The sequence below is a fragment of the Muntiacus reevesi genome, chromosome 19, assembly GCF_963930625.1.
Source record: "Muntiacus reevesi chromosome 19, mMunRee1.1, whole genome shotgun sequence".
Taxonomy (NCBI): Eukaryota; Metazoa; Chordata; class Mammalia; order Artiodactyla; family Cervidae; genus Muntiacus; species Muntiacus reevesi.
This window is the reverse complement of record NC_089267.1, coordinates 32,158,523-32,302,701: the sequence shown is the minus strand read 5'-3', so window position 1 is coordinate 32,302,701 and position 144,179 is coordinate 32,158,523. Positions and strand designations below refer to the sequence as shown.

At 39.8% G+C, this 144,179-nt stretch overlaps 6 protein-coding genes across 9 annotated transcripts; 4 read left to right on the top strand and 2 right to left on the bottom strand.

The window, feature by feature from the left end:
- The first annotated feature begins 14,094 nt into the window (after nt 1-14,094).
- Nucleotides 14,095-16,650, top strand: CALHM6 (calcium homeostasis modulator family member 6). Its single transcript, XM_065911675.1, has 2 exons — nt 14,095-14,750; nt 16,066-16,650. The coding sequence occupies exons 1-2, from the start codon at nt 14,223-14,225 to the stop codon at nt 16,486-16,488; spliced, it is 951 nt and encodes a 316-aa protein (XP_065767747.1). The 5' UTR covers nt 14,095-14,222; the 3' UTR covers nt 16,489-16,650.
- A 20,536-nt stretch (nt 16,651-37,186) lies between these two features.
- TRAPPC3L (trafficking protein particle complex subunit 3L) lies at nt 37,187-91,821 on the bottom strand. The gene is made up of 6 exons (XM_065911478.1): nt 91,622-91,821; nt 76,588-76,743; nt 72,552-72,649; nt 69,409-69,508; nt 40,737-40,922; nt 37,187-38,407 (listed from the first exon to the last, which is right to left on the bottom strand). The coding sequence occupies exons 2-6, from the start codon at nt 76,627-76,629 to the stop codon at nt 38,288-38,290; spliced, it is 546 nt and encodes a 181-aa protein (XP_065767550.1). The 5' UTR covers nt 76,630-76,743; nt 91,622-91,821; the 3' UTR covers nt 37,187-38,287.
- Nucleotides 43,356-49,284, top strand: CALHM5 (calcium homeostasis modulator family member 5). The gene is made up of 2 exons (XM_065911676.1): nt 43,356-43,980; nt 47,381-49,284. Exons 1-2 carry the CDS (start codon nt 43,441-43,443, stop codon nt 47,786-47,788), a joined length of 948 nt encoding a protein of 315 aa, XP_065767748.1. The 5' UTR covers nt 43,356-43,440; the 3' UTR covers nt 47,789-49,284.
- CALHM4 (calcium homeostasis modulator family member 4) lies at nt 82,437-88,512 on the top strand. Its single transcript, XM_065911623.1, has 2 exons — nt 82,437-83,617; nt 88,126-88,512. Exons 1-2 carry the CDS (start codon nt 83,060-83,062, stop codon nt 88,510-88,512), a joined length of 945 nt encoding a protein of 314 aa, XP_065767695.1. The 5' UTR covers nt 82,437-83,059.
- A 112-nt stretch (nt 91,822-91,933) lies between the features above and the next one.
- On the bottom strand, nt 91,934-100,660 carry LOC136150647 (uncharacterized). Of its 4 annotated transcripts, none has more exons than XM_065911312.1 (2): nt 99,345-100,660; nt 91,934-95,775 (listed from the first exon to the last, which is right to left on the bottom strand). In XM_065911312.1, exon 2 carries the CDS (start codon nt 95,638-95,640, stop codon nt 95,011-95,013), a length of 630 nt encoding a protein of 209 aa, XP_065767384.1. In that variant the 5' UTR covers nt 95,641-95,775; nt 99,345-100,660; the 3' UTR covers nt 91,934-95,010. The 4 variants fall into 4 exon arrangements, with proteins under 4 accessions (XP_065767384.1, XP_065767385.1, XP_065767386.1 ...); XM_065911313.1 differs by having other exon boundaries at nt 91,934-100,045; nt 100,148-100,660; XM_065911314.1 differs by having other exon boundaries at nt 91,934-99,831; nt 100,148-100,660.
- A 153-nt stretch (nt 100,661-100,813) lies between these two features.
- RWDD1 (RWD domain containing 1) lies at nt 100,814-117,761 on the top strand. The gene is made up of 7 exons (XM_065911311.1): nt 100,814-101,033; nt 109,094-109,159; nt 111,349-111,479; nt 113,850-113,993; nt 114,682-114,814; nt 115,322-115,384; nt 117,465-117,761. Exons 1-7 carry the CDS (start codon nt 100,961-100,963, stop codon nt 117,584-117,586), a joined length of 732 nt encoding a protein of 243 aa, XP_065767383.1. The 5' UTR covers nt 100,814-100,960; the 3' UTR covers nt 117,587-117,761.
- Nucleotides 117,762-144,179: the final 26,418 nt, after the last annotated feature.

Here is a 144,179-nt window from a genome sequence, read left to right as displayed (position 1 = left end):
TCACACGCTAGTAAAGTAATGCTTAAAGTTCTCCAAGCCAGGCTTCAGCAATACGTAAATCGTGAACTTCCAGATGTTCAAGCTGGCTTTAGAAAAGGCAGAGGAACCAGAGATCAAATTGCCAACATCCGATGGATCATCAAAAAAGCAAGAGAGTTCCAGAAAAACATCTATTTTTGCTTTATTGACTATCCCAAAGTCTTTGACTGTGTGGATCACAATAAATTGTGGAAAATTCTGAAAGAGATGGGAATACCAGGCCCCCTAACCTGTCTCTTGAGAAACCTGTAGGCAGGTCAGGAATCAACAGTTAGAACTGGACATGGAACAACAGACTGGTTCCAAATAGGAAAAGGAGTACATCAAGGCTGCATATTGTCACCATGCTTATTTAACTTATATGCAGAGTACATCATGAGAAACACTGGGCTGGAGGAAGCACAAGCTGGAATCAAGATTGCCGGGAGAAATATTAATAACCTCAGATATGCAGATGACACCACCCTTATGGCAGAAAGTGAAGAAGAACTAAAGAGCCTCTTGATGAAAGTGAAAGAGGAGAGTGAAAAAGTTGGCTTAAAGCTCAACATTCAGAAAACTAAGATCATGGCATCCAGTCCCATCATTTCATGGCAAATAGATGGGGAGACAGTGGAGACAGTGGAAATAGTGGCTGACTTTATTTTTCTGGGCTCCAAAATCACTGCAGTTGGTGATTGCAGCCATGAAATTAAAAGACGCTTGCTCCTTGGAAGGAAAGTTATGACCAACCTAGACAGCATATTAAAAAGCAGAGACATTACTTTGCCAACAAAGGTCCGTCTGGTCAAGGCTATGTTTTTTCCAGTGGTCATGTATGGATGTGAGAGTTGGACTGTGAAGAAAGCTGAGCACCTAAGAATTGATGCTTTTGAATTGTGGTGCTGGAGAAGACTCTTGAGAGTCCCTTGGACTGCAAGGAGATCCAACCAGACCATCCTAAAGGAGATCAGTCCTGGGTGTTCATTGGAAGGACTGATGCTGAAGCTGAAACTCCAATACTTTGGCCACCTGATGCAAAGAGCTGACTCATTTGAAAAGACCCTGATGCTGGGAAAGGTTGAGGGCAGGAGGAGAAGGGGACGACAGAGGATGAGATGGTTGGATGGCATCATCGACTCGATGGACATGGGTTTGGGTGGACTCCGGGTGTTGGTGATGGATAGCGAGGCCTGGCATGCTGCGGTTCATGGGGTCGCAAAGAGTCGGACACGACTAAGCGACTGAACTGAACTGAATATGACTGTTGGATTGTTCTTCCTCTAAATAATATCAAGTGAGTTATAGACTTAAATTTTTGAATTATATTGATTTATCTCTTTGAATAAAGATGGCTGATAATTTGCTTGCTAAATATCTGATTCTTCCTTTGGTTCTTGTTTAGAAGAGTTAGTGAAAGTTGCTCAGTCATGTCCGACTCTGTGACCCCATAGACATCCATGGAATTCTCTATGCCAGAATACTGGGGTGGGTAGCCTTTGCCTTCTCCAGGGGATCTTCCCAACCCAGGGATAGAATGCAGGTCTCCCGCATTCTTTACCAACTGAGCCACAAGGGAAGCCTTTAGATGAGCTAAGTGTAAATGCCCATAGAGCACAATAAACCTATTATGTGGTGAATTAGCGCCCTCTAGCACGTGTCTGAGTCACCACTGTTGAAAAGTCTTTTATAAAGTGTAATTTGTGAAACTAAAATGTTCTAAATGCTGTGTTGGGTTCTTTACACTATCTCACTTTATTTTTAACACAAACATTATATGACAAAGGCTGAGACATCTCTGTAAGGAGATAAGGCGAATATGCAATGTGGTGAGGGCTACCTCAGGTGTGAGGGGAGAGTTGTAGGCAAGGAATGACTGACTTTATCGAAGGATGCAGTGATGATTAAGGGGAGGAATTCTGGGAGCCCTCAGGTTAGTAGGGGAGACAAAACCCTGGAAGGGACTGCTGTAATAATCACATTAATTAAGAATGATTGCAGAACTATATTATATAGAGTGGGAGCAAAGAAACTCTGCCACTAAACTCTTGGGGTTCTGAAGGTAGTTTCAATGAAGAGATGACATTGGGCTGAGTATTAAAGAAGAGGAGTTTGTCAGGTGAAGAACTGGCAAATGCCATTTAAGGCAGTAAGTGAGAAGGCAGAGAATTAGAGAAGGCCATGACATGTAAGTACAGGAATGTTGGGGGGCCAGTGCTGTCAGAAACTGAGGTACATGGGATGAAGTGGGGCAGAGATGGCTTGAGAAAGGCTTGGAAGAGCCTCTGTGCTAACGTGGGGAGTATAGAACTTGTCCTGACAACTAGGAGCACTGTGGGTTTTCCACTGGAAAATAACGTAATTAGATTTCTTTCTTTCCCTGACTTACAAGTTGAGAAATATAATCTATGGTCAGAAGACTACTAAAACAAACATACCTTGTAAACATAATCATAAAGCAAACATCTTTGTAACCCTTATCCTGGTACAGAAATATAACCTTGGAAACACCCTACCCCATCTCCCAACCATAGTCATAATCCCACTCAAGCACCCAAGACAATAACCACTTTTCTTGTGACTCTTTTTTTTTTTTTTAAGACCTTACTTCCGTGATGGCTTTCAGGGAAGGGTTTTTGTTGATTTTGTTTTCTCTTAAATACAGTATTTTAAATTTTACGTATTAATTTATTTTTGGCTGTGTTGGGTCTTCCTTGCTGCAAGGGCTTTTCTCTAGTTGCTGTGAGCGGGGCTACTCTCCAGTTGCGGTGTGCAGTCTCCTCATTGCGGTAGCTTCTCTTACTGTGGAGCTTGCTCTAGAGTGTTCTTACCAGGCTCTAGAGCACAGCCTTATACATTAGGGCACAAGGGCTTAGTTGCTTCAAGGCTTGTGGGATCTTTCAGGACCAGGGATCGACCCCTTATCTTCTGCATTGGCAGGCAGATTCTTTACCGCTCTGCCACCAGGAAGCCCCTCTGTGTGATTCTTAATTTCTTTTTCTCTTTAGTTTTGTCACTTACATATACATCTTCAGCAAGTGAAGCTTCTGTTTCTGAACTTTTTATGAATGGAATCATACTGAATATATTCTTTGTGTTTGATTTCTATGGTTCAACATTGTTTTTAAGATTCATCCTTGTGGATTGTTACTATAGGAGAATTTTTCTACATTGCCATATAGTATTCTCCTTTGAATATTTCACAGTTTATCTCATCTGCTGTTGTTCGATATCTGTTCTTTGATTTTTTAACCAGTTTTTGCATAATATGAACAATAGTACTATGATTTTTTTTTTACCCTGTTCACAAGTTCATAACAGTTTCCAGGATATATTCAGATTCCTTCTTCAGGAAGTTAGCTCTGCCAGGACTGTGTGGCAGAAACTAGAGTGGGATGAGGAATAAGGGCCTGTCCACTTTCGAGGATGATGAAGAGGTTCAGTTTGAGAAATGGTCCTCAGAAAGAATGGAGCTGCATGGGAAATGGAGTGGCACCCACAGTTGACCCTGAGTTTTCTAGCTTGAAAGACTAATAGCCTTAAAACTCTGGAGGAGAAATAAGTCTTAGGGAAAAGTGAGTTCTGTTTTGGGTTGGAGTCGACTGCTGGACATCTAAGTGAAAATATCCACTAGGCAGTCAGAAATGCCTATCCAGAACTTAGGAAAAGAAGGGGCAGGAGATGAAGATTTTGGAAATGGCAACATACAGTTGGGATTGTCACAGTCAGGTGAAAGGAGAGTAAGGATAATGGACAACACTTTTTGAGCATTTGCTAGGTGCCAGGCACTGTTCTGGGCTTCCCTGGTGACTCAGAGGGTAAAGCGTCTGCCTGCAATGCGGGAGACCCAGGTTTGAGCCCTGGGTTGGGAAGATCCCCTGGAGAAGGAAATGGCAACCCACTCCAGAACTCTTGCCTGGAGAATCCCAGGGACGGAGAAGCCTGGTAGGCTACAGTCCATGGGGTTGCAAAGAGTCGGACAAAACGGCGCGACTTCACTTTCACTTTAGGCACTGTTCTAAGAATGTTAGCTATAACAACTCACTTCATCTACACAAGAACCCAGTCAGGCAGGTAATGTTACTGTTTTCATTTTACAGATGAGAGATATGTAGTTAGTGGTGGCACCAAGAGGGGATTACTCAGACAGTTTGTGTGGAAAGGAGTGAACTTCAGTGAGTTGGGAGGTGGAGGAGCCTGGGAAGGAGACTCAGATGAAGTCATCGAGTTAGGAGGAGAGCCAGAGGAGTATAATTAATAGTCAGACTTAACTTAATTAGGGATGTACTGCAGGTGCCTATCACTGCTGGGAGAGGTCAAGGTAGTGTGCCAAAGCGGAGTCAGAAACAGTCAAGCTCTGAGTCTAGGTGTCAAGAAAACCTACTCAGGTTTGGTTCATTGCTTCCAAGAAAGGAAGTGAAACCCCTTTAAGGAATCTAACAATAGAATAGAGAAAAAAATAGTTATTTCCCTTTGGTTGCTGTCTACAGCTAAATTACAAAGAAAAATTCCTCCTCTAAGTAATTCACTTATGCATACATATGGGAGGGGCTTCCCAGGTGGCAGAGCGGTAAAGAACCCGCTTACCAAAGCAGGAGATGCAGAGGACCCGGGTTCTATCCCTGGGTCAGGAAGATACCCTGGAGGAGGAAATGGCAACCCACTCCAGTATTCTTGCCTAGAGAATTCCATGGACAGGGGAGACTGGCGGGCTACAGTCTACAGGGTTGCAAAGAGTCGGACATGATAGTTACCGAACATGAGCATGACCATAGGTATGAGAAAACGGTGCAGAAATGGGGCAGATAGTGGGAAAGTTGACCACTACGTCCCAGAGAACTCTGCTGAGTAAACGAACTGAGCTGGGCAGGAAGGAGGCAGCAGGAACTCATGGGAAAGGCCCTGCTCCGCCAAGACCTGCAGCCCCACCAGCCCCCGCTGTGGCTTGGAGACTCAGGAAAGAGGGTGGGAGTGGGTGTTCAGGCAGCCCTACTGCTGTATCCGGACCTGCCCGGGTATGGCCTTGTCTTCTTCCTGGTGTTGCCCTGCCCCTATCTGGATAGACTTACGTACTGTCGGTCAGAAGGCTGGCAATTCAAGAATCTTTGTGTTATTCATAGCTGAATGACATGCACAGCAGGAATCAAGTTCTGAGCCGAATAAAGCAGGCATGGTGCTGACTTTGCAGTGAGAGCAGAGACCATCCAAGTCTGCTTCTCATTCATTCATTCACTGATTCACCCATGAGTTCCACAAATATTTATTGAACACTGATAATGTTCTGGGTACTATGCTAAGACCTGTGTAACCAAAGAGGGATTAAATCAAGCATGGTCCTTGCCCTCAGGAAATGGATGATCTAGTTGGGGATTTGAAAGCCATAGCAAGCGGCAAATAGGAGGTTACAAAACTGTCATATGCAACAAGGAAACGAATATGAGGCTAAAAATAGTCAAGGGATGGGTCGAAATTGAGGGAATTGAGAGGCTAGTCATAGAAGATCTGGTGGACGTGTCCCATGTTCAGTTTTCTTCGCCTCTAAGCCCTGGGAGAAGACCATATTTATTTTTCCCTTGCAGTTAGGTGAAGCTTTGTGTCTGGTTCTGATCAGATGTTGCTACCAGAGCAGGACATTTCCATAATAAAAATCATCTTTTCTCATCCTCACTATTTGTCACATTTCTCCACCTTCCTCTCATATTCATACATAAGTGGATTACTTAAGGGAGGGATTCTCTTTGTAGTTTAGCTGGGGGCAGCAATCAAAGGGAAAGAACCTATTTCTTTATTTTATAATTAGATTCTTTAAAGGAGTTTCAGTAGTCGTGTATGGATGTGAGAGTTGGACTATAAAGAAAGCTGAGCACTGAAGAATTGATGCTTTTGAACTGTGGTGTTGAAGAAGACTCTTGAGAGTCCCTTGGACTGCAAGGAGATCCATCCTAAAGGAGATTAGTGCTGGGTGTTCATTGGAAGGACTGATGTTGAAGCTGAAACTCCAATACTTTGGCCACTTGATTCGAAGGGCTGACTCATTTGAAAAGACCCTGATGCTGGGAAAGATTGAGGGCAGGAGGAGAAGGGCACGACAGAGGATGAGATGGCTGGATGGCATCACTGACTCAATGGACATGAGTTTGGATAAACTCTGGGAGTTGGTGATAGACAGGGAGGCCTGGCGCGCTGCAACTCATGGGGTCGCAAAGAGTTGGACATGCCTGAGTGACTGAACTGAACTGAAAGAAGTCTCAGTTCCTTTCCTAAAATATGTGGCAATAACTTAGCAATCCAGTGGTGGACAGACAGAATGGAAACTGATAATGAAGGCTAGAGAGATGGCAATGCTTCTTACATGGTTGTTGATAAAACTGACTCCTGTATTAACTTGGAAAGAAGATTATGTAGCTTAAAAAATGTGACTCTGGGGGAAAAGACTGGAAAACAATGTTTCTAGTGTGTTGGTTGCTACTGGATATATTTTGGCAAGGCTTTATAACCTCAAAAAAGAAACTGACTGATTTGTAAGCAGAAATTAACAGGAGTAGAGATATTTCACAAAACTGAAGTTTGAAAAATTGGAAAACCTGATTGGTAACAGTCTCCATGTACTAAGAGAAAAATTGAGGAGACCTCAAAAGACAAAGTCCATTAAAATAGACCTGGGGAAAGGCCGAATTGAATGGTCTCCACATCTATTGATAACACCTCTCAGTAAATTAAGGAACTCCAAGGCAAAGATAAAATTAAGATATTCAACAGGATAAAGAGCCAGGACAAACATCAAAGTACAATTTTTCTGTAAAAAACATAGTCTCATGTTTATTCAGGGTACCTGTAATGGCAAGAGAGAGCTTGTACCTATATCTATAGTCTATACCTTTGTCTATATCTAGAGAGAGAATGGAACAAGAAAGCAAAAGAATATAGTAGATGTGAAAAACATGTTTTGAAAACGACTATGAGTATAGGTATTGACAAATACATATAGTTTACTGAATTAAAAAAAAAAGAAGCTTATGAAAATTTGAGAGACGTTTGAGCCAAAGGAACACAATCCCAACTGTGGTCTTCCAACATTGTACAAGTAGCACATGACCTAAGAAAACTACTCAACCATCAAGGGCAAATGCCCATTAAGTATTTAGCTGAAGACAATAACAGACGACCTTTCAGAGAGTCAAGTCTTGAGAATCAAATAGCATGTTGCAGTCCCCAGGGTAGGGACCTTTATGGTGTTTGGTGGTGGTTTAGTTGCCAAGTCATGTCTGACTCTCACTTCCTCAGTAGCCTGCCAGGCTCCTCTGTCCATGGGATTCTCCAGGCAAGAATACTGGAGTGGGTTGCCGTTTCCTTTTCCAGGGGATCTTCCTGACCCAGGGATGGAAGCCGAGTCTCCTGCATTGCAGGTGGATTCTTCACCAACTGAGCCACCAGGGAAGCCCTGGTTTTTGCCCAGGGGTAATTAAGAATTAAACAAACAGGTCAGCTGGTGGCTGCTGCTCACTTCCATTTTGCCCTTTCAGAATGGAGTGTTTCTGCTGTTGTCCTTACCTTGTTCCTCCACTAGGCATTGTCTATGGGAAACAGATTAATCTACTCAGTTCACAGTCTGAGGACCAAAGGGGTCACATGAAGACCTGATGTAGAGATTGTCACACACTACCCAGAGATTCTGGATTGTGAGCTCCATGTCATGACTGGTTTGGACTTTCAATTTTTGGGGGGGTGGGGGTAGGGAAGAAGGTTAGTGAGTTTCAGCCACCCACCGACCTCCTTTCCTCTCCACCCACGTTTCCCGCCTGCCTTTCTCTGTCCCAACAGTGGGCGCAAAGCAGACTCTACAGAGAACAGTTGGAGCCTTGTCTGAACGAGGCAGATGGCTCTCCCCTTTCTGTATCCCCCAGGGTCGGACAGACGCCACCCGGTCCCATCTTCGTCAGGTCTTTTCCTCTTATCCTCCTACTGATCTCTGACATTTTTCAATTCTCAAATACTGAGTTCTTCATCTTCCATATTCTTTCATCCAGTCAGTTTCTAACTAGGATTTATTACTTTTGGCAATGAGAGGTGAGTTATTAGGATTCCAGGTTCAGGGATCAGCCCTTAATATGAGCCTTGTGTGCAAAGAGAGAAAGAGTGAAAAAGCCTCTTCCCAGAGTTGTTCCTTAGACCTCCTCATTACATTAAGACATTTTATATTAGTATTTTTTAATTGTCAAAATAACATATGCATGTTAAGAAACGAGATGCCATATATATCTTTAATTTTTTTTATTTTTACACAGAAGGATTGATTGTATGACAAGCAGTGTTTTTGCTTGCCTTTTTCAATTATCATGTCTACTCTGTCTTTACAGCTGTATCGGCACATACAGATCTATCTCAATCATGTGAATCTGCTTTGTATTCTATTATATAGAAGCCCATAATTTATATAAATAGTCCTCTACAACTGAACCTCACCTTGATTGTGAATGTTTTAAATATGCAGCATATTTCACATGGTTTATCCTTTTAGGGAAGATCTTACACAACAGTTTAAGCTCTCCAACCGAGTTGTTAAATTTTTGAGATTTTGTAATAGTGACATTTATACTTTGAAGAAGCACAAATTTCCCCCTATTAAGTTACTTTCATTTCCTTTATCCTAATCCTTTAATCTTATTTGTTACTTATTATTATTATCTTTGAAAATCCAAATCTTTGGTCATATTTCATAAACTAGCAAGCCAAATTTGAGTTCAGGGGAACTGAGCTTGTGGTAAAGCAAAGTATAAATGACCATTGGCAGTGAATTGTATCCCAGGTTAAAATCACCTCTAAAATAGCTGTCTGAGTCTATGGGGAAACATAGTTGAATGTGTGTTTACCAAGATTCCTAATAGTTGAAGGTCTTAAGAACCTTGGAAGGAAAACCAGGACTTTAATAGCTTTTTATGATATCAGATGATGATGATGATGATCGTGACAACAAAGACTGGCTACATCTAGGTCCTCAGAAATAAAATAATCATCTGCCATAAGAAAAAAAATTGGGGGAATCACAGAGTACTTAAAATTTTGTGATAAGTTTAGGAAATTCATGTTAAGAAAGGGGAAACTATCCATTAAAAGGTATTTGAAATGACATGGGATTGCTACTTAACAAATGACAGTCCTGTACTAAAGAGGAGGTCTGATCTTTCCTTCTTTCTGCTTCATAACTTCCAGAGGAAGAACTATAATAGACATTCAAAAATCATATAATAACACATCCCAAATTTTCAAATATATTTCTTAACATAAAATATATCCACATGCAGAAATGTATACTCTAAGAATGTCAGACTTTCTAAATTTACTTGTTATTTTGGTTTTTAAAAATAAGTTCATTTATTTATGTATTTTTGGCTGTGTGGGGTCTTTTCTGCTGTGTGGGCTTTTCTCTAGTTGTGGTTCTCACTGCAGTGGTTTCTTTTGTTGCTGAGCACAGGCTCTAGGGCGTGCAGGCTTCAGTAGCTGTGGTTCCCAGGCTCTCGGGTGCAGGCTCAGCAGTTGTGGTACACGGGCTTAGCTGCTCCGTGGCAGGTGGGATCTTCCTGGAACAGGGATCGAACCCACGTCTTCTGCATTGGCAGGCGGATTCTTTACCACTGAGCCACCCGGGAAGCCCCTACTTGTCATTTTGGCATCTAAAGTTGTATCTTGCACATTGCAGACCTTAATTTGATCTTACTCTCGAGGGTCTTGTGGCCAGGACTGACCTTTGCTGGAATCTAGCAGTTGTATTCCAAGCAGGTGCATACAATTAGTGTAAGTTCTCCTGAGCGCTGCAGAGAATAATGTTTGAGATCCAGCTCACTTGAGGATGACTGCAAAGATCTTTCAGATGCACAGTGTGAATGTGCATTTCCATTCAAGAGTTTCTTTTGCTTTCCCTTCTGAGAAACGTTTTGTGGTCTCTGAAATCCATTTCTGACACTGGTAATGATAGTGCTGAGACGCAAAGTACTACAGTTAACAAAACAGAACAAAACTCATAACCACTGGTTTTTCACTGTGTTTAATATGAGAATCTCTCACTCATTTTCTTGACAGTTAAATAAACTGGTGCTACATTATAGAGTTTTAAAACTATAAAGGTTTCCCAAGTGGCTCAGTGGTAAAGAATCCACCTGCCAATGAAGGAGACTCAGGAGATGTGGGTTTGATCCCTGGACTGGGAAGATCCCCTGGAGGAGGAAATGGCAACCCACTCCAATATTCTTGCCTGAGAAATCCCATGGACAGAGGAGCCTGTCAGGCTACAGTCTACAGGGTCACAAAGAGTTGGACACAACTGAGTACACACACAACAACAACAAAGGTCTTTCAGATATTATTCAGTGTAGTCTTAGAGAAAATTCTTGCGTCTTCTTGAATTACTATTTACTTGCACTAAGGGCTGAACTTCTAAGCAATGTCCTCTCTGAATAGAGCTGGGTATAAAGGGTTGGGCAATCTTCAATAGACCCAGAACTAGAACTACCCACTGTTGCAGAGGTGGTGGGGTGCATGTCTGGGTACTAGACTCAAATGCAGGGGCTGGGAGGAAATTCAGGCTGGCAGGCGGTAGCTGGACTCTAATAGTTATGAAAGTGCAAGTCGCTCGGTCATGTCTAACTGTTTGCAACCCTATGGACTATATATAATTGCTAGTGAAGTGAAGTGAAAGTCACTCAGTCGTGTCTGACTCTGTGTGGCCACATGGACTATACAGTCCATGGAATTCTCTAGACCAGAATACTGGAGTGGGTAGCCTTTCCCTTCTCCAGGGGATCTTCCCAACCCAGGGATTGAACCCAGGTCTCCCACATTGTAGGTGGATTCTTTACCAGCTGAGCCATAAGGGAAGCCCAAGAATACTGAAGTGGGTAGCCTATCCTTTCTCCAGCAGATCTTCCTGACCTAGGAATCAAACCCGGGTCTCCTACAGGGCAGGCAGATTCTTTACCAACTGAGCTAATAGTTATGGAAACTTGTAGTAAGTACAGAATGATAATCTTACCTGGGAGATCTATGAATGAGGGAGCACAGGTGTGGCAACCCCAGGAGGTGGTGTCTGGAGACACAAGCTGACCGGATAATAGGTGAGGATGCAGGTCAGTCTGTAAGTTTCAGGGCAGGATTGTAAACTGCATACTTTGGTCTACAAAGCCCCCAAATGACCTTCCACCTGCAGCTCTGCCCTCGTGATGTGCTGCCTTCCTTCTCAGCCTCCGTGCCCTCATCACTCTGACTGTCTTTCTAATCACAGAATACTAAGCTCCTTTACACACAGAGCCTTTGGCATTCCCATTTCTGCTTAAATGTCCTCTCCCCATAAAGGCTTTCTCAGGACACTCTGCAGCACATGATTCCATTTTAATTACCTGCATCACTTGAGGACTTTCCCCCTAATTACCTACATCCTCTCCACTAGAACACAAGCTCAGCGAAAGCAGGGTATCTGTTCGTCTTGTTCCTTGTTGTGTACAATAATACCAGCTACTTTTACAGGTACTAGCATATACTGGGTGCTTTTTAAATATTTAAATGAGTGATTGCATCAGCAAATGAACATTGCTGATTATTATTATAATTATAATAATTAATACATTGGTTAATGAATTACTCGACTTGAAATAGGGAACTGACAAGATAAAAGTTTCTGTAACTAAAAATATTTGAAACCAAATCTTTGCAGGAACTAGTAAGAAGAGGAAGGCTGTCTCCAGATGCAAAAGTCTTAGTAAATGAAGGGAATGAAAACAGACAGCAGGACTGAGGTGATGGAAGAGGTCATGCTAAATAGATTGAGTCTTGATGGAGAATAAGACTTCTATTAATATTAGGCATGGTGGAAAAAAACAGGTTTGCATGTAGTAATGGGAGAATGCCAGCCCTCCCTCTTGTTTTGAGAAATGTGGGGGAGTAAATATATCTCATTCAAGAGAATGGGAGGGTATGTTTTAGTTCAGTTACTAGTAAGAGGGATATGGATAAGAGGGATATCTACACAAAAGTGTTGACAGAGTAGTATTTGTTCATGACATTATGTGAAAATTGTGGAAGGGGAGACAACATCTCAGAGGAGTGTGGTGGTGGTGAAGACTCCGCCAGTAAGAGGAGTGTTGAGTAACCCAAAGGATAAGGGAAGGAAGCTTTTCTGCAGATGTGGGATTACAGAGATGCTAGTCATAGCAGAAGTGATTTGCCACAAACATGCAACTTAGATGCAAGTTTACACGGAAGCTGGTAGTACCTGGTCTAACCTCAGAGAAGAAGCCCCATCTGCCCAGAAAGAAACAAAGGACCTTGATCTGCGCACAGCTTCTTAACACTCACACAGAGGGAATAGCTTTTCATCACAATGCTGGGGAATGGTGGTTTTGTGCCAGGCACTGGTGGTGGGAGATAGCTAAAAAGGCAAGTTGGACTAAGAATAGGGTGTTTCCTGCCTCCTCTGCAATAATTCACTCGGCTCTGTAGGCTACTTATTCTTCCCAGAAAAAAATAAGGCAAACCTAGTGGATGGGCTTGAGCAGCAAGCAGTTCATTCTGACCTGCCCACCCAGACTCTACATCCATGCACACTCCTTAAGGTGAAATGGACGGCTAAGGGCACACCGATTTTCTGAAGGTAGTCACTGAATACAATCCTTGGTCTAAAATGGAGCATTCATTTGGATTCTTAAATACTACACAGCTATTTGTTGTCTCTTCCTAAAGTTGCAATGCAAAAGGTAATCTCTTACACTGAACAGCCATTAATAGGCATACCCTGTGTATCAAAGCACTCTATATGGATGCTACTCACTTGTCTCAACAATCTCACACTGTCAGCACTATATTCTGCTTTTACAAATGAGTATGGTGAATCTTAGAGAAGATAACATATTAAACACACACACACACAAAATGCACCTAACTTCAAAACCCATATTCTTTCAAGTACACCTCACTCTAGAGCCACATAGAGTAAGACTCAGTTTCACAGACAAGGTTTTAGCTTGTCAGAGAAATGTTGCTCTGGGAAAACTGAAAGTGGAGGAAACAACATGTTAGATAGAGGTAGTTGCTGCTTTGAAGTGTTTTTGGTTCAACTTGTGTTTTGCACCCCACTAGTACTCTTGCCTGGAAAATCCCATGGACAGAGGACCCTGGTAGGCTGCAGTCCATGGGGTCGGAAGAGTCGGCCATAACTGAGCGACTTCACTTTCACTTTTCAGTTTTATGCATTGGAGAAGGAAATGGCAACCCACTCCAGTGTTCTTGCCTGGAGAATCCCAGGGATGGGGTCGCACAGAGTCAGACACGACTGAAGTGACTTAGCAGTAGCAGCAGTGTTTTTTGAACAGCCAGTACCCCTCTCCTCTGTTGATTAATTTGGTGGCCCCTGAGTAAGGATTTGATACATTTCTATGTACATAGGACATACCTTGAGTGGGAAGAAAAAGAGGCAGAAGTCAATCCAGTATATTCAGGCTAATGTCCTGCAGGAGGTCAGGTAGAGGAGAGAAAAGTGGCAGTTCTGTTCAGAAGGGGGACAAGAAGGGGACAGAATATCATGGATACACTGGAATTTGAGCGGGGCTTTGTTGCGATTCAGTTTATGTAAGAGAAACTGGAAATTTGCCCTTGAATAAAGTTTTCTGTGAATGATCGAGGTTTGCTGGAGGTTTGTTGTTGTTAGTGGTAATTGCTTGGTCTGATTGGGAGTTGGTTCAGGAGCCAGGGTGGCTGCAAGAGAGGAAAAGCTGGTGTTTTCCCCAGTTTACTCAAGTAAAAATTTTGCTTTCCATCGGGGGACTGCAGGGTCCCCCCATCATTAAGGGATCGTTAAGGGAAAGGAAAGTCCCTGGCTCCTTGTCGGTTTGGAGTAAACAAAAGCTACAGTGGAACAGGCCCTATCTTCCCTCAGAGTTCCTCAATTGAGGGATAAAGGTCACCAATGTGCCTGCTTCTGGAAAGGGGTGGGCACTGGGGAGGTCGCCGGCGTCTGTGCTTGGATCTGCCACAGTTAGTTGCGTTGAAATAAGAAAGTGAAAGCTCAGGAAATCCTGAGAAACCCTCTTCCCTTTTTTGGAAGGTGCTACTTAGCGGGGCACGGGAAAACCCCAGATCCCCCAAATCATTAGAGGAGCTGGGCGGCGAAGCGGGAGAAGCGGCCGGGCCTGGTCCACGGCGCCCTGGGCAGGAGAGCCATGGAGAAGTTCCGGGAGGTGTTGAACCTGCACCTCAAACACCGCAACGCTCTGGGCTACGGCCTGGTGAGCCTGCTGACGGCGGGCGGGGAGCGCATCTTCTCCACCGCGGTGTTCCGGTGCCCGTGCAGCGCCGCCTGGAACCTGCCCTACGGCCTGGTCTTCCTGCTGGTGCCGGCGCTGGCGCTCTTCCTCCTGGGCTTCGTGCTGAGCGCGCGCACCTGGCGCCTGCTGACCGGCTGCTGCGCGCGGGGCTGCGGCGCGGGGCTGCGCGGGGCCCTGGTCTTCGCGCAGATCAGCGCCGCGGCCGCGGTGGCGCCGCTCACCTGGGTGGCCGTGGCGCTGCTCGGGGGCGCCTTCTACGAGTGCGCCGCCAGCGGGAGCGAGGTCCTGGCGCGCTACCTGTGCCTGGGCCGCGACCCGCGCTGCGCCGCCCAGCTGCCGCAGGTGCCCTGCCAGCAGGCCCAGGCGCCCGACGTGAAGGAGCTGCAGACGGAGCTGCAAAAGGAGCTCACGGCCCACTCGCAGGTCGGGCGCCCGCGCAGCATGCGGGGCGGGGGGTCGGAGAGGGACTGGCTTCCGCGGGGCGGGCGGGGAGGTGGACATGTGCGCCCTTGCTCCTGACGCCGAAGGCAAGCTAACTAGAATGGCTGTTGGCTTCAAATGAGCCAATGGGCAAATCTATCTATCATCTATCTTCCCAGGGCTTCCCAGGTGGCGCTAGCGGGAAAGTGCCGATGCAGGAGACCTAAGAGATGAGGGTTCCATCCCTGGAGAAGGAAATGGCAACCCTCTTTGGTATTCTTACCTGGAGAATCCCATGGACAGAGGGACCTGGCGGGTTACAGTCCATAGGGTCGCAAAGAGTCAGACTCCACTGAAATGACTTACCACAGCACATCATCTATCTTTCTTTCTCTCTCTCTCTCCCTACCCCCTCCCTCCCTCCCTCCCTCCTTCCTTCTCTTCCCCTCTCTCTCTTTCTTTCATCTCGATGCTATTTCTTTCTTTTCCCCCTTTAATTGGGGGTGTAGTTGACTTACAATATGATGTTAGTTTCAGTCTTACATATGTGTGTGTCTTCAGAGTCTCTTCCCTTATGAAAGTTAAAGTGAAGAAATAGCTCAGTCATTTCCCACTCTTTGGGACCCGGTGGACTGCAGCCTACCAGGCCCCTCTGTCCATGGAATTTTCCAGGCAAGAGTACTGGAGTGGGTAGCCTTTTCCTTCTCCAAGGGATCTTCCCGACCCAGGGATCGAACCCTTGTCTCCCGCATTGCAGGCAGACGCTTTACCATCTGAGCCACCTAGGAAGTCCATTATAGGTTTTTATAAAAAATGAGTATAACTAATGAAAAGAGGAAGGCACTCGGGCACTCTGTTGTGTCAGGCACGTGCCCACACCCAACACCTTGCAGGGTCCTTTATCTCTCTTATTATTCTCTTTTGTCTTTACAGCGGGTACCTTGAGTCCAGGTCTGGCTGACTCTAAAGCCATCACCCCACCCTGCTTCTGGGCTTGTAAAGCTCAGAAGTTCTTAGAAATGAATATTTGTTTCACTGGATTTTCTGAAATTCCACATTTTGAGTTCCAGGGATTCCACATATAAGCTCCTCCATGGATCCTTGACATATGACTCGGAAAAAGAGTTAACTTGTCAAGCAAGCAGTTCTACTGAGGGGTGGGGGGAGGGGTTACTGCCACGTCTTTCTCTTAAGGGAATAAGACCTAACTGTTGCTAGTTCATCATCTTAACTCTGAGTAGTTCAAACTTTACCTGTTGATTTAAAAATTTCTTTTTAAGAAAGTGACTAAATCGCCGTTTTGTTGTGTTTACCTAAGGTGTTAGGCTGGGTCCTGATAGCCCTTGTTATCATCCTTCTCCTGATTTTTACATCAATCAGTCGGTGCCTGTCTCCAGTAAGTTACCTGCAGCTGAAATTTTGGAAAATCTACTTGCAACAGGAGCAGCAGATTCTGAAAAGTCAAGCCACAGAACATGCCACGCAACTGGCAAAAGAAAATATCAAATGCTTCTTTGAGTGCTCACAGCCACAGGAATACAACACTCCAAGCATTAAAGCCTGGCAGCAGATTTCATCACTGTATACTTTCAATCCAAAGGAGCAGTACTACAGCACTTTGCACAAGTATGTGAACAAAAACCAGAAGAATCAAACTAGCACGTCTTCTGAAGAAGATGCAATGGTTCCTGTTCTTGGTTTTGTAGATTCATCTGATATGAACAGCACTGCAGACTTATGACCTTGTTAATGAATGGGAAAAGAAAGCTCTTCTGAATTATTGATTCCTTAAAAAAAAATAAATGTGGGTATTGTTTATGACTCCTCTGTTTGAGCTTCCAAGTTATGGGAACATAGAATATTAAATCAAATAGAAATTTAGAACTTTATCTCTCTATTATTTTAATTAAAAAGTAAGCAAGGTTAAATGGTTCACTTAGTGTGACAGTTCAGTTCATATCAGTTGCTCAGTCGTGTCCGACTCTTTGGGACCCCATGAACCTCAGCATGCCAGGCCTCCCTGTCCATCACCAACTCCTGGAGTTTACCCAAACTCATGTCCATTGAGTCGGTGATGCGACCCAACCATCTCATCCTTTGTCGTCCCCTTCTCCTCTTGCCCTCAATCTTTCCCAGCATCAGGGTCTTTTCAAATGAGTCAGCTCTTCACATCAGGTGGCCAAAGTATTGGAGTTTCAGCTTCAACATCAGTCCTTCCAATGAACACCCAGGACTGATCTTTAGGATGGACTGGTTGAATCTCCTTGCAGTCCAAGGGACTCTCAAGAGTCTTCTCCACCACCACAGTTCAAAAGCATCAATTCTTTGGTGCTCAGCTTTCTTTATACTCCAACTCTCACATCCATACATGACTACTGGAAAAACCATAGCCTTGACTAGATGGACCTTTGTTGGCAAAGTAATGTCTCTGCTTTTTAGTATGTTGTCTATGTTGGTCACAGCTTTTCTTCCAAGGAGCAAGCGTCTTTTAATTTCATGGCTGCAGTCACCATCTGCAATGATTTTGGAGCTCAGAAAAATAAAGTCAGCCACTGTTTCCACTGTTGCTCCATCTATTTGCCATGAAGTGATAGGACTGGATGCCATGATCTTAGTTTTCTGAATGTTGAGCTTTAAACCAACTTTTTCACTCCCCTCTTTCACTTTCATCAAGAGACCCTGGAACTAAGTCAGAATATTTATATCCCTAGCCTATTTGCTATAATGCTGCTTTCAAATAAAGCAATCTAGTAGTGAAAACAGCAAAGTAACAATTGAACATCATACCTTTCTTTAAGGTATCTGATGTTCATTTCAAATTCACTTTTGTGCAGACAACACATTGTTTGGGTCTTTAAAATCCTGGCTTTTAAAAAGCAAAGTAATTGAGCATGGCTCATGTTTAGCCCTTCTTCCTCTTTAGGCAGAGCCTTGCTTCTGCTTCCATTTTCCTCTTGTAGCATAGGGGCCATTATTTAGCGCTGGTCAGCAGAATGGGATATTCCGTTGTTGCGCATTATATATTGCAAGAAAGTTGGCAGCAGAAACTGTATGATCCATTTTTTTTCTATTCCCTACTGAATGATTTTGAAAATCATATGTCTACTTTCATTTTTGCTTCATTTTAAAATTTCTTCAGTATATTCTTCTCTTCAATATTTTTCCTGGCCTATCATTTATACTCATGTATAATATTATATTCAATTGTGTCATATGCTCTCCATTTGATTGACTTATGTTCCACTTTCTCTTGCATGGTCTTCAATATTATTGTGAAAGTATATATGCTTAAGATAAAAATGATAATAATAGAGAACTGTGTGGAAGAAAAAGTGAAATTACCTCATTCTTTTGCCATATGTTCTTCCCAGAAAAAGCTGTGCATTTTGTGTGTACATGAGCATTATCTCTTACTCTAAATGGGATTCTGCAGCTTTTTCACATAAAATATCATTGTTCCATGTGTATATATACATTGCAATTTATCTCCTGAAAAATTACTGCATAGTATTCTACTGAGGAGTAGGAAATGATTTCTTTTTTGTTAGAAACGAATATACACACTCATGCGCACATTCATACAGTATACAGAGATAAGCACAAGGCTTCCTTGGTGACTTGGTGGTAGAGACTGACTGCCAATGCAGGACACATGGGCTTGATCCCTGATCCAAGAAGATTCCATGTGCTGCAGAGCAACTAATCCTGTGCACTACGGCTATTGAGCCTGTGCTCTAGAACCTGGGAGCCGTAACTACTGAAGCCTGCACCCCCTAGAGCCCAAGCTCCACCCCAGGAAAAGCCACCACAATGAGAAGCCCACACAACACAATTAGAGAACAGTCCCCACTCACCACAACTAGAGAAAAGTCAGCGCAGCAACGAAGACCCAGCACAGCCAACAATAAATATTTTTTTAAAAAGATAAGCACCAAATTGTCAAAATTAGTCAATTCTGAAGAGTAATAATGGGTCAGAGGATTCTTTTAAACCTCATGCACTTTTGATCTTTGGATTTTTAAATAATAAATATTAACTGTATGATTAGAAAAGATTAAAAAGAACCCTTATTACTGGTGCAGGACTTTATAGTAAATAAAGAAGTTTTGCATCTTTCACTTCATTTTATTTTCAAGAGTTTGTGGAACACCCATGAAGCACATCACTCACACTTGGTTGTTTAGTTGCTAGTTTGTGTCTGAATCTTTCGTGACCCCATGGACTGTAGCCCACCAGGCTCGTCTGTCCATGGGATTCTCCAGGCAAGAATACTGGAGCGGTTTGCATTTTCCTTCTCTAGAGGATCTTCCTGACCAGGGATCAAACCTGCCTCTCCTGCATTAGCTGGTGGATTCTTTACTGGTGAGCCACCCGGGAAGCCCCTCGTTCACTCTTACAAGTAAGAAATTGAAGGCTAGAGAGGTCACGTTACTAGTCCAAGGTCACATGGTAGAACTGAAGCTAGGGGCCCAATCCTCTCTGGATCATGTGGTGCAAAGTGGCTGCTTAGCTGTTTTTATTACTGGGTTAGATTCCCACTCTCCACCCCCATTTTAAACCCATGAGTCCTGGTGGGGAGAAAAGATACAGATGTCCTTAGTGACCCCTGGGAATTTTCATCTCATCCAGAAACTTGGCAACTCTTGATAGCTAAGGCCACTTTGAATAAGCATGGTGATATCAGGACACAGTAGTTATTTCTTGGTGGGAATACAGTCACCCCGTTTTCGCTGGATACATGCATCACGCCTCTGACCCTGGCCCCAAACAGGCTGTGTCATGGACTCAAGAAGCATTTCTATACTCAGTGTATGCTTTTTTGCTGGCTCACCAAATGATTCTTCATAATCATGATGGCTTCATGCTGCTCTAAAGCCTTAAACTCAGAAGAGATGCAGACACAGCTGCTATTAATATTTGCTGAAAAACAACCATGTTGTTCTAAGAGATGATTCCAGAATATATTGAGTACTGGTAAGATGATACAACTTACAGAGCATAAGATTAGGCATGTTCTTTTTGCTCCAGCCAAAGCCAGGGACAGTAAGGTCAATGCTCAGTGAACTGTTTAAAGAGGCAAGTCTCCAGGAAAACTTCTGAGAGCAGATTAGCCTCGGACACAAACCTCTCTGGTTGAAAAACATCTGGGAACATCTAATTGTGAAGCCTCTTATCTACCAGGTGACCTGTTATGAATAACTCCACCAGGATAGAAGATGGAGAAATGCTCCCATCTGAGTCAGCCTGCAACAGTCACCGCTGCCTATCTTGTCAGCAGCAAACTCCCACTGAGCGCCTACATGTGCCAGTGCTGGGCCTGCCTTGAAATCTAAGCTCTAGTTGTCTTGTTTCTTCCTTTTCATTACCTAGTTATGAACTCTTACGTATTTCAATGTAAGCACTGTGGAACTGATTATAGATGCTTACCTAAGGAAAAATACATATATTGCAAAAGGGATATGGGGACTTCCTTGATGGTCCAGTGGTTAGGACTCTGTGCTTCCACTGCAGGGGGCACAGCTTTGATCCCTGGTCAGGGAACTCAGATCTTGCACAAAGCCTTATAAAATTAGACCATGAGGTCAGAGTGGTAAGGAAGCAGGGGCAGATCATGGAAGACTTTGGGGCCGGTGTAAGGACTTAGGTGTTTACTCTGAATGAACTGAGTAACTACCTTACACATGACCTACAACAACTAAATCATCTGATGACTCTTTGCAGACCACTGAATCCTTGGGGATAATCAACAGAAGGCAAGAGCATGCTGACTCTAAAAAAGAAGTGATGCTTTCTTTTTGACTATAGTTGACCATAACCCTGGGAATACAGAAATGATGACTAAGACCTAATGATAGTGTGGAATTAAAGTCAGAGAGGAAGTATGTGAGTGTATGTCTGTGTGTGTGAGTATGTGTGTACATGAGTTCTCTTATCAAGTACATTTTTGATAGTGTGTTTTTTCTAGGAGGATATTCACTTGAGAAAACTTGGTTTGGTAAAATAACTGATACTGGTGAGAAATGAAGCTGTCTAGTCAGAAGTCACAGATAGCTTTTAAAACTCTGAAGCTCACATTTCCGTGATTCCCCTTGTCAAGTTTTGGGCTCCACTTAACCAGTGCCTTCATCTTCACTATCAACATTTTAATAGGTTGATTTTCATTCAAGAAACATTAAAACATATACTGAGAATAACTATTGTATGTGGGAGTCTTTATGATACCATGATTAAGAGCTCAGTCACTGGAGGCAAAATACAACAGACTGGGTGGTGTATAAATAATAAAAACTTATTTGTCACAGCTCTGGAGGCTGGGAAGTCCAGGATTCAGTGTCTGGAGGAAGCTCACTTCCGGGTTCACAGATGGCTGATTTTCTTGCTGTGTCCTACACGGTGAAAGAGGCGAGAAAGCTGGGGTCTCTTTCATAAGGGCACTAATCCCATTCATGAGGGCTCCGCTGTCACCTCCCAAAGGCTCAACCTCCAAACACCATCATGTTGGGGGTTAGGTTTCAACATATGAATTTTAGAGGGACACAAACATTCAGTCTATAATACTGTGTTGATGTTCTAGCTCAGCCTTTACTAAGGAAATGACCTTAAACATCTCTCCAAATCTCAGTTTCAGCATTTCTTAAAAATGTAGAATAATCATAAGTATTTACCTAAATGGTTTTTGTGAGGGTTAACTGAGATAATGCCTAGAAGATGCTCAATAAACATAACTTATTTCTATCATTATAAGACAGTTGGCTAACTGGTTTGGAGAAAAGGAGAGAAATAAGATGACATTTAGTCTCAAGAAATTGGTAAAAAAGTAAGTAAACAGTTAACCGTAATAGGCTTCCCTAGTGACTTAGACAGTAAAGAATCCACCCGCAATGCAGGAGACCTGGTTTGGATCCCTGGGTCAGGAAGATCCCCTGGAGAAAGAAATGGCAGCCCACTCCAGCATTCTTGCCTGGAGAATTCCACGGACAGAGAAGCCTGGTGGGTTACAGTTCATGGGTTTGCAAAGAGTCGGTAACATCCTCCTCCATCCTAACCATAACAGGAGTAAGAATAAGATGCATGATAATAGAAACATAAGCAAAGTGTTTTGAGAAAAAAGAAAATAAATTCTGCCCAGAAATATTTAAAGACATTGTCGTGAAAGAGGATAGTTTAAGGCTTCATAGTGAGTTGGATTCCATTCATTAAGGAGGGACTGAAAAGTCAAGCCTACTAAAACTGTAATAATCTCCCAGGTCACCCAGAGCCTTCCAGTGAAGCTTCCCTGTGTTACATTCCTATTGAGGAATGCTGCTTAAGAACACGGTAATCAGTATTAAGTCCTAAGGCATTCTCAACCCTACCACTAACCCTCGAGGTGATGTTTCACGGTTTCTCCACCACAGCTTTTCCTCTGCAGCATTCTTTTCTTGAACTCAACCTCTTTTGAGGGGTGGCGATTGTGTTTTTCAATGCAATGTTTCATTCTGTGTGTGTAGAATTTTATTTATTTTTTAGACAGTGGCAGCTTAAGAATCTATCTAATTGAAACCAATACTGTTATGGAGACTAACTCAGAATTCTTCCCAGCATGTTCACAGTGTCTGGTCACCTTTTCTCATGTATTAAACAGTGATTGTCACAAAGAACCCGATATTCATGTGTGCATGTATGCTGTCATGTCCGACTCTGCAACCCCATGGACTGTAACCCACCAGGCTCCTCTGTCCATGGAATTTTCCAGGCAAGAATATTAGAGTGGGTTGCCATTTCCTTCTCTAGGGGATCTTCCCCACCCAGGGATCAAACCTGCATCTCTTGTGTCTCATGCATTGGCAGGTGGATTCTTTACTGATGCACCACAAATGTTTTATTTTGACATTTATTGTGGATCAAGACACACCAATTTAGCACATGAATTTTGAAGGGTCGCAGATAGCAGTCTGTAGCATCATCATTCAAAGCATTTAAAATCTACCTGCCCTCCACTCCATCCCACCTGTCTACTGCTACTTTGTAATATTTTCCAATATATAATATCAGATTTAATCAGTCTTCTGACATCTTACCACACACATTAAACAGTGTGAAAGTGAAAAGCTCAGCCTTTCCTCTTCACTCAACTGGTTCTCTTTTCAGTCACTGTCCCGATGTCTTGTCTGGGATTTGATTCTCTCCCACTTACAAGTCAATAGTTAACCTGTTACTGTATCATGGAGGCTGGCAGAAGAGGCAAAATTTCTGGGCCAATGAACAAAAACGCTTACTCACAGCAGAGCAGACAGTGTGAGTGTTGTGTTTGCATTGGTTCCCTTTGCATCCTATGTCCTAGGGGGAACAACACAGAAAACTAAGATGGATTCTTATACACATGCACTGTGTCGCAGGAGAGAACACGGAGCTTGGATCATCACTGCTTCATAGCAAGAGTAATCCAGTCTGCTTTTTGTCCGAGAGAGATTATTCTCTCAAGGCAGGTTGCTGCAAACACAACCCTAAGAGATGACCTAGTAAAAAGCAGTCAGAGCCTTGCATTCCTGGCATACTAGTAAGACATGCAAGAGTACGAGAGGCTCATGGAGGGCTGTCTCCTATCACACAATATCTTCTATCTTTCAAACCCCGTTTCAAATCATACCTCCCCCTCAATGCATCCCCCAACTACATCAGTCCACACAACTTCCTTCTCTGAACTCTCACAATGACATCTCTCAAACTCATTGTGGCACTTGATCATACACCTGCTTTATTTCATATTAAAATTATGTGTTTTCTCTTCCAAGAATGATTTTATGCCTTCTGAAGACTTAAAAAAGAGATTATCTTGTAAATGTCACAAAACAACAAAATTGATTAAAAACAAGTGAGAATAATTAAATATATTCTTTCATTAAGAAGAAAAAATATTTTAAGTATCACAAATACTTCTTGAAATTTTAAGACACAAAATCCTTGACCATGAAAATATATCAATAACCAGAGATTGCATTTTGGCCAATACACTACCATTTCTTGACTTGAAAAGCATGTGTTTGTAAATCACATGATTTTTTTTTTTTTTTTTTTTTTTGGGTTGGTCTTTTGTGAATGGTACTCCATTTCTTAAAGGCATATTATAGCAAAAAAAAAAAAACTACAAAAATATATTTAATATTTTTCTTGCATATAGTAATGAAACAAAACTTAAGAGACAAAAGTTTTTTTTTCTTGGAGTATCCACTAACAACTTGAGTTACTGATGTTCCACAGAATACAGTTTGGGAAACAATACCTCCAGTAATCAGAGGCAGATGGAAAATCAACTGTTGTTTGGACTGCCTCATAGTATTCTCAAATCACATAGTCTATCCAAAAATAGCAACTTGAATGAACTCAAGTCCAAGACATGGTCAAGTTATGGGGCAACATTTCAACGGCCAAGCAAGTAGATGGATACATAGGGGATTCATTAAACTGTAGTTTATTTCATGGAGACCAGATCATCATGTGTGTAGGCATCTTTAAAGATACTTAAAAGCACTAGGAGAGAGGGCAGTGCATAAAATAAAGAACAGATGTTGTTCCTCTTAAAAATCAAAACAATCCTTACCCTTTCTCAGCTCCCAGCTCTGCTCAAGATTTCTTGATGAGACAATGGTTCCAATTCAATTCCTATGCAATCTAAGAAGACTAATTTTAACAGGCCTTCATTCTTTACCTTTAAATCTGCTTGTCACTGCTCATACCAACAGAATTCCACAATCCTGCCAGCTTCCTAACTACTGACACATTTATTCCCACTAGATGCTGCCTAACTCTCTCGGCAGATGTGTGCTAAAACTCTCTGTATAAAATAAGCATTATATTTTCTAAAAATTTACATCTTTACTCCATATTCTCAATATCCCCACTCCAATTTGAGATTCAGTCATTTATACTTGTTTAAAGAATACTGAATAAATGCAATCATCAGCAGTGAAAGGCGATCCAAAGAGGTACTTCTGGTTAAAATTGTTGGTTTGAAAGTACGTATTCAACCACAATCAAAATAAAAAGATTTTTTTTTCATGTCATAAAGCAACCAGAGAAAAGGAGAGGAAAAAGCAGTACATTTTTTCGAAGTTGGAAAGCAGATGTTAAGTGGTGATTGTCCTAACAGACCTGAGTGAAATCTGAATCCTGAGCCAGAACAAGAGAAAGATAAGAAGTAATATGATTTGTGCCATAGAACCTGTAAAACAAAGCATGAGGAATCAACAGCACTGATCATCTTGAAATGGGGCTGGCGGCAGAGTTAAAAGTATAATTGACTAAAACCTGGTTTAAGAATTGATCCCTCAGATCCCTGCCTCCATTCCAAGCAGCTGGACAGCTATTTCTCCCTAGCTTAGCAAACAGGGGGGTTTTAATCACTAGATAGAGGGTTTCTTTTAAAAAAAAAAAAAAAGTGATATTTTCATCTTTATTCAGTTCAAAATTTGTCTTCTTGGCTGTGCAGCATGCACGATCTTAGTTCCTCAACTAAGGACCGAACCCTCGCTCCCTGCAGGGAAAGAGCAGGGTCCCAAACACTGGACCAAGGGAAGTTCCTAGTTACAATTTTTTTTTTAAACATTTCTGAACTGAGACAACCGGCTAGTTGAAGGCAGGAGTACTATACTGAACAAAGTGGAATAAAAGTTAAAACATACATACTGAATTTTATTTTCCCTTGCTTGGCTCCCAGAATGCTGGCATTTAGGCCTATATTCTCCAGGCAGTAGGTCAGAAGAATAGCAAATTGAACTACCCAAGAGAAGAGATCTCAATAAAATGACACATCTTGAGATTCACATTTAAATTCCCCAATTGCCATACTGCCAGGGTGGCCGGCAGCTGGGACAACTAACACCACGTCCGCAGTCTGAGTGGCAAGCCCACCAATTCCCTGGGGTGCTTTTAGCACACCAATTGAAAACGCAACATCCTTTAAGAATTGATTTTTTTCTCTTTCTGTCTTCCCCACCATCTAAAGAAGGGCTGTATATCTCACTTATCATTCCCGCCCCTCTATGAGCCCTGAGTTTTAGTGCCAGGGCTCTCACACAAATCCAGTTTCACATCCTGAGTGGAATATAATTTCATAGGAATATCATTCTGGAATGATCTCATATCCAGCAGAGGCTATGAACAAACTTCAGGCTTGTTCATTCACACCCAGAGCCAAGGAGAACGCAGACCCTTCTCCCTTAAACAGAGAATGTGGTTGGGGTTCACAGCAAAGTCCACCAGCTGTTCATGGATATTATCCTGCCCACAGCCACCTGTCTGCTTGCAGACTGAAGCCTGGGCCCAAAACAGCCACCACTTCAAACCACTCTGCACAGTATGAGGAGAGACTCGAGAGAGCATCTGAGCAAACAAGCCTTGCCTCATAGACACTCCGTGTGTTCCACGGGAGGGATCTGGGTCAGGAAACACTAGCAGAAATGATTAACACTCCCCTATCACAGTCCCATGAGAGAGAAGGATGTCCAGAATCCAAATGTTAAGGATCCCTCCTGTAGCTGCCTGCCATCCTTAACTCTTTAACTCAGTTGCTATCCAACTCTATTAACAGAGTCAGAAAGCAGGCTATTTAACTCTGAAACTCAATGTCAAAGCCAGGTCTAGCTCAGTCCATCAGGACTGAGATAAAGTGCGACCAGAGAAGAAATAATGTGCTTTCAGAGGCTTTCCAAAATCCTAGCTGAAAAATCACCAAGTTGTAATTTTTCCAAAAAAATCCTTACTCCAATCTGCATCCCACTCCCAATGAATCTTCATAAAATGATCCAGAAGAGGGTAAAACAAGTGAGTGGCCTGAAGGGCTATAAATCTAAAGTTACTTTAAAATAAAATGTTTACTAAAATTAAAAAATAATAAAATAAAATCTTTCAGTTTGTTATTCTATGTTGAAGCCCATAATCTGCAAGTTCCACCAAAGTTGATATTTTATCCAATATGAGCAGAAAACCAAGGAGCTCCAGTGATTTGAGAAAAGTATGAAAGAAATCAAAACAAATGGAAAAAGTTACTGGAGGAAGCAACCTGTACTTTGAAGAAAATTTTTTATTTTTTTAAGAAAACTTTAAAAAAATCTCCCATTATAGATTTTAGAGGTATAAGAGGAGACACGACATATATGAGATGAGAATAGAATTGTATTAAAAACATTTAAAGACAAAGGAGTTCTTGTGAATTAACAGCATGATAGCAGAAATTAAAAACTGCAATGGGAAATTTGGAAGATAAACTTGAGGAAATCTCCCAGGAAGTAAACTATTAAAATAAAGAGATGGAAAGGAGAGAAAATAAAATGAAAATAGAGAACCAGTCTAGGATATCGAACATCCTACTAATAAGAGTCTAGGGGAAAACAGGAAAAATGGATAGAATAGGATAAGAAATCATCAAAGAAATAAGTTGGTATGCTTTTTACCAAACAGATAATAGATTTCTATATTGAAGAGTTCATCAGATGATCAGCACATTGGAAGGACACAGACCCACAGTGAGATGCATCATGGCACAATTTTGGAACAAAGAGAATAAGAATATCCTAAAGCTTTCCAGAGAAATAACAGACCAAGAATCCAAAATCAATGGCATTGAATTTCTGAAAAACAGTTGGAAGCTTAATGATCATGTTTTCACAAATTTTATCCCCTATTCACTCTTTATCATGAAGCTCCCAAGGTATGCAGTTTCAGAAGAGGGAGGACTCGAAGAAAGGAAAGTCATAGAATCAAGGAAACAAGGGGTCTCATAGAAGACGGAGGACAAGGAAATCTCTATGACAATGAGAGGAAAAGACAAAAATGATGGTAAAATTAACCCCTGAAAATAAGATTAGCTCAGGAGGAGAAGGGGACGACAGAGGATGAGATGGTTGGATGGCATCGCCGACTTGATGGACATGGGTTTGCGTGAACTCCGGGAGTTGGTGATGGACAGGGAGGCCTGGTGTGCTGCGATTCATGGGGTCGCAAAGAGTCAGACACGACTGAGCGACTGAACTGAACTGAATAAGATTAGCTAGCCCTAAGATTAGTTGAGGACTAGAGAGGAAGTTAAAAAGGTAACAAAATTACACATCCTTAGTATTTTGATGGAAAACCATGGAGACATCTTTCAAATAGCTTGTCGTGTTTTTAAATCACCTTCCTTAAGGAGACAGAGATGAGGACTTCCCTGGTGGTTCATTGGTTAAGACTTTACCCTTCCACTGCAGGGGCATGGATTCGATCCATGGTCAGGGAACCAAGATCCCACATGCCATGTGAGCAGTCAAAAAAAAAAAGAGAGAGAGAGAGATGAATTCCCTTTATTGACTGTGAGTTGAACTTAGTGACTCATTTCTAACAGATGGGAAAATAGTGGAAGCAATGGTACTGGTGTCTTCAGAACTTAGGTCATAAAAATGTGCTGCCACCTCCTCTCTCTCTCTCCTAAATTGCTTTCTCTGGTTGAGTTTAGTTGCCAGGTTGTGAGGGTGATGGAGCAGCCAGTGGAGAGGCCCCTGTGGTGAGAAATTGAAATTTCCTGCCAGTAACCATGTGAGTGGCCTGTCTTGAAATGAAGCCCTCCAGTTTTCATCAGCCTTCAGATGCCTACAGACTCTGCTGACATCCTGATCGCAGCTTTGAGAGAAACCTTGAACCAGAATGAACCAGGGTTAAGTGTTAGTTACTCAGTTGTGTCTGACTCTTCGTGACGTTATGGACTGTAGCCCGCCAGGCTCCTCTGTCCGTGGGTTTCTGCAGGCAAGAATACTGCAGTGGGTTGCCATTCCCTTCTCCAGGGGATCTTCCCTACCCAGGGACTAAGCCTGGGTCCCCTTCATTTGCAGATGGATTCTTTACCATCTGAGACAGATGTAAGCCCAGAACAAGCCAGGGTAAGCTGCTACTGAATTCTGGACCCACAGAGACTGTGAGATAACTCATTGTTATTAGGTAATTATTTTTAATTATATTAACATTTTTGGGAGGAAGAGGACCTAAAGGAGAATGAAAGAGTCTTAGAACCAGTAGGCAGCTAAAATGGAGAAGAAGAATCAGGATGGAGAAATCTAAGATAAGTATTTTAACAGAGAGTTGTCCAGTTTCAAACCTGGCACTCTGTCTTTATTTGGTCTGTGATCATAAAATTTCATAGGTTTAGTGGCTTAAACAACAAAAAACCATTTATTTCTCACCGTTCTGGAGGCTGGGAACTTCAGTATCAAAGTGCAGGCAGATTTGGTGTTTGTGAGAGACCTGCTCCTGGTCTTCAGATGGTGGACCTGAAGATGCTGTACCCTCATTGGGTCAGGAGAGAGCCATCCTGTGTCTCTCTTCTTAGAAGAGAATTAATCCCATCATGAGGGCCTCACCCTCAAGACCTTATCTAACCCTAATAACCTGCCAAAGATCCCACCTCCAAACATCACACTGGGGTGAGGGCTTCGACCTAAGACATTCTGTGGGAAACCAACATAACCAATGTTCAGTTCATAGAATAGTCTTTCTGCTGATTTTTTTTTTTTTTTAAGTTTGCCAGTGAACAAATCAAGGAGATATTGGTGGCCTATTAAAGAAGCAGGGTCAAAAAGATATTTTTTGTTCTTTTAGGATTGTAGAGACTTGAGCATACTTTTAGGCTAATGAGCAGGAACCATGTGGAAGGTGAAGGCAGATAAGTGACTAGGAAAGTTTCCTGAGGAGGTAGTGGGAGCTACAGTGGGCCTGTGTCTCTACAAGCAAATCTATAGACTGGAAATTATTCATTAATTTCTCTTCCTGGGGTCTTCCTCCTGACATCAATATCAAGTTTTCAGGTCTCAGTAACCTTTTTAATTTTTTGAAAAGTAGGGCTTTCCAGGTGGCTCAGTGGTACAGAATTTGCCTGTATTGCAGGACAAGCAGGAGACTTGGGTCTGTTTCCTGGGTCAGAAAGATCCCCTGGAGAAGGAAATGGCAACTCACTCTAATATTCTTGCCTGAGAAATCCCATAGACAGAGGAACCTGGAGGGCTATAGTCCATAGGGTCACAAAAGAGTCAGACATGACTTAGAAACTAAACAATAACAACAAAGGATACTTTAGATAATCTCCACGACCATGTTTGGTGCTAAACTTTTATTTTTATAGCTGTTTGTATAAAATCTACCATCCTAAAGCTGAAACGAACTTTCTAGGTTATTACATGGTCTGCCTGCTTACCGCCAAGCCAGATTTGCTGCAGACATTTTTGCCTCTAAAAGGTAGCTACCAGGCATATCATTGTGTTCAGGTACATTTAACTGAAACTCCAATACTTTGGTCACCTCATGCGAAGAGTTGACTCATTGGAAAAGACCCTGATGCTGGGAGGGATTGGGGGCAGGAGGAGAAGGGGACGACAGAGGATGAGATGGCTGGATGGCATCATCAACTCGATGGGCATGAGTTTGAGTAAACTCCGGGAGTTGGTGATGAACAGGGAGGCCTGGCATGCTGCAATTCATGGGGTCGCAAAGAGCTGGACAGGACTGAGCGACTGAACTGAACTGAACTGAACTGAACATTTAACTTTTGACTTTCAAGTATCACAAGTCTTCACCAAGAGATGGCTGGCCCAGTCTGTGCATAGAAACACCATCTTATTCAACTCTTGGACCTGGAGAAGTTGAATTCTTGGCAAAAAAAAATTGCCCCTGGAGCTGTCTAAAGTGAAGCAACTAGTATTGGGCCTCCTTTCTGCCATTCATTCATTTCGATTTGACATCCTTAGGAGATACCCCACCCCAACTGTTTAGAAAAGTTTAAAGAAGAAATTTCTACCTCTCAAGTGGGTTGAAAGGCACATGGATCAGACCTGGAGCTCTTCCAGGTGACTGAAATGTCTCAGGCAGCCATATGACAGTCATAGGTTACAGATTTTAGGGACTGCTGATAGGGGATGGGGATTTGTTTCTTTCTGTTATTTTTAAAAATTTAACTTTTGTTTTATATATGGAGTATAGTTGATTTACAATGTTATATTAGTTTCAAGTATACAGCAAAGGGATTCAGTTATACATACACTCTTTCTGTTAGTTTCAGAGTATCTCTGTAGCAGTAAAATTTATGACCATGGACATTTTTTAGTTATTGGATCCAGCTTTCATGCAGCTTTTCCTGTTTTGTTTTGTTTTTTTTTTCCAATAGTGGCATTTGTCAGCTTTTTACAGGATTCTGTGTGAACCTTTGGAGAATCTTTCCCAAAAGGAAATTATGCCATTTCTTCTAATCACTGGTAAAATGGTTTTAGAAGAGTTGGTCATTCAGCTCTGTGACTTTCCATGGCCATCCTCAGCGGTCACTTTTTGGTGTGGACCATCAGCAGTTTCAGAACACAGGGTATTCTGGAGCAACTTTGTAGCCACAGTTCTACCCATCACGGGGAAGAGTTCCTTAAAAGACCCCACTGCCGAATCTCCCCATCTCCTTCCAAGACAGAGGGAATCCTGCTCATGATCCAGGTGGAGTCTGAGGGAAGAGCACCCAGTGAGGCTGTTATACCCTGGGTGTTGATGCCAGGGTGCAGGATGGTCCATTAGAGCTCAGGGAAAGAAAAGGTGATCTATATTTTCTCCTCAGGCTTGTGGACAGTCTTCAAGCTGAAGGTGGGGCGTTTTCTCTTTCTGGGTGTGAGTGCTGAGAGGATGGGCAGTGACCAGCCCCAGCAGGTATCGTCATCCAGCCTCTGCCCACCTCCATCTCCACAAAGACCTTGCATATGGCTTCATGGGAAAGATTGAGGCCAGGGGGCCACCAGCTTCATCACGGTCTGCCCCCCACACTACCAATCCCACTCCTATGTGTGCCCACTCTCACCGTCATCACTCTTTCCTCAGGGGGAGGGGTAGTCTTTTTGTTGTTTAGAGTCAAATGTTTTTCTTATGATCTGAATCTTGCCCGTGTCTACCTTCTAACAATCTTGTTTTATCAATCATTCTCTCTCTCCTGTATTTTTATGCCTGCATTCTTACAAAATAAAAAGGAAAGAGCAAAAGCCCAACTTTATACCAACTATCCTACATCTCTTTCTATTTACAGTCAAGTTCCAAGAATCACCCATCCTAGCATCTCACCTTGCACTGACCCTTCAATCTACCGTAATGAGGCTGCTGCCTTCATCTTGCCCTGTAGCTACCCTGAGACAAAGACCCTGTCCTCATCAATCCAGGGTCCCTTTTCTGGACTGATTTTCTTGGCAGTTCTATGGCGTCTAATCCTTTGACCACTCTCCTCTTCTGGAAACTCTCTTGGCCTCAATATTACCAGTTTCCCCCATCTCCATCTCTGACTGAAGGTCCAGCCTCACTTGTGTTCTTCCTCTTTCTGTGCTACCTCTTGAATGGTGATATTTCTCAAGATTCTATCTTTGCTCCTTGCATTTTGTTTTCTTTCTCTCTTTCCTTCCTTCTTTCTTTCATCTTTTGGCTGTGTGGTACAGTATGTGGGATCTTAGTTCCCCAACCAGGGATTGTACCCAAGCACCCTGCATTGGCAGTGTAGAGTCTGAACTACTGGTGCACCAGGGAAGTCTTGCTCCTTATGTTTGCTGAAATCCATGCTCTCCCCGGATGTGGCCGTTCTTATCCTCCGCTGTTACTATTGTTCATATACTGATGACTCCAAAGTCCATCTTCAATTCAGACTTTGAGCTCCTCATGTTGTTTGGATGTTTCAAAGGCATCTCAAGACTCAAAATAGTCAAAGCTTGTTAGCTTCTTTCCTAAGCTGCCTCCATTTCCTGCATCCCTCACTCAGTCTCTGAAGTCTGATTGCCAACTCTCTTGACTTACTGCTCCCATGAATAATTCACTTAAGGCAGGCACATTTAGACCCTTTGTGGTTTCAGCTCCAGCCCCTTCTCTCTGTTACCAACTTAATACCTCACAGCTTGTTATGAAAATGAAGTGACATACCACATAATTAACATGCCTAGCACCTGATAGAAATCTTAACTGGATTTAAAACCAAGAAAGCAGCCTTTCCAGGTGTTTCTGTTGTTTGGTATATACGGACCACTGGGAGTGTCAGCACTTCCTTTTTAAAGTCATTAAAATCTATGTGATTCACAGGCTACACGGAAATAGCAAGTCACTAAATACAGTTTGCTGACTTGAAAGATTTAGGCAACTGGGAGGCTCCAGAATTGAGAAGGTTCTGACTTGGAAATCCTCAGGTGACTCCAGGCATGATTTAAGTTTCCAGTAGAAATAGTTGAAGCAGCAACTTGAAATGTATGATTTATTTTTAAGAGTTACCACTGATTGAAAATGTTTTCTTTCTATGAAATCTCATTTTTCTGAAACCTGTGCCATGTAGACACACACTATAATTCAGGTTCTATTCTCTGTCCTGTAAACTTTTCCTCTCTGTGAGGAAAAGAGCTATTGTCCATCCAAATTTTATTCCACTGAGCATTCAATCATGTAAAAAAGTGCATTGATAAAGAGTTATTCTCTTTGGTATTCTCCAGTGTGTTGCAAATTGTCTGACCTATCACATATTTATCATACCATGAACTTTGTTGCATTATTTTAACAGAAACCCAACTCTGTTTGCTTAAGGAATATAGTACATTTATTGCCTCATGTAACAGACAGGTTTTTTTTCTCTTCTATCCGTTCAGTCTTGACCCTTCCCTATGTCAGCAGTGGTGATTCTGGTCTGGCCAATGCCATGTCCCGATTGGCTTGGATCTAGGTGGCAAGATTTTAACCTGGGAAAAAGTCAGTATGCTTAAGTAATAGCAGTGGAGCTGGGGCTGTGGATGATTTACCCTGAAGTAGACACATTGCCTCATAAAATGGTAGGCACCTGAATAGAAGCATGTCATTCTTTTACGAGGGGTAAGATACAGTCAGCCAACAAATGTCCATTACATGAAACATAGAGACAGAGAGAACTTAAAAAAGGAAGTAAAGGAGTTGTAGGGACAATTCTTTGGAAGAAAACGTGTAGGCAGTGGCACTAGAACTCCTAGAAGAAATAAAAAAGTGAAAGACAAAAGAAACTGGAAGAAGAAAAGCAAAAAAAGATCTAACTGGGAAAGACAGAGTCTGGGTATAAGGGAGAAGAGGGAATTATCCTAGGACATTCATTTCTTAACTCTTTTTAGTGAAGTATTTCCAACTGTTGATGTACTTTGTTTAACCTCTCCTCTCTTAAGGAAACACTTGAAAAATAAAATTTTTGCTCTTTTGTGGCTATGGCTTTTTTTTTTTTAATTTAATTTTAGGGCAGCTATTGCTGATTGAATAAGGACCTCATGTTTCCTTCTCAGATCACAAATAGGTACCTTATAGTGACTGCATCTCTCTTCTATCTGCTGATTATTTGCCATAGCCACTGTCGGATGACCACTAGTCATGTCCAGTTAAAGTTCTGGAAGGTTCCCAGAATAAGGAAGTAAAGCAGCTGGACTGATTCTTTAAGGAATATGTAACCAAGTATAAAGGAAACTCAGCCCTCTTTTTTGAAGAGAGAATCCTTCGTTATACCAGGTTTCTAGGGCTGGGAGGGCACCTTCATCAGGGACAGCTTCGGTGTTACTGAGAAGAAATGGATTAGACTCTGTAGCTGGTGGATGAGGCTGTGAACTATCACAACCACCCAGAGTCTATGGTTCCAAATGGAGAGACACTAAGCAATGAATAATATATCTTTTAGCATTTACTGTGCTACTTAACATTGAGCAGATATTGGTTAAAGTGACCTCTGTGGTTATAAAATTTTAATATCATCTTTGCACATCAAGCATCTGGTTTTCCGAGTTTCTACTTTGGTCCTTCATAAACAAAGAGGAGAGGGAACTTTCCACTTATTCGTGATAGTCCATTGCAACTAAAGAGATCCAAGCTTCCAATAACTAGTGAGTGAAAGTGAGAGATTTGAGAAGACAACAAGTATATGAGCAGGCTGCTGAGAGAAATGTGTCTGATTCCCGGCAGCTTTAAATAGCTAACAGGCAACCGAGGCAGGCTTCCTCCGCAAACAGCTGGGGAACCATCTGACGATGTCATTTGAATAGCACTAAATTACCCCTCTGTCCCAAACCTTTCTTCCCTTTTGGCTTTACCAAGATGATAGAAATCTCTGCATTGATCAAGGTTTTGGGTTCAGAGTGAAAGCTCTTGTGAAATAAAGACATTATATAACTCTGTAGTTTACGCTGTGCAGTTTCCACATTCTTTGTGTAAAGACTCAACTTCACACAAAGGCAATGAAAATATACTTGGAGCCCAGCAGGTGGTGCGCAACCTTCCTTTACTAAGAAATGTTTCTGGCTATTACAAACAGTGCTGCAATGAACATTGGGGTGCACGTGTCTCTTTCAGATCTGGATTCCTCAGTGTGTATGCCTAGAAGTTTGTAATAGCCAGGACATGGAAGCAACCCAGATGCCCATCAGCAGATGAATGGATAGGGAAGCTGTGGTACATATACACCATGGAATATTACTCAGCTGTTAAAAAGAATTCATTTGAATCAGTTCTAATGAGATGGATGAAACTGGAGCCCATTATACAGAGTGAAGTAAGCCAGAAAGATAAAGAACATTACAGTATACTAACACATATATACGGAATTTAGATAGATGGTGGCGATAACCCTATATGCAAAACAGAAAAAGAGACACAGAAGTACAGAACAGACTTTTGAACTCTGGGGGAGAACGTGAGGGTGGGATGTTTTGAAAGAACAGCATGTATATTATCTATGGTGAAACGGACCACCAGCCCAGGTGGGATACATGAGACAAGTGCTCGGGCCTGGTGCACTGGGAGGACCCTGAGGAGTCGGGTGGGGAGGGAGGTGGGAGGGGGGATCGGGATGGGGAATACGTGTAACTATATGGCTGATTCATGTCAATGTATGACAAAACCCACTGAAATGTTGTAAAGTGATTGGCCTCCAACTAATAAAATAATATTAAAAAAAAAAAAAAAAAAAAGAAATGTTTCTGTTTTTTTGAATCCCCACTCCGTTTGCAGAGAGACACCATTTCATGAACCTTGGATCTTCTCCCTCCTTATCTTTTTTCTTTTCAATTCATCTCTTCTCTCCCTCTCCATGAACCTGGATCCTCCCCACTTATTCTTTGTGTCCAAGGTCGATTCCCTTTGACAGATAATTCTGGACCTGTGTTACATATTACAGCAACTGAAGCCACATATAGCTATTGAACACTTACAATGTGACTAGTGTGACCCAGGAAAGGAATTTTTAATGTAGCTTAATTTTAACTAATTTAGATTTAAAAACTGAAGCTATCGAACAACACTAAACACTGTTTGAATGTTTTGGTAGGACTGCATTTCACTGTAAACTTTGAAAATTTAGCATTGAATTGACATGTGCTAAAAGTGTAAAATACTCACTAGAGCTCAAAGATTTAGTATAAAAAAGAATGTAAAATATCTATAGTAATTTTTATATTAGCTAAATATTAAAATAATATTTTGATAACTAATCTAAATAAAATTATTAAAATTAATGTTACTATTCTTTTTATTTTTCAGTGTAAAGAATTTGATTAGAAAATTTATATATGTGACTCATAATTTTATTGAATGGCACTTTCTAGATTCTCATTTTTCAGGAAGGAGCAACAATTGAATACAAACAAGCCACTCTCTTGGTTATATGGATCACCATTCATAACATAAATTCAATGCCAAGAGAACTGTCTCCCTCTCCAGGGTGAGGAAAACAAAAAAGGATGGAGAACAAACCTCATCCTGAAGCCACTACCAGTTTCAACACTCAGCGCCACTGAGAGCATTAGATTAGCTGCCTTCAGAGGGTGGGTAATGAAGACATGGGCTGAGTGAGTTTTGATGACTGGGTTGGGAGAGAAAGAAAAGGAAGGTGTAGACAAGTAGGAGAATACTCCAGGCCCTGGAACATTTTCAAGATGGCTAGTTGAGTGCTATCTTCAGAGGGAGGCCCTCAGACATGAATATCTTGGGTTTCTGGAGGAGTGAGTCTCCTTTAAAGAAGAAATAGCAAGCTGAGCAGAAGATGGAAACATTCCAAAATAAGTTTTGGGGTGGGCTGTAGGCCAACATTCTTGAAGGCATCCATGGAATTGTGATATTATCCCTTCTGATATCAGATAACATCCTTCTTCCATCCTTCTACCCCTGGTCTTCTGTGCAACTGGCTTGAAACTCCTTCCACTGATGCTGCAGCTGCTCCAGTGACCTTAACTGGTTCTTGATACCTACCTCAATGTCCTTTCAAAGATACAGTTAGGTAGGTGGGGAACAAACAATTTTCCATAGCCTTCTAAAGTCCCCAAATATGGAATTTCAGTGGTGGTTATTTATACCACTTAAGCCCATTGGTATAATTTCAGATATTTATTACATTCAGTCCTCTCAGTTTACAGAGAAGTGAGTGAGACAGACAGAGACAGAGACTGGGAGATGAAGTGCCAGAATCAGCCACCGGTCAGGATTAACTGAAGTCACTAGAAACAGAACTGAGTCTGTATGTTGAGGTTCCTGAGACCTAGTTGAGCTCTATCACTACTGGATCATTTACACCAGCTTTAACTATTGGTGCCACACTAACTGTAACTTTTACTTATCATTTGAGTTCTCTGCAGAGCCTAGTGGATTCTGGATTGCAATATGCTTATGGTCTGGTAAAGATTATCATTTATTTAATCCAGTACATTGTGAATTTTAAGTATGTTCTGGTCACAGAATATACTTTGTTCAATTTTTAAGTGATAAAAATGATACCAAAATTTCTAACTGAAGATAAGAAAGTATTCTCAAAGAACATTATTTATCTCTCATCTTTTTCCTGGCCTGATCAACAGCAATATTTCATGAGAAAAGGAAGGAATTTAGCTAGTACCAGCTATCTAAAAATTAAATTAATTAAAATTAAATGTTATTTTAAAATATTTCAGAGTTAGCATCCAAATAAATAGGTTGTCTTGATAATTATAAGCCAGTAGTAACTTCAGTAGGCTGAAGCTATAAGCCAAGCCAATATATGAGAAAAGTCTATAGCTATAGATATTTAGTCTATATCTACAGCTTTATAAAACTATGGAAAGTTGTGGCAATTGATATTGTTTCTATAGAGAATGCAATATACCATGTTTAGAAACTATCTTTATATAGTGAATCTTATATCATTTCATTCATTTTTCGAATAGGAAGAGATAAATACACCAACTGTGTAGGTGGTATACTTCTTTTTCATTACCTTAAGTAAATGAAATAAACAGACTCTCTTAGAATAGACTATGTAATATGTAGAACTCATGCTTGCTATCTTACAAGGAGTTATTTGTATGTGAAATCTTGTGGACTTGAGATTGAAAATGTGTGATTTACAAGCAAAGAAAAAACAGCTTTAAATCTTAGTGCCCTGCATTTCAAATTTCTGGCTGATTTATAAGCCTTTTAAATCCCATGCTATTAAGAAATTCAAAATTTATATGGCTATATATATTTAGCTAATATTAACTCCTCAGCGAGCCAGCCTGTGGCATTTTGCATGCTTTTCTTCATTTTTTCCGTCTGTATTTTTTCTCATCTAGCTTTTTCAGAAATGTTATTCCTATTTCTGTCACACTGTCGCCTTTTAGTCTGTCTTGCAAGAATGTAACATCAGCCGCCAAATGAACCTAGGAAAGGAAGGAAAAAAATAGGCTTATATCATTCAGCTTTTTAAAAAACTCTTAAATGTTTCTATTTTTCAGTTTGCTATACCCCATAAAGAGCTCCCTTTCCTTGTGGGATGATAAAAAAGGGCTTGTTCTGTGGATGAAGGGCCCTTCACTGTGTGTCTGCCACTGATGCTCTGGCTGCGGTCAGCTCTGTGTGTGAGTCTGCAAAGAGAAGGGTGGTCCAGGACAGGCTCAAATCATCCTGGCTGATTCTCCGGCAAACCCAGAATGTGGGCCCGTTTTTGCTCAAGGTATAGGTCTAAAGGATGGATCCGTCTCAGGAAGAACACAAATTCCCAACTCTGAGATGGCCTTGACCCAACGTGCCTTGCCAAACAGAACTTCCAAGGATAAATGGCTTCTTAAACGAATCTTCTCCAGCTGACTTGCTATAAGTCATTCTGTCATTAGCTCAACAACATAAACATTTGTCCTAACAACATTTAGCAATCACTTATGGCTTTGAGAACTATGAAACAACACCAACTAAATAAATTATAAGTATAAAATGAAACATTGGAATTATGGACTTGAATATTTGATACCCAAGCCTTCTTTTCCACAATAAAACATTTCTTGTTTCTCAGACATTGAAGTAAACCTTTAGGGCTTACTTCTCTATTCGTTAAAATACACTCACAAAAGAGCAGCATATTGCTGACCTACCCTCAACAGAGTGCCTTTTCAGTTATTTTAAGTCACAGGAATAAATAAGATAAATAAGCAAAAATACCTAATAAAAGCAAATAAGTGAAAAACCCTGGGTCTACTAATTAATACTTATTGCGTTCTATCTGACTCATTCACCTCTCTAGCTAAGAATTCCTTGGTCAACCAGCTTGCCTTTGTTAAACCTTAGACTTCAGTTTGACAAATTATTTGCTATTTGAGTGCAAAAACCACACCTTTGTGATCACCCAGTAAGAGGATGTACACTGCACTTTGAAACATGGAAGCTAAATGCACTCTCATTTTTTTCTCATAAGATCTTTCTTGTATTTGTCATAATTTAACTGAAAATCAATTAAAATAAGAAGACTACATTGAAATTATTTGGGTATATGGGACCACATATATGTCATTCAGCACATATAATCAATTGTTATCCATGAAAACTGAAGAGACTTCTTTATCCTATTTTAGACTTGATTTTTTTCTCTGCCTATATGCAATTCACACTGAATTAATTCAACTTCTTTGTCCCTTGAATGAAACATTTTTTGTATGCTTTTGGACATAGTTCTCCTTTTACCTGGAATACTATTTTCCCCTTTCCCCAAGATCTTCACCTAACTGCCTTGTCATCTTTCAAATGTCAGCTCACAGTTTCCGTAGGAAGGCTTCCCTCTCCCCACCCCTGTCCCACCCCAGGTCCTCCCATGGCCCTGAGTCATTTGGCTCCTATACTGGATGAAAAACACTTGAAGGCAACAACTGCGTCTTGTTCTTCTCTGTATGCTCAGCGCTTCACAGAGGCTGATCCCTATCTTAGTTAAATCAATGAATGATTAGGCTTGATTTGATGTAACTAAGCCTCCAGCGGCCCCCAGTGACCCCATCTCCTGTCATTCAAGTAGTTCCCCCCAGAGTCCAGCAGAATTGACAGCGCCTGCGGTGATTAGATCACTACAGAGACCTATGTGACAAGGAGCTTCAGGAAGCCTCTAGCCAGCTGGGAGCAAGGCACTGAAGCCAGTGAGTGAGCCTGGAAGTAGATTCCCAGCCTTAGTCAAGTCTTCAGAGACTGCAGCTCCAACCAGCTGCTTGACTGCCCGTGCACTACGCTGTCAAAGGCTTTGAACCATGGCCGCCTAGCAAGGACGTCCCAGGTTTCTGGTCCTCAGACAATAAATATTTGTTGCTTTAAGCAGCTACCTTTTGGGAGTAGTTAGCCAGCAGTAGATAATGAATGCTATGTCATGCTTAGTTGCTCAATCGTGCCCAACTCTTTGCGACCCCATGGACTATAGCCCACCAGTCTCCTCTGTCCATGGGATTCTCCAGGCAAGAGTACTGGAGTGGGTTGCCATGCCCTCCTCCAGGGAATCTTCCTGACCCAGGGATTGAACCCAGGTTTCCCGCATTGCAGGCAGATTCTTTACAATCTGAGCCACCAGGGAAGCCCAAGAATACTTGAGTGGGTAGCCTATCCCTTCTCCAGGGGATCTTCCCAATCCAGGAACTGAACCAGGGTCTCCTGCATTGCAGGCGGATTCTTCACTAGCTGAGCTACCAGGGAAGCCGAGATAATGACTCTACACCTGGCAAAATACAGTATGTGTCTTACCATTTCCAGGGCCCCTCTGATAATCCCACAGAGTAAGTTGCAGTAGCACAGAGAAGATCGCCCAGGGGGGAGCTCTTCCACAAACTCCACCAGAGGATTCTTGTCCAGAATCAGGGAAAACTCATTTCTGCTTGCGTTGTTACACATCACACTTGGTGTAATTCCTAAGTACATCTTGAAAGCAACCTAGCAAACAGGAAAAAAAATATTACTAAACTTGGCCTGGAATAAATAACTATTAGTGCAGAAGGAAATGGCAATCTACTCAATATTCTTGCCTGGGAAATGCCCTGGACAGAGGAGCCTGGCGGGCTACAGCCCATGGGGTCAAACAAGAGTCGGATACCGCTTAATGACTAAACAATGAAACAATGACAACAAAGTGGCTGAGCTGTGTTGTTGTACAGGAGAAACCTGTAAAATATTTTTAAAATTTAAAATTTAAAAAATTTTAAATATTTTTATTTTTAAAGATTTTAAAATAAACCTTTACAAAATATTGTAAAGCAGTTGTCTTCTGATTAAAGAATAAATAAATAAAAATAAAAAACTGTTAGTAAGACACCCAAATACCATTCCAGGCACAATTGTTAAGCTTGTGGAGCTTGTAGTCAGAAAGCCTGAAGTTCACACTCAGCTTTGAAATGTACTGACCTTACGACTTGTACAATTCTTAAACTCTTTTCATAGAATCTCCTAAGTATTAGTTTTCTTTGGAAACAGTATGGTTTATGAAACACAAAGTGAAGGCAGTATTTTTGAAAAAAAAAAATCTTTTTCCAAAAAAAAATTCCTTAGAAGGGTAAGAAATTAAAATATTACTCATCAGCAGCATATTAGCATAATATTTGTCACGTGAGCCCAGCAAAGTCTTCTGAATTAGAAGGGGCCCAAGACACACGTGCCGCAACAGGAAGCTGACAGAGTCGAGGATAGAGGGGGTCGAGCAAGGTTAAACCCAAGAGTATGCTTTGGGAGGTGGAGGCAGTCATATCACCAAGAATAACGTCTCTGAGGAGGAGCAAGGGCCAGTGGTGGCAGGCACATAAGTGGATCATAAAGTAGCTTTTCAAGAAAGTCCGCTGTTTTAAAGAGCTTAAAGAATTTGACAACGTAGAGATAGAGGACTTCTTGGGGACTGTTTCTTTTCTACCTCCATTTTCACACATGAGTAAACTGGGATTCCGAGAAGTAAAATGACATGGTTAGGATTACACTGTAACTTAGTTCCTTGGCTTCTAGTCGAAGTGACTTTCTTGTCACAAAACATACAGACCTGGAAACTGAGGTTTATTAATGGAAATTTGTCAGCTTGATTGTTGTTGTCTTTCAAGTGATTTCATTAATTTTCATATTAAAAGCAGTGTAGAACCAAAGTGAAGACAGTTTCCTTAAACTGTACATAATTAGAAGTACTAAAAGGTTCATGATTCATTCATTCATTCAATAGTACACGTTGAGCACTGCCTATCTAGCACAGTGCCTGGCACACAGTGGAATTCAACAACTATTTGAAAAACAAATTATTGAATAGGCATTTATTCTGTGTTTGACATCATCTTTACACCCAGAATACAAAATTTATTAAGATGTACCTCCTGTTTTATAGGAGCTTGCAGTTAAAAGGAGCTATAGATATTAAATAAATAACTGCACTATTATGATAAGCTCCACAAGTACAATGTTGTATATTAGGAAGTAACCCTTGAAATATTTACAGAGGAAGAAGTTTCTACACTGTTTATGAACACTGAGCAAGTGTTTGCCAGGTAGATAAGGTCAGGTGTGTTTGTGTGTCGGGGCATGGGGTGGGGGGGAGGATATTCCAGATAGAAGGAACATGTCAAGGGCACAGAATACCACGATGAGGTTCAGGGGAAGTTCGCATTTATCAATTTGTGGGCAACAGGGAGCCCCAAATGTGTGAGTAGGCTAGGGAGGAACTGCATTTCTATATCAGAGGGATCTCCTTCATGTCAGCATAGAGGACGAATTTAGGGTTGAGAATGGGGGTAGGGATGAAGTCAAAGGCAGAAATACCAATTAAAAGGTTACTATGATAGTCTAGGAAAGAAAAGAGGAGGACCTTCTCACTTTGTCTTTCACTCAAAACTCAAACTCTCCCTGAACTTTTCCATATAAATTTCAAACAGCCCAAATCCTAAAATTTGATAAAATCACAGATCAGTTAAAGAGGATGTAAAATGAAGCTTCTAGATCTTAAGTCAAAGTAGCAAAAGTTTTAAGTAACAAGAGAAAAATACCATCATGAAAGTCTAGGCTTGGAGACTTGATTTGGCTCCCAACCAATTGGCTAAAACCCGATTTCTGCTAATGTTTATTCCTTCAGATGGAAAATTCCTAAACTATTATTATCTGTAATAGTCGGAATTTCTTTCTGATTCTCAATCCAAGCCACATGGAAATAACATAAAAGTGGAGGCTATTCACTGTGAACTTACTCCTATTCTCAGTGTTTTGGCTCTAGTTTCATGGCCTAACATCCACCAGTAGGAGGCATTATCTGAACACTGTTGGGAAATATTCATTCCTAGGGAATGACATTGTTTCCTTATCTGGCTGAATTCAGTCTGAGAAGGAGGACTGTTGTTTCTAATGAAGAAAGAGCTCCACCCTCGGCCACTGCCACAGCGGCTCTGCCAACAAATACGAGCAAAGCGTTTTCCCTCTGTATATCTCCAACATGGATGCTTTTCAGGGGTTCTTAAAATTCATCCTCAACCAGAAAACTGTTATTGGCTACAGCTTCATGGCTCTGCTGACCGTGGGAGGTGAGCGTCTCTTTTCACTCGTGGCTTTCAAGTGTCCCTGCGGCACTGAGAATGTGATCTACGGACTGGCTTTCCTGTTTGCTCCCGCCTGGGTGTTACTGATCCTGGGATTCTTTCTGAACAACAGGTCGTGGAGACTCTTCACAGGCTGCTGTGTGAATCCCAGGAAAATCTTCCCCAGGGGCCACAACTGCCGCTTCTTCTCTGTCCTCGGGCAGATCATTCTGAGTTCACTGGTGGCCCCAGTGATGTGGTTGTCTGTGGCTTTGCTCAATGGGACTTTTTATGAATGTGCAATGAGCGGGACCCAAAGTCCAAGACTCCTCGATCTGATTTGCAAAGGCAAGCCTGAAGAGTGCTGGAAAGAACTTTACAAAGTATCTTGTGGAAAAACCAGCATGACTCCCACAGACAACGAAGAACTGAAATTGTCACTGCAAGCCCAGTCTCAGGTAAGAAGGGACACAGGTGCCTTTCCCCCACACCCCCCTGCCCCGCAGCATGAGCTTGAAGTATTCTCTCTGTACTCCATTCAGCCAGGGTAGAGCCTGAATCCTACCAGAACATTCTGACACTCTGGAAATTGGAATGCAGTGCAGCATTCAGACAGTCTCAGGAAAAGCTTTTCAGAGGTTGGATGGCTAACAAAATTGCTGATTGGATTGTCTTTCCCACTTCTGAAAAGAAAATCACCTCTTGAGTTAGACATCTGTAAACACTTAAGTACTTTAAGACAATCTCTCTGGGTTGACTTTGTAAATGATGCATCACACTAACTCATTATAGAGTGTTAATGGCAGAGCTGTAATTAGAAATTACTGCCTACTATTAATTATTTTCAAACTGGTTTTTCAGAGAAATGCACACATACATACGTAGCATACATCCATTAAAATACAGCTGAGCCAAATGAGCTAATACGTTTCAAAGTTGCACATCATATAATTAGTGTAGAGATTCCATTGCATGATTTCTGGCAATTGCTATTTTTATGTGTAAATATTGTTAAGATGGAAAAGAACTTCCTGTATAAAATGGGGTGTTGGCAGACTTTCAATAGCCTTCAGTGAAACAGGACCATATTCTCCAGGGAGTTTTCCTCCTATGTTCTGTGCTCTATAGCTAAAATGTTCTTCTTACATTACTTCAGAGCTCAAGATTTGGGGTATTGTTTTATTCAACAGAAGGAAATTGTAGCTTTACCTAACTGATACAAGGAAGTAGCTTGTCATTCTTTCAGGGACGTGAGCACAAATCCAGATGTGAGCCTGGCCCTGGCCTCAGGAAAAGACTGAATTCCTACTTGTGAGGAGCAGGAATGACATTCCACAAATCAAAACAAGCAATAGGAGTAGATAAACAGGTCCACAGTCTGTCAGGAAGGCTATTTGTTAAAGAATAAAAGCGCTGAAAATACTGAGACTTAACTCTTTTTTTTTTTTCAATATAGACTTGCCTTTTCAACAACACATCAAAGCAAAAATCTTTCCCAAACTGATTGGCAATATATTCAGACTCTCTTCATAAACTAATAAGCCTAAAAATGCTCCCCAACAAAACCTTTGTTTAATGCACAAAGCACATTTTAGACAAAAGCATGCCAGTCTGCCAAGCGTCTTCCTTCTTTTGCTGAAGGAAGGTCTTAATTACAAATGTGATGATGCAATGAGTGATTTATGATTTGTGTCCCCGGGTACCAGCCCCATTCAGGTAGCAGCGGCTCCAAACGCTTACCACTGGGTGAGCTTTTCCTTCTCTAAATACAGGCATAAGGAAATCATGCCCGTCCTGCCACAGCTGAGCCTGGGTACACTGACCTGCTTACTTTTCAGAGGAATGAGAAGGACCTGGGGCTGAGTCCTTAGGGGATGATGCGTAAGAGATGCGGACAAAGGGAGCTGGATCACAGCAGGTGCTGCCCGCAGTGCTTCCGATAGGCATGAGCAGCAAACATTCCGGACCCACAGCTGGGCATGTGGGTGGGGGTGGAAAAAGTGCCACGTCCATGGGTGGGGCAGAGGAACGAAGTCCAGCTGGCTGGCTTGCCGTCCTTTGGGTAGGTAGAGTAGTGGCAAGAACTCCATCTTGGAGTTGCCTAGCCTCGAGTTTGAATCCTGATTCTACTGCTCACCAGCTATGTGACCCAAAGCTACTGTTTGACCCCTGAGGGCCCCAATGTCCTCATAGGTGGGGGTAATAACACCTACCCTTGGAAGCACAGAGATGATGGACATAAACGGGCATAAAACTGCTGGCACACAGTAAGTATTTTAAACTGATGAGAAAAATGCCAAGGTTTGAGGGAGAAGACACATGCAGAATGGCGTATTATTGAGGGATGGGGTGGGAGCATCCATCAAGTCTAGTTAGATCCTGGGTACCATGAATTAGGGAAGAATAAGAGGGCTCAGTGCTCAGCACTCAAGTGAAAGCAAGTTGATGCTAAGGCCATGCAATGAGGGGAGGTGGGCCTGAAGCTGATCAAACAGTGAATAACTCAGCAGAACTGGTTTAGATACTGAAGTGAGATGGCCTACAGGTCTATAGGAGGATGGGCTGTGTGGAAAAAGACAGAGGTAAGAGAAAAGAGGAAGATCTGATGTAAAACCAACCACAAGTGACTAAAGTAAATATAAGTACTGTCACATGATGGGAGCGGTACCTCATTTCTTAATCACGTCAGAAAGATACCCTAAGTTCAGTAAGGCCTTTACATAGACATGGATACGATGGAAAATAGCAGCTCGTGCTAATAGGTGATATTTACTGAGTCACGTGGATTTCTACATCACCTCATTTAATCCTCTAAATTATATTCTGAGGAGGGTAACCCCTACTTTACAATTGAGGAATCAAAGGCACAGAGAATACCTGTAAAAAAGTGAAAGTTGAGATTTAAACCCAACCGGTGCCAACCCAGAGCTAGCACTCATGTGAGGTCTGAGATCCTGCACAATGACCTCCATAGTCTGAGTCAGAGTTTGGAAACCATTGGTTTCCAAATAAGCATTGGAGCTTATTTGTTGTTCTATTAGGGTCAGCATGGGTTCATTTGCAGATTGTTATTTTTATTTTCAAATAGGCCCATCTGCTGAGAAATACTAAAGGGCCATTTAACTAAAATATTAAGAGAAACTTGGAAAGAGCTTTGTTAGTTGTTCACATATGAAAGTAACTCCAATTGTGAAAAATATTGGGTTGGCCAAAAAATTCATTCCGGTTTTTTTTTCACATCATATCCTTTCAATATGTTATTTTTGAGAACTGATGTCCAAAAGTTCATTTTTTTCCCCGTGGCTTTTACGCAAGCTTCCAATTCTTATAACTTCAGTTTCCTTATTGTGTTACATTTGTCTTGCTTTATAGTGAGATAGGATAGGGTAATGAATGATGACACTTCTCTCAGGGAGGGTCTGCGGTTCTCTGTAAACAATGTAACATGGGAAAAATCAGTCACTGGTCATGAATATCCACGTATCAATGCCTGAAGATACTCCACTAAGGAACTAGTAATATGCTCACACACAGAATTCTTTCCTGTAAAGCTAGTACTATATGAGGGCTTGGTTCTTCCAGTTCTTGATAATCTATATTTTTGCTTATTTCCATTTGCCTGCCTTCGGGGTATGTATTTGCATACCAGCGATGGTGGGTAGGATAGAGAACAGAGGTTAGGTAAACCTTATTTGACTATAAAAAAACAAAAAACAAAGAACAAAACTTAATAATTAAGATGAAGGATGTCAGCTAAGTTCTGCTATTAAATTAGCCATACAGTTCCCAACAACACTACCCCATCTCCGTGAGAAGGGGCTTTGCTTTTAGTGTGCTCAATATTTCTTTCTTTCTAAGATTCTAGGATGGTTCCTGATTTGTTCCGCATCTTTCTTCTCTCTGCTCACCACATGTTATGCTCGCTGTCGATCTAAAGTTAGTTACCTTCAGCTGAGTTTTTGGAAGACATATGCACAGAAGGAGAAGGAGCAGTTGGAAAACACATTCGTGGATTATGCCAAAAAGCTGAGTGAAAGAAACCTGAAATGCTTCTTGGAAAACAAGAGGCCAGAGGTCTTCCCCATGCCCACCTTTGCGGCCTGGGAGGCTGCTTCGGAGCTCCATTCCTTCCACCAAAATCGGCAACACTACAGCACCCTCCACAGGGTGGTAGAGGATGGTCTGGACCTTCGCCCGGAGGATGAGGAGACCACCATGATGCTTATGGGTACCGCCCAAAATGTGCAGCTCACCCACCATCACTGACTCGCGGGGTCCAGACATCTTCCTCTGGCATCAACGGCTACCTGAGTATCTCCGCGTTTTCTTCCTTTTAGTATTTCTTAATCAGACAATAACACAAAGGGAAGCAGCTTTTGAGACATGACAAGGCATCATGTGCTCAAACTGATGCTGAGTGTCTGGCCAAAGATGGTGACAATGTGCTCTTGTATTGGTTGGGGATTGGGGGTGGGGCTCAGGGGCTTCCGGTTCTAAGATTCGATGGCTGACAGTGAGACTCATGCAAGAAGTTCTGCCACTATGTAAATACAGTCATGGAATTCAGGGGGAGCAGTGGTGACTTGTGAGTGAGCGTGGTCCACTTAACAGACTTCTGTTATTAACAGACTTCCCACTTCCACACAGTGGGATCTGCGATGTAGTTGGTAGAAATCCTCGTAGTAAATCTATCTTACTACCTTCCAAGGATGTATGAAATGCTGCCATTTAAAATTCATTTCCTTGGAATCTGAAGACTTCAGTTCTCAAAAATAACACATTGAAAGGATATGATGCCAAAAATTCAGGACTTTTCCCATGTTTCCACTATGCGTTGAAAGTAGACCCCTGGAGTCAGAGCTGTATTATGACTCTTGTGGGCTCTAGGCACTTTTGCCTTCATGGGCTTATTTCTACATTAAAAAATGCACATGTACACATACACACAAGCACACACACACCTATACTTATGACTATTGATATAAAGGCATAAATTAATATTATATACGGCTTCGCAGGTGGCTCAGTGGCAAAGAATCTGTCTGCAATGCAGGAGACCCAGGTTCAATCCCTAGGTCAGGAAGATCCCCTGGAGACGGAAATGGCAACCCACTCCAGTATTCTTGCTTGGGAAATCCCGTGGACAGAGGAGCCTGGCAGGCTACAGTCCACAGGGTCACAAAAGAGTTGGACATGACTTAGTGACTAAACAGCAAAAACAATATTAATATTATATGTTAGAACTTTTTTCCAACCTTAAAATTCATTTATTACCTTGTGACTTTATGAGAAACTAAAAACACTTTAGTGGGTTCCTACAGAATGCAAATTTCGTATTCTATTATATAATATATCCACATTAGTTTAAATATATAGATATATTAGTTCCCTCTAAATCTCTGAGTGGAATCAATATTTAAGGAAGAGGTATCGTGTTTTAGGCTGTGGCTCACATCTTATGCCATGGAGGGTCCTTGCCTCCTCATTGGAGAATCTTGGAGCTGAATTCCTTATTACCATGGAACACTATCCCAAATTGGGGAAAGGATCCTATAGGTTTAAGACCTGACACAAATCCTTGGGAACTTGGAGGTGCAAAGTCAGATTGTATCTGTGTGTGTGTGTGTGTGTGTGTGTGTGTGTGTAGGTGGGAGAGTGGGAGGTGGGGGCTGTGAGCTTGCAATATTGTTTGGGTTTTAAACATGGTGTGTGACAAATGTGTAACAATTGGTTCCTATAAAAAAGTGGTTATTTGAAGTGTTTGCCCGTTTCTATGTTGTAATTTCAAGTTACCAAGGTGATGTCGCTGAAATCAGAGTTAGGAAGAGATGCTAATCATGGACAATATGAGCCAGAACTTTCTAAGAAGATTTTGTGGTGCATTTACTTTCATTCTAGCCAAACTGTCTCTGGTACAACTTTGGTGCATCTGAGTTTCACTGCAATAAGACCTAACTATGGTAGATTAAACATGGCTTAATGGTGCCAATTGAGAGATAGAGTCTTTTCCTCTTTTCCTTGAATCTGCCCCTTAATGAACCAACAATATGTAGCAGAGGTGAAGCCAGGTTGCAGAACTATTCCAGCTTATGCCTTGGTCTCTGGCAATGCTCAATCTGGTAAAAACCAGCCACCATGTAAGAAATGCAATTACCTTATTGAAGAGTCCCAAGCCCTGAAGAAGGGTAAAGTAGCCAAGTGGAGAGAGACAGACAGAGGGAGACCATAGCTGGCCAGCTCCAACTATTTGAGTCATTCTAGGTTAGTTACCAGGAATCTGAGTGAAGAAGCCATTTGGACATTCCAGCTTCAGCAGAAAGACATGGAGAAGAACCAGAGAACCCACCAAACAGCCAGGAAAAAGATCCCAGATCTATGGTCTGAGTGAAGTCATACCAGCCATGCAGACGTCTCAGCCACACCATCTCAGACTGCAGATATTATAAAGGGGTTCCCACTGTGTCCTGTCAAAATCCCCTGAGCTTATATAAATATTGGTTGTTTGAAGTCAATCAAATTATGGGCATTATGAAGTAAGATATCCTGAACACTAATATGTGAAAATCAGAATTTGTTAAATGAGAGATTAGCAGCACATTGAATTTATATATAGATTATGCAAATATCTCCCTATGCATAGATTTTTCTTAATAACATTTACCACTTGGTTTCAGTAAGCAGTGAATGAGCTGTGAAATGATTTGATAGATGCTGAATAGTTACTTCTCCAAACTGGCTCCACCAAAGCCTGAGATTCATTTTTAATGATTTTAGGTTAAATCTGGTTTGAGAGGAACACACTGCTATGAGTTAATTTGGTTTAAAATAAACAAATTACTGAGAAAGTGACATATTTTAAGCGTTAATACCCAGAAAAAGATGACAGTGGCAGGCACAGGACAGGCTGGCCTTGAGTAAGTTAGAAACATGTTGGTCTTCTGGTTTTGCTCCTGAAAATGTCACATTCAAACCACAACATCAGCATCATGAGGGAGTCTGTTAGAAATGCAGAATGAGACTCCATCCCAGACCTATTGAATCAAACCTGCCATTAGACAAGATCTTAGGTGAGTCTATGCAAGTTAAACTTTAGAAGTGCTGGTTCTCAAACTTTAATGTGTGCCAAAAATCAACTGGATGGCTTGTTAAAATGTAGATTGCTGAGCCCAAGTGTCTGATTTGACAGGTTGGGGGTGAGAATTTGTGTTTCTAACAACTTCTCAGGTGATGCTGCTGCTACTGCTCTAGGGACCACATCTTGAGAACAACAACTCTAAAGCAGAAAGCAGGCTACACTGGGGAAGGCAAGATAGAAGTAACTCGGAATCTTGGGCCCCACTCCAGATCTACAGAACTAGACTATGTACTATTTTCAACCTGTCTTGAGAACATGGAGTGACTTTCCATGTATTTTCTATTTATTCAAGGCTACCTTTCATCACTTAAGGATATTTTTAGATTTCCTCACCTAAGTTTTACAAATATTGTACATCTGCATTCTTCTTTGCCACTAGTCTAATGTTTTCCTTTTTCCATGGTATTTTCTAAGTGCTGGTTATTTGAGTACATGAAAAAGCTATTACTTAATGCATACATAAAGAAAGCTGAGCACAGAAGAATTGATGCTTTTGAACTGTGGTGTTGGAGAAGACTCTTGAGAGTCCCTTGGACAGCAAGGAGATCCAACCAGTCCATCCTAGAGGAAATCAGTCCTGAATATTCATTGGAAGGACTGATGCTGAACCTGAAACTCCAATACTTTGGCCACCTGATGTGAACAACTGACTCATTTGAAAAGACCCCAATGCTGGGAATGATTGAAGGCGGGAGAAGGGGACGACAGAGGATGAGATGGTTGGATGGCATCACCGACTCAATGGACAGGAGTTTGAGTAAACTCCAGGAGCTGGTGATGGACAGGGAAGCCTGGTGTACTGCAGTCCATGGGGTTGCAAAGAGTCAGACATGACTGAGTGACTGAACTGAATGCATATATTTTAAACCTCTATACTTTACTATTATTTTATTCTTTGTAGAGCTTTTTGCATTATAAAATAACTATTTTGCAGCCACTGATTACATAATGGATCTGGATAATAAATAATGAACTACTAGGTGAAGGCAGGATGGATGAAGAGCCTGCAGCCTGTCTCAGCATCCCTTATAACGAGCCCTTTGTTCTCAGTTGCTCAGTCATGTCTGACTCTTCGCAACCCCATGGGCTGCAGGCCTCCAGGCTCCTCTGTCCATGGGATTTTTCCAGGCAAAAATACTGGAGTGGGTTGCTATTTCCTCCTCCAGAGGATCTTCCTGACCCAGAGATTGAACCCGCATCTCCTGTGTCTCTTGCATTGAAAGTGAAGGGAAAGGGAAGTCACTCAGTCGTGTCCAGCTCTTTGCGACCCCATGGACTGTAGCCTACCAGGCTCCTCCGTCCATGGTATTTTCCAGGCAAGAGTACTGGAGTGGGTTGCCATTTCCTTCTCCAGAGGATCTTCCCGACCCAGAGATTGAACCTGGGTCTCCTGCATTGTAGGTAGATGCTTTACCGTCTGAGCTACCAGGGAAGTCCTCTTGCGTTGGCAGGCAGTTTTTTTTTGTTTTTTTTTTTTTAACCACTGAGCCCCCTGGGAAGCCCAAAAATGGGCCAACCACATATTATGTGCCTCCTAATGTTATGCAGTACAAGAGTTAGTACAGTACAACCTGTACAATACTGTTTCCTAAAAAAATAAATTCTGAATTTAATCAAGATCTTACTATTAGTGTAAAGGAAAAGTAAGCAAAAGAAAACAAGTTAATTAGCACCATGAGAAAGCAGTCAAGTAAATCTAGAATATAGGACATGCTATTTGACATATGACCCAGCTTTCCATAAACAAATGGCATTTTAAAAAGAATAAAAGAGACATAACAGCCAGAAACAACATGTGGGCCTTATTTGTATCCTGTTGCAAGCAATGAAAAGACACAGGATATCTTTGAGATATTTAGGAAAATATGAATATTAAATGGAAATGAGGTTATTCAAGGAACTGTTCATTTTTATGTGCATGATAATAGCATGTTGGTTTATGTTTTACCAGTTTGACATGCACATTGAAATATTTATATGTGAATTACCAGAAAGTCTAGAGTTTTCTGTAAAATATTTCTTCACACAAAGGGGGAGTTGATAGTTGAAACAAGATTGGCAAAATATTGATACTTATTGAAGTGGGATAGTAGGTACATAGGACTCATTATATAGTGTCTGTATATTTGTATAGATCTGAAATTTTTCATAATAGCTATGCAATGAAATAACTCATGTGCTCACCTCAGTTCTTCTGCTGAAATTTTGTCAATCAACTCCTGCTTGCCCAGAATCTACCTTCTAGTAGTATTCTCAGAAAAAGTTCTCAGGAATCCTATTCCCTGAATTTTTTTTTTTTTTTTTTTTTTTTATTTTTATTTTTTTTTCCTATTCCCTGAATTTTTATGTATTCAAGTTATTGGCCTACTCTGTACTTAAAGGACAGTTTAGCTGGTTCACACTTTCTCTACTTGCGTATATTTTATGTGTTACTCTAGTCTCTTCTGTCATTGAATTTTGTTAAGGGAGCATCTGATGCTATCTTACTAATCTATTACTAACATTAATTTTTTAACCTATATTCTCAAAAAACCCTTTCTTCATCTTTAAAGTCCAATAACATACTAAATATACTTTCAGATAGATCTTTTGGATCAATTTTCCCTGCTACTAGTTACGTTCTTTCATCATGGAGAAATATTTTCTCTCATTTCAAGAAAATTGAGTCTATGTGTTTCTCTTTATTCTCCTTGTCACTCTACTTGATTTTCATGAAATCTTATGGTTTTAGATTCAGAACTAAGCTACGACTATGTTCTTATTGAAATGTCATTAACTGAATAATACTTTTAAAAAGCTAAGTTATCTTGGGGTCTTGATTCTTGTTTAATCCATTCTTACACTCTCCTCCTTTGTTCACTCATGCAACCAGAATAAAGTCAATAGTTGACATTTTGACATTTGCAGTTCCTTACCTATGACATAAAGAGCAAGGAGCATTGGATCTGTACATGCTCCTTTTTTTTTTTAATTAAAAAAATTTTTTTATGTACATGCTTCTTTTATGTAGCAGCTTCAAGGATGACTATTCTCATTTGTATGGTTGCTGCCTTGATTGTTATCATGTATTCAACCAATCTCTTCATTCCCCAAAGTTCCCAAGGGAGCCTAGATTGCCCTGAGGAACTGACACAAGGAAGGATCTGGCTCCAGTTTTAATTGTTTAATGCAGTGGCTTCTGACTAAAACTTAATGAAGCCCTAAATGAGTACTGGGACATAATGAGGTTTTAGGAGAGATAAGGAGGCAAGCTGAACTACTGAGGCTGGACTTGAACATGGAGGGTAACCCCAGAAGGAGGCCTGTGTTACTTGCAGGCAAGGCAAGTGTGAGTGCCTTTGTAGTTATATTTACTGGAGTAGAGTTTTGGTCAAGAGCATTAGGTTAGTTTAATTCATTTTGGAGGTTGGAAGATTCTTATTACAAACATAAAATGTCATATTTGATTCTGGAAGAAAACTGCTTTTAGGCTGCTTCAAATAGTATTTTCAAAGTTCAGTTGTTTGTTAAAATTGAGTTATGCAGAAAGAATATTTGCCTGGCCAAATAAAAGAATATTTGTAAGAGAGATAATATTCTAAATTTTGCTACTCCACTAAAGAGGAAAGGCAGAATTAAAATTTGTTAACAAACTATTATGTGTTGGATGTTTTACATATAATTTGTATTTAAATTTTCACAAGCATACTGGGAAAGATGATTGTTTCCACCTTTATGAATAATATTAAATTTCAAAAAGTTATGTTTAAGCCACAGGTAAGAGATGGAGCTTAAGTTTGGACCTGAATTAGTCTGACTCAACTTCTGTCACATAAATAGTGCCTCATGGTGGTATATTCTCAAGTGTTCATTTAATCTTTTAAACCAAATTTCCTCACTTGTAATACTTGAGTGTTGGATTAGTATACCAGAGTTTTTTTCAATTCTGCTGTCCTGAGTCTTAAGGCAGTAGCCCATAAATTCCTAGTTCCATTGTCTTCTTGGTGTACTCCTGGGAATTGATGTCTATCTCCAAGCTTCTTGGTCTCTATTTGGGCCCTTGGCCTCTTTGCCTTTCTGCAGTGTTTTCACTTGGGTTTCTAGACATTTGAGATAGTTATGCTCTAACTAAACTATGCTTCTCGTTCACCGTATTGATGAGGTGAACCAGAAGCACAGTTAGAACATGGCATCACTGTCATATTTTATTTCCTCAGGTAAAAATTACAATTGATAAAGAAGAAATTTTCAGCAATGGAAAGTTCATAAGATTTAGAAGAGTACCCCAGATTTAATATTTATATCTTTGAGAGCACATCCTTCTGTCTGTCTGTATGACCAGCTGTCTTTTCACAGTTTCAAATTTCCTGACCCTACAGCCACACCAATGCCAGAAAAAAAATCTTTAAAATATTTTAAATTGTAGTGACTGAGATTAAATTGGGGGAAATGAATTAATTTACTCAATCACATTCTCTAGATCGTTTCAAGGAAGAGGATAAAGTAAGAAAAGTTATTAATTCAGGTGAGGTTGAATAATTTTGCTTTAGAAAAATACCTCAAAATATACACATCCTTTGGCAGAGGACACAACCTATAAAATGGTTACTAGTTGTATGGTCGTAGTGGTTTAGTCACTAAGTCATGTCTGACTCTTTGCAACCCCATGGACTGTATTCTTCCAGGCAAGAATACTGGAGTGGGTTGCCATTTTCTTCTCCACTAGTTGCATGGTAACAACATTTTATTCTTAGATGTTTAACATAAAAGGATGTGCTTCTGCAATAATAATAATTGCTGATGGTATCAACAGATCAAGAAGATTTCTCCCACGTGTTTTGTTGGTGTTTGCTCCAAGAGAGGAAACATGAGAGATAGTAATCAGGGTTTTTAAAAGGCTTGCTTCCTTAAACTATTGGCTAACTATGAGTGAGTTTCACCTGAAAAGGAAATAAAGCAGTTAAAGAAATACATAGTTGCAAACATATAGTTACAAGCTGGTGTTTGATCAATTTCATCATCTTTGGCTTGGCAGTTTCTTTCTCTATCTCCTCCCAAATGGGATAAACTAGTTATCCCAACACTGGTGGGCATTGTTTCAATCATGGCTCTCCTTGATTACATCCCTCTAATGTTGTCCACATTTTTTCCCAATGACATTTTATTTTATTTGAAACACTTAAAGGAGATAAAAAGAAGTGGTAACTCTGGAAACATCTGAACAGAGGGAAGGAGGAGTAGCAGTCCCCACATGCCACCTCACCTCTGCAGTGATCACCCTGGTGCATCAAGGAAACCCGTGCTCTGAAGCAGTGGGTGCCATTAAAGATCACATGCGTGTGTGAGTGCATGCTAAGTCGCTTCAGTCGCATCTGACTCTTTGAGACCCTGTGGCCCATAGTCTGCCAGGCTCCTCTGTCCATGGGATTCTCCAGGCAAGACCACTGGAGGGGTTGCCATACCCTCTTCTAGAGGCTCTTCTCGACCCAGGGATCGAACTCCGTTCTCTTGTGTCTCTTGCATTGGGAGACAGGTTCTTCACCACTAGCGCCACCTGGGAAGCCCAAAGATCACACAGGGAGCATTGAAAAAAATTCTGATGCCTGGGCCTTATTCCCAGAGACTATATTTACCTGGTCAAAATTAGCACCCGGGGAATCAGAATTTGGGGTAGGGAGAAGCTGAGGAGTCTATGAAATGGTCAGGGTCGATAACCATTTCTCTGGTGCAGCATTGAGAGGTCAGGGCAAATCTGGACAGAATCTTACTTCTGACACAAACTAACAGGCTCACCAAGCAGGGCTGACTGCCCCAGAGCGTGGCTGGCCCGCCGTGTGTCTCCGAGTCTCCAGGCTCAGGTGGAGCTTGCTTGAGCTTTGGGGTTTTGTTTCTCAGAGTGTTGCCTCAACTGTTTTCACCCCCAGTTAGGAATTTCATGGTAAATAGTTACATTCATGAAATGCTCCCAATGCTATTGCTGTTTTCAACCCGAACACTTAAGTTTGTTTCATAAGTCAGTCTCTTTCATGAGTTTCTTCCAAATAAGTTAAACCATAGGAATAAAATCAAGAGTCTCCAATGGAAAATTAAGGACAGCCTAGATTTCGTGTGCTGAGATACCTGCAAGATTGAACACTTCCTTCTGGAACATCTTTGGTAATAGTGCTAAGGAGACAAGATGCCTGGAAAGAGCCAGTTTGCCTGTAAGACTTGATCATGAACAGAAGTGGACGACAGGCATTCACAAGTGAGGGGAGGTAACTTGCAGAATTTACTGAGCCTTAAGAGATACTTCTCTGTGTCTAAAAGAAAAATAATGTTATACAAATGTAGTCTAAAAAAAAGTTAAAGGGTAATTTTCCTGTGGGTGCCTTGGCTTCATACTGAGGCGGTCCTCTGGGTTAGACCCCCTCAGCCTGCAGAATCCACCGACCTTGTGGTTATGCACACAAGCTTGTTCACAAAGGAAAACTTCCCACGCTTTATTTCTTTCACCCCTCCCAGAGGTACAAAGGGAACAGAGCGAGTGTGTGGGTGTTTATATAAGGCAGTTCTTGCTACTCCCAGGGGAAAATTCAGTCTAAATAGTTACGTTTGTTTAAAAAGGTTTTCTTATTTTTAAGAAACACATTCCTGGACCAAATGGTAAGAATTTTCAAAATATTTTGTGTGTGCCCTTTGCTGTTAATATTCATCATTTTTAAATATTGAGAATTTTCTGACTATAAAGGATTTTTCTTTCCTTTTGATTTTTCCGTCTTCTCTGCTCGACAATGTTACTAACAAGGAAAATGGTCTGACATTCAGCTAACTGTGAGACCAGCCTTCTCTGGAATGCTGTGTGCCATGCTGTGACTTGCATGGAATTTAATCCCTGTTTACTAAGGGCTCCCACTTATGTTAATACCATATGTTGGAAAAAATTAAAGTAAGTCAGTAGGCCTCTACCATTAGATTATGAGCTAGTCTTTGAAAAATAGCAATTAATAGCAGAGAAAGGTGTTCTGTTGAGGCTTAGTCTGATTCCCTTCCATTGCTTGATTGCGGGAGGAGAGGAAGCAGGAATCCTAGGAAGGGGTTGGGGATGGGGCACGTGTGGTGCGTTAGCCCTGAAACCTACACCCCCCGTGCTGCGCTGGGAACTGGGCTCTGACCTGCTCTCCAGTTGCCGCCCTGTAGGTTGTGAACCGGACCCTCCTGGTCTTTCCAGACGCTTCTGATGAGTGACCCAGGCTGTCACTCGGCTTCTTCCCCACCCCTGCTCAGCTCCCCATACGCATCACAGGTAAGGAGTGCCTGGCTCCCGAACGCAAGGTAGACTCAGGACTCCAGTGTTCTAGGACCTCAGTTTCCCACTTCAATCTTTTGGGTGCGGATGGGAGCCCATATCATAATGTCTAAATCCTCAAACATCTATTTAAAAATTATTCTAGTATAAAGCAGTGACAAGATACCTAAACATTCAGGCTTGCGGGATCTTTGTCCCAGACTCACAATTGTTGGCTGTTAAACGATTTCATGGAGGTGAAATTAGCGGTGGCCCCCTGCACCCTCTCCCTCTTCCCACCCCACCGCGTTAGGATTCCTGGCAGGTTATCCGGGTTACGGCTTTGAGTTGCCTGACATGCAGAGATTTGAGCTGAGTGTGGAGAGCACGTGTTGCAGAAGAAGGAAGGTGTCTTATCACTGGTGATGTTGACCACTAACTACCCAGCATCAGAGGTGTGCTCCTGGCCCTGAGGCAGTAAAAGCAGCATGAACGCATTACCTTTCAAAAGGATCAGCGAAAACCAGTCCTCCACATCAGTGAGAGATTTTAACAAAGAGCAAGTGTTGCCTAGCCATAAAAATGTTCCAAGGCTCCCTTTATTTTATGCCATTCAGGCTACATTTCTTTGTCTATCCTTTTAAGTAAGTGGTGTGTAAAAGGCAAAGGTGTGTATCTGTTTATGTATCTGTGTGTTGCAGGGGTGGTAGGGGCATGGTGGGAATGGAGGCAACTTTAACATTGAGATTTAAATTTTTATCCTAGTAAGAGAAAAAAAAAAAAAAAAACGTTAAAGCACAGAAAAAACCTTCCCGAGTTTTGTGCACAGAATCAAGACGTCAACATAACCATGCATGCTGTGCATGGTACTGGGTGCATTCTATTTAGGCTTACACTCAGAATTGGAAATGGCAACCCACCCCAGTATTCCTGAGCCTCGCTGGTGGCTCAGTCGGTAAAGAATCCGCCTGCAACGTGGGAGACCTTGGTTCGATCCGTGGGTTGGGAAGATTTCCTTGGGGGAGGGCGTGGCAACCCACTCAAATATTTTTGCCGGGAGAATCCCCATGGACAGAGGAGCCTGACGGGCTATAGTCCACGGGGTTGCAGAGAGTCGGACCCAACTGAGTGATTGATTATTACTACAGAATTGTGAAATATGGTGATTTTTGTGGAAGGTACTTTTTTAAAAGATAAAGTATATTGTTAAGAAAATGAAGGAAGCCAAATAGAATCAGAAAAAAAAAAGAGCAAAAGTAAAATAGAGACGCATAAGGAACAAAACTGTTTGCTTTGCTTTGTTTTTAAGAGGAAAAAAAACACCCTGAGATATACTGATGTCTCTGACTTGAATGGCCTGGTTTAAGTTCACTTCACCCAGGCAGTTTCTCTATTCACGTAAAAATATCAGATCATCTCTGGTAACATTCTCTGGAAAAACACAGAATGCCAAGGGAAAGGACTGCAAGGGATTTAGAAAAAGAGAAGCAAAAGCAAAACCCCCATAGGATTAGAGGACCAGAACTTTTATGATTGGTTCTTTTATAAGAAATTTAAAAGAAAAACCAAATATTATCTACTGTAGCATATCATTTTTGTCTTAGGAGAACTTAGTTATCTCCCTTCCACCGAAGTATCTCTGAGTTTAGTGTTCTAAGAAATGTCTGCCCCACTCTTGCTAATGGTCTAAATTATTTACTTTCAACTAACAATGTGGTTTCACTTGAACTGCTTCCTAGGGGAAACATTTTCTTTTTTGGAAAGGTTTGCTTACTTGACTATTGTCTGCAAAATACGTAACAATGACAATTCTCTTCTTCATTTTTTTTTCCCAGATCCAAAATTAGCATTTTATTCAGAAAGCTGGTACCTTGTAGCTAGCATGCTAAATGGAGCCTGTATACTATTGTATACAGGAATGCTAGCTGCCGGAACGAAGGAAAGCAAACAGTAGCATCCGTAAGATGAATAAAGCAAGTAGAGTGTTCACAGGTCAAGTAAGACCCACAGATTACTGCTACCAATTTCCTAGATAGAACAAATAAGGTTCTTTTTTCTTTTTCCCCATGTGGGAAAGTCTCAGGATGTTTTTCATACCCAAATCCCCTCTCTGAGGGGCTCCTTTTGATGGTCATGGTTTCTGTTTCATTATCCTGTTGTTTCTCCTGGCGGCTCAGACAGTAAAGAATCTGCCTGCAATGCAGGAGACTTGGGTTTGATCCCTGGGTCAGGAAGATCCCTTGGAGGAGGGCATGGCAACCCACTCCAGTATTCTTGCCTAGAGAATTCCATGGACAGAGGAGCCTGGCAGGCTACAGTCCATGGGGTCGCAAAGAGTCGGACACAACTGAGCACAATGGACAAGGACAGGCCTTCGAAAACCAAGACAGTCAGTCCACAGTTTGGCTATGGGTCTGTGGAAGTGGCTTAGTAGGAAAACTCCGCCCAGCAGAGGGCTAGTGACTGGCGGCACAGGCTGGAGGCTCTCTTTTTGGGATTTTGAATGTGAGACACAGAGAGAATCACAGGTTAGATGATTGGGCAGAAAGCAAAAAACGCCTGGAGTAAATGAGTAAATAGAAATCAAGAGGCGGCCAAACATGTGAGGCAGCAGAATCACTGAGATGGAGAGAAGATAAAGAAGAATAAAACGATATTAGTAAGTAGCTGCAAGAGCTTAATAACCAGAGTAGTTGAGTCACTAAAATGGCAGAAGACTACAGTAAGGAACCATAAATGCCTGCTACTGAGATGACAAGAGAAACTCCATTTCTATTCTTCCATGAGGCCCAGCTCTGGTGTCCCCAGCATCCTCACAGCAGGCCCCTGCAACCTGACATCCTAATGCTGGCGACATACAAGAGGCTACCTAACACAGTTTTGTTCCATGAGGAGTTTTAGGATACATTTCAAACATTTTCCATAATAAATGGGAATGATTTATTTAAACGATCAATTTTGTCTCTTAGCTTCTCGAGATTGTAAAACTTAACCATAAGTGTATTTGGAAAGCATGAGAAATATTTTTCTGTAACTAAGGAGATGTTTCTTAGATCTTAGTCCAGAGAAAGGTACAACTGTATTTTCTATTTGCTCTTATAATAAACTGGAAGACATATGAGCCCATTAAGTTAAGTGAAATGGGATTGGATTACCTCTTTAATGCTTGCATTTTGTAATCACAATTGACACCAATGTAACAAGAATGAATCTTCTCCTGAAAATTTCTACACTCCTATAAATCATGGAAAAAATAAACATTTCAGTAAAATTATCAAGATGCGTTCCTGGTCTATTATTCAGGGAGAGTCAGTTATTTTCCTGTTCAGGATCCTTTTGTAATTCAAATCTTGTTATTGCTGATTTGCTGTTGTGAGCAACTAGAGACTTTTAGAGCACTGTATTTTCACCGTAGTAAATATTGCTTGAAATAAGGGGGCTTTTGCAGGTAATGAGAGTTACAGTAAGAGAGGAAGAGAGAGGAAAGTCTTTAATTTGGCGATGAATACGGCCCACTGCCCTCTTCTGGACAGACTAGGAGGAGCAACATGAAACAGATCACCAGCCCAGGTTGGATGCATGAGACAAGTGCTCGGGGCTGGTGCACTGGGATGGGATGGGGAGGGAGGCGGGAGGGGGGATCGGGATGGGGAACACATGTAAATCCATGGCTGATTCATGTTAATGTATGGCAAAAACCACTACAATATTGTAAAGTAATTAGCCTCCAACTAATAAAAGTAAATGGAAAAAAATAAATAAATTCACTTCAACAATATTTAATGAATGTCTACAACGTGTTGGTTTGCCATGGCATGATGGGTCAAACCCCAAGAATGCCTGAAATTATCCTTCCCTTTGAATAGCTTACCGACATGATGGGGAAATGAAATTCAATGTAATTTTTCTGGATAATCTATGTAAGTATCAAGTCAAATTTTATGTGTGTTACTGTAACTCAGGAAAACGTCACATTATTTTCATTCATTGTAAAACAGTTTTGTTCTTGTTGGATGGAGAACAGAAATATATATTAAAGAAGCTGGCCAGCAGCAAATTCTTGGAAGATCAACCGGCATAAAACACAGTGAAACTGATTAAAAGATTGAACTAAAATACAGCCTTATGCTGCCCTATTTTCATAGTAAAGATGTTCTCAGTAAGGTTGATCATGAGTTCCTTTGCCTTTCCAAGGTTTCAACTGATACTATTCAAAGTAAAAGATTTCACTTTTGCTTTTCAGAATCTATTGCAAGCATAATATATGGAGTTCCAATTTTTTTCAGCCTAAGGATCAGAATTTCGAGTTTTATAAGTCTGTTTCTATCTTTTATATATTTTACATCATATTTTTCTCTATTTAAAAATGTCATCTTACTGTGACAATGCCAATGATGTGATGTTTATTTTAGAAAATCATAAATTCCCTCTATACCCCTCAGAGCAACCATCATAAAGACATTGACCAAACAGTAAAAAGCTTTCCGGGCTTTGATGAACAGAGTTTACACCAGACCAACTATTTGTAAACACTATCAGTAATGAGAAGACACGGATGCTCTGAGAGAGACTTTGGAAGCGCCAATCAGCATACTCAGCTGTTTATGATTACAGTTCTGTGTTCAGAGTTTAGCTAGGGAAAGCAACACCTGAAAATCCGGAAACTACAGCTGGAAGAGGTCTCACCTGATGCATATGGACATTGACCTTTGGACAAGCTGTATGATTTGCTCAGGGTCATAGAGTGGGAATGTGGCTGAGCAGGATGTGGGCTCATATTTAATCTCCATTACATTGAACTTGGTCAGACTACTGCTCCGAATCTGATGAGGATCGGAGCTCCTCATGTTTAAGCTACTTCTAAAGGCAACATTCTAATATTTCTTGTCAGGCCCATCCTTTATGATTATCTTGATTCAATGATGAAGTTTTTCTCTGATTTGATTCTTCTAATAATAAAATTTTTATCATAAATGTGTTTGGAAACCATGAAATACATTTTTGTGTAATAAGGAGCTCTCTTTTAGACCTTAGACCAGACAGAAGTACAATTTTATTTTTGACTTGCTCTTATAATAAACACAGGGATGTATGCCTGTTAAGTTTAAACTCTCCAGTATTTCATGACTATAACTAAAATCAGCTAGGGTAACTCTACTGCAAATTCTGCATTTTCATTTTTCTCAGAATGGTGGTCAAAATAGGAGAAAAGTTTTCAAAGGTATATTTTATATTTTTATTGAAGTATAGTTGATCTACATGTATTAGTTTCTGATGTGCAGCAAAGTGATTCAGTTATATATATATATACACATATATGTATATTCTATTCAAAGGTCTATTTTAAAGAAACAATTAATTTTTGGAAAAAGCACTGGAACAAAGTCAGAAGAATTAAATTCTAAGCTGGCTTTTTTTCTCTGAAAGCTATACATTTAAAAAATTGAAGTATAATTGATTTGCAGCATTATATTTGTTTCAGGTATATAATAGTGATTTATATTTTTATAAATTATACACCATAGTATTAAAAATATTTTCTATATTTCTTGTGCTGTACATTACATCCATGTGACTTGTTGATTTTATGACTGCTGGTTTGTACCTCTTATTCCCCTTCAACCATTTTATCCCTCCTCTCATATCCCCCTGCTCTGGCAACCACTAATTTGCCCTCTCTATCTATAAGTCTGTTTCTTTTTGGTTATGTTTGTTCATTTATTTTGCTTTTTAGATTCCACATATAAGTAAAGTCATATACCATTTGTCTTTCTCCGTCTGACATCTCACTTAGCATAATACCCTCTAGGTCCATCCAGGTTGTTGCAAACTGCAAGATTTTATTCTTTTTTTATGGCTCCATTATATACACACACACATGTGTGTGTGTGTGTGTGTGTGTGTGTGTGTGTTTCACATCTTCTTTATCCATTCATCTATTGAGGGCACTTAGGTTGCTTCCATATCTTGGCTACTGTAAAAATGCTGCAATGAACATAAAAGTTCATATATCTTTTCTAATTAGTGTTTTTATTTTCTTCAGGTAAATATGTGAGTGAATTGCTAGTTCTATTTTAATTTTTTTAGGAATCTCCCATACACTATGAAAATAGTGAATGCGTCAATTTAGATTCACATCAACAGTTTAACTGGCTTTTCTTCTTTATGTGTTCGTGGTGACATCATCTAAGTCTTAATTACATTGTCAGTAAAATGAGGCTAATGACAGATGCCTTTTTACTTCACACTGTTCTTGTAATAGAAAAATAGATAATAGGTGGAAATTACTTTGAGCTTTTCTTCAGAAAAGCTCTGTATTACTCACGCTTTAAAATATATGCTGCTGCATATCACAAGTTATGCTGCTAATTATTATATATTGTCTTAAAATTTGTAGTTGTATTTTGAAGCAACAATCACAAAAAGTACACTTGTATATGACAAAATAAAATTAGAAATTCATACATGTTTAACAGGAAGTTGAGTTCATAATTAGCCCATGTCCTTTTTTATATAAAATGTAAAACTAACTAAAGATTCTTTGGATCAGTGATTTGGTGTCTGGCGTGAGATTTCTTCTCACACCACTAGATGGCGCAATTTAAGAGTTCAGTTCGGTTCAGTCGCTCAGCCTTGTCCGACTCTGCGACCCCATGGACTGCAGCACGCCAGGCCTCCTTGTTCATCACCAACTCCTGGACTATACTCAAACTCATGTCCATTGAGTTAGTGATGCCATCCAACCATCTAATCCTCTGTCGTCCCCTTCTTCTCCTGCCTTCAAACTTTCCCAGCATCAGGGTCTTTTCAAATGAGTCAGTTCTTCGCATCAGGTGGCCAAAGTTTTGGAGTTTCAGCTTCAGCATCCTTCCAGTGAATATTCAGGGCTGATTTCTTTTAGGATGGACTGGTTGGATGTCCTTGCAGCCCAAGGGACTCTCAAGAGTCTTCTCCAACACCACAGTTCAAAAGCTTCAATACTTTGACTCTCAGCTTTCTTTACAGTACAACTTTCACATCCATACATGACTACTGGAAAAACCATAACTTTGACTAGACGGACCTTTGTTAGCAAGATAATGTCTCTGCTTTTTAATAAGCTGTCTAGGTTGGTAAAGACTGTCAAAAGAATTTGTCAGAAGCCTAGAGACAGAGTGACAATCTGTTGTGTGGAAAAGACGAAATGAAGAAAGGAGAGAGGAGAAAATGTTATTAATACCCAAAGTCAAATAGTTTGTCCCCTCTCAGAGGCAGAGGCATAAAGTCAGGAGACCTGTTCCTACATGCAGTCTTTCACTAATCAGTTCTTCGGAGAATCACTCATATGGGCACAGATTTCTTCATCTAGTCAATTGCCTTCAAATGCATCCTCTTTCTCTCTTCTGCTGTTTGGAGCCAGGACAACAATCATGCGTTCTGTGGAAGCCATGACAGGTCAGTATACAGTAGGTACTCGGGAAGAATGATGCAGTGTTCTGTACAAGTGCATGGTCTGAGAGGGCCGCCGAAGGGAAGTCACAGCCTTAGATTCTGTTCCCGATTGTTCTCTGCCCCACGGCAGCACGTGGCTAGGTGAACTCCCTCTGACCTTGCCCCACTTCTCTATAACACCAGCTCTGGAGCATTTTACACTTGCCTCCTCCAGGAGAGTTTACAAGGGCTAATGAGATAATGCTACCGAAAGCCAAACCTTTTAACAAAAGCTACTAATTATAAGCAAAGCATCAGTGGCTGAGTATAAAGTCTGACCCATCATCTGTGTTAAAATGCTCTTGAACTGGGTGACGTCATCCCCATGTGTAAAAGAACACTTTGCTGGGAGGTGGAAATGATTTAGAGGGAGGAAATCAGGTCTTTGAAGGAAAGTGCAAAGGCCAAGAGACTGCCCCTCTGCACAAGAGAAGGGTCAGGGTGACAGAACATTTTCTTCATTAATAAGGAATCTTGTATGGGTGTGAAAGTTGGTGTTTTTCCCCAATCACTGAGGATAGGAGGGGCTGACAAGAATTTATATGACATTGTAAAGACCAAAAAGACGTAAAATGTTTAGAGAAGAGATATTTGGAAAGTGCATGTTGCACATGTTCTTAGTTTTATATCAAACAGACCTGTTTCTTTTAAGTCTTTTTTTACAACCTCTAGAAGTTACTTTTTTTGGGGGGGGCGGCGCTGCATGGCATAGCACATGAGATCTTAGTTGCCCAACCAGGGATCAAACCTGCACACCCTACATTGGCAGCATGGAGTCTTAACCACTAGACCATCAGAGAAGTCTCAGAGAGCTCAATCATCTTGCTTGACCGAAACTTTATGCCTGTTGATTAGTAATTCCTTATTTCTGCCTCCCTTCACCTGCTGGCAACCATCATTCTACTCTTTGATTCTGTGAATTTGACTATTTTAGATACTTCATACACCAGATTTGTCATTCTGTATTTGACTTCAACCATGTTGTTGCATATTGCAGAATGTCCTTCTTTTTAAAGACTGAAGAGTATGCTATTGCAGTATTGATCACATTATCTATTCATCAGTCAATCAACTTTCAGGTTGTTTTCTAGAGTACTGGAGTGCTAGTATCTTTCCAAGACCCTGATTTCAATTCTTTCTGGTAAATATCCAGACAAGACATGGTAGATCATATGGTAATTGTATTTTTTAATGTTTTGAGAAACTTCCTTACTATTTTCCATAGTGGCTGCATTTTGTATTCCCACTGACAATATGCAAGGGTTCCAATTTCTGAGCATCTTCAGCAACATTAAAAAAAAAAAAACAACCAGCCATTTTGGCAGTTGTGAGGTTATATCTTATTGTGGTTTTGGCTTGCATTTCCCTGACAATTAGTGACTGTTTTCATATACCTCTTGGCCATTTGTATATTTTCAAAAATTACTCAGGTCCTTAGCCTATTTCTTAATTAGGTTATTAGTTTGGATTTTTTTTAAAATTAGAGTTATAAGAATTTCTTATGTATTTTGGAGATTAATTCCTTATCAGACAGGTGGTTTCAAATATTTGCTCTAATCCCACAGGTTATCTTTTCACTCTGTTGATGGCTTACTGTGAGGAATCTTTTTAGTTTGCTATAATCTCACCTGCTTATTTTGCTTTCATTGCCTGTTGCTGTTGATGTCATATCCATGAAATCACTGTCAAGTCCAATGCCATGAGACTTTCCCCTACAGTCTGTTTCAGGAGTTTTAGAGTTTGGGGTTTTTTTTTTTTTTAATCCATTTTGAGTTGGTTTTGTGTGTGGTATAAGATAAGGGTCCAAGTTCATTGCTCTGTGCTTTCTCAGCACCATTTGTTGAGAAGGCTGTGCTTTTTCCATTGCCTTACTCAATGGTGAAAACCAAGGGCTTTTCTTCTAAGATCAGGAACCGGGTAGGGCTGCCTGCTCTTACTACTTCAACTCAACATAGTACTGGAAATCACAGTAAGAACAATTAGGCAGGAAAAAGAAAGAAAACACACTCCAATTGGATAAGAAGTACAACTCTCTTTTTGCAGATGATATGATCTTATACATGAAAATCTTAACGACTATACAAAAAGCTGTTAGAACTAATACCTAATTTCAGTAAGCTGCAGAATACAAAATCAACATACAAAAATCAGTACTGTTTCTATACACTGACAATGAGCTATCACCCCTCAAAAAGAAAAAAGAAAAAGCCCATCTATAATTTCCATCCAAAAAGGGATGAAATTCCTAGGAATAAACCTAACTAAGGAGGTGAAAGCCTTGTATACTGAAGACTCCAAAACGTTAATGAAAAAAAATTAAATAAGACAGAAATAAGACAAAAATTAAATAAAACAAAAAATAGAATTACCTTTTATATTCATGGATTGGAAGACTTGCTATTGTTAAAATGTCCATGCTACCAAGCAATCTAATGATGCAATGCAATCCTTATCAAAATCCAAATGGTATTTTTTTTTACAGAAATAGAATACAACCATGTACATTTATACATTTTAAGTATTTACTTTCCACTAAAACAGCTAGTATTCTTGTAGTATTGCCCATAGCAGTGATTTAGTGAAAAATTATTTCATTTTTCAAATTACTGCTTCAGTATCTTAGTTACCATCTGCAAATATGGAAAGAGAATTTTTTTAACCTGTTTAGTGGTATAATAAACTGACTACACTAGGACTGGAAGACCTGGATTTTAATTTCAACTACATGATTCACTAGCCACAAAATAATGAAAGTAATAATAACAATATGTGAAAACATCTTTCATTTGGTTATGGTTTTTGTTGTATAATCTTTTTTCACATGTACTATATTCAGTTTTTGGAGAAGGAAATGGCAACCCACTCCAGTATTCTTGTCTGGAAAATCCCATGAATGGAGGAGCCTGGCGGGCTACAGTCCGTGGGGTCACAGAGAGTCGGACACGACTGAAAGATTACTATGCCATATTCAGTTTTTATCATATTCTTTCTGGAGTTCAGATTTCTTAACTGGAAAATGAGGATAATAACTTCTACCCTGTCTACTTCACAGAGATACTTTAAGAATGAAAGACAAAAAGCATGTAAAATTGCACTTAGAATCACAAAGCACTATGTCAAACCATTATCACCACTTAGATGAAGAGTCAGTATGACAATGTATAATTATATTAAAAATGAGAGAAAAGGAAAATGATACTGACTTAACTGGTCAGTTGTGTGAACTGGAGGCAGCTTACTGACTCCATCCATATCTCACATCCATGCCTGCTTTCTAGGGCTTCCACAGACAACACCAGGTTAATAACCATAAGGCCTGCAGATTAAATGAATTCTGGCTAAGGATTTATTTCCTAATCTTATATCCAAGAAATCTGAGCTTGTGCTGGATGATTCAAAGTTATTTCTTATATATAGGGGTATGAAAGTTCTTAGAGCACATGCATTTACAGGAAGCTCATTTTTTCCTCTGGGGAAAACATTGTTCTGGGAGCAAAATGACTACACCAATAGTCCCTGAGCTAACCAAAGGTTACCCCCATGTGCTGAAAATGATCGTACAAAGAAATTAGTTTGGCGCATACGTGTTATGTGCATGTTAAGTCGCTTCACTCATGTCCGACTCGTTGTGATGCGATGTACCATAGCCCACCAGGCTTCTCTGTCCATGGGATTCTCCAGGCAAGAATACTGGAGTGGGTCGCCATCCCCTTCTCCATACCCGTACACGTGTTAGAAGGCTGCCTTTTACACTGACTTTCTGTTTACCTTCTCAAAACATTTTTCCCAGTGTGGGACGTACACACCACACATGGGGTCAGAAAAATCAATAGCTGTTTAGAAGCCTAGAAGCATTTATCTCTGTTCACAGTAGCTTTATCTCTGTGCAGAAATAAAATGCTTTTTGATCAGAATTCCTTCTCTTAGCACCTAGTAACAAATACAGTCGAAACCCACTCAATTGGAGAAGAAAACCACCAAATAGGACCAATCAAAATTTTTCAAAACAGACTGCCAAAGTTAAAATGCACTCACCTGGGCAATTATGTCTGCAATTTCTGAATAACTGTGACATCTTCTCACACATGATCGAGCCAAAAAGTCCTCTACCAGCCGTGTTCCTATACCGTATCCCCTGTGGAGGAAGGGAAAGAGTGTGCTCTGAAAATAATATTTGAGACATTAGTGAAGTCCCTCCATGTTTCAGTGTCATCTGTTAGGATATTTGTAAATAAATGATAAAGTAAACCAAACTTGACAAGTCAAATGGAAATTTGGCAGGGGGTTCCTTATGACATTACTCATAAAGCACAACTCATCCAGGAAATTTTAACTAGTCTCCTTTGAGCAAAAAAGTCTGAGGAGTGAAAGCTGACCCAAACTTGACAGTGTAAATTAAAATGAAAAGAGGTTGGTGTTTGCAGCCTAATGTGTCTCATTGGCAGCTAGCTTTCTCATCATTGGCCATTATCAGAAACAGAATGAGGCTCTAGCTGACTTGTCTGCTACAGGTGTGGTACCTAGATGCTCATTCTTTTCTTAGCATAGTTACCATGGTAGGAGAGCAGGTATGTCTGGGATCGGTTCTGGAAGAAGAGGAAGAAGGGAATGGAGAAATACTTTTTTGTGTGCCATTTAGTTTTCCGCTACACTGAAGGTGGAACACTAAAGTTTAGTGAAAAGAACAAAAAAAGAAAAGTTCAAAAAGTTCATTTTCTTTTTTTTAAATTTTAGGAAAAGTAAATGTATGGGACTTGGGAGAAGGTATCTGTATTATATATTCACTCTATCTCACAGCAGATGGCTTGATTGGTACCCAAAGCACAATTCTGCAAGCATTTTATTGAGATGTGATAATATATCCGAGTAGACAGATTCAACAAGATAGACCTAAAACTTTCAACCTACTTGAGGAATTATGACCTTAACAGTGGAAATGAAAGAAGATTGTTTTTGCTTACCAAACTGGCACAAAATTGATCTTTTAATGTCACAGCCACATGTCCACGAACTAGTGAAACAATCTGAACAGGGCAACAGAAGGCTCAACAAGTTAAAAGACATCACAGTTTGTACGAGGCTATATTTGTTCCACAGGGTCTGAAAAGGGTGGGAGTGAATGTTCAGTGACCAGTCAACTGGGAGAGGGAGGTGGATTTGATGTTAAAGTGATTTACTAAATCTATGAGGTTATCTGTTTATATTTCTGAGTAGAAAGAAATATTCAATTTAGCTTACTTGCCTTCCAAAAAAAAAAATGCTTTGTGATTCTAGCCAGGAAGTTCACATTGAAAAGACTTTTAAAGAACAGAAACTGTAGAAATAGTTGTACCAGGATTTTAGAAAAAAATGTTTTCAGTGTTTTCTGTATTATGCATATCTGCAGGCTCAGCTACTAGGACAGGTAATGGAAAGGCAGAATGTTGTAGTCAGTGCAGTATATATCTTGCTTTGGTCAAAGGGTATATTTCTTTAAAGCAGATTTTTTATATATCAAATTAAAAATGTAAGATGCTCTCAGCAGAAGCTATTAAAGAAATCCGAATGCAAATTATTGTTTTTCTTATGGCAAGGCCTGTCTACAGCCTCTCAAAATGCATTCTTTAACTAATATTTCATCTGTGTTTATTAAAATATGCACCCAAGTAGCTACCAATAGGTATTTTTTGGGGGACGGGTCAAGTAAATAAATGTCTTCATTTTATGCTGTTGTTCTGCAAAACAATGCAAATTTAACAAGTTAAATAATCTGATTTCTGAAAATATTTTATCATGTGTTTAAGAGTGACCTAAATATAAAATAGCTTAAAAAGCTACCACTGCTACAGACAATGTAGCTGAGGAAGTGCTCCTGACTAATTAAGAAGAAATTTTTTAAAAGAATATGTGGACCAAAATGAATAGAATTTAGAACAATGAAAAAGAACTTTCTGATGAAAAAGGATAAGCGTATAGAAAGGGAGGGAAGCAAGAGCTCACAAAAAGATCTTTCAAGCTTTTCTCAATGTTGTCTTTTTTCTGTATTTCAATCAAAAATATAATGAGCATTTTAAAAGAGGTCCAAAATACTCATCTACACTAAATTTCCTCTTCAAACTTTCTAATGAAACCTTCTAACTAGTGCAAATTTTCCAGTCATTGCTCTGTTAGAAACCTTTTAAGGATCCAAGATGTAGAGATTCAAGTGTGTTTATAGATGTTTTATTGTTAAGCAGTAATATAATAATCATATAATTGTTCTGAAAATTAAAGGCTGAATTAATGTAGGAGAAGTGTCTATTAATAAAGCAGAATGGACTTTTATTTTATTTTATTTTATTTTTTCATTTATTTTTATTAGTTGGAGGCTAATTACTTTACAATATTGTAGTGGTTTTTGTCATACATTACCATGAATCAGCCATGGATTTACATGTGTTCCCCATCCTGATCCCCCCTCCCACCTCCCTCTCTACCCGATCCCTCTGGGTCTTCCCAGTGCACCAGCCCCGAGCACTTGTCTCATGCATCCAACCTGGACTGGTGATCTGTTTCACCATAGATATTATACATGTTTCAACGCTGTTCTCTTGAAACATCCCACCCTCGCCTTCTCCCAAAGAGTCCAAATGGACTTTTATTTTAAAAGGAAGGAATGAGTTCTTTATTTAATATGTTTTAAAGTAAAACTGAGTAATGTTAAAAGTGTTCAGGTGATAAAAACACTACATAAGAAACAGTAAATCTCCCTTCTACCCACAATCTCCTGCCCCGCTCCCCCAGTTCTCTCAGGCAACTACTATTAGCAATTTTTTCACAGATCCTTCCGTAGTCTATGCTTACATAAACACATATTTACATTGATAGAAATGATGCTAGAACAGAAGACTTGAAAAGAAATGTGATGACCCACCATATTCTTTAAAGAGCAGTTTCAGTTTTACCACGTCTTTTGCTTACAGATCACTAGCAAAGAAATGATTTCTAATGAAAAAGAAAATGTTGTATGATTGATATTCATGGAATAAAAGCCCCGTTTTATTGCTTTAGGCTTTATGGAAACCCAAATGGCAGCTATTAGAAATTATTTTCCTCTCTAGATGGGATTTGTTGAGATAGAAGAGCATCTAAAATGGAGCAAGAGAAGTCAAAAGAGGAAGACCAATCACATTCCACAAGAATGAAAGACTTCTACTCACATTGTATCTAAATATTTATTCACATCTTCATCTTTTTCATAATCTTTACAGAGTTGGGCAACCAGAGCTCCATAGGTGAGGACAAAGAGATCTTTATTCTGGGGAAAAAGAGATAGTTTTATGTTATTGGCGAAGTTATGGGAAATATACTACTGGTCCTTTTAACAAAATTTTCTAGCCAGAAGCAGCCTTTGAGATCATCTGTTCCTTTCTTCCATCCCCTTCCCCATTAAGTGTGTGTGCTCAGTTGGGTCTGATGACTGCAATAATTTTCACTTTTGAGAACAAATTGTATCCATATTTGGATACATTGCTGGAGGGAAAAGAGCTGCGAAATAAATTTCTTAACATGAGAACATCTTTCTATGCATTTGCTTATATAACTTACAATACGCTTTCGTGGAGGAAGTTTTCTTAAATACTAATTGCTAATATAAATTCTTGTTGTTCTAGAATGGCCTTTGGTATATTTTGACCATGTTTTCACTTGGAAGGAAAAATTGGGTGAGATGTCTCATGAGTCTGCACAATCCCTAATAGGTTTCAGATCTGCTAAGGAGACCAGCAGGCTGAACCCAACTATAGCAACACATTTGGAGTTTTTCTTTATACTTAGAGAAAAAAGGAGAGTTTGCACTTTTGTTACAGATCTCTAAAATATGTAATATTTTTCAGAATACATTAAAAATGAAAAGTAAAACTGAGAATAAATTGGGTTTAGTTTATCAAAGATATGTTGAAAATATGGAAAAAAGAAAACACAAAGTTCAATCAATCCCTTTTAAAAAGTCTCTTTGGTTCACTGCAGAACTGTTTACAACAGGTAGGACATAGAAGCAACCGAGATATCCATCAAAAGATGAATGGATAAAGAAGATGTGGTAAGGATATACAATGGAATATTATTCAGCCATAAAAAGGAATGAATTTGAGTCAGTTGTAGTGAGGTGGATGAACCCAGAGCCTGTTATACAGGGTGAAGTAAGTCAAAAAGAGAAAAACAAATATTGTATGTTAATGCATATATATGGAATCTAGAAAAATTGTACTGATGAACCTATTTGCGTGGAAGGATTGGAGACACAGACATAGAGAACAGACTTGTGAACACAGTGGAGGAAGGAGAGGGTGGGACGAATTAAGAAAGTCAAGAATACTGAAGGGGGTTGCCATGCCTCCTCCAGGGTACTCTTCCCAAGCCAGGGATCGAAACCAGGTCTCCCGCATTGCAGGCAGATTCTTTACCGACTGAGCCACAAGGGAAACCCGAGAACACTGGAGTGGGAGCCTTTCCCTTCTCCAGGGGAGCTTCCCAACCCAGGAATCGAACCAGAGTCTCCTGCATTGCAGGCGGATTCTTTACCAGCTGATCTACCAGGGAAGTCCCATATATACACTATCATGTGTTAAAAAGATAGCTGGTGGGAAGCTGCTCTATAACACAGGGGCCCCAGCCGGGTTCTCTGTGATGACCTAGAGGGGTGGATGGCGGATGGGAGGCAGGCTCAAGAAAGGGGGGATATATGTATAATTATGACTGACTCACATTGTTGTATGGCAGAAACCAACACATCATTGTTAAGCAATTATCCTCCAATTAAAAAAAAAAGTTTCTTTGTTTTGCATCTGCTATTGAAAACAAAGAAATAGAAGAGGATATCCGAGATAATTTACAACAGTTCCCTCAATCTTTCAGAGGAGGGAATGAGGCCTCATGAGGAATGAGTTACTCGCCCAGCTAGCCATGATTGGCAGAGCCCGGGTGGAGTCCGAGATTGCAGGCTCCTCTCTGTCATGGCAATTTTCTTTGAGATGTACAAAAGAAGGCACTGCCTGGAGTAGAGGTGAGGTAGGAAGGGGTACCATTGTCAAAAATAATCTTATTTTGTGCATAATCTTATATTTTCATGAAAGATCAAATATGGATTCCAGGTTAGAAGAGGTGTTTTGATCTGCAGGCTCAGGTATCTTGTGTAGCACAACATGGAGGGAAAGATCAGGCCTGATAATATGTATTCAATTACTTTTGTATACAATATATGTATATTATTATACATGTATATATAATATGTATACAATATAATATGTATTCAATTACTTTTTCTTAAATAAGAAGTAGAAATGACTCAGAAAACCAATAAAATAGTTTATTCAACCAAGTGACTTCTTTGAAATGTTATATGATATTGATCCAAATACTTCCAAAATTGACCCAATACCACCAACGTCCATTCTCTTATGTATAGGTTTATATCATGATAAATATGTTTCCTTAATTGGGTAGAATATTTATTATAACTCGATAAATTTTAAATCAAAAGAATCTAAATAGGATATGGTACATAGGGACATAACTTCTGTTGATAAATCAAAATGTCATAAACATGTGTAGAATATACATTAAATACATTAATTGACATTAGACACTAATGTACGCAATTCAGGTATAGAAAAAAAATGAGTACATTAATATTTCTAGTAGGAAACCAATGATGTAAAGCATGTGATTTAAACAAAAATATTTGTTAAGCAAACCAATGAAGGGACATCATGTATTCAGTTTTAATTCCGTTCTTATTTAAACCTTCCAAGAACCTAATCATAAATCACAAGAACTGCCTTTACATTATACACAAAATATCTGCCTTACATATAAGGAGCTACAGCAGAAGATAAATCACTGTTAAAAACCAATATGACAGTGTAAGAATAAGCAAAGTTGAAGGGGTGAGAGAAATGAATGAATGTGGTTGTTGCTGCCAGCAGTAAAACAAAAGAATTTGAAAAACAGAGAAAAGGAGATAAAATTATACCTACCTATGTGCCTTAGCTTCAACTTTGTGCCCATTTATAATTAAGGCTAAACTGAAAAAAAAAATGGCATTTTCTTTTCTTTCCTCTTTCTCTCCCTCTGGTGGGTGGATACTAACTATGTTTTTTTTCTCGCTGAGTTTTAAGCTCGGTGCCCATAAAGGCCAGTGTTCTTCATTTTGTTTCATGGTCAAAAACTGTATCTTGAAAACATGTCCAGAAGGGTCTCAGATTTATCACAAGAGAGATCAACATAAATTTATTGTCACAGTTTTAAAAACATAAAAAGCAATAATTTTTTTTCATAAAAAATAGAACACCATTAATTATTTCAGGAGGTTTTGGATATATCAAGATAAGAATGTGTTTTAACTAATATATAAATTAAGTGACTTAGGTGCAATATGAAGCACATACAATATTTTTCAGCATTTGAGGAATCCCATAAAAAAAATGAAGATTCCAGACAGGCATCTGCAGCCATTTCCAACTGGGGTGTGCATGGGTTAGTCATACAATTCTAAGTATCCATGCTCAGAGTTACTTACTTTTATGCAATGCCCTTGAGTCTGCTGAAATAATTAAGAGTTTTTAACCTAATGATGAATTTTCACATCTGTAACTTCTGAATGCTTCTAATAAAAGAGAGTTAAAGAACAACACTTACCCAAATCTAATCCTCAAATAGTTAAGTTTTAAAAATAACTCTGAACTTGGAATATAAGAGCCCACAATAAGTCACAATAATAATCATATTTAAGACTAGAAAATATATTTTAAAGGCAATCTTTTTAGTATTGAGTTTTTGATGACCTATTCCTATTTAATGTAACATATAATCACCTATTCTGTATATATTTCATTTCTTATTTCATGAAGTATGAAATACAACCAATTACAAGTATGAAATACAAAGAACTGCTTAATCTTTTTTACTTTTACTGTTAGAAGAAAAATTTGACACTTCTGTAGATAAAATTAGTCAGAAAAGAAGACTTTAAAATATGTATAAAGAATTGATTATTCTCTCACAGTATGTAAAAGATCATTGTAACTATTTCCAGAAGTGTCATCTATGTTTCTCTCCACAAAACACTCTGGTCCACTGAAAAAGTCTACTTAATAGCGTCACCTTTCAAAATAATTCAGAAATCACTTAGGAAAACATTTTCTCTAAAGCAGGAAAAAAAACCTCTTTGAGAACATATTTATAAAGAGATCTTACTATTTTATGGTACTCTGGTCTTCGGTGTGCAGGACGAGACATTGTGCCTGGCAGGTGAAGAAAGTTCACCGATCTTTATCCTTTTGTGTTGCTTCCGAAAGTTCCTCCTTGCTCTGAGACACGGGTGCTACTTCTGCATGCTACTGCTTTTGCTGCCTGCTGAACTGGAGAGGGAAAGAACCGTAAATAGGACTGTCTTATAGCTGAGTACAGTGCCAGCGATCAAATACTTCTTCACTTGTGGGGACGAGTTGTAAACTAAAGGCATAAAAGCTGAGAGTGAAAAGTCAGACCAGAAGCACCAGCTACTGAAAATTCTTTGGCCCAAGGGAGTATAAGAGTGGTGTTTTGTTCTCATGCCAAGGCATTGTTTTAAAATCACAAACAGAAACCTTCACAATTCAAGATAGATCTAAATGTCAGCATTATTCAGTCTTTGTATTGATTGTTGTGTGAATTCGAGAAAGGATCAGCAATTTAAAGACACTAAATCCTGGATTCAAACCTAATTGTCAATTCTAATGGGTTTCACTTTATCCCCCAAATAATACATATGAAACATTCTCACTTAGTGTGATTACAAATTCAAATTTGGTAACTTTTTCTTTTTCATAAGCAGCCATTTAAGGTGTGATAGAATTTGGGTGATAATATTTTCTTACAAAACTGTTGCTCAAAATGCATGTTCTACAGTTTAATAATGTATAATGATTCTGGCAGAGAAAGCAAGCCCTTAGCTTTCTTTTGAAAGTACCTAATATATTAGCTATTTTATTTTATGCAGAAGGATGTTTTATTTATGCAGAAGTAGAGATACCTCAAGTTAAAAATAAGAAACCCTCTCGTCTTGACAAGTGCAGGGTTCAGAGGAGCAAAACCATTCCAGAAATAGAAGCATAAAATTCAATTTGAGACAGTAGTTTCCTATTTCTTACAGCCTGAGTCGATTAGCCTTATGTTTTCTGGAAAATTCTTGCTATATCGTGACAGACTAACTGACTACTTTGGAGAACAGTGTGATGTAGTTCAAGGAGCCTTGGAGGCTTTGGAAGGCTCAGGCTTAGCTGTATTTGTACCATTTACTGGTTGTGTCACCATGGGCAAGGCATTTTATTGCTGTTTGGATCTGTTTTCACATCTGGAAAATGGCAATAACAGTGCCCACCTCACAGAAGAATTGTATCAAAGAGATGATATGTGCTATAAACCAACTCTTGGAGACCCCATGAAGCCTACCAGGCTCCTCTATCCATGGGACTCTTCAGGCAAGAGTACTGGAGTGGGTTGCCATTTCCTTCTCCATTATAATGTACTATACAAACATGAATTACTGTAGATGATTTTTGTAGGTGATATATCAAATGGAATGCTGCAATATTTATGGTGTTTCTATTAGTGCTTTTGTTCCAGGATACCATTATCAGGAAAAGCAGTTTTGCTGGGTTGTGAAGTATGGGACTTTTCAGTAGCAGATTTTAATAACATCTTACGTTTATATAAACTGTACAGTTTACAACATGTTTTTCATTTTCTTTGGTAGTGGTGGTTGTCACTAAGTCATGTCCGACTCTTGTGACCCCATGGATTATAGCTGGCCAGACTCCTCTGTCCTTGGGATTTCCCAGGCAAGAATACTGGAGTGGGGTGCCATTTCCTTCTACAGGGGATCTTCCAGCCTAGAAATTGAACTCACATCTCCTGTGTCTCCTGCGTTGGCAAGTGGATTCTTTACCACTAAGCCATCTGGTCTCATTTTAATTTAATTACACCGTTGAAGTATTCAGTACTGTAATCACGATCATTTTAAAGGATAGGAATCTAAAAGTCAGAGCTTAAGAAATTTGTTGAAGGTTAGCTAGAGAGTTAAGAAATTTATTGAAGGTTAGCTGATACTGAAGCTGAAGCTCCAATATTTTGAACTCCTGGTGCGAAGAGCTGACTCATTAGAAAAGACCCTGATGCTGGGAAAGATCAAAGGCGGGAGATGAAGGGGACGACAGAGAATGAGATGGTTGGATGGCATCACCGACTCAGTGGACATAAGTTTGAGCGAGCTCCAGGAGTTGGTGATGGACAGGGAAGCCTGGTGTGTTGCAGTCCATGGGGTTGCAGAGTCAGACAGGACTGAGTGACTGAATGACAACAAGCTGGAAAGTGGACAACAAAGAAGAATTTGCACTAAATCCGCTAACTCCAAATCAGCAATGTCTTTTTTTATTTCCACTGCTCATATGCTACTTACGTTAGAGCGAAATATTTTAGAGGTTGACTCACAAAATCTCAGAAGGTATGCTGACAATATGTTGCAGGGCCCGATTTGGGGGCAATTCTGGGTTCTAGATGAAAGATCCAGAGAAAAACAGAAAAAGCCTGTGTACTTGGTGGGAGGCGAATGATGATACACAAACTTTTTCTATAAAGGGCTGGATAGTAAATATTTTCAGTTTTAAGGCCACACAGACTCTTGTCACAAACTAGTCAACTCTGCTCAGGTGGTGGGGAAGCAGTTAGACAATTAGGAACCAGTGCAGATACGTGCTAATAAAACTTTATAAACACTCAGATTTGGATTTCATGTAAGTTTCACATGTCACAAAATATTGAAAAAAAATTCAAACCATTTAAAAAAATTATTCTTGGTTTAAAAGGCTTACAAAGCAGGCAGTGGGTCAGTTTGTTCCCTGAATTATGTATAGGTTGCCAACTCCTACGCTATAGCATTCTATTGCCAGGGTTTCTCAATCTGTTTCCTTGTTATTAGACATTAATGCTGAAATTTCCTTTGTGATCTTGTATACAATCAGTATGTTTTAGCAAGTGATTTATAGAGAGCTTATAAAAATAGTGCATTCTCTATTTTTAGGGTATGGAATACCATATGTTAGGCAAAGCTTGCTAATTTTGTTCTTCCATATCTTTTACATCCTTTCAATGTTTATCTCCTAATGTTTCCTTGATCATTTCTAATATGTATCTGTTTGATTATAAGAATTTCTCCTTATAATTTGATATTTTTGCTTTATATATTTTAATAAGACAGTCATAGACAAGTTGATGACTGTCATATCTCGTAGTGAATGAGACTTCAAAATTAGCCCTTCTGACACTTTTTAACCTTTAGCTCACTTTTGCCTTATATTAATGTTATTATTTCCAAGGCTATACATTTCAGTACCTTTAGTTTTCAAGCTTTGTGTGTTTTAGCTGTGTCGCTTGTAAGTGGCATGACTATTGTTTGATCTCTGTAGGTGCATTTACACCAGCCCCGGTCTGGTAGTTAAATCACGTGCCAAACCACCCGAGTGCTGGGCCCGGCCCTTTCCCTCATCTCTGCGTGGCCGTGGGCAGTTTCCTTTAGCTCTCCACACGACACTTTTCTCATCTGTAAAGAAGCTGAGGATAATATTAGTACCTCATCATAGGATTATTATGGAAATTAAATAAGATAATGTTCCTACCTGGCATGTAGTGAGCCCTCAATAATTGTTAGCTATTTTAAGATGTTGTGTGTGTGATTATTGATGTGTTTGGTCTCATTTCTACCATTATTTTGTGCTTTCTGTTTACCATCCTTCTTCCTCTGTTTACTATTTCTTTTCCTATCATTATTCTCTTTTTATTTTCCTCTTTTTCTGAATGGTCTATGCACTTAGTTTCTATTGTTTAATAATTATACTTAAGACTTTTACTGCTTTATTAAGACATAAGTGATTTTACAGTCTGTTGAGTTTTGACATATGTATACACCCCTGAAGCCATCAAATTTATCACCATAATTAATATATCCATCTCTCCTGTTTTATAACTGTGTTTTCTTTGATTCTTTGTCTAATTTGCATCATTAACTGCACAGCCAATTTAACAGCTAAATAGTTTATATCTCCCGTGTGACCCAGAGTCTGTACACTGACCCACTTTCTTATCTAACTCTCATACACAAAGCCAATATTTCCTCTGCTCTTAATCAACCCAGGACCAGGTATCAGACAAATAGCAACATCCCCCATGCCCTGAAGCCCACCAGAATCATTTAAATTAGCCATTTCTAAGCTCTTTCCCTTCACCTGCCCTGATTTTCCCACAGAAACCCCAGGGAGCGCTCTGGCTTCAGCTTCCCTCCTTTTCTGCCTCCAACCCAAACTGGTCTTCCCCAAGTGGCCCTGCATGGACTGGCATGCCCCTTTCTCTTGATAAATGTAGGTAATAAATTTTCCTTTTGATAGTTTTGGCCTCTCTGTCATCACTCAGTTACCTCCATAAATTAAAATCATGGTCCAAATTTATACATTCCCCCACAAGTCTTCCCATGCCCCTGGCAATCCCTCTCTTCTTATTTCTTCTCCACCACTCTCTAGGTGAGCACTAGTTTGTTTTCTATCAGTAGAGATTAATTAACACTTTTAAGAATTTTATATAAATATCATACATTATGTATTCTTTTGCCTGAATTCTTCCCTTTAGAAAATTATTTTTAATTCATTCTTGTTATAGTGTGTATCAATAGCTTATTCTTCATATTTTCTGAGTAGCTTTCCCTTACATGGATATAGAACAGTTTATGGATAGCTTCTGTGTTTTTCCCAGTTTGCAGCTATATAAAGCTATAAAAAATATAAGCTAATAAAGCTTGTGTCATCCATGTACAGGTTTTCGTGTGGACATACGCTTTCATTTCTCTTGAGTAAATAACTAGGAAGTGAGCTATGTTATATGGCAGGTATACACAGGTAACTTTTAAGGAAACTGACAATTTTCAAAAGTGATTGTTTCATTTTACATTCCTAACATGAGTGTATATGAGTTAGTTGCTCTACAACCCTTACCAACATTAGGTATGGAGTACCTTTATAATTTTTGCTGTTATATCAGATAGGTAGTGATATCTTGCTATAACCATGGATTATCTTATTTGTATCTTTTGAAATAAAATGTAGTTATTTACAGAAGTAACTAATAAATAAAGGAACTTAAAAAATATACTTGTACTCATCATCATTTCTAGCTCCTATATCTTTCCTTAGAGTTTGTTTTTCTCTTTGCTGAAACATATCCTTTAATAATCCTCTTAATGAGGGTCTATGGGTGGTAAATTCCCTTAGTCTCTGTGTGTTATATTTATTTTGCTCTATCTCAAATGATGGTTTACCAAGAACTCTGAAGATATTGTCTTCTGATTTCTATCATTACTGATGAGAAGTGTGCTGTCAATATATTGCCACTTTTTGGTAGGTAATCTGTCTTTTATTTTTGACAGCTTTTAAGACTTTCTGTTTTTCACACTGTGCAGCTTTAATATGATGTGTCCTTTGTGAATTTATCTTTAGTGAAACTATTTAAAATAGATAACATTTCCTGATGTGAGAACGTTCTTTAATTCTGCAAAATTCTCAGTTATTTCTCTTCAAATATTGTCTATTCCTTCATTTTTCCCTCCAGAACTCCTATTAGACAGGTCATGGAGTTGCTTAATCTGTTTTCTATTCCCTTTAACTGCTTTTAAAAATATACTCTTTTATTTCTTTGTCTTTTTATGCTGCACTTTGGGTCAATTCTTCAGCATTATGTTTCAATTCACTGATGATATATTTAACCAAGGCCAGCTGAGATTTATTTAAGAAGAGAAATTTGTATCTTATTCATTTTTATAAACCAAAGCAATATGGTTTTAAAAAGCCACTCTTCAAACAAAAACCTTTTGATGATTAAATATAGACATTTTATATGTGATCATATAATTTCTTATCTATATGTATATAACTTTATTAGTTACCCAAATATATTTTCACATAACAAATGATACCATATTAACAAATTTGCAACTTAACTTTTAAGACAACACATTGTTATATTATGTTCTGTCAACACAAACATATTTTTATGCAAAGGTAGAATGTTTTTGTTGTGATTTGACTTTAGGGGTACCCAGGTCTTACTCATCTCTTTTGGGAAACCTTTTGGAATCTATATGGAAGAACTCTGAAATTATGGATGCTTCAGATAACCCTAAATTTGGATTGCTCTAGTATTAGATAACTTCCATGATTCTTTATGCTATAATTTTATGGTAACAAAATCTTGGACCAGTACAAGGGTAAGAATGTTCTGATTTTCTTCAATATTGTATTTGCTGGTGCTAGGAATTTTGTGTCACGCAAAGGAGCACATAGAAAGATGGCAGCAGTTTGCTTTGCAATCCTCTTTTTAGTAGAAAGAGATACTGAAGAAGTTTCCCCTGTCACTCAAGCCAGATGAATCTCTCCCTCAGGTCCCTCGGGCTGTGCTCTGAAGTTCATTTATTAGCTCAGGATTCACAAAGTACAGAAGGAAAGATGCTAGAATCCTTTAAACATGTAAGGATGTTGGATTGCCTGACACAACCAGTTAAACCAGTAAGATCCCATAAAATGGTTATAGCTGGTGAGTCTAATGATCAGAAAGGGCTAGGAGCTGATTTGTGAAGGAGCTTCCCAAGATGAGCCCAGCTCTCTGTGACATTGTATCTTCTCTGCAGAGAAGTGGAACCTTTATCAACACTCTAATTGCTGCTTTGACCATCGGTGGGCAACAGCTCTTCTCCTCTTTCACATTCAGCTGTCCCTGTCAGGCTGGGAAAAATTTCTACTATGGTTCTGCTTTTCTGATCATTCCTGCCTTAATCCTTCTGGTTGCCGGCTTTGCTCTGCGAAGCCAGACGTGGACAATCACCAGTGAATATTGCTGCAGCTGTGTCCCTCAGCTCCGGAAGATCAGCCTCCTGGAGCGCAGGCTGGCTTGCCTTCACTTCTTCGGCATCACCGGAAGGGCCCTTGTTGCTCCATTAACGTGGCTGGCGGTGACCCTGCTGACGGGCACGTACTACGAATGTGCGGCAAGTGAATTCGCATCTGTGGACCATTACCGAGCGTTTGACAATATCAGTGCGGGCGAACGGCAAGAGATCCTAGCCGGGTTTCCGTGCTGCAGATCAGTTCCATCCAGTATGATCCTGGTCAGAGACGAAGTAGCTCTGCTACATAGATACCAGTCACAGGTAAGTTCTTGCTTTTTATTTTCAGTTCTGCTATCCCGTATTAACTGGGGCTTCCCTGGAGGCTCCGAGGTAAGGAATCTGCCTGCAGGGCAGGAGATGCGTGTTTGATCCCTGGGTTGGGGAGATCCCCTGGAGGAGGACATGCCAGCCCACTCCAGTTCTTGCCTGGGAAGTCCCAAGGACAGAGGAGCCTGGCGGGCTGTAGTCCATGGAGTCGCAAAAGAACTGAATAGGACTTAGCCACTGAACAAGAGCAATCTCATATTAACTACGATCACTGGAAACACTTTCCATTCCTGCTTCTTCTCATATTGTCTGATTATGGAACACAAACTGGATGCCACTCATCATTTAGATTCCTACTGAGCCGCTGCATAAATATGGTTAGGATGTTGGGCTTTGGAGTCAGCAGACCTGCATTTGAGGCTTGCTTTACCATATATTAACCTGCAAAACCTTAAGCAAGTTATCTAATTTATCCATGCTTCACTTTTCTCAGCTGTAAAATGGAGATATAATTGATATGATTTGTCATATAGGATTGGAGTGAGTAATAAACAAGTTAATGCATCTAAAGCACTCAGTACTGTGTTCAGAACCTATTATATATTAAAAACAAGGAATTTTCAGTTCGGTTAAGTCACTCAGTTGTGTCTGACTCATTGTGACCCCATTGGACTGCAGCATACCAGGCTTTCCTGTCCATCACTAACACCCAGAGATTGCCCAAACTCGTGTCCATTGAGTCAGTGATGCCATCCAACCATCTCATCCTCTGTCATCCCCTTCTCTTCCTGCCTTCAATCTTTCCCAGTATCAGGGTCTTTTCCAATAAGTCAGTTCTTCGCATTAGGTGGCCAAAGTATTGGAGTTTCAACTTCAGCATCAGTCCTTCCAATGAATATTCAGGACTGACTTCCTTTAGGATGGGCTTGTTTGATCTCCTTGCAGTCCAAGGGACTCTCAACAGTCTTCATCAATACCAAAGTTCAAAAGCATGAATTCTTTGGCATTCAGCTTTCTTTATGGTCCAACTCTCACATCCATACATGACTACTGGAAAAAACCATAGCTTTGATTAGATGGACCTTTGTCAGCAAAGTAATGTCTCTGCTTTTTAATATGCTGTCTAGGTTGGTCATAACTTTTCTTCAACAAGGAATTTTAGATATTGTTATTAAAAATATTATTACTAAATTCCATCTTTCTGCATGTATGTTCTTAATTATGCATTCTTATATATTTAAATCACATCTAAAATGACAGGAGGCTTAATTATAATTAAAAATAAACACTGATGATAGTTCTAAATTTAGTGTCATTAGATAGGTTTGTGGGAGGGAGTGGAGTCAAGTAAGGGGAAGGCCTAAACCTACTAGGTTTATAGGTTAAATCTAAAGATGTAAAAGTACATTTTTGTCAGTACAGAAAGAATCATTGGCATTTATCAGTGTCTCCCAGGAATTTGGGAGAAAAACACATTTCAAATCACTGCAATGCCATAAGAACACATTAATGTTTTTTAATTTACTTTTTATTTTATATTGCAGCATAGTTGATTTATAATGTTGTGTTAGTTTCAAGTATACAACAAAGTGATGCAGTTATACATACCCATATATCTATCCTTTTATTATTTTTCAGATTCTTTCCCCATATAGGTTATTATAGAATATTGAGAAAAACACATTAATTTTTAAACTACTTATTGCAAAGGCCTTTCTTGACCCATCAGTTTTCAGTTATTGAAATTTAAAAGTGCTGATGATATTTAGTTGAAAAAATTACTGTCAACACAATAATACTGAAGTGTTAACGTATGGACCAGTTGAAACAAAATTAGAAATCTTATTAAGAAAGGATTTGTCTCAACCTATTTATACTGGCCTTAAATGTCAAGCAGAGGAGTTGTGAAAAGTGAAAATTCAATGGTACAATTTTGACTTTAAAAAAAGTTCTTGCTTTAAAAAACTAAGGTGAAATACACAATGGTAAGGTGTTCTTAAGGTCAAAATAAAACATCTTGTCTAATGATACACAGACTTCTGTTAAAAAAGAGTTTTAGAGTTCTGAGTACCATGAGCAAGTGGATTTTTTTCATTTAGTGACATCACCACCAATATTTGGGCTTGCCTGGTGGCTCAGACAGTAAAGAATCTGCCTGCAATGCAGGAGACCAGGGTTCGATCCCTGGGTTGGGAATATCCCCTGGAGAAGGGAATGGCAACCCACTCCAGTATTCTTGCCTGGAGTATTCCATACACAGAGGAGGCTGGTGGGCTACAGTCCATGGAGTCGCAGAGTTGGATGCAACTAAGTGATATTTATTGACCACTAATATTTATTGAGATGCTTATCCTATAGTGTAAAAATATGTTCTATCTTTAATCTTCATAATCCTCAGAGGTAGGTATAATCAACCCCATTTTACAGATGAGGAAACTGAAACTCAAAGAGTTTATAACTTTCATAAGTTTATAGAGCTAATAAATGGCTGATCAAACTAGCCAAGGACCAGGGGCTGTTTCTATTTCCCCTCCCACCTTCTACAGTTATTGCAAACTCCAATCTCATTTGAGGAATATGTACTATCTTTGTTGGATAATTCTGGGTTGGCACCAGATCAAATTAAGTTTAAATCCTGTCTCTGCCTGTACCTTCTGGACATTTATTTCATCCCATTTCAATCTACCTTTTATACCCATACCAAAATCTTCTAAGTGCAAATTGAATGATGAACCCTCCCTCCACCCCCCTGTTCCCTGCACTGTCACCCATATAAAGTCCTTCAATGATTTTCTACCAGCCTAAGCACAAATCCAGATTCTTGGCCTCACATACAATATCCTTCAATATGTGGCCCCTGACCATTTCCCCACATGATTCCTACGACCTTGTGAATTCAACTTCTTGGGGTTTTCCCAACTCTTCACATGCTTCTTCTTCTTCTGACTTCTTCCACAATTGGAATTCTCCTCAACTTCTTGCATCTGGTGAACTTGTCTTTAATAATTTAAGTTTGAGCATCATCTCTTCTGGGAAGTGTTCCCTGACACTCTTCTCCTTTAAAAAAGTTCATGTATCTTCATTGTCCTTCCTTGGGCTTTGTGTTTATGCCTTTCACTTTTCACTTTCATGCATTGGAGAAGGAAATGGCAACCCACTCCAGTGTTCTTGCCTGGAGAATCCCAGGGACGGCAGAGCCTGGTAGGCTGCCGTTTATGGGGTCACACAGATTTGGACACGACTGATGCAACTTAGCAGCAGCAGCAGCAGCAGCTATCAAAACTATTCTATTTTACCGTATTTCTTGGCTTTACACATTGTCTCCCTCTTTAGGCTTAAAGATTTGGAAAGAGAGAATGTATCTAAAATTATTTGGATCTGTGTCCCAGGAACCAAGCATTATATACAGCACATGGTGGGAGGTCAACCTCGGGCTCAGTAAATGATAGCTGATGAATTAATGGGCATCTGAGATGACCTTTCCTCGGCCATGCTGGCCTCTAATAAGTTAAATCATGTCATGATGAGTATCACTTTGTAGGCTTCAGCCTTCCTAGAGTGAAGCTATCTTGCTGTGCACACACTGGTAATTCCAGGCCTGTTGGTGAATCACAAGCTGTGGAAGGGACCTTCACCATTTAGATTGTGGCTGCATACTGGAGGCTTCCCTAAATGTGCGCAGCTTATCTGTCTCAGTCTACATAACAACCACTAAATAACGAAAAAAGAATAATGAAAAGAAAAAAAAAAAAGGATTCTAAGCATAGAAAACAGTTATTTGTTATTTGTCAGTCTTTAAAAGTGGAAACTAAATAGTTGCAAATAAAATCTAGTTGACTTTCCTTTCAAAGTATATTTCAAAAACCAACCATAAAACTGGCCAGCAAATGATTATTTGAAGGGAGAGGAAGATGAAAAGGAAAACAATAGGTGCTGCACATTTAAGAACATGAGAATTTGCTCATTGACTTTCTTCGGTCACAAAAAAATAAAAGGAAATAGCAATTTGGGAAGAAATGTCAGTGAATACTTGCTGGCACATCATTGAGCTTGGTAGCTTACAAAACTACCATTATTATCTATAATATCATAATTTTCATTACTACCATTATTAAATATATATTGTGTCCAAAGAAATGTATGAGCCTACACCTGATGCTTGAACTAAAATAAAAAATGTAGTTTATGTCCCTTATGCAAAGATAATAGGCAGGTTATAATGTTTGCCACTTCCAGGACAGTATCTAGAATCCACTTCAAAATCTTTGGAAAAATCCTTTGTAATCCCAAAGCCAAGTTGAAAATGGTTGGGCCTATATCCTGTGTCACACCTGCACCCAGGATCAAATGAATAGCACCTGTCAATATGCTAAAGCTAGAAAAGCAAGTTTCTTACCCATATTTTAGTTCTCAGGCTTGTGGGAATCCCTCCCATCATGGTTGTTTCTTGAATATTTAATAGATTGATGCTTTCTGTTTTCCTTTTGAATAATTATGTGAAGATGCTGGGCTGGATTCTGATCACCTTGGCAACCATCACTGCCCTAGTCTCCTACTCTCTGGCAAGGTGCTGCTCACCCCTCACCGCCCTGCAGCATCGCTACTGGACCAACCACCTCCACAACGAGAGGGAGCTCTTTGAACAAGCCGCAGCACAGCATTCACGGCTCCTCATCCTGCAGCGTATAAAGAAGCTATTTGGCTTCATTCCTGGAAATGAAGATGTCAGACACATCCATATTCCTTCATGTCAGGACTGGAGAGAGATGTCAGTCCCCAGCTTTCTCTGCATGGGTAATGATGTGCAAGGTAACTACAGCTTCCTTGGAGGCAGGGTGGATGAGGATAATGAGGAAGGCAGACCAAGAGGTATTGAATTAAAACCTTAATCATAGCACCTTTCACAATTCAAATATTTTATTTTTATGAGGACAGAGTTTCCATGTCATCTTTTCCTCTCTGTTCTGATATTTATGTCCATTCATCTGAAATGCTATTTCCGAAATCAGTTTATCTGATCATGGTAACAATTTCTCATTTTGAAATTTCCTTGATGGTCTTGTAGTGCATATATTGGTCTGATTTTTTTTTTTTAACAAAAATGAAAACTGTAGTCATATCAAAATTTGGATCCTAGTTTTGTAACTTAGTAGCTGTGCAAAAATGAATATCTTTTGAGTGCTCTTTTGTATCTGCACTCAGATAGCAGCTACTTCAGAGCTTTTGTGAGGACATACATGACAATTAAATATGATAATACAAGCTAAGTACTCAGCACAGTGCCTTTCATAAAATAAGTGCTCATAAAGGTTATTTTTGCCCTTCCTCTTTGCATTGCTTGTCTTTTATCATTATGTTCGCTATCTCGAAGTTTTGTTTTTAAAATTTTCTACCTCTGTATAATACCCAGCGACTTTTCACTGTTTCTTCCTCTTTCTTCAAGCTTAAATATCTGACCTTTTGGGAATCAGGATTAAAAAAATCCCTTTCTAGACTGTTACCATGTAGGGGGAAGCCCAGGCAAGACGGTCCTGAGTCATCTTGCCATACCCAAGGAAAGATGGACACATATTGTATCCTCACCAGTGTCATAAGTGTTATTTGTGGCACCTCCATAGTGGAAACATTTTTACAGCTATGATATAGAAAGTTTATTCTAGAAAGTTCCCCCTGTGTCCCACTACCAGGACACCATCTGTGTCTTTTTGTTATCACACCTTTGTACTCAAAATCCATTTTAGGAAGGAAGGCTGCAAGTTATATTTGTAGATCCATTATCTAAACTCTAAAAGGGAAGACCTACCTAAATTTTCACTTCTAATATTTGACAGTTTTCTATTTTATCTTCATTATTTCTGATATATATATAGTCTCATGCATGATTTTTGCCACATTCACTTGAACAACTGGTTCATTGGTCAAAATAAGCAAAGTGAGGGTTTTTCTTTATCTTTTAAACAAAATAATGGCCACTTACTGGACAATGGACCAACTGCCAGGAGTCAAGGTGACTTTCAAGATTCATTTTCAAGGAGACCAGAGGTTTTGGCCATCTAAAATGCAGTCACTTACCTGGTAATCTTACAGTCACAGAAGATTTCATTTTGTGCGAAATTATGGGTCTTTCAAATTTAATAGAAACAATAAAGATGAATATTAAGAAGACTTTTTTTTTTTAACCAATAAGAGATACATAGTATAGTAGTTTGCCAGGACAGGAGACCTGTTCCTCCCTCTCCATCACTTCCTGGGCAAATTGGTTAGTCTCTCTGGAATTCAACTGTTGCATCTATAAATAGGGATAATGATACCTTATCTGCTGGAAGGGAAGGAACTGAACCAAATGAATTCTTGAGGTCCTTTCTAAGACTAATAAGATGTTTATATGTATACAGGCGAGTAAGTGTACAATCTTCTGGAGCACTAGTAGCTTAGGTTGTTTCTATTGAAAGGAAAATATCACTGAGTTTGGTTGTGAACTTTCCTCTCTAGACATTCACTGGCATTCCACTTTAAAGAAAATGTTGTGTAAAGTTGCTCAGTCGTGTACGACTCTTTGCGATCCCATAGTGTACTGATTTTTTCAAGTGGCTGAGAAAAGTTAGTCCACTTATCTAATTCTGTATACAATTCTGATATGACATGACAAGAGGGATCTTTAAAAAACAGAAGTAAGTATGGAAGTAGGGTCTTGGTTTGCTCTGATATAAATGAGCTGAGTGATTATGGAATCGATGCTTTCGAACTGTGGTGCTGGAGAAGACTCTTGAGGGTCTCTTGAACTGCAAGGAGATCAAATCAGTCAATCCTAAAGGAAATCAATCCTGAATATTCTTTAGAAGGACTGATGGTGAAGCTCTGATACTTTGGCCACCTGATGCGAAGAGCCGACTCATTAGAAAAGACCCTGATGCTGGGAAAGATTGAAGGCAGGAGGAGAAGGGGACGACAGTGGATGAGATGGTTGGATGGCATCACCCCCTCAACGGGCATGAGTTTGAGCAAGCTCCAGGAGATGGTGAAGGACAGGGAAGACTGGTATGCTGCAGTCCATGGGGTCACAAAGAGTCAGACAGGACTGAGCAACTAAACACCACCACATTGTGGAAGGTCGCCTCTACTCTTTTTTACAGTTTCTCCAGCTCCAAATCCCATGGCTCTGAGAATCTTTGAAGTTCCTTTGTATTGGGACACACTAGTTAAAATAACATTTTGTACCATGATCCGAGTTATTTTATTAGTTTTCGGGAAATATACTCTGATAGAATAATATACAGAAATTAGAGTAAATACTCTTTAGTAAGATTGTCAGTTATCAAAATCAGAATATATAAAGTTAAAACTTTATATCATCAGAAAGAATATTTGTTCATATACTGACACCAGGAAAGTTTCTTTCCACTAAATTCTAGAAGCACTTTCTAAATCAAGCTGTTTCAGAGTACTGCATACAATTTATCTTTTGGACCACTTAATCATGATCTTTCACTTTCTGTCAAAGGATTTTAAGTATTTTGGAGTTTTTCTGTATTGCTTCAAAGGGTTTTGTAGCATCTGTATGAACATTTAAAGGGTAGTACACATTCTTGAGTTTTATTGTATCTTATCTATTTCAAATTAAACAAATTAAATTGCCAATTTTTTTTTGTCCAGAATATTCTTCTGTTCCATAGCCAGTTGGACAAGTTTTCCATTAAGAACATTGTGCTTCCTTTCCTTTATGCTTAATGGATTTATGTAATTTTAAAACATATAATTAAAATCAATTATGTGCTAATATTACCTTATATTTTGCTACCAAGTGGGTTTGGATACTACATCAAATGCTGTGGCTTGGCATAAATACAGACTTGCTCATTTCTTACCTTCATCAGCTCCCACATCTGCCTCCCACAATCCAAGCTGCCTCCTTCCCAGGAGACAGATACACTCCCAATGTTTAGACGCGTTTTACTCTGCTCACTTAGCTCTCCAAAGCTGATTTGCAGACATACTTACACTAGTCACCTTTGTCTTCCTTCTCTGTTCTCAGTCTCCAGTTCCATTAAAAAAATTCTAGCGCATGATTGTAATGCTGCTGCTGCTGCTGCTGCTAAGTCGCTTCAGTCGTGTCCGACTCTGTGCGACCCCATAGACGGCAGCCCACCAGGCTCCCCCGTCCCTGGGATTCTCCAGGCTAGAACACTGGAGTGGGTTGCCATTTCCTTCTCCAATGCATGAAAGTGAAAAGTGAAAGTGAAGTCACTCAGTCGTGTCCAACTCTTAGCGACCCCATGGACTGCAGCCTACCAGGCTCCTCCGTCCATGGGATTTTCCAGGCAAGAGTACTGGAGTGGGGTGCCATTGCCTTCTCCGATGATTGTAATAAGAAACAACAATGTGATTTTACAAAGTGTCTTTTTTGCATTCTGTTCGTAGCACAAGGGGAAATCACATTAACCTTAAAACTTTGAAATAGCACAACCAATCAGAGGCCTTCCAAATGCAAGACTCAGCAGCTGTTTGCTACTTCAAAATATATGGTTTAGAGTTTTCATTTTAGCTTCTAAACAAAATTTGGCGCTGGTTACTGAAGGAGTAGACGTTGGCAAGCTGTCCTTAGAGTAGACAGCTACACAGCTGGCTCCATGAGCTCTGGGGCACAGTCACAAATGTCACCTCTGGACCAAGGGGCAATGATGTCACTTTCAGAGAGACACATTTCATTGTCCCTGACCCGAATTACTCTTCTGTTCAGTTCAGTTCAGTCGCTCAGTTGTGTCGGCCTCTTTGCGACCTCATAGACTCAGCATGGACTCAGCCTCAGCATGCCAGGCTTCCCTGCCCAGCACCAAATCTTGGAGCTTGCTCCAACTCAAACCACCCAGCTCAATTAAACTCTAAGCTCAGTGCACTAGAACTTCAGAAATGTTTTTCAAATTTTGCTTCCTCTGCTGCCCTCTCGTGGTAGAGACAGATGGCTGCACTTGGGCACAGTGGTGGCCGCAGCAGCCGCTGTAAAAGGAATTCTTTCGTTGCTGTTGCTTAGTCACTAAGGTGCATCTGACTCTTTTGAGAGCCCATAGACTACAGCGCACCAGGTCCTCCGTCCATGGGATTTCCCAGGCAAGAATACTGGAGTGGGTTGCCATTTTCTTCTCCAGGGTATCTTTGCGACCCAGGGATCAAACCTGTATCTCCTGCATTGCAGGCGGCGGCTTTACCATTGAGACACACAAAAGAATTCTCAGTATTTATGTATTATGAACCTAATTTAAACAAATGACCCCATCTTTCTTTACAGCAAAATGGTAGAGTCACATATTAGAAAATGAATTGCTGAAATGACATTAATGACATAGAGAATGTGAAGGAATTCAGAGTGGTGTAAATTCTTAAATGAATAAAATGCTTTCTTATGACATAATTATTTTTATTTGATAACTGGTGAATCATTGTTCATAATTTGAATCCAGTCTTATTTGACCCAAATAAAATAAGTTCTCCCATTTTATGGATGAGGTAAATGGAGATAGAGAAGTCCAGGACTTTGCTAAAGTTCCCTGCCGGTCTGACTTCTGACACTGCATTCCAGAGCACTGAATATAGCAACATGAGGCGTATCACAAACCTTCCAGGGCCTTGTAGACGTCAGGAGGTTCTCCTCCTTCCCCTGTCTGTGAATCACTGAAACATCCTGAGTTCTAAAAAATCCTGAGTTCTTACCTGTACTTCCCCTGCACCTACATATATAACCGTTCACTTTCAAGGCAGTGTTCTGCTTAGCAAAGTGACTTGTCTACTGTCACTTTGGACCTGAACTACTCAACAACCAGCGACACTGATTTTATTCGCTACAGACCAGCTGCAAGCTTGCCCAGGAATCCCCGGTGTTCACGTTCTCATTCTGGGAGTGGCAGAACACTGCTATAATCTGTCGACTTGTTTTCGATAGGATATAGTTATGAAGGGTCAAAGTGGAACCAAGGAAAACACACTTTCTCATCATTCATACTGTCTAATAAAAGTCAATCTCTCTGGAATGAATTGCCCTTCCAAAAGATAGAGAGGTTGATCAAATTGTGGGAGTTAAGTGTTGAAACTATCCTGAGTCACAGACCCTTTGAAGAGCCATTCTGGGAAAAGTTATCTTGAGGAAATATCCTGTGCAAACGTACCCACCCAGGCTCACACACCTCAGGGACTGTGTACTGCGGTAGAGTAAACGCTGGCCTTCTGAATGCGTTCACATTCTAAGCCCTAGAATTTGTGAGTCATACTTTATACTTTGCATGGCAAAAGAGACACCGCGGATGTCATCAAGTTAAGGGTCTTGAGGCAGGGATATTATCCTGGAATATCCTGGTGGACTCACTGTAGTCACAGGGGCTCTTATAAGAGAAGGAACCAAAGTCAGAGAAAAGGCCGAGTGGCAATGAAAGAGGAGTGTCGTGAAGTGTCAGAGAAATTAGCCATAGCTGGCTTTAAAGATGTCAAGGATCCTGAGCCAAAATGCAGGCAGCTTCTAGAAGCTGGAAAGGCCAGGAAGTGGATTCTTCCCAGAACTCCTGGAAGGAACACAGTCCTGCTGACACCTTGATTGGAGCCACTGAGACCTGTGTCTGACAGTAAGAAATATATACCATTCTTACAGTTACAAACTGTAAGATAATACATTTGCATTGTTTTAAGCCACTAAGCTCGTGGTAATTGGCTACAGTGGAGATAGGAAACACACACACATATCAGTACATTTCAGAAGTTTATGACCCCACAAGCCTGTCATGAGTGACATGCTTTGGATTAAGGCCTCTTCAAGGTTACTTTCTAGCATAAGCATTTATGCACTGATACTCTGCCCTAGGCAACCGCTGCTCTAGGAAAACAAATATATTTATGCTATAATATAAAAATATAAAATATTCTAAAGGTGTTCTAAAGTGCTGAAAGAACGGCTGAATATACATTTTATGTTTCTATAGATGTTTCAATCCAAACAAATAAAAATATTTAAATTACATTTGTCTTGTGTCCTTGCCAGTTAATGACATCAACAGAACCACATGTTATACTCTATGACATATTATGGATATAATCCAGCATTTGAAAGGAAGGAAAACAAATGCCAAAGGAAAAAAAAATCCTGATCCATGTGGTGTTTTATTATTTAAATTTCATAAATTAAGAATAGTTGGCTAGTAAGTTAACACTTGCCATTCTTTCCCTTGGAGATAACTTGAATTCGAGAAAGCTGCTTTTGAGAAAGTATAACATACAGTTCTGTTGATGTCAGGCATCTTTACTCCATTAATGATTTAATGGATCCTAAGAGTACTGTGAGAAAGGCCTTTATTCTGCAGGGAAGATAAAGCAAAAAGCAAAAACCATCCAAGTTATCACAGGCAGAGTTAGAATAATAAAATGGAGTAAGTATGCAGTTCTGTGCTGCCTGTGGTCAGTAAGCTCTGCGTTTTGCGCTCATCCTTGGAGATTTTCTGGGGCCCGACCCCTTGGGCCGGTTTCTTTATTTCTGTGCGCTCCCAGACCCTCTTCCCCGAGGTTGGGGTGTCTGGGGTATTTCGACCAGAGGAGCCAGCTTTCTGAGTTGGCCGTGACGGCGGCCCCTCTCCTGGTGCGCAGCACCGCGGCCGCTCAGGGTGGACCGCGCGCCGGATGCCCGCCTCTGACTGCAGTGGGTGAGGCTGGGCGCGTGGTTGGGTGACGGTGGGCGCCTGGGTGGATGGGTGGGGCCGGCGGCAACAAGTACTCAGACGCCCTTCTCTCTGGCTGCTGACGGGGTGGTGACGCTGCGCTCTGCTGGGTGGGTCAGCTCCTTCCTTGCATGCAAAAGGGACCGTTGTTCTGGCTCCACTGCAGTTTCCTGTCTGGTCCTCCCAGCTGGCGGCGATGTGTGGAGGGTGGTATGCATCCAACTCCAAAACAGATCCCAGGTTAGGGTTGCAGTGATTATGGCCCAAAGAAATCAAGCCATTTCTGGAAGATGGTAAATTTAACGTGACTGGAAAACAAATGATCATTTACACTTTCCTGCATATCCTGAGTAAGAATTGTATTTGTGGACATCATCTAGAGTACATTCTTCAAGAAAATTGTTGGAAGCCAGTGTTCAGGAGCAGCACCATGATGATGGAGTTAATGAGTAATGATGTCACCTGTGAAATGGTATTATTAGACTATTGCAGAGGCAAGAACTATATTGTTTCCATAGAAATTACAAAGAGCCACGGTATTGACAATAGTAACAGCATCGCTGTTTTAAAAAGTCATTGTAGGAGATATGAAATTAGATGGAACCAGTTTATCTGACAATAAAGAACAGGAAGAGATGGGTGTTCAACCTGAGCAGGAAGGGATGGTTCATGGACACTGATTAAACAGTAAACTAATGTGTGTCTCTCTTTATTATTCTACATCAGTTAACCACTGGACCTTACATGAGCCCATGCATTTTTTTTTCCAATTATTTTTATTAGTTGGAGGCTAATTACTTCACAACATTGCAGTGGGTTTTGTCATACATTGACATGAATCAGCCATGCATTTTTAAAATACATATTTTAATATCATTACTTATTGTATAGCCAAGGACCCCACATAAATGTTTGCCCAGGACCTTGCACAAACTTAGGGGCATCCCTGGCTCAACCTTCACTATATTCTTTTGGGAAGCCAGAAACATAATCTGACTTAAATTTTAGCTTTCCACTTTAACCTCCAAGTTTGTTTTCCCTAAATACATTTAAAAAATCATGTTGCATTTCACTAACCCTATCTTCTCCCACACCTCTTTTGCTCCTTTATTTTCTCTCTTCCTTCTCCACTCAGTCCCTTTCAAATCCAAAGCAAAGTGCATGTACCCGTGAGTGCACATGTGTGTGGGGGACAGAGAGAAGAAGGAGGAAGAGTAAGAGAAGGAGGAAAAAAGAGAACAAGTGATCGAAATGGTCCTTACTAGCTGGAGAAAAGGAACATGTACAGATGTAAATGTACATCATTCTTATGTGCAAGGTAATGTTGGAAGTGCAGCCCACTTAAAACTCATGTTGTTCCTACTTCGTTGTTCTCCAGAACAGAGGCCCCCATCTTGTTATTTGGTTCAGAAACATTAGTGTCAAGGGTGTTAGGAATATAACAACTCCATCCACAGACACCACTCCTGTGGCCATGACACCTTGGGTCAGAGATGTTAACCACTACCTTTGAAGTCTGATTTCACACACTATCTTCAGTATATACATGATCTTGAGGAATTATAGATTCTTACAGATAGAAAGCATCAGGAAGATAATTTTTGCCCAACAGCCCCATTTCACAGATGGGGAAGCTGAGACCCAGAGAAGATGGGTCTGATCCAAGCACATAAGGTAATTCAATTGTAAAGAAGGGCTATAGTTTTATAACTCCCTAGTCCAGTGCTTTTAGAACCATATCATGTTATCATTGCACAGGATTCACTCCTTCAGAGAATATATGTATTTTTTGAGGGCCTATTCTGTGTCAGGGACTACCCTATATCATAAAGTACAACAGTATCTAAAATCACTGACCCTAAGGAATTTACATTCTAATAGAATAAACATAACACATAGTGTAATTTTAAAGTGTCATGAGTAAAATAAAATAGGATAAAGGGAATCAATAGTGGCTGTAATTTTAAGTACAGTGGTTGAGGTAGCCTCACTGAAAAGTTACATGTGAAGAAGATGCCAAGGAGATGAAGGAGCTGACCATGTGGGCGTGGGAGGAAAATCATTCCAGATAGAGCAAATAGGAAGTCCCTTTTTAGGAGGACAGCATGTCTTGCATATCTGAGGAACAGCAAGGAGGCTAGTGAGGCTGAAGCACAGAATAGGTGGCAAAGTAATAGGAGGCAAGGTCAGAGAAATTGCGAGGTGCAGGTGATGGTCAGGAAGCCGCTTGTCCTGTCAACACATGGGCCTTTAATCTGAGATGCGAGGGAGCAGTCATGAGCAAAAGAGTAACATGACCTGATTTACATTGTAACAGGATCACTCTGGTCCCTTTATGTTGAGTCAGTCAGGAAGATTAGTTAGGCTGGAAGTGATTGGGAGATTCACTACCATTCAGAGGAACTCTCAGAATCAGAATTTCATATGGGTGTTTGCACTTATGAGGGTAATGAGTCTTTGAAACATCTGACTAAATGAAACATTAGCCACATGAACTGTTTGAGAATTAAGATTAACCCTTAAATAGGGAATTCTTAATCCTGCACCTCTGAGAAAAGTGAGATGGCCTAAAAAATTCATAAGCACAGAAAAGCAAAAATAAACTTCAAAACATATTTTGAAGACTGCTAATTCCGAGAAGGGGACGACAGAGGATGAGATGGCTGGATGGCATCACTGACTCGATGGGCATGAGTTTGAGTAGGCTCCGGGAATTTGTGATGGACAGGGAGGCCTGGCGTGCTGCGATTCATGGGGTCGCAAACAGTCAGACAGGACTGAGTGACTGAACTGACTGACTGACTATTAGAAAGTAGCAACTGTGACTTTGCATTATTTGCAGAAAAAAAACACAAATGATACAATGAATCTCTCACAGACATTTTTCTTTAGCAGTAAAGAAAACAGAGAAGAGAAAAAACAACTGCTTCAGAGGACTACATACATATTTCTATACATTTCTAATTACTAACACTGATAACCTATTTGAGAATTTGCAGTGTGCTTTCACATACATTGTTTCACGTTATTCGAATGATCTTAAAAGTTTATATAACCTGTAAAGGTTAGTGCTAAGGCTGGACTTCCCACTTCTGGCTTCAGATCCCATGATGCTTGGCTCCACTATATTGTTTACCTGTCTGCAGAGCTTGAAACACACTTATCCTGCAACATCTTTAACTACAAATTAAAAATGAGACACTGAAAGAAAGCCAGTCTATCTCATAAAAATCACCCACTTTCAGGTGGGTGTTCTGTGAAGTGTCTCTGTGTCAAAAGGAAATTAGAAATCAACCAAAAATGCTTAATGATGCCCCAATAGGTGACACAGATTTGGAAGTGAGTTCTCTTGCTTACATTAGCACTGGAAGTTATCTTTAGTATTAAAAATTAAAGAACCACTCTTGAGCATCCTGAAATATGAAGGTTTTACAGTAAATATACAACAGATTTGAAAATGATGTTTTACTAAAAATTCTGTTAATAAAAAAGTAAAGCAGATAAAGGGGCACTTCATTTACAAGATTAAAACTTGAAACCAACCTTCTTTTCCTAATATAAAGCTTAAATTGGTTGCTTCACTGCACCTATTTTGACAACCTGTGTTTTGATTATCATTTAGGAAATTAACAAATTTTTTACTTGGCATTTCTCTTTGATCCATGGATTAAAGGTGCTATCAACTTCCTTGCCAAACTCATTCTGTCTCCCTCATTTGTCATTTTGGTCAAAGGAACTTCATCTTTCCAGTTCCTGCCAAATATCACCCCTTATTCATCCTTTTCTTACAACCCATATCAAATCCTGACACCTTCAAAATATATCCAGAATCTGTTTGGTCCTATAGCTTTGGTCCAAATCATCACCGTCTTTGTTTAGATTATTGCTATGGCCAAACTGGTCTCCACACTTTCAGACTTTGTCCCTCTTCCACCTAAATCCTCCAATGATCCTACATGATCTGCAAACTCCCACACCAGTTCACCATGCACCAGCCACACTGGCTTCCAAAATAACAAGCGGGCTCTCACCGTAGGATCTTAGCACTGGCTCTCCCGTTTGTGCAGAACCTTCTTCTCCAGTAACAAATCACTGATTTCCCTAAACAGAGGATATACAGAAGAAGCACCTTGTATTTGCAAAGTTACTTCATGTATTTCCTGTGATTCTTTCCATCCTCAGAAGAGTTCCCATTTTTTTCTTGAAAATTTAAAACAACGCCCTACTCAACCCTTAATGCCGAAGACATGGAATCAGTACCAAAGCGAATATGTCCGTTTTCACATATCCTTCGGCTAAGTAGGTAGTGTGCGTGTCAGTCGCTCAGTCACGTCAGACTCTTTCCTACCCCATGGGCTCTCGCCCGCCAGGCTCCTCTGTCCATGGAATTCTCCAGGCAAGAGTACAGGAGTGGGTTGCCAAGTAGGCAATAAGTTCCAACAAAATATCAAGATACCTTCTGGTCCATAGGACATCATCCTTTTATCAAGAGAAAACTTCAGAGCCTTTATCTCTAAGCTTTAATACAAAAACAAAAAGAAAAATAGACGAATATGAAAATTTTTAAAATGTTCTTGTATTTTTCTCCACTAAAAAACTAAAAATCTTCTTTTTTTATACACATGAATGGATCTTTAGCTTTCATTTCATAAAAATACCATGTCTGGCCATTTTCTTAGTTTGTGCCATTACAGTTTTCTTTGAAAACTCTCTTTGTAACAGCTGTGATGAACTAGAAGATAAGAGATGTATATGTATTAAGTGCTATTATTACTTCTTCAGTTTCATTCTTCCAAATCAGAGGTTCTGAGTATTCTTCGGAGGCAATACTTACCAAAACTGTCACCGAAACTTACACCCAACTCAGAAATACGCGATCTCAGAATATTTAGATCTACAACGTGCCGAGTTCATTTTACATACTCAAAAGATCACAGGACTTTCACTTGCTTTCTCCCGCAGGTCCACTGACTCGTTACTCGGAAGCTGGGCCGAGCTTTCTGGACCCGCCTGGATGTATTGCGAGAGCTGTTCCTCTGCCTGCTGGGTTCTACAGTCTTGTGGGATGCCGAGAACTTGGAGGTTCCAGAAACGTAGAAATCACCTGGGACACGCCATTAGTCGGCACTAGGACCTGGGCATCCGCCCTCTGGACGCTGCCTCAGGGTTGCAACCCGGAGACCCGCAGCGACCTAGTGCAGAGACGCCCCATCGTCCCGCGTCCAGCTAGACAGCCCCTCCCGGGTACCCGAGGCTGGCCTTAAGACCAGACTAGTGGAGCGAGGATGCGGCGCTCAGGGCCTTCTCGGGTTCTGGCTCTGCAAAGTCCAGTAACCAATCCTTAGGTGTCTGTGGCAAATGCCAGACCAGGTGTCTCCCCCATCCCAGCAAGTCCCGAGCGGGCGTGGGAGAGGCAGCCCAACGGCCAGGCCCGACGAGTCGAACGCGGAACGAGAGAGCAGGCGGAGGCCGGCGCGGGGTTGTTGCTCAGCAGGCCCAGCCTGGCTGTGGGCCCCAGGCCTCTCCGCCTGGGACTCTGCGCCTGCGCCCGCCCGGCCGCTGCCTGCTCTCCCAGCGCGGCCGCGGTCCAGGCTGCAGCACGCCGCCTGGGTGTCTGGGCGATCCATGGGCTGCAGCGAGGGCCGCGATGACAGATTACGGCGAGGAGCAGCGCAACGAGCTGGAGGCTCTGGAGTCCATCTACCCTGACTCCTTCACAGGTGACTTCCGCGGCCGCAGGCCCGCAGCTACCCGGGGTGGAGTGGGACGGGCCGCCGCCTCCACGGCCCTCGACATCCCCGGCCAGGATGGAGAAGGGAACAGCCAGGCCGCGTGGCCACCTCGCTCGCCACTCTCTCCTCGAGCTCTTCTCTTGAAGTGATCAGGCGTTTACTAGTGGCTCTACGGCTGTTTTCTCCTCTCCGCTAATTCCTTGAAATCTGAAAGTCCGGGCGAGGCTAGCAAGGTCCCTGGAGTGTCAGGCCTGGAATTCAGTCGGGTGCACTTTGGTTTCTGTGTCGTTGCCGTCCATGGGGTCGCAAATAGTCGGACACGACCGAGCGACTGAACGGATCTGAACTAACAGCAGCGTGAGGTTTAGTGAAATACACGGATGAAGGTACTCCAAGTGGGAGTAGTCTTTCCAGAGCCGCAGAAGTGCCGGTTTTCACATTTTCACCATTATTCAGGCTCTTTTCTCATATTTGGTGTTTTAAAGTTTGTGGATTCAGAATTCTCAAAGTTACCCAGGATCAGTTTTGAGAGTAGTCTTGTCCCCGAAGTTTGTCGTTTTTCTTTTCTTTTTTAATGTTCTGAGATTCTGCGGATTGCCCAATGAATGAGTTGGCTCAAATTCCAGGTCCACTGTCAGATCACAGGTAGTTAGACTTGTAGTAGGATATTAGACGTCATGGACCGAGGAGCCTGGAAGGCTGCGGTCCATGGGGTCGCTGAGGGTCCGATACGACTGAGCGACTTCACTTTCACTTTTCACTTTCAGGCACTGGAGAAGGAAATGGCAACCCACTCCAATGTGCTTGCCTGGAGAATCCCGGGGACGGGGGAGCCTGGTGGGCTGCCGTCTATGGGGTCGCACAGAGTCGGACACGACCGAAGTGACTGAGCAGCCTGGCTTCCTCTTGCCAGAAGCAAGGTAGTGGAGGCTCAGGAAAGGCAAGCGGGTGGCTCCGGGTTGGCCAGCAAGTTAGTAGCAGGACTGGTAATAAGAGTGAGGTTTTGAGAGGTGATCTAAAGCCTGTATGAGCGTGTATAGCCTAGGTTTGTGGGACTTACCTTCCTTATCCCGTCCTTTGAGTGTCATCCATCACTGACTCAGAATTCAGAGTGTAAGGTCGTGTTATTTTAACTCATTAACTCCAGCCCCTCTCCCTTGTCACTGTTCAGCTTAATTTTCTTAGCTCCACCCTTTGATCACTGCTTGCAATGGTAGCAAATTTTGTTCTGCTTTGCCAACAGGCTTTTGTCTCTCAGCTCTGCCTGTATACTTCAGTCCTGTTCATGTTCTCTCTTCAGCAGTACAGCTGTGCTGTGAGGATGTTAAGGGGATGAGTGAAGAGGGGTTTGAGAGTGTCCTTAACTGGGTGAGTGTGTATGGAGTCTGGCTCCCTTCTCTATCCTTGCTTATGTATCAATGTCTAAGTAAAACAGAATATAGGGTCAGTTGTTGGATACACTCTTAATCGTGACGTTTGGTCATTTCTGATACATTGGAAATGGGACAGGCATGGGCACAGCATAGGCAGACTTAAGAAGGCACAAGATGTGCTGCTCTCATTTCTTTGGACATTGAGGTATACTCATTAAATATTGTGCTTATAAACATTTGTAAAAGTGATACGTTGTAACCCTAAAATAATTGGATGGTTCTTTCACATGTACTAGGCTCTGATATAGTTGGGTATGTGAAATTCTTGTCAGATGCAAAAGTGCTTGAGAATTCTGAGTCATGTTAATAAAAGAAAATTTGTGGATCTTGGACGTCTCAAGTACTCTGCAGTATCAGCTGAGCTCTTCTGTCTCGTAATTCCTATCAGCACCCCTACAGTTGCATTAAGTAAGTTAAAATGAGCTGTCCTGATTTATAGTTATTTAGGAACTTTGGTCAACTTCTGTATGAAGTCTCAAGGCAAAGGCAAGCGGACTTTGGAGTCATTTATTTCTGTGTTTGGTCTTTTGGAATCTTTTGAGGATTTGCAAGGTATACTATTTTTATAGCTTTCTTATGTGTTGATGATTTCATACTTTAGTATTTTCATACCTGGTTTAAGAAAGAGAGCTTGTTTGTAATAGTTTGCCAAGGAACAATAATTGGTAGTTTTCAAATCTCATGTTAAATTTCATTGAATATTAGATTTGGTAAATGCTCAATGCTGATGTTGATGAAGTAAGTGTGTGTATATATATGTGTGTGTGTGTGTGTGTGTATAATTTTTAAAATAAATGATAGAGTGCATCATGGCCCCCTTGTGGAGGCTGAAGAGGCCCCGTTCATCCAGCTGTAGTCCTAGGCACATAGACCTAACCTGACTTGAGAACTGATTTCCTGGCTATTTGCAGAGAACTTTTGGCCCAGTGTTGCCTCTGTCGTGAATTATAACAGATCATAATACAGTTTCTTCTTTGTGTCCATTCTGTAACTTGATTGCACACTAATCCAGTTGTCCTAACAACTAGTCTTCTAAAATACACATGGACGCTCCTGATAACACTTTCTCTTTCAGTTGTACTTCACTTGACAAGACCCTGCTAAGATAGTTGAATTTGGTTATTTCCATTTCTGTATCAAAGTCTCTGGCTATATATGGTGAGTTTTGTTGGATCAAATTGGTTAGCTTCAGGCTAAACAAAAGTCAGGTTCCCTTAATTCTGTTTGATCTTACAAAGAGGAGTATGTAATCCTGTATTTGCTTGTGTTAGTACCTCTGAGTTAACAGCCATGAGCTTAACAGTTATAATTGCATTTAGACACCGGGCAGAAGTCATCTTGTGAAAGCAGTTTTTCTAGGACAGTTGCTCTCTAAGACCCATAGGGACTTCCTTTAAAATGGGCTGATCTGGTTTTTTGTGTGAAAACCTGTCATTTGTGCGTCCCTTTAGTGTACCTCTCAGCTACTACCTCCATTTTCTCTGCTCTCTCTTCTTAGTTTTGTCTAGTTAACATCATCTGCCCCTGTATCACCTAACACTTCTCCTGCCCCTCCACTGGTTCCTTGCACAGTGCCCAACAACTTTATTCTCTCTTTCAAAGGATTTTGATCCACTCACAGTGCTGGATATCTGGTCTCTTTGTTGTTGTTTTTCAGTTGCTAAGTCATGTCTGACTCTTTGTGACCCCATGGACTGCAGCACACCAGGCCTCCCTGTCCCTTGCTATCTCCCGGAGTTTGCCCAAATTCAAGTCCATTGCATCAGTGATGCCATTCAACCATCTCATCCTCTGTCACCCTCTTCTCTTTCTGCCCTCAATCTTTCCCAGCATCAGGGTCTTTTCCAGTTGGTCAGCCCTTCACTTCAGGTGGCCCGTGTGTTGGAACTTCAGCTTCAACATCAGTCCTTCCAATGAATATTTGGGGTTGATTTCCTTTAGGATTGACTGGTCTCTTTAGTGAAAGCTAATCTTCAACTTGCTTCAGCTCACAGTACGGTAGTAATGCATTGGAATAGGATTATCACTTCATAAGAACTCAGGAATAATTCATCTTTGCAAGTCCAGTTAAGTAAGTTTCCCTATTTTAGTAACCTCCAAGCTTTGGAATATTATCCCTTTTCATTTTCTGTTTTTTTTTTTTTTTTTTTTTTTTAATTAATTAAGTTTAGCTATGACAGAAAACCCCAAATAGCTGGTTTTTAAAAGGTAAAAGTTTATTGCTCTTGCACATAAATGAGACTTGTGTAGCTCTAGTTCAAGATTTCTTCAGGGACCCAGTTTTCTTCCTAGTTCTCTGTCATCCCTAAGATGTAGTCTCACCCTCATGGTGAGGATGGCAGCATTCCTTTTCCAGGCAGTAGGATAGATAAAGGAATGAAGTTGGGGCGGGGGGAGGTGGGGGGGGGGAGTAAAAGACAGCAGTTCCTTAAGGAAATTTCCTCAAAAACTATCAAAGGACTTACTTCCTTCTATCCCATTGGCTGTAACGCAGTCATTTGGTGAGACCTAACTGGAAGGAGGCTGGGAATGACAGTTTTTATCCTGGATGGGCAGTACACTCAGTTGAAAATGGTGTTACTGGAAGAAGGGGAGAGTGGCTATTGCAGAAATTAGCATTGTTCTCCAGCATCTTTGTTCCTGATTCACCATTTTTTCTCTGTAATGGCAATTTGTTGCAGTGGGTATAAGCTCTCTGTCCTTGGACAAATCATATAATCTCTCTAAGCCTTAGCTTTCTTATCTATTTAATAAGGAATAATGTAAGTGTGAAAGAGTTAGTTGCTCAGTCATGTCCGACTCTTTGCAGCCCTATGGACTGTATCCCACCAGGTTCCTCTGTCCGTGGAGTTTTCCAGGCAAAACCACTGGAGTGGGTAGCTCTTCTCTTCTCCAGGGGACCTTCCACCAGGGGGCTTCCCAGATGGCGCAGTGGTAAAGAATCCACCTGCCAGCGTAGGAGATGAAGGAGACTCAGGTTTATTCCCTGGATCAGAAAGATCCCTTGGAGGAGGAAATGGAAACCCACTCCAGTATTCTCGCGTGGAGGATTCATAGACAGGAGCCTGGTGGGGCTACAGTCCACAGGGTCGAAAAGCATTGGACACAGCTGAGCATGGGCACTAATACGAGTGTGGATACTTTATAACTGTTAAACAAAGATAAGATACTGTTTCCTGGAAATTTGCCATCTTAGTTGCTGCTGCTTCTGATACTTTTTCATAACTCCTGTCTTTATCAACAAACAGTTTTGATTTCTATTTCCTCCAACTGCACGGGACGATAGTCACAGCTTGGAAATGCCATCTTTAAAATTTTCACCTCTGAAATTTCTCTTTCCATCCATAAACTTTGTAGTCCTGCAGTTCTTTCGTTTTCAGGCTTTTACTGAACATGGCTCTCATCACAAATTTTCATGGATTGGTAGTTTATCAGCTTTTATCTTATTCATCATGGTCAGGCAGTTCAGCGATGTTCTTGCTAGCATTCCCTTGCCCTCATTTACCAAATGGTTTCCTCACTTGCCAAATGTTTACTGTATGTGCTGTTAGGAGCTCAGTCTCTTGGGCAAAGACATCAGATAAGTAACTTACAACACAAGGGGATGATTCTTTCACGGAGGTATATATAGAATGCAGCGGGAACTGAGGGAGAGGGCTCTGAGTGGTGCTGGAGAGCTCAGGGGTGACGTGGAGTTACATAAACGAGACTCGGGGAGGCGGCACACGTGAGAGCCATGTGTGCAAAGGGCAGGTAGTGGGTATAGCTAGAATGTAAAGTGAGAGATGCAGAAAATGAGGCCTGACACGCGTGCAGGGGCCAGATCACTAAGGGCCTTGATAGGGATTTAGGTGTGGCCTAACAGGCTCCTTCTCCGTTACCCTCGTCCATAGCTCCTCAGACACGTGGTGCACTGGAGGTACTGCCTCAGACCTGCATCTCTGGGTGCTTGGGCTTCTCTTGAGGGTTGACCTGCCATGAGTGCTTTTCTTTCAATCTCTGGAACTATTTCCTCCTCTTGCTTTTGTTCCCCAAGTTTAGGACTTCTTACACAGCTGATCCTGCCCCTTATTTCTCTCTCTCTGTATTCCCTCTGGTGATTTCATTTAGTCAAATTGCTTTCCCTGTTACCTCTCTGTGGATAATCCCAAATTAAATTCCAGCCCAACTTTCTTCAGTGTCATTTGCCCATTTCTGATTGCATACTTGATATTTTCAGCTGAAAGCACCCTGTGTCCTTCAAATATGTCTGGTCTTTCATTTCTAGTCCTTGTTTTTGTTCGTGGTCCTGCCTGCAAATCCAGGTTGTCACCCATCACCATCTTCAGTTTCTCCTGTTCCCTGCTTCCATGGTTACCAGCCTAGTTCAGAGCCTCATTGACTTTGCTGAGACAGTTTCAGCGGCTCTCTGGTTTCATCCTGCCCCTCATCTTGTTTTTCTCCTTCTCTTTTATGCACTGTTGCTGGATTTAACTTCTATGTTTAGAAATAGAATTCTGACCTTACTACTACCGCTAAAAAAAGCTATCACTATCCACACTAAACTTTCAGCTGTTTGTTTTCAACTTGTTTTATTCGCCACATACATCCGCCAATGGAATAATTTCTAATTCCTTGTATGTTCCTTAAGCTCTCTTAACATTATACCTTTGCTGCCACGTTACTCTAACACGCATTCCTTTTCTCCATCTCTACTTACAGAGTGTGCCTTAATCCACCACCTAGCTCCAATGACTTCCCTGGAATTTCTCAGCTGGATTTATTTATTTTTTTTCTTTTTAGATGAAATTCTATACAGTTTATTTAGTCCTGCCAGTTACTAGTTGTATAGCTTTGGGCACATTATTTAAAAGCTTTTTTATCCCTGTTTCCACATCTATAAAATTCGAATGATACTGTATTTAATTGATTCTAAGACATCTTAACATTTAAACAGCTTTGAAGTCTGAATTTGTCTTACAGTTGACTACATATCATAGTTTAGTTGGCAGTTCCTTTTTTCTTTCTTAGTGGTGCATAAAGTAGGGTTCATCATATACTTGATGGCATCTTAAATTTGGTACAATATGATGATAGTATAAAATCACCGTTTTGGTGTGAGAAATAAAGGATTTTGTGTAAATGCATAGAAGAGCACAAGCGCAAAGTAATGCTCAGTAAATGTGAGCTGTTATTGCGTATAGGTTCCCCTAAATTACAGCCTTATTGAAGCCTTATTTCTGTAGTTGCAATGTTTATATTTCATGACATGTAAGTCCTAAAGTTGGTTATGAAAAAAATCGGAATGAAATACATCTAATATATTTTACACACATTTGTTAGGGAAAAAAGGTAGGGCCAGTCGTATCATAAAAGCTTTACTACTATAATTACCTTTTAGGGACTTTTTCAACATAGGCTGGACAGCCTGAAATCTATTAAAATATTCATCCAGTGAGTCTTTTTTCTTTTCTGACAAGCCCTCTCTGCTAGTCATAGGTGTTCCTCATTGCTTCAGGTACTTCCGAACTTCAATTAGAATGAGGGCATATGTCTTGAAAATTTTATCGATAATGAATATTTATGAAGACTTCAGAAGTTACTGAGTGGGAAAGGCTGAGTCCTTTTCATGGTGACGTCTTCAGGGAGCCCCTTGTCAGAAAGAGGCTGCTGAGCTGTTACCAACCTTGATAAGGTGGGGGTTGGTGCTTCCCAGGCCTGAAGTGAGGTGCAGACTTTTGTGGGCTCAGCAGTAGTCAAGGATGGCTTGAATTTTCCTTCTTTAGTTTTCTGATGGTTCCGAATATGAGTTTTATTTGTTATTGTCTTTCTCCTTTTGTTGTTTAGATCTTTCACTGAGCCAGAATTTATTGAGTTTCTAGATACTGCCTGGCACTGATCCAACAGTTCTCAGAGTTCTTAGAGTATTCTTGTGGGGGAATAGATCATAAACAGATAAATAGTATCAGATAGACATCAGGCGGTAAAACAGCATATAAAGCTTTCTTATTTGCATAAATGCTGATTGACATGTCTTGCTTAACAAATTGGAAGTAATTTGATATTTGAATTCATGGATAATTTTGTAATTCCATGAAAGATGGTAGGTTTCTATAACTTGTGAAAGAACAAAGTTTTTAGAGACAATGTGGGAGAAAGAGATATCTAGAAGATACAAACTCTTACAAACTGGTACTTACTGATTGTCAGAGAGATTCTGAATTGTATTTCAAAATATATAAGTATAAAACTTAGTGATAATACTGAGTATTTATGAGTGGGTAGGTTCTGATGAGAAACAGCAAACTTGTTTTTTTTTTGCCATTTCATTTGGAAATTTTTTAGAATGTGACTTTCCATGTGTGGGTGGAAATTTTGAATTAAAATATAAATTACTTAATTGATAAAACTCCAAGAGAATATCAGGTATTTTTTCCCAGATTAAAGAAAACCCTAGATTTAAATAGAAATTGATGGATGTTTTATCATCTGAACTGTTACTATTGAGTCTGTATTTGTGGAAATGGAAATACAGGCTAGGGATCAGTTTCTAGAACTGGGAATTGGTATTTTGCTAATAAGGAAAAGCTTGTGCCTTATGTTAATAACTTAACCTCTGTGTATATTTTCTTGCAGTATTATCAGAAAATCCACCCAGCTTCACCATTACTGTGACATCTGAGGCTGGAGAAAATGATGAAAGTAAGTCTAGTCAAAAATGCTTTGGGGTTTTCTACACTTCTCTCAGGAATTTTATTCATTCCGCAGCCATTTAGCAGGCCATTGGATGTGTGGAGTTGCTAAGGTGCTGTTAAGAATTTAGTATGATTGTTAACATGTTTCTAACTAGTATTTCCCATATAATAGTGACTTCTGGAGAAACAGAGAGGAAATCAAGGAGATTTTCTGGCAGAAAAAGCTTAATTTTTAAAAGTGAAACAGAAATGTTAACAATATTGCAGGTAGAGAAAGGGGAGGAAACTTTTGTCAATAAGACTACACACACATAATGTAGTGGTTATGTGGTTTTCCATGTCATGCCATTGACTTTTTTCCTCTTTGGATATTTAGATTGCTTACTAGACATTTGTTGTTATAAACTGGACTGGATAAATACCTACCTGCATTTTCCCTCTGTCTTTTTAGATTGGATAGTGTACTGTTATTTAAATATGTGTATACATAAAGCCAGATAAAAAGCAATATTATATAACTGTTGAACGAAGACAAATATGCAAATTGAAATAAAGGAGTTATAAAACTAGTAAGATTAAATTAATTTGGCACATGTTGGGGGAGGTGTATCTTAAGTTTATTTCTGCTTTGGTCAAGTTCAATTAATATTGTAATTTGATAAAAATGTTATGTAAGTTGGCATTAACCCCAAGAATTTTTTTTTTCTCCTGTTAAGGTAGTCAACTAAAATAATGTCATGAGTAGTCAGTTACACGAATTTTAGTGGTATCACTTGATAATTCTAAATCTGTCTTATAGAATTGAAAATGAGGTTATTATTGATATTACTGAAATCTGAAATAAAGAGATACTGGATACAGTTATTAACATATTTATATAGATGGATTTTATTTATATGTATAAAGTCTCAATTACACATGAGGAGCCTGTGACATTTTGTTTAAAAGACTATATGCATAGAGAGATACTTTAAAGTATCCTTTTAATAGTACTTTTAAGATACTTTAAAGATACCAAAATGGTAACAGTAATCTCTTTCTGAGGATAGAATCATTATTGATTTTTTTTTTCCTTTAATATGTTGCTAAATTTTATGTAATGAATTTCTGTTACGCCATATAGTGGAATCAATAAATTTAAAAAAAAAAAGAAAACTTGTGCTAACAATAAAATTTAGAAACATGTTAATTAAAAAAAGAAAGAAAAGTGCCAAAAGACACTCTATATTTCTTGCCTAACATTCTATCTTATATCTGTTGATTCATAAAATTCTTTGTTGACATCATACACAAAAATACCCAGCGAGCAGATTTTGAGGTTTTCTTTTTTTTTTTTCCCATTCCCATGGAGAGAAATCTAGATCTTAGTTTAAATCATCAAAAGCAGGAGGTTTTAATAATTAAAATATGAGTTACAGGAAAGGCATAATGGAGACAAAGAGTCATGTTGACAAATAGGTTTTAACAAAAAATGTTTAGCACTACTGCTCAGTTTTAGATAGCCTGGCAAAATTGAGAATTCATCAGACTAGGTTGCAGAAAGATGCTTCACACTTAGGTGCCTTTAAGAATGTCACGCCTATACCAATGTGATATCTGTGAACTGGCACAGGCCAAAGACTGGGGGAGAATGTGTCAGTGAGTCAGGTGAAAAGTTTCTCAGACTTGTCTCAGACTGTCTCAAGCTGTCCAGTCTACAGCCGCGTCCTCTAGCGATCCCCGGCGATGCTCTGCTGGCCCTGCAGATAGCAGCGTGGACTGTGCAGCTGAGGTCGGAGCTTCTGCGCTGGGCGCCGGCTCTGGGAGGGGCCTGGAAATGAGCCTGCGTTGGCACTTTTCCCGTGTGTCGTATTCAGTGCGTTTTGCTCATCTTAAGGAGGGTTTTAAAAGGAGTGTCTTCTTCATCCTCTTTCTCTGACATGCAGTAAGATAAAATACTCATAAGTAGCAAATGTATTTCATGTGTTAGATGTGGTCTTTGGTGTTCCTGTGATTTGTTTTTACCTATATTTGTGGTACATGTTGTGTATGTTAATGATTATCTGGTCTCAAAGTAACCCTGTTTTCCTTTTGTAGGAGAATCTTTTGTGCTACTTTTCATTGACACAATGTCAATTAATTACTAATTCAACAAAGATTCTGACCTCTCTCTACATTTTAAGGTATTTGTATTAATCTCTTCTCTTATGTCTTTAGCTGTCCAGACAACCCTCAAGTTTACATACAGTGAAAAATACCCAGATGAAGCTCCCCTTTATGAAATATTCGCCCAGTTAAATCTAGAAGATAATGATGTAGCAGACATTTTAAAATTATTAGCATTACAGGTAAGGAAATAACACATTTTGTAATGGGATTATTTTATTGGCCTTAAATATTATATATTAATCTTGAGTCAAAAAATTAAATATATATAATGAGTGTACTGAACAAGCAGAATTCATGATGTATGTGTACACACACACACACACACACACACACACACACATTCACAAAGCATCTTTATTATTGTTCCCTCCTATACCTTTAAATGGAGAAGAAAATGGCAACCCACTCCAGTGTTCTTGCCTGGAGAATCCCAGGGACGGAGGAACCTGGTGGGCTGCCGCCTATGGGGTCTCACGGAGTCGGACACGACTGAAGCGACTTAGCAGCAGCAGCAGCAGTACCTTTAAAATTTGAATAAGAGAAGTTCTCCCTATACCCTTGTTTGAAACTCAGCCCAGTGAATTTTAGGTGATAAAAAGACCAGTAACTTTTAGGTGATAAAAAGTTCAATTAGGTACAGTAAGTTATAACACAATCATAATTTGGTTTTCAGAATGTCTAGTCCCATGCACACTTAAAAATCCTAACTTAAAAAAAAGTAAAACTCCTAAGTCCTCTGATCTGTTGCAGTCTAGTTACCTGCAATTTGGTGAGAGGAGTGGTGATTGATTTTTTTTCTTTCCTATCTATCCTGCTCCCTAAACTTATGAACAGCAATACTGGTTTCCAAGAGCAGGTGTTTACCTGGAAGAAAAAGTGGGTATTGGAAAGTTCTTACCTGGCTAGTTCTCTGATGGGTCGGGCTAGTCACATTTAGGTGTGGTGGATATTTAAAGCTCTGTTTTACTTGGGTAGAGTTTTCATAGATTCTTCACAGTAGAGAGTAGGGAGGGCAAATAAAATCTTACTCCACCATCTTAAAAGCAGAAGTCCTAGTTTTGTTTGTTTTTCTAAGAAGAACTGACAGAAAACGTCTCCACTGTAAATATGACTAGTATATTTCAAGAACTGTGGGTGCTCTCACTGTTGACATTTTAAAAATATCTGGAGCTGTTAGAGAATGAGGAGTGAAAGAAGATATAGCAAACATTAATTTATGCTGATTCTAGGTCCTGTTCACTTCATTACCCAGTGTGAAGTCATATTATTTCTATATCATTTAGTTTAAAGTACTTCATTTGGAAACATTGTAGAAAGCCTGAAACAATACACTGTATTCAGTCACTCATGTATTAATATAAGTTTCTTGGTCTGAGTGATTTTTGTTAATATGCATTTTATATTTTATTTATATTCAAAGTCCTTTCTTTCAAAAATGAAGTTTTGATTTCTGATACTTACCTGAGATCAGAGGTACTGAGGGCATATTTGTATCTTTTTTCTCAGTTGTATTAGTTTTTAGTTATCAAAATAATTTGTATCACAAACAAACTCAGAAAATACAGAAAACAATAAAGAAGAAAATAAAGATTATTCTTAATCTCATCAGTCAGGTATAACTGCTTATTAACACTTGGTGTCAATTCAGAAAACTTTTTCCTACAGCATTTAGTAGTATCTAGCATGTTATCATCATTTTAGTTCTTTGGGGATATTTTGAGATCTGTGACACTAACCTGAATTTTGAAGGCAAAATGATTTTCTAACATAATAACAATGTAGACACTTTTCTGATTTATCCTTATGTATCTTTTTTCTTTCTTCTTGTAATGATTTAAAGCTAAAATGATGACTATATGCTGGAGAACTGATGTTAGCTACTGTAGAAAAAGGGTTTCTGAATTCTACCTACATATATGATTACTACATAGAATTTATTGAAATACCTATTTGCAGATGAATATAACAAATTATAAGACTTAAAATTTAAGATGTTGTGTATGGGCTTCCCTGGTGTCTCAGCTGGTAAAGAATCTGCCTGCAATGTGGGAGACCTGGGTTGGGAAAATTCCCTGGGGAAAGAAAAGGTTACCCACTCCAGTATTCTTGCCTGGAGAATTCCACGGACTGTATAGTCCATGGGGTCACAAAGAGTCGGACACAACTGAGTGACTTTCACTTCACTTCACTTTATATATATACACACAAACACACACACACATTAGTTCAGTCCAATTGCTCAGTTGTGTCTGACTCTTCGCGACCCCATGGACTGCAGCACGCCAGGCTTCCCTGTTCATCAGCAGCTCCCAGAGCTTGCTCAGACTCATGTCCATTGAGTTGGTCATGCCATCCAGCCATCTCATCCTCTGTCGTAAATGATCTGAGTCTGAACTGATGGTGTAACTGAATTAGTGATCATATTATAAATGCATGAGTGTAGTGATTATGCTAAAACACCCCCCTCCCCCCACTGGTTAGTTGTTTTTATTTTTCTGAGAATTATGTTTCTAACTACAACCTTTTTTTTTTCTTTTTTGGTTACATAGGCAGAAGAAAACCTTGGAATGGTAATGATCTTCACCTTAGTGACAGCTGTGCAAGAGAAATTAAATGAAATAGTAGATCAAATAAAAACTAGAAGAGAAGAAGAAAAGAAACAAAAAGAAAGAGAAGCGGAAGAAGCTGAGAAGGTACCTTTAAAGTTGCCTTTTCCCTTATCATTCTTTAACTCTGCCATTTGGGGTGTTTTTGTTTTGGGAATTTCAGTAATTTGAGAGGAAATCACAAAAATAAGCACAAGTGACATTTAATAAAGCTTTACTAAGTAAAATTTTAGAAGGTCCCTCATTTACTTGGTGGGCACCACACAATAATGATCAGTCGGTTAGTTAAAGGTTAATAAAGTGCATGCAGGTAAAATCGAGAAATATAAATTATTTCAGTTACAGTATAAAGGTTAGAATTATAAAGCTCCTGCCAGAATAATTTAAATATTTACTGAATTTAAAAAAAGCCTTAGATTCTAAAATGAAGTAAAAAAGGTAAGCAGGGATGTTAGTGTTATAAATTGATGTATATTTAAACATATTAATGTTTACAATAGCAACTTTCTTCTTAATTGTGAATAACAATGGGAACACCTCACATATTATCCTTGGTTTTTTGTAATAATATAAAAACAGACTTTTCTAGAGTAAGTTGCCAAAACCAATGAGAGTAGCCAGTGCAGATAGAAATCAGACTAAATATTATGGACTTGAAACCATTTTTCTCTTTGATTCCTCTCAGTGGCTATGTTCATTAGTCTAGAAGTTCATTAGGCTTTATTTTCTAACTGTTATTTCATTTATCTGGTGACGTGTTTTTTTCTTTCCTAAGCAATTATTCCATGGTACTCCTGTTACAATTGAGAATTTCTTAAATTGGAAGGCCAAGTTTGATGCAGAACTTTTGGAAATTAAAAAGAAACGGATGAAGGAAGAAGAGCAAGCAGGAAAAAATAAATTAAGTGGTATGACACCACCTCCCACCCAATATCCTGTTCCCTTTAAGCCCTCCTATATTACTTCTTATATAGCAAGAGGATCATTTGGATAGATATCTGTAAGAAAATACTATACTTAGGCATAGGGCAAAAAGAGGGTGTTATCTCCATATGATGATGTTTCTTCACACATAATTATCATTAATTTTTATGGCTTATCTTTCATCTATTGAAATGGATAGATCTTCAGATACAGCTGCCAAGACTTAGGATCACAAGACTTAAGAGTGGTGGAATCAAACCCATTTGTTTTTCTGGGACTAGGCTTTCATTTGTTCCGTTTTAATGCCAATACATTTCATATGCCTCTTAGCTACTTACTGAGTTCATACAATTTATTGAAATTCACAGAAAAATGGGTTTTCAGATTTTTTATATCTTTAACTTTTTAAAATTATTATACCTTTTAAAGGGTTGTAGGGAAGATGGAGAAAAACTATACCATTTCTAATTAAATATGTTTATTTCTCTTAGGGAGACAACTATTTGAAACAGATCATAATCTTGACACATCTGATATCCAGTTCTTGGAAGATGGTAAGATAATACTAGAATTCCATATGTACATAATGTGTTTTTAATATTAAACCATGAAAATCATAGTGATAACTTTGATTTGTCCCCCCAAGGCTCTAAAGAAACACACTTTGAAGAATAAATTCTAATGTTTGAGCAGGTTATACATTAAACTATGGCAGTGTATTTTTTAAAAGTTTTGTGATAAGGAAAATCAAAGATAGCAATAGGTAGACAATATGGTCACTTTTGCCTGTAACACTTGGTAAACCAGGTCACTGTGACTCAGATCACCTGTTTTCCTCAAAGTTATAGTATCACAAATCTACAGGAACTGTAATCCATGGTCTGTCACGGAGCTTTATAAAAACTGCAAACCTGGAACTAACCAAAAGTCTTATATTTCACACCAGTCTTACTGTCTTTGGAACATCTAGTCCCTTGTGTTTTCCTTCTCTTTTTTATCCTAACCCTTATCCTCTTGCTGTCTTCCATCTACTCATTTCCATCCATCCACAAATATTTATTGCATCCCTGCAATGAGCTTGGCTCTGTCCTGGGCACTGAGGATACAGCAGAGAACACTTCAGATCAGTCCCTTGCCCTCACGGAGCTTGGGGCCACTGAGTGTCTCTTAAGTGTGGAGCTCCTTACTCAGTCACCCTCTAGTTGCTCCCCGAGGTCTGTACTCCATCATCCTGTCATGCCCATCGTGCCTGCTGGGATCCTCTAGCATCTGGCCTTTTGACCGTATTCCTGGACTACCTTTTGGAGAAGGGAAGAAGGTTAAGTATCAAACGTCTTTTTAAAAGTTTTACTGTCTTTACTCATTTTTGACTCTTTTTCCTGTTTGGTGGATCAAGTATCTCTTTATAGCCAAAAACTTATCAAAAGTGCTCTGTTGATTCAGCCTCTGAAGTGTCTTTTCGACTCTTTCCTCGTGATTTGAAAATTTGTTATTTTTCAGCTGGACTTTAGGGGTAGCTTCATTGTTTCCCTGCCTCAGTCTCTTCCTCCTACTGCCCTTGCCTACCTTGTAGCTACCACCTCTGAGGCAGAATTTCTAAAACTCATGTTTAATCATGCCGTTTCTTCCCTTAAAATCCTCTGGTGGTTCTCTGCTGCTTAGAGGAAGGAGTTGACCTACTTTGGTCCTTCGATTTGGCCTTCATCTGTGTTATTTTTGGATGTTTTTCTTCATGAATCTTGTGTTCCAATTAGAAGGATTCAAGGTCTTAATTTTTTTCTCTGCTTTTGCATAATGTTCTACCTAGAATCGCTTCATCCTGGCTCCTTTTCTTCTGGGTAGTTTCAGATTTATCATGAAGGTATTTCAGATGTCATCTGCTCTGTGAAGGCTTCACTGCTTCCTCTCCCAGGCCTAGTCCATTACCCTTTGGCCTGAGCATACCAAATTGTATTTTATTACTGAACTGCTCTTAGGCTTCATGAAGCAGGGTTTCTTCTCACTGAGTTGAATGTCAGTGGACTAGAGTCTGAGCGGGAAGGAAGGTGAACAACGTTTGGTGATTTAAGAGTACTGTAAGTCCTACGTCTGTGTACTACAGACAGACTGAAGAATGAAGTTATTTCATGCAAAGCCTGGGTATTGCTTCCGGTAGGGCTTAGACATTTGGAATCTTGGAAAGGCATGCCACTGGTTACAGAGGAGCTGGATGAGAGTGAAGAGCAAAATAAATTTGTCAGCTGATTATGAGTATAGTTGAGCTTTAATGATGTACATACATATCTCCAGTACGGAAAGAGATGAACTCTTGATCAAGTCTCCTGGTCAGTGATAATCAACTTTGTATCATCATCGTCTCTAGCTTAAAACATGCCGGATCATAAATAATTCATTCTAAAGGCCTATTTGGTAGTTGGATCTTTTTAGACTATGAACTGGAAGCCTGAAGATGCCCTTAAGATGTGTGAGTCTCTGTTGACCACTGCAGATCATCGCTGCTGTGATTTGCAGTGGTAGTTCAGGATTTCGTCACGTGCACTACAGATGCATGTTTAAGAAGTCTGGTCCTGCCAGTGGGTCGTATCTTTTATTTCTGAATATAGGACTGAAGGGGAAATCTTCTATCTTTTACAGCTGGAAACAACGTGGAGGTAGATGAGTCTTTGTTCCAGGAAATGGATGACTTGGAGCTGGAGGACGATGAAGATGATCCAGACTACAATCCTGCTGACCGGGAGAGTGACTTGACCGACTGATGGACTATTCCCGTCTGCAGAGAGGCTTGACTGCCACAGCATCTGTGGCTATGCTGAGAGGGTGTTGATTTTCCTTTCTTTTTTCTAAGAAAAAATAATTTTCAGGAGAATATTCTTCTGATGGCTTTCATCATTGAACTTAATAAATTGATCTTAAAAATTTCAAATATTAAAATGTTCACTTCCTCTTATTGGTGGGAAGAAGGTCACGTGTTTATAAAGCCATTTAGTGTTGGAAAGAGATCTTGCCGAAAACACCCAGGCTGGAAGATGTGCCATTGCTCAACACAAGTGGGTTTACGTCCAAGGAATTGGAATAGGAATTTTTGTGTGGAGACAGTGGTGACTTTCAAACCCTAAGGGTTTTCATTCATATAAAATATTAGAAGACTCAGTGAGCTGGGCATTAAACCTGAATTCTAGCCTTCAGACATGATAAATTTAAGTCTTAAAACCAGAAGCCCATATAACAGTCAGGAGTAAAATGGACTTTAGTTCTATAATAGTACCTGAATCCGAATCATCTTTGGAGTTATGGAAAAGTGCACTCCTAGACCATTCTCCATGAAGCTTAATAAACACGGAGCCTCAATCTGAGCCTTATGAGAGACCTCATGCCATAGATACAGTGATTGTGACGCACACTCCTGATGAAGAAACGCTGGCCTACAGTTGTCAGGCCTATAAATTGTGATGTTTCCAATTTTTCTAACGGACCAGTCTGAAGGGATCTGAATTCATGGGATTTTTCACTGCACACATTCACATTCATGCACACGAGACCTTCATGATAACACGGAATGATTGACTCGGGGGCTCTAGGTAGGAGAGCCAGGCTTCATGCAAGTTATCCAGTCTCTGCAGTCTTGGAGTGTTGAATCTTAACCCCAGCAGGAAAGCAGTTGTACTATTACAAATGGCTGGCTGTGTTCAAAAGTACAAGAACTGTATACCCACGGAGCGGCAGTGTCCATGTTTATTTTTAAAGTCAGACTTTACGATTAAAGTTAAGACTTTAATTCCTCATCTTTGAGGAATTTAACACTTATCACCTACGTTGATCTTGAACAATAAAAAGAAATAGCAGTAATATTCAGTATTTCTATGCAAAGAGAAGTCCAAAAGTTTGTTATGTGAGATTTTGCTTTTCCGAAGGTGAAATCCTTTCTGTAGCTAATCAATTGCCTAAGAACCTGAAAGAGTGGTTCGATTAAGGTTAAGAAAATTAATTAAGAAAAGCAGTGGTGAGCTGTGTAGCATGAGGTCATAAAGATTTGACCTTGAAGTGTAAAGAATGATTACACTTGCCCCTCATTTAAGTCTATGTTTTATACATTTTCTATAGGTATCAAATATCCACCTTTGTCCTTTCACATGTAGGCAGAACCTAATGAAATGGAAATGAAGGCAACCTGGTTAGTTCTAATGATACTCCCACATATATTCATCTGAATAGAAATTTACTGTTGACTGTATTCAGGGAATTAAGCAGACTGCTTCTCAAACTGAAGCACACATAATTGCAAGATGTGTAACAGTGTGTGTGCGTGCTAAGTTGCTTCAGTCGTGTCCGACCCTGTGAGACCCTGGGGGCTGCAGTCCGCCAGAATCCTCTGTCCGTAGGATTCTCCAGGCAAGGACACTGGAGTGGGCTGCTCTGCTCTCCTCCAGGGCATCTTCCCAACCCAGGGATCGGACCCTTAGGTCTCTTAGGTCTCTTGGTCCTCCTGCCTTGGCAGGCGGGTTCTTTACAACTAGCGGTACCTGGGAAGCCCCACCCAGTAACATGACTGGGTGGTATTTGAAGCAATAATTGGCCCATCTTGAATTACCAGTTTTGCTCTTGAATTGGGGAAAACTGTTTCAGTTTTTTAACTTGTGTCAAATGGTATACAGTATTACTAGGTGAAACACCTCCACGAATGTTTGTGTTCATTGCTGTATCCCTGGGACAATGGCACTGAGTAGGCACCTGATTATTGAGTGAATGAATTACGAAATAGAATGCAAAATGATTATGCGTTTTAAAGAAAAAATATGAGATTTCAAAGAAATGTTCTGTTTGCTGTCTACAGCTTTGAATAATGCTTCTAGTTTCCACTTCACATTCTTTGATGCCTTAGGAAAAACAGTAGGTAAATACTAATTTAACACATCTAAAAGATTACATGAACATTTCCTAGTTGAGGTAAATCTAAGAGAGATGTCAATAACATCTCTTATGAGTGAAAAGGATGAGGTCATTGAGTGTAGTGGGACAAACTCCAGAGATACATGTGCTAAGAAGTAAAGTGATGCATTCTTGGATTCCAGAAGAAAGGAAATTGTGGGTTTTCAATATTTATATGCTAGCCAGTTAAGTGTTGTGAAGCTGCAAACAGTAGATAAACTGGTACAAGTAGCTCCCAGTGTCTGCCTTTCAGAGAACACACATGACAGGCAGCAAAGTTAGGGATTGCATGATTATAAATGAGTCACACAGTTAAGAACTAGGGAGTAATTTTAGACCATTGATTTCTAAAGAGACAGGGAAAGTTTTCCACTAAGGACACATGAAGTGTGGATTCCTATAAACAGCTCAGTGTGAATGCCACTAGCTTGCTTGCTGCTTTAGGACCTGTGTCAGAGTAACAGAGATGACACAATATTGCCAAAAAGCCTCTTTCTTCTGTCACCTTTGTTGGGCAAACTCATCAAAGGACTGGGAAAGAAAGGGAGTGGGTTGGATTCCAAATGTACTAAATCTCTTCCATTAATTAAGATGGGAAAATGCTGGGGAAGGTTCAAGAATATTATAAAGGGTTATCAAAAATGTGACAGCGCTGTGCAGAACCATAATGGCACCTGAGGTAAAAGGAAAAATTCATCAACTACCCATTTAACATTAATGAATTCTACAGCATGTATTATAAATCACAACTCAATTTAAACAAAAAAAATATTATGAAAAAAGACCCCCCGCCCCCCTCCACCAAGGATATGGGGGATGATAGGGCTGAAAACATTTTTTCTAGGACATAAATTCCCCCTAGCTCTTATATAAAGGATGAAGAAGGGATAATAGAACCTACGGACAAGAAGAGACCTGGAGTAGGGGGATAAGGAGGCTCCTGAGGAGAAGGAACTCAAGACCCCAGGCGAAGCAGGTCCACGGTCACCATCAGCAGCTGCCAGTTTCAGGCAACACAGAACTGTGGTGGAGGCCCTGGTGGAAGGAGAGACGTCTCCCTGGGTCTGCAGAGCTCAAGACAGAACACAGGCCAGACTAGCTGAGCCTACCCCGACCCTCCAAAATGCAGACACTCAGCTTCTTCCGTGTCATATTCCCTTTTGAGAAGGAGAACTAGGATTCAAGATACGTTAGGAGGGGAGAAACAGCCCTGACAGAGACTTTTAATTGTCTTAATTAAATTTACCTCAAGTTCATGTTCAACACTGGAGGAGATATAATCTTAATCTATAGTTTCATTACTTATTTATTTTGTTGGCAGGAAGGAGGATTTGAGGACAAGATGAATTGGTACAGAAAACAGAAAATATTAATATATACTTTTTCACAAAGTACTTAGGCATGGAGTGTAATTCAGTTTTGTTACAGGGGAATTAAATTGAGGTAATATAATTAAAGCCTTGTCTTGTATTTGACTCACTGCTAAGAGGCAGTTTCAAGGTAGCAAGTAGCTTAGCTAATAAATACGCATGGATTATACTCTATTAAAAATCCCCCTGGGTATGGAAATCATGCAAGTCTTGCAGTTAGGCTTCAAGAACATTAAGTTCTGGCAATATCAACAAGACAGCAGCGCTTATGTTGTAGCAAGTGAGAGGAGTTTCTTTTTTTTATTCATACTTTTATGATAAAAAATAAAGAAGGTTAAGCATAAGCCAAAGCATGATTGTGAACAGAGGAGTGAAATTTTTGTGAATTTTACTCTGGGTTACCATATGATACAAATACATTACTACCATTTCATAAGAAATTTTTGCTCATAATAGAGTTGTAATTGTTAAGCACAGTGTATTATTGAGATTGCTTGTTTACTCTGTAAATGGTATTAAATTTAAACACCTCTTTTGATTGTGAAAAGGCCTGTATCCTATCTATAAACCAAATTGAGTAAATTGTCTTGAAAATTCTGGGTTAACTGGTGCCATCTAGTGGTGAAGGAATCTATTGCTTTTTAACCACCAGTATTTTGGGACCGCAGTGACTGGCTTCAGGAACGAAGCAGGCAAAAATCAAAACTAAACAAACAAAAAAATAGGCAATCATCCCCACGCATGACCAATTGTTCAAGTTTTGTGTCCTCTCTGCAAAATGTCTACCTTTGTTTTCTCTTTGGTGTATTTGTCTAGTTGTGGGTTTTTAAATTCACTTGTCCGGAGAATTTATAGATATCTGAAAGATGGGCGAAGGGAATTATGCCACCATCCTGCAACCAGAACTTAAGTGATAGGGTTTTGGTTCTAGAATTTTATGGTCCTCTGAGCGAACTTGATGGACTTTAAACTCCTCTAGATTGGATTGATATCACACAAAATTCTGTCTCCCAGATAGGCTTCTCTCTCTCTTCTTGCATTAATAATATTTTTATACAGTAAAAAAGGCACCTATAGTTCTTCCTTGAAATGTGGCCTGTCTAAGGTTCCCTGCCTAAATTTTCCTGCATCCCCATTTTCCCCAGAAAATGACTGTACTACATTTAAACCTTAAATCAGCTCCCACTGAGAAAAAAATTTCAAAAAAGATTTTTTTTTTCTAATTCTTAATCATACCCATTGAAATAAAGAACCCAGAGAATGACATGAGCATCTTCATGGCATAAGATATTCACTTTCTCCTCTCCTTTGATTTAAAGCTAATCGGATATATATAACCAAACAAAAGTGCCTGTGTGCAGTGCATTAGGACGCCAGGGAGACACAGACATTTTCTGCATCTGAAAGGGAATGGACTGGACCTCAAACAGGACTCGGGGCCGTGAGTATCTCAGTTGCTGTGGAGGCAAAGGGGCAGTCATGGTCCCTCTAGCAGAGGAGGTGGAAAGGGAAGTGTTTAGCGAAAATCTGTCAGCCTGCTCAGGTACAGCTGGAGAGACCTGCTGCTCTCCAGGAGCACCTGGATCTGTGAAGCAAACCGTGTGACGCAGGAGGGAAAGGGGAGGGAAGAAAGCAGACAAAGAGAATAAAAGGATCACATTTCCTGCTGTCCCCTCCACGATTTCAGCAAGACGACAACTCACAGTCCCCTGGGATTCCCTCCTGGGCTGCCGACACAGACAAAGCCCCAGGCCCTATGCACGTACCTCCCTACTCTGCTTCCAGCTTCTTTTTAGGCCACAATTTGTAGGGTCACGCCCAACTTTTTTGCAAGTCATGTCCACTCAGAGAAACCAAAAATTTGTGCTAAGAGCCATCTTCTGGAAAACAAAAGAAAGGTTTCTGTCAATCTGTTGAACTGTTGAATCAAGGTAAACAAAACCTTCCCTAAATAAAAAAGGCATTTGCCCTTTCAAATGAGATTTTTATCACAAGTTATGAAATAGCACAGTAATACAGTATCGCAGGAAGAAAATGGCAATTCTTAAGCAAAGGAACTGACAGACACATAATATTGCAATATAACTGATAAAGAATTCAAATGGCTGTTATGAAGAAATTCAACAAGGTACAAGATAACTCAGAAAGACAATTCAAAGAACTTAGGAATAAAATTAATTCTATGGAGTCTGTTTCTCCAAGTTCGTTACTAGCCTTGACTAGTTCTGCAGCCTTCTTCCTCGCAATCATCACTGATGTCTCTACTTTTGTGCATGTATGTGTATTTTATTCCCATTTTACAAAAATCTTGGCTTCTAAGGTGTTGATCCTGTGTCAGCAGGTAAGGAATCCGCTGCAATGCAGGAGACCCTGATTTAATTCCTGGGTCAGGAAGTTCCCCTGGATTAGGGAAAGATTACTGACTCCAGTATTCTTGGGCTTCCCTGGTGGTTCAGATGGCAAAGAATATACCTGCAGTGCTGGAGACCTGGGTTTGATCCCTGGTTGGGAAGATCCCCTGGAGAAGAGAGTGGCAATCGCTCCAGTATTCTTGCCTGGAGAATCCCCATGGACAGAGGACCTGTTGGGCTACAGTCCATGGGGTCACAAAGAGCTAGATACGACTGAATGAGTAAGCACACTGGGTCAGTGTCCTAATAATCAGCTAGTAATCGTCCTAAGTCGTGCGAACACATTTACTCCATCTTCTTGCTGAGCTATGTGGGTGTGAGTTGGTGTGCACATTCAAAAGTTCAGGCAGTTAACAAATATTTCATGATTTTTGCCTTAAGCACAGGTCATCCTATTTCGCTCTGGAATGATGATGGGTGGAGAACAATACATTCTCTCCTGTGTGTGCATGCATCCCTGTGCATATGTTCATACTTCCAGATCCCCTGAAATATACAGTTGATTATCAAAGTCCACTTATGGCTCTTGCATCCTCTGGATGTCTCTGTTAACATTTCTGGTTTTTCTGTTCATTGGACAAGCCAGTATCACATCTGCAATATTGACCTTCCATGAAGGCTTCCCACCATGATTATGACTATTTTCAACTCTGTCCCTTGGCCTAAGGCTTTTCCAGGTTCTAGTCCAAATCAAACATTCAAATTAAATACAACATTCAAAAGTAAAGATCATGGCATCTGGTCCCATCACTTCATGACAAATAGATGGGGAAACAATGGAGACCATGGGACTTAACTTTATTTTCTTGGGCTTCAAAATCGCCTCCAACTAATAAAAATAAATGAAAAAACAATCACTGCAGATGGTGACTGCAGCCATGAAATTAAAAGACGCTTGTTCCTTGGAGGAAAAGTTATGACCAACCTAGACAGCATATAAAAAAGCAGAGACATTACTTTGCCAACAAAGGTCTGTCTAGTCAAGGCTATGGTTCTTCCAGTAGTCATTATGGATGTGAGTGTTGGACTATAAAGAAAGCTGAGTGCCGAATTGATGCTTTTGAACTGTGGTGTTGGAGAAGACTCTTGAGAGTTCCTTGGACTGCAAGGAGATCCAACCAGTCCATCCTAAAGGAAATCAGTCCTGAATATTCATTGGAAGGACTGATGCTGTAGCTGAAGCTCCAAAACTTTGACCACCTGATGTGAAGAACTGACTCATTGAAAAAGATGCTGATGCTGGGAAAGGTTGAAGGCAGGAGGAGAAGGGGACGACAGAGGATGAGATGGTTGGATGGCATCACTGATTCGATGGACATGAGTTTGAGCAAGCTCCGGGAGTTGGTGATGGACATGGAGCCCTGGTGTGCTGTAGACCATGAGGTTGCAAAGAGTCAGACATGACTGAGTGACTGAACTGAACTGAGTTTTCAGTTTTAAATCTGTCTATCCTAAATCAAGATCCAGTGCATAGTGAAGGTGCAAGAATCTAGACTGGGAGGACTTCAAAACTCCAGAGGAATGGGTAAAGAAGATGTGGTACATATATACAATGGAATATTACTCAGCTATAAAAAGGAATGAAATAATGCCATTTGCAGCTACATGGATGGACATAAAGATTGTCATACTGGAGCTTCCCTGGTGGCTCAGAGGTAAAGAATCCACCTGCCAATGCAGGAGACATGGGTTCAATCCCTTGTCCAGGAGCATCCCAAATGCTGCAGAGCAACACATGCCCGTGTGCCAGGACTATTGAGCCTGTGCTTTGGAGCCTGAGATTCTCATATACTGCCTCAACTATTGAAGCCTGTGAACCCTCGAGCCCCTGCTCTGCAACAAGAGAAGTCACTGCAATGAGAAGCATGCACAACGCAACCAGAGAGTAGCCCCAGCTCGCCACACTAGAGAAAAGCCCCCACAGCAACGAAGACCCAGCACAACCAAAAATAAATAAATAAAATTTAAAAAATATTGTCATTGTGAAGTAAGTCAAACAGAGAAAGACAAATTTATGATACTGCTTACATGTGGAATCTAAGAAAATGGTACAAGAGAAATAGAATTACAGATGTAGAAGCAGAGTTTATGGTTACCAGAAGTAAAGGAGCCATAAATTGGAAGACTGGGGTTGATATATACACACTAGTATATATAAAATAGATAAATAATAAGGACTTACTGTGTAGCCTAGGGAACCCTACTCAATACTCTGTCATGGCCTATATGAGAAAAGAATCTGAAAAAGAGTGGATGTATGTATATGTATAACTGATTCACTGATTCACACCTGAAACTAATAGAAAATAGTGTCAATAAATCAGCTCTACTCCAACAACAGTTAAAAAAAAACAGTAAAGGTGAAGAAATTACAAAAACTAAAGGAAGAAAAATATTTTGAGCCACATGCAACTTATATGATGTTCAAATTTCAATATAATGGATGAAGTTTTGTTGGCACACATGCTTATTCATGTCCACATGTCTACGGCTGCTTTGGCACTGCAATGGCCACGTAGAGTGACAGAGATAATTCACGGTGCTCAACAAACTCTTTGCTTCCCACTGCTGCTTGTTTCCCTGCAAATCACAATGATGTCTTCATAATTTGGCTGCTGCTAATAATGCCATGATTAGCATGGAGTGCACATATTTTCTTGAACTATTTCTTGTATTCTTTGGATAAATACCTAGAAGTGGGATGGCTAGATCATATGGTAGTTCTATTCTTAAATTTTGAGCCGTCTCTATATTATTCTCCATAGGGCATGCATGCTCAGTCGTTCTGTCCTTTCCGCCTCTTTGAGACCCCATGGAATGTTGCCCGTCTGACTCCTTTGTCCATGGAATTTTCAGGCAAGAATACTGGAGTGGGTTGCCATTTCCTACTGCAGGGGATCTTCCCGACCCAGGGATCAAACCCACATCTCTTGCTTCTCCTGCATTGGCAGGTTGACTGTTTACCACTGAGTCACCTGAGAAGCTTGTTTTCCATAGTAACTACACCCATTTACGTTCCCTTCAACAGTGTATGAGGGTCCCCTTTTCTCCACATTCCTGCCAACGCTCATTTTTTCTTGCCTTATTTGGTAAAATTCTATCAGATGTGAGGTGATATCTCATTGTGGCTTTTATTTGCATTACCCTGATAATTAGTTTTGTTGAACATCTTTTCATGTGCTAGCTTGTTGGTCATCTGTATGTCTTCTATTCCTCTCCTCTGCCCATCCTTTAATTAGGTTGTTTTTGTTGTTGTTGAGTCATATGAGTTGTTTATGTACATTATGGCATCATTTACAATAGCCAAAATAAGGAAACAAACTTGGTGTTCAATGACTGATGAATGAATAGAGATGTTTTACATGTTTCCATTTCTTTCAGATTAAAAAAAAACTTCTATTGAAAAATATAATAGTTCCCATACAATAGTTGCAATTCTGTGAGAGCAACATTTACAATTCAATTTCAGTTCTTACTCACACACAGCATTTTCTCCAATTCATTTGGAAAAACATTTTAGATCCTCAAACCTCAGAAGCTTCATTCAGAGACAGGAAAGTGTGCACATTCCACAAAAAGTACCCTTGTTTAAGAATCTCCTATTGTTAGAAGACTAAAAAGTGTAGAGGTTAAAAATATAAAATACTAAGAAACTCTATGATACAGTGATTAATAATAGCATGGGCTCTAAGGCCAAACTGTCTAGTGTCAGGTCTACCACCTCGGCCTCTTTGAACAGGTTGGCACACGTCCCATGCTTCAATTTCCTCTTCCTTATATTTTGAATCATGATATTACCACTCTCGTGAGGCTTTAGGAAAAGCTACTTAGTAACCTCTTAATATCTCAGTTTCCTCATCTGTAAAATAGTGACACAGCAGTACCTCTAGCAAAGTTGGCTTCCTGTGAAGAGTACATGATATAGTATGTGTTAGGTGGCTAGTATCAGAATGAGTTTATATTCATGGGACATTTATATAGTGCTTGGCAAATACTGAGCACTCAGGAAGTGTTAGTCATTATTATACAATACTGAGAACTTGAAAAGAAGTTTACCTGCTTTTACATTTAGGTAATGATCAGAGAGAACACAGACATAATTACTGAACTTTAAAAGCTATTATTTTCAAAGTTCTTTAGTTGATGTTGACCTACAAAATCTAAATGATTTTGAAATTACAGACGATAATGTCTTTACGATAACATATCTGAAATTTGGTAAGTTTGAAGAATGGGACACCTGTTTCAGTCTTCACTCTGATTTGATAGTATACGTATATAGACATGCCTGTTCCAAACATTGACAGTAACTCATCCACAGAATCAGAAAAAATGTTAAATAAATTTTGATGTAAGATCATTTGAAATGCATATATTGTCACTTCCGATAGCACATATGAAGAACCCAAATCCTGAGCCAATAGCCAATATTTCATAAATATTTAGTAGGAGATGGAACAAAGTATATTTGAAAACCCAGCAAGATTTTTGTTACCAAATTATCTCAGTCAGAACTAATTCTTAATGTCTTTCAGTTACTCTAATTGCTTTGCATTTCTCTGTAATAATGCAATAATTTTAAATTAAAATAAATTATCCTCAAATCTTATATTGCAAATAAAAGCCCTTATTCTTAAATTGTGCTTTTTAGAACCTGGGTTGATTTGTGAGTGCCACTGAAGCAATGTTGTACTGAGTGGTTAATGTTGCTAAAAGATTCACTGAAGTTTGAATCGATACAAAAATATGTTATTCCTGATTTTCATGAATATGCTGCAGTCCCTATTTTTATCACCTAGTTTGAAATTCATGATCTTATTTACTTTCCCAAAGTAGTAACACATTGTTTTATTCCTGGAATCTTCTACTCTACAAAATTTTCATTATACCTATAATTGTTTTGTTTTTCTCTTCCTTAGAAGTTGGTGACATCTCATTTGCTTAGTTTTAGGTCAAGCACTGTGTCCATAAAACCATCTAGACTAGGGAGTGTCCCCCAGATTCACTATACACTGTATCAAATCTATCATGGTCATATATCAGCTGAATAGTGACATTTGTAAGATTGTTGACATCACACATCTTTTAGAATGTTGATGGTATGTCAATGAAAAATCCTAAACCAAATATAAGCAAAACAAATCAGGCAATGTTAACAATACAACCTGACCAAGGTGGGTTTATTTCAAACATCAAGATTGTTTTACAAATTTATTAGTGCAGTTCACCCATACTATTAGAGTATAGGAGAAAGGCTGAGTTATCATCTCATTACTGCAGAACAAGCATTCAATGAAATTCAGCAGCAGTTCATAATAGAAATTACTAATAAACTAGGAAACAAGGGAATTTCTTTAACCTGATAAACAGAACCTACCAAAATTACCACAAACATCAATGCAATAAACATCTATAATGAGAAGCAGGACAAGAATGCCAGCTATCTCTACTTTTACTCAACATTCTATAGGAAGACCTATGCTATACAATATGGAAAAAAAAGAAATGAAAGGGGCTGCATTCTTAATTTGTCCATACTTTTAAAGGTAAAGGTCTAAGAAAGCAGGCTAAGGAAGAAGAAGCAGAGGAGTCACACAAAATCGTAAAATGAAATCTTAGTTGAATTATAGTTAACAGAGAAGGAGCTGAAGGGTTAATTTGAATCACTACTATAATAGAGTCAGAAAAAACACAGCCCTTCTGACTGAAAAAGGGAACTAAGAGCCCTGATTTTATCTTTACCCATTTTATGGTAAAATATAAACAAACAACTTGTGGGAGTTCAGTGGCATCTTAGAGTGGTTAAGGGAATAAAAAGCTCCAAAGAATTTTGAGATGGAATGTATTACTACTGAATTATTGATTACAAATTAATCCAGGATTGAAAAAAGATTATTTTTACAGATACCCTTCAGACTCAACAGATATTAATTTAAGCTTGGTTTATCTGGCAGGACATTGAACTGAAATCCTGGAAACATTTTATAGAGTCTATGGATAGCTGTCGTCTTAGTGATTCAGCAGCAGAGTCACTGAAAAAATAAAAATACAAAATTATGTTGTATTTCTTCACACCAAAAACACAACAGAAAGAGATGTTAACAAATAATCCTATTTACAATTGCATCAAAAAGAATTTAAAAAAGCATAAAGTACCTATGAATCAATTAAACCAAGGAGGTGAATACCTGCACATTGAAAACTATGTCACTTCTGCAATTTTCTGGAAGAGTTTGAGTAAGATAGGTGTTAGCACTTCTCTAAATTTTTGGTAGAATTCAGCTGTGAAGCCATCTGGTCCTGGGCTTTTGTCTGCTGGAAGATTTCTGATTACAGTTTCGATTTCCTTGTGATGGGTATATTATGATCTATTTCTTTCTGGTTCAGTTTTGGAAAGTTATACTTTTCTAAGAATTGTCCATTTCTTCCAAGTTGTCCATTTTATTGGCATAGAGCTGCTGGTAGTAGTCTCTTATGATCCTTTGTATTTCAGTGTTGTCTGTTGTGATCTCTCCATTTTCATTTCTAATTTTGTTAATTTGATTCTTCTCCCTTTGTTTCTTAATGAGTCTTGCTAATGGTTTGTCAATTTTGTTTATTTTTTCAAAAAACCAGCTTTTAGCTTTGTTGATTTTTGGTATGGTCTCTTCAGTTTCTTTTGCATTTATTTCTGCCCTAATTTTTAAGATTTCTTTCCTTCTACTAACCCTGGGATTCTTCATTTCTTCCTTCTCTAATTGCTTTAGGTGTAGAGTTAGGTTATTTATTTTATTTTTTTCTTGTTTCTTGAGGTAAGCCTGTAATGCTATGAACCTTCCCCTTAGCACTGCTATCCATGGCTGATTCATGTCAATGTATGGCAAAACCCACTACAATATTGTAAAATAATTAGCCTTCAACTAATAAAAATAAAAGAAAAAAAAAACTATGTCACTGATGGAAGAAATGAAAAACAACACAAGTAAATGGGAAGATATTTCATGCTAATAGATTGAAAGAATTAATAGTTTCAAAAAGTCCGTACTACCCATACAACCTATCAATTCAATACAATTGAAAATTTCAATTACTTTTTTAGAAATAGAAGAGCATTCCTAAAATTTGTATGAAGTCACAATAACCCCAAATTGCCAAAGCAATCTTGAGAAAAAAGAACAAAACTGGAAGCATCATACTCCCTGTGTTCAAACTACATTGCAAATCTCTAATTATAAAACAATTATGATATTGGTATAAAAAGAGACAGACACAATGATCAGTGAAACAGAATACAGAGGTCAGAGATATACTCAGACATATATGATCGATCAGTTTATGACACAGGAGGAATATGCAATGGAGAAATGGCAGTCTACTCAGTAAATGGTAATGGGAAATTGATCAGAAGCTTCTATTCAACTTCCAATTTCCATTCAACTACAAAATTCAGTCACATGACCAACATAGACCATTCTGTTGTGAGGGAGAATGAGACTGCCATGGACATCTTGGATCAATCAGGATTATTCCATTATTGGACTAGACACTGTTGCCAGAACCAGAGATCACTCAGCAAGAAAGAAAAGAAAGATTAAAATGCAGAGAAGAATTGGCTTCCACCTGCTGAATATTTGTAAGTACCTTTGGTTAAAATCTGCCCTAGATTCTCCTTTTGAGTCCAAATCACCCACCGACAAAAATTCAAGTATCTGGCTGCTTTGCAAACCTTTCACAATATGGCCCGCTCCATTTCCTCCAGCCACGTCTCCCATTTCCCATTTCATGCTTGTCCCCATCAAGCTCCAACATGTAGCTTTTCTGTGACTAGGCGTTTCACACTTTTCATGCAAAATATAGACTGCATATACTACTTTTTTTTCCTCTAGATTCTGTTCTCCAGTTTTGCCTATCTATAGCATTTCTGCTTTTCCTTTATGACTCAGAACTAATTTATCTTCTTGTTGGAAATTCTCTGAATTTTGTTGCACAATTACTCTTTCCCCATAGGCCTTGAACACAACTCGTAGCAGTGATTCCATTGTTATCCCTCAGTTCACCCGCACCATTACTCAGGGCAGTGTCTGACATATAGCAACTCCTCCCCAAACGTTTCCACAGTGAGCACAGATAAAATGAAATACGAGCACCCTTAAAATGTACCCAAATAAGCACTGTGCCTGTAGACAAATGAAAGACAAATATATCTTGAAGGGACTAGAAGTGAAGTGTTGGTCGCTCAGTTCTGTCTGACTCTTTGCAACCCCATGGATTGTAGCCCGCCAGGCTCCTCTGTCCATGGGATTCTCCAGGCAAGAATACTGGAGTAGGTAGCCATTCCCTTCTCTAGGGGATTTTCCCAACCCAGGGATCGAACCTTTGTCTACTACTTGATAGGCAGATTCTTTACTGTCTGAGCCACGAGGGAAGACTGAAAGGATAGGAAAGTCATTTTTAACTGTGCAACTATTTATTAATAAGTCAGCTTTAGCACCTACAATTTCACCTACATGATACATATCACTGTGGCATTTGTACATTTTTCTTCTCGTAACTTTCATAATTTATCATTATCACTCTAATAATGGGATCAGAGTGATATTTGGGGGTTATTTTGAAATCTCAGAAGTTCTGTGTTGAAGTTTGCAAATTTCTTGGAAAAGAACTGAGTGAGAAAGCCATGGATGATGCTGTGAGACAGGCCACATTTCAGAACATGCCCCAGTAGCAAATTAAAAAATATCCTGAAAAGCCAGACTCGGGTAAAAGGAAAAGAAGGCCACTTCCTTCCCAAAGGTGAAGCTCACCAGTGAATGGTTGTCTTGGACCATGGTACATATGAACCAAGGTGCAAATTGCTAGGCTTCTTCCTAGAGTTTCCAAAAAGTAGAGCCCTTACAGTTCCCATCCCCTCTCTAGACTGTTTACTTTCCAATATTTCTGCCTGGTGGTTTTCATGAGACTGTAGTATTTACTTCATGAAGGTAAAATGACCTGGTCTATTGCATGGCTCCTGAATATCTACCAGTGCCCAGAGGTGCCTGAGGAAAAAGTGGATGTTCACTTACAGTTTAACTTGTTGCCTCATTGACATTGGGCACAGCATCTGATGATATAGCAATGAGAGATCTTTCAGCCATCATTGGCTGCTCTTGCATCTCAATAATTTGTACTGAACTTCCCCCTGGGAAGAGGTAATGCCAAAATTTGAACTTCTTTCCTTATTGGGAGGGACTATTATATGCTTTTCATTAAACCAGAATCTCATACCATAGAAATTTATAATAATATCTCATTTATCTGGACCTCCAATAATCAAGTGTTTAGATTATTTGTATAACTGATAAATATGAACATGTTAAAATATTTTTATATTATATAATCACTCTGAATTACATTTTATGATCTTCTAACTTAGTACATAGAAATGTGTAATGTAGAATTATAGGCATTGATATTGCAGTTAATTATAGGGTAATATGATCACAACAAACTGGAAGATTCTTGAAGAGATGGGAATACCAGACCACCTTGCCTGTCTCCACAAAGGTCCCTATAGTCAAGCTATGGTGTTTCCAGTAGTCATGTATGGATATGAGAGTTGGACCATAAAGAAGTTTGAACACCAAAGAACTGATGCTCTTGAATTGTGGTGCTAGAGAAGACTCTTGAGAGTCCCTTGGACACCAAGGAGATCAAACTAGTTAATCCTAAGGGAAATCAACCCTGAATATTCATTGGAAGGACTGATGCTGAAGTTGAAGCTGCAATACTTGGGCCACCTGATGCAAAGAACTGATTTATTGAAAAAAAAAAAAAAAAAAAACAAAAACCCTGATGCTGGGAAAGACTGAGGGCAGGAGGTGAAGGAGACGGCAGAGGCTGAGTTGGTTAGATAGCATCGCTGACTCAATGGCCATGAATCTGCGCAAACTCCAAGAGATGGTGAAGGACAGGGAAGCCTGGTGTGCTGCAGTCCCTGGAGTTGCAAAGAGTCAGAGATGAATTTGCAACTGAACAACAAATGGTTCAATGTGACTCTATGAGAAATAACAATTAAGAATTGACTTTGATTTCTCTTAGTTAGTAATTTGTTCCTTTCCTCTCAGATCATCTCTTTCCCTCTTCTCAAAAATATGAAGCACTGGTAACAATGTAGCCTACCTGATGAGAGCACATATCCTTGATGCTCTTTTGCCCTGGCATATTCTATCATGTTCTAGATTCTAAGGTCATTGTTAACTGCCTTGCCTGTTCCTTTTTTTTTTTTTTAAGAAATTTTTCTGTGTTTCTATATCTTTAACAAAACCTGAAAATTAGAGACTTAAATGACTAAGAAGAAAAATAGTAGAAGCAAAATTTCTTTGTGGAAGTAAAGCATATACCCAGGTTTATTTTACAGAAGCACAGGCACTTAGCTCTGGGATATTACCTACCTGAACTTCATTTGTATTGGCTTTTCTACACTTGCATGAAGTTTTTGTTTGTGTTTTCCATTTGTTCAGTGTTTCAGTTTATTTAAGTTGCTTATTTTCACTTCAGTGTGGTTTTTTTTTCCAGTGTGTTTTTAAAATTCTTTTCTGGCCTCTCTTATCAGCTTGTATTTGTCATGGTAGCTTTGTATCTCTGTTAATTTAGCCTAAGGCTGTCTCATATTTAAAGAAGGAAAAGATGAAGTGAATTCAGGTCTGCCATTCTAAATTATGTAAACGTGGATTGCTTTTAATAATCTCTTTGACTCTTCAAGTCCTTGTCAGTAGATGCTAGCTCAAGGACATATGATTTTGTCCTTCGCTTGTCCTCATCAGTAAATGTTGACTCAATGATATCTGATCTTGTGGAATTGTAAAAGGTCTTGTAAAGATACAAGATACTTGCATAAGATACAATAACCAATGTCAACCTGGTAAAAATTCGTGATTCTGTTGTATTAATTTTTCTTTTCCCCAAGTGACTGACGCTGAGTAGGGAGACTAATTAAATCTAATAACAGTATAATTGCAATGATAAGATTGTTTACCTTCTTGCCATAAGGTGGGAGACCCATGGCCATGTGGAGGAGTGACCAGGAACTTAGTGGAAAGAAAAATAAAAGTGGAGAAATAATGTTTTATTCAACACTAAGTTATGTTCCCCCTCCCTCCAAACCTCACTTTTTGTTTTCCCTCTCATTTGCAACTGGAAACTCGATCACATGACTCTAGCAGATAATTAAAAATTTCACAAGCTCTTCCAAAGGAAGGTGAAAGATTTCCCTTACATTCACTTGGGGCATAAATTAAGAATAGAAGTTCAGCACGTAAAAATTCTTGTACAGCACTCTCTGAAAAAAATACATTTAGGGTGGGATGAATTGAGAAAGTTGCATTGACATATATACACAACCATGTGTAAATAAACAGCAAGGGGGAAAATGTTACATAACACAGGGAGCTCAGCTTGATGCTCTGTGATGACCTAGAGGGGTGGGATGGAGGATGAGAAAGGGAGCCTCAAGAGGGAGGGGAGATATATATATATATATATAGATTCGATTGAGTGTGTGGCAGAAACCAGTACACATATTGTAAAGCAATTATCCTCCAATTAAAAACTACATTTTTTAAGAGATATATTTAAGGAGATTACATATTATGTAATGCATGAGACATCACGAGGTTTGTTTTCTGGTTTCTCTTATTGTGTTGTGAAATATTTAGTTGAAATATCCAGTGTTTTGTCATGGTGACTGATTCCCATATTTGTCATCACTTTTGTTTTCAGGCTTGTCCATTAGTCATAGTGTGACCCCAAACCAGATTTCTGTATGGAAAGAGGAACAAACTATGTTGTTTTTATATTTTACTGACAGTGCTTGCCCTGTTCTGTTCAGTTCTTTTCAGTCACTTGGTTGTGTCCGACTCTTTGCGACCCCATGAACTGCAGCACACCAGGCCGCCCTGTCCATGACCAACTCCTGGGGTTTACCCAAACTTATGTCCATTGAGTCGGTGATGCCATCCAACCATCTCATCCTCTGTCGTCCCCTTCTCCCCCTGTCCTCAATCTTTCCCAGCATCAACCCTGTAATGACAAGTAAAACATCTTCAGATAATCTGTAGATAATCACAGTACTTGGCACATATTAAGAATGCAACAAATCACAGTATTATTTACCCTGCACAACCAGGAGATGTGGGCCTTCTGCAGTTATGGCTGAATTCTTTTTTCAAGTCAATATTATTCTACCCTGTGATATAAAATGTGTGTCAGTTCAGTTCAGTCGCTCAGTCATGTCCGACTCTTTGTGACCCCATGAACCGCAGCATGCCAGGCCTCCCTGTCCATCACCAGCTCCTGGAGTTTACCTAAACTCATGTCCATTGAGTCGGTGATGCTATCCAGCCATCTCATCCTCTGTTGCCCTTTCTCCCCCTGCCCCCAATCCCTCCCAGCATCAGGGTCTTTTCCAATGAGTCAACTCTTTGCATGTAGTTCAGTTCAGTTCAGTCGCTCAGTCAAATCTGACTCTTTGCAACCCCATGAACCGCAGCATGCCAGGCCCCCTGTCCATCACCAACTCCCGGAGTTTACCCAAACTCATGTCTATTGAATCGGTGATGTCATCTAACCATCTCATCCTCTGTTGTCCCCTTCTTCTCCTGCCTTCAATCTTTCCCAACATCAGGGTCTTTTCAAATGAGTCAGCTCTTTGCGTCAGGTGGCCAAAATACTGGAGTCTCGTCTTCAGTATCAGTCCTTCCAATGAACACCCAGGACTGATTTCCTTTAGGATGGACTGGTTATGTGTCAACAATACAACTGTTGTCTCAGCCCCATGGTAATATTTTTTCATAGTGATGTGATGAGTATCAGAACTTTGCACAAATCCACACCCTCCTCTCTGTGGTTTGATGTAGGTACTCAGGGCTTCCCCAAAGGCTCAGCAGTAAAGAACCCACTTGCAATGCAGGAGACACAGGAGACATGGGTTTGATCCCTGGATCAGGAAGATCCCCTGGAGGAGGGCATGGCAACCCACTCCAGTATTCTTGCCTGGAGAATCCCATGGACAGAAGAGCCTGGCCTGGCTACAGTCTATAGGGTCACAAAGAGTTGGACATGACTGAGCAGGCATGCACATAAGTACTCAGGGTGCTAATGACCGTGCTCCAGCCCCTTACAAGTGACACTTCAAAGCCAAATTAAGGCAGTTCTGTAGCAAGTTACAGACTAAGGGATATGGACAAGGCCCAGGGAAATTAAAGTAAGTCAAAATGAAACAAATCCCAAAACTGGTAGATCGTGAAAGGATAGGATGCAGTTGGGAATGTAGGAAATGGACTGTGATCTGGGATGATCAGCCTTTGTTCCAGTCGGCATCATCATCCGGATGGACTAAAACATAGTTCTTGAATTAAGCATGATTAGACTTAAGGTTTTAAAACAGGCAAGAAAGAGAGAACCACGTTGCATATAAAAATACGGGCAAAATTAAAAGCTGATTTATTTTGCTCTTCTGGAAGAAAAAGAAAAAAATACATTTGATTTCAGACTTGAATTTTTGACTTTCATTGGATAATTTCTGAAAAACTTCAGTGAATTATAAAAATTAATAGAGTATCTTAACATCATTTGCCACTTTTATTTATTTCCAGGGATTCCTCAGTTTTTGATCGAAAGTGGATTCCACTTACTATTTTGGCTTATAATTATGGAATATTTTTACTTTACTTTTAGTAATCCCTCAGTTCTTGAAAAAAAGAGGAGATCATAACATCTGATCAATTTGCTACCCTGAAATGGAATCCAGGTTAATTAAAAAGAGTGTTGGTTATGATTTTTCACATTTGAGATTTTAATTTTCACATAATCAAATGAATCAATCTTTTATTTTATGGCCTCTAGGTTTTGAGATTTAATTAGGAGGAGTGCTATACAAAAATTTTCATGTATTTATAAATCATATCTTTATTTAATCTGTATATTATTCTTAAATTGTAAGAAAACTATTTTTTCATACAGAAAACAAGCTGACCCAACAACATTTATTGAAAAGTCCATCTTTTACTTACTGATAAAAGCAACATTATCATGTTATAAATACTTATATGTACACAATTAACTTACATATAGTAGTGAATTCGCTCAGTTGTGTCTGACTCTTTGCAACCCCATGGACTGTAGCCTACCAGGTTCCTTTGTTGTTGGGATTTTCCAGGCAAGCATACTGGAGTGGGTTGCCATAATGACATGTTAATTCTAAAGATATACTTTTCAAGAAATTGACATTTTAATTTAAAATAAATTATTAAGCTCTCACTAGAAATACTGTTGGAATTTTAAAAATATTGCTTTACGCCTAAAAAAGTAATTTAAAAACTGACATCATTACAAATGAGTCTTCCCAACCAGAAATATTGTATGCTCATCATTTATTTGTGTATTCTCTCAGATCATCTGGTAAGGAACTTAGTTCTTATAAAAGCCTTGCTCATTTCTGTTTTGTGTTAAGTCTATTCCTAAGCATGTATAGACAGTATTTGTAGCTATTGTGAGTAGGTTATTTTTTCAGTTACATTTCTAACTGCTTATTCGTGCTCCTGGATTTTTGCCTGCTCCTCCATAATCAGTGTTCTGGTATTACGTCTGGTTGAGTGAGAAGCAATGCAATTAGTCTGAGGCCACAGCAGAGTGAATACCATCACCTCCAACCATTAGATTCTGCACCCACTGGTATCTCTTTGTTGATTCATGCCCAAAGTAGGAAGGCAGGCTGCCTTACTGGCTTTCATTCCAACTGCTGTTCACCCTTCCTAAGAAACACAGTGATTTTTTGTAAGCTGCTGCTTTAAACTAGGATATAAAGGGCTCTGATTCTTGCATTGGGAAGAATTTTTCATCCCTTGCCCCCAACCCCTGCTTCACTACTTTCTGCCTTTCTTGGTCGAAGCTTTAAAATTTCCACAGGTGTCAGCACAGGAATGTTATTCTACTGGAGACAAATGTTCCTTTTCTCTTCTTTTCTCCTTATTTTCTTCTCAAACAAGGGTTTGGGTTAGCAGTGGAAAGGAAATCTTGTGCTTAAGAAAATAAATATAGGCACCTTCTGCATACCAGAATAGAGTTAGATTTTCATGTGAATTATCTCCTTTATTATTAACACAAAAACGAGTGAGGTAGGTGCCATTTCATAAAATGAGAAAACAGGGTACGTAGGGAGGTCAACTAAATTTCCCAAGGGCAAATATTTAGTATTAGCATTATGATGCCAACTTGTTCTGACTCTAGAACTGAAAACTCTTTAATACTCTCTCTCTCATCTTTTTATGTTTTATGAAGGAGAAAGAGTGGCTTTAATACTCTCATCTTGACTTTTAGTTCACTTTTAAGGATTAAGTTGTTTGGAGGTTGAGTTACTATTTTAATGTATTCAAATCTACCTTTGTTTTATCCTCATCCTTTTGACAGCCCAGTAAGTATCTTTCTTTAGCCCTTAAAAATGGGAGTATTTAGTTATCATTCTCTGCAGTGCTGATTTTAGTTCTTTATAATCTCCTGCCCCAAAGTTTCAAATTCTGACCCAAGTCCAGAATTCACCCATGCACCCTGAGAAGAAAACCAATATTGCTTCTTATACAGAAGGGCTCTTCCTCTCTAGAATGTTAGTTAATCTAGTACTTATAGTTTCCAGAGATCTAAGGTTTTTTAATTTTGATTTTTGTGCTTCACCTGTTTTTTACTGGATTTCACCATGGGAGCATAGGCTTCTCATGACCTGTTGGTGTGAGTGTGTGTGCTGAGTCGTTCAGTTGTGTCCAATTCTTTGTGACCATATCGACTGTAGCCCATCAGACTCCACTGTCCCTGGGATGTCCCAGGCAAGAATACTGGAGTGGGATGTCCTTTCCTCCTCCAGGTGATCTTCCTGATCCAGGGGTGGAACCTGGGTGTCTGCACCTCCTGCATTGGCAGGCAGATTCTTTACCACTGAGCCACCTGGGAACCCCAAGAAAGAAAGTTGTAACCCAAATTTAAATGATGATTTGTATTAAGTTTATTACCATAGCTACCCTCTTAGGTGCTGTAATTGACCATTTGTGGTGACCATCCTTCAATTCTGAAGAGTTCAGCTCGTTTTTCAACTGTAGCCTTAAATGCCAACTGACACTTTGGGGTTGGAATTCCACTCTTGCTGTTTTTAATCTTCAAATACATTTGCAGGAAATCATAGGTCTAGAGCAAGAGAGTGAGAGTTATAACCTATAAGTCAATTAGCTAGTCCAAGTTCATCACCCTAAATAGCACAAGTACTTTATCTAAGTATTCCCCCAAATGTGACATACTTTGTCATTTAAAATCATTCCTGTGAACATTTCCTGAGTGTGTTCCAGTTGTCCCATTAACACAGAAAGCCCTTCTATGTGTAAGTTTATTGAACTATCAGGTATTCCAAGAAGAGAGAAGCTGATGAACCTAAATTCATCTGTTGAAATATCAAGATTCCTGATATGTAATCCTGAAAAACATTTTAATAATATAAATTTTGGGGGGACACCAACATTTCATCCTTAGCAGTGGACTTCTTTACTATAATTTGGGTAAGTAAGGCAGGTGGAATAAGGTTCAGTGGGAAAGGTGGGAAAGATTTGTAGACAAAGGCCTGTGAAGAAGTTTGCTGTTAACTCTCCAGTTTTATATTTACTAATTTTATTTTAAATTATATTTTTCATATATAGAATATACATCTTCCAGATGAGAAAACTGAGGAACAGAGGTTATAATAATTTTTTTCAAGCTCCCACCTTTGATAGAAGAGCCTATTATTTTAATTTTCACTCCTATTTCACCAGAATCACCTCATATATTTTCATACCAATAAATATGTTAAATTTTGTGATAGACTAAAATAATCAGGATGAAATATTAAACCTTCACATTTCCTGCCCATTCCCCCACCCCACCCCAGTGCTCAGGATCCTTGGCACAACCTCAGAGTGTATTGGTTCATTACGAATTGAGCACCAGTGTCAGAAAGAGTGAAATCCCAACCATCTCACATAAAAAATTACATGTACACAGAGACACTTCCTACCTTGAATATAATCCCATAAAACTAGTCAGTAATAATAAGTAAAAAGACCAGGACATAAATGCAAACCTTTGAGAATGTGCCTACCATTTTCCTTCTATGATATTTTCAAAGACCTTAGCATCAATATTTACCTTTTAAAACAAACACATTTAGTAACAAACCCAAATATCTTAAGGCCTTTAGATAAATATATATGAATCCATCTGATATTATAAAGACAAAATATTAAATTAATATTAACAAATATTGAAAAAACACTTTATCCAAAAAGTACAGGTAGAAAATGTTCTAGTTCCATATTATCAAAACAGTCTCAATTGCACAATAATCAGTCTATTAAAGATACCACTAATTTGAAATACAATTCATTTCACTTAATGACAACCTCATATTAAATATGATTACTATTGTATGGTCAAAGCCAATAACCCACTTTTAACTGTCTTAGTCATGTGACAGTAGCCCAAATTCCAGTACTTTTCAGGTCTTTAATTATTTTAACTCTGCTTGAGGTTGTCAGTAATATGGATTATCATTGTTTGTCCACTGAGCAAATTCGTTCATACAGAGAAGACTCCCTTACCTGAAAGCTCCACAAGGTTCCACCTTCAGGCCTTTCTATGTAACGATCTTCAAGATGGAGGCCAGGGAAACCTGAGAGTCTTTTTGAACTGCTAAGGATTATTGGAGGAGATGGAAGCACTTATCTTGTATGCAAAGTTATGGCAGCACCAAAACCCAAGTAATCAAGGTAAATAATATTTTAATGCAATATTTTAAAATATTAAAAAGTATTGTAAAACCAGCAGCAAAAAAATATTCAAATTTTAAATAATTACTGATGTTCCTTTTTGTCTTTGGTGCCAATATGATGCTAAGGCTGTATATTGTCACCCTGCTTATTTAACTTATATGCAGAGTACATCATGCAAAATTCCGGACTGCATGAAGCACAAGCTGGAATCAAGATTGCCAGGAGAAATATCAATAACCTCAGATACACAGATGACACCACTCTTATGGCAGAAAGCGAAGAAGAACTAAAGAGCCTCTTGATGAAAGTGAAAGAGGACAGTGAAAAAGTTGGCTTAAAACTCAACATTCAGAAAACTAAGATCATGGCATCTGGTCCCATGACTTCATGGCAAATAGATGGGGAAACAATGAAAACAGTGACAGACTTAATTTTGGGGGGCTCCAAAATCACTGTAGGTGGTGACTGCAGCCATGAAATTAAAAGACACTTTCTCCTTGGAAGGAAAGTTATGACCAACCTAGATAGCATATTAAAAAGCAGAGACATTACTTTGTCAACAAAGTCAAAGCTATGGTTTTTCCAGTGGTCATGTATGGATGTGAGAGTTGGACTATAAGGAAAGCTGAGCACTCAAGAACTGATGCTTTTGAGCTGTGATGTTGGAGAAGACTCTTGAGAGTTCCTTGAACTGCAAGGAGATCCAACCAGTCTATCCTAGAAGAAATCAGTCCTGAATATTCATTGGAAGGACTGATGCTGAAGCTGAAACTCCAATACTTTGGCTACCTGATGTGAAAAACTGACTCATTGGAAAAAATCCTGATGCTAGGAAAGATTGAAGGTGGGAGGAGAAGGGGATGACAGAGGATGATGTGGTTAGATGGCATCACTGACTCAATGAATATGAGTTTGAGTAAGTTCTGGGAGTTGGTAATGGACAGGGAGGCCAATCCATGGGGTTGTAGAGTCATGACTGAGCTACTGAACTGAACTGATCTTAGAAGACTCTTGGTACATCCCACAACCATAACCACTTTTTATATAGGATTGTGCAAATAAACACATAAAAAATAAACACCAGCTCTGTGAAAGAGATACAAAAGATTTTACTAACCACCTTTCATACCAAAGAAGTCATTGTTATAGCTTTCAAATATATCTTGTTGTGTTTTGGAGAGTTGACAAAGTTAAGTACATATGACTACTGGTTACACGCAGGTCTCTTTAGTACAGATAACAGTTTTGACTCCTTTGCTGTTTCTGGAATAACCAGATATCATTCTCCTAATATCATCAAAATCTTACCCAATTTATTTATCCAAACTACCCTACCTCCTGCCACCCCAGAATGATACTCACTGATCAAGACAAACTCTGCAGGGAATACTCTTTTCTCAACAAATTAACCCCTATCATCCTTAAAGTTGCATCAGAAATGGATTTTGTTTCTTCAGTTGACTTGTAACAGTGAGTAGTAAAAGGGTAGATTTTGAGGTCTTTCAAATCTTACCCTGTCTTTAGTACACAAAGGAATTTATTCTTTCATCAATTTTATGTTTTTCCTTCTCTGTTTTTGAACTTCAGTGCAAGAATAAGAGAGAGACAAAAAATATATATATCCTTTACACAGTCACTTTTTTCATATTAATCAAAGAAAGGCAAACAATATATATTTTGCAAATATCCATATCCTACAGAAATCGACCCCTTATCTCACTCTTTTCCTCTTGTTTCTGTGGCACAACTGTTAGCATTCTCTCTCTGCTGAAACTGTGCTTGACAAGTTAAAAATTAAAAACAACACAAATGGAATGATGTTCAGAGTGTTTGTGTGGGCTGATTGATACTCTTCTCTCTTTTCTCAGCATCCAGATTTTCTGGAATTTGTTTTTCAAGTCTGTGTGTTTGGCATTACGGGATGTCAGGAGGGATGTGATAGTGACTCATGTTTTCTTCTCTGCTTTTCTCTTTGACTGTATTCCCTACTTATGACTTCTGCATTTGTCCATGTTTTTCAAGAGACAGAAAAATTATTCATATTCCTGGAAAAGAGAGAAATAAAAAGTATATGTATTAAAGACTTTTCTACTTCTATGCAATGAAATATGTGTAAAGAAGAAAAATATAATATAGTAAGAAACTGCATGACCTTGGTGGCACAGATGGCAAATCATCTGCCTGCAATGCAGGAGACCTGAGTTCAATCCCTGGGTTGGGAAGATCCCCCGAAGAAGGGAATGGCAACCCACTCCAGTACTCTTGCCTGGAGAATCCCATGGACAGAGGAGCCTGGCGGGCTATATATAGTCCATGGGGTTGCAAAGAGTTGGGCACAAGTGAGCACCTAATACACTCATGGATTCACACTCATGGACACCAGAATAGAACACGAGTGGGTAGCCTTTCCCTTCTCCAGGGGATCTTCCCAACTCTGGCATTGAACCCACGTCTCCCACATTGCAGGCAGATTCTTTATAAGCTGAGCCACAAGGGAAGCCCAAGAATACTGGAGTGGGAGCCTATACCTTCTCCAGTGGATCTTCCCAACCCAGGGATTGAACTGGGGTCTTCTGCACTGCAGGTGGATTCTTTACCAACTGAGCTATGAGGGAAGCCCCTGTGGCCATATTGTCCAACCTCAAATCTTGCAGCTCTGCTAACCGGGCCACCTTGAGTAGCTTGCTGAACTACCTGGCCTGTTTCCTCACGTAGACTTGGAATCATGATAATACCCACCTAATGGGATTAGAAAAAGCTATTATTCCCCTTAGTATCTTACTTTCCTCATCTTTAACATAGTAGTAATAACAATATCCGCCATAATGTCCAGTTCCT

Excerpts from the sequence above, each read along its gene's own strand:
- CALHM4 (XM_065911623.1), top strand. The coding sequence starts at position 83,060 with ATGAGCCCAGCTCTCTGTGACATTGTATCTTCTCTGCAGAGAAGTGGA. Across the intron at positions 83,618-88,125 it reads TACATAGATACCAGTCACAG|ATGCTGGGCTGGATTCTGAT; the intron begins GTAAGTTCTTGC and ends AATTATGTGAAG.
- CALHM6 (XM_065911675.1), top strand. The coding sequence starts at position 14,223 with ATGGAGAAGTTCCGGGAGGTGTTGAACCTGCACCTCAAACACCGCAAC. Across the intron at positions 14,751-16,065 it reads AGCTCACGGCCCACTCGCAG|GTGTTAGGCTGGGTCCTGAT; the intron begins GTCGGGCGCCCG and ends TGTTTACCTAAG.
- RWDD1 (XM_065911311.1), top strand. The coding sequence starts at position 100,961 with ATGACAGATTACGGCGAGGAGCAGCGCAACGAGCTGGAGGCTCTGGAG. Across the intron at positions 101,034-109,093 it reads CTACCCTGACTCCTTCACAG|TATTATCAGAAAATCCACCC; the intron begins GTGACTTCCGCG and ends ATTTTCTTGCAG. Across the intron at positions 114,815-115,321 it reads AGGAAAAAATAAATTAAGTG|GGAGACAACTATTTGAAACA; the intron begins GTATGACACCAC and ends TATTTCTCTTAG.
- TRAPPC3L (XM_065911478.1), bottom strand. The coding sequence starts at position 76,629 with ATGTCTCGTCCTGCACACCGAAGACCAGAGTACCATAAAATA. Across the intron at positions 69,509-72,551 it reads AATAAATATTTAGATACAAT|GGGATACGGTATAGGAACAC; the intron begins GTGAGTAGAAGT and ends CTTCCTCCACAG. Across the intron at positions 38,408-40,736 it reads TCAGAGGGGCCCTGGAAATG|GTTCATTTGGCGGCTGATGT; the intron begins GTAAGACACATA and ends TTCCTTTCCTAG.
- CALHM5 (XM_065911676.1), top strand. The coding sequence starts at position 43,441 with ATGGATGCTTTTCAGGGGTTCTTAAAATTCATCCTCAACCAGAAAACT. Across the intron at positions 43,981-47,380 it reads CACTGCAAGCCCAGTCTCAG|ATTCTAGGATGGTTCCTGAT; the intron begins GTAAGAAGGGAC and ends TTTCTTTCTAAG.
- LOC136150647 (XM_065911312.1), bottom strand. The coding sequence starts at position 95,640 with ATGATCATTTGTTTTCCAGTCACGTTAAATTTACCATCTTCCAGAAAT.